Here is a 144,179-nt window from a genome sequence, read left to right as displayed (position 1 = left end):
GAATCAGCTCTAATGAAATGACAAAAGCAAAATATTGCAGATGCTGGAAATCTGAAATAAAAACAGAAAACGCTGGAAAAATTCAGCATGTCAGACAGCATCAGTGGAGAGAGAAACAGAGTTAACGTTTCAGGTCCATATGACCCTTCTTCAGAGCTAAAGAGAAGTAGAAATGTGATGAAATTTATACTTTTTAAGGGGCGTGGAGCAGGTGAAGGTGGAAAGAAGGCCAGCGATAAGTGGGGGCTAAGAAGAGATTGACAGATATCATGGACAGAAAGACAAATGAGTATTAATGGTGCTGGTGAAGGCTATAGAAGGTGCCATCAAAAGCTGCAGGGCCATTTACAGAGAGAGCACTTGAGAAAAGCAATGGGGTCATTTACAGAGAGAGCATTTGAGAAAAGCAGCAGGGCCATTTACAGCAAGAGAGTGTGAGAGAAGCAGGGGGGCCTTTAACAGTGCGAGAGGAGAGTGGCCTTTAACAGTGAGAGGAGTGTGACCTTTAACAGTGAGAGAGTATGAGAAGAGTGAGAGACCATTAAAGACAACGGGAGGGAAAGAGCAGTTGAGTATTTCTAGTCTTTAAAGTAAAACTAAGGTCTTTAGTTTGTGTTTAAGCCTCTAGCCTTTATTTCTTTTTTTCTTAGCGATAGCTTGTTAAGTATAAGATCAGTACTGATGTGTATAAAAAATAAATATAATAAAGTATGAAGAGTGGGCATACTGAAGTAATTAATTAATAATTTGAATAAGATATGATAGCGATGGCAGGATGGGTGATGTGTTGCTGCTGCAACGTGTGGACACTGCTAGACACCAAGGTGATCCAGAGCGAACACATCTGTACCAGGTGTTTGCAGCTCGAGGAACTTCAGATCCGAATTAAAGAGCTGGAATCCGAGGTTCAGACATTGCGCCACATCAGGGATGGGGAAACTTTGCTCCAGGAAGTGGTCACATCCCTCAGATTAGGTAATTCAAATTAGGTCTGTGATCAGGGATAGGAGGGTGTGACTGCAGGTGAGGCAGGTTGGGGGGCCAGGGGGTAGCATTCGAGGAGCCTCAGCCCCTGCAACTGTGGAATAGTTACGAGGTTCTTGCAAGCTGTGTGGACAAAAGCGGGAAAGGCAGAGAGGATGAGCGAACTGACCTTGGCACTGTGGTACAGGGAGCCATTCAAGTGGGGGCGGGGGAAGGAAATAGGAACATAGTAGTGGTTGGGGACAGTATAATTAGGGGGATAGATACTGCAGCCATGAGCCTGAGTCCCGAAAGCTGCATTGCCTGCCCGGTGCCAGGGTTAAGGACATCTTCTCAGGGCTGGAGAGGAACTTCTGGGAGGGGAGGGATCCAGTTGTTGTCGTCCACATTAGTACCAACGACATTGATAGGACTAGAAAGGAGGTTCTGCTGAAAGAGTTTGAACAGTTAGGAGCTAAATTAAAAAGCAGAAACTTCAAGGTAATAATCTCGGCATTACTACCTGAGCCACGAGCAAACTGGCATAGGGTAAATAAAGTTATGGAGTTAAATGCGTAGCTGAAAGATTGGTGTGGGAGGAATGGGTTTCAGTTCATGAGGCATTGGCATCAGTACTGGGGTAGAATGTCCCGCCATTTCCGCCAACTCCAGCATGATGCCACCACCAAACACATCTTCCCTTCACCCCCCTTATCGGCATTCCGTAGGGATCGCTCCCTCCGGGACACCCTGGTCCACTCCTCCATCACCCCCTACTCCTCAACCCCCTCCTATGGCACCACCCCATGCCCACGCAAAAGATGCAACACCTGCGCCTTCACTTCCTCTCTCCTCACCGTCCAAGGACCCAAACACTCCTTTCAAGTGAAGCAGCATTTCACTTGCATTTCCCCCAACTTAGTCTACTGCATTCGTTGCTCCCAATGTGGTCTCCCCTACATTGGAGAGACCAAACGTAAACTGGGCGACCGCTTTGCAGAACACCTGCGGTCTGTCCGTAAGAATGACCCAAACCTCCCTGTCGCTTGCCATTTTAACACTCCACCCTGCTGTCTTGCCCACATGTCTGTCCTTGGCTTGCTGCATTGTTCCAGTGAAGCCCTACGCAAACTGGAGGAACAACACCTCATCTTCCGACTAGGGACTTTACAGCCTTCCGGACTGAATATTGCATTCAACAACTTTAGGTTGTGAGCTCCCTCCCCCATCCCCACCCCCTTTCTGTTTCCCCCTTCCTTTTTTTCCAATAAATTATAAAGATTTTCCTTTTCCCACCTATTTCCATTATTTAAAAAAAAAACCCACTAGAGCTATACCTTGAGTGCCCTACCATCCATTCTTAATTAGCACATTCGTTTAGATAATATCACCAACTTTAACTTTAACACCTATGTGTTCTATTGTACTATTGTCGTTGACATCTTTTGATGATCTGCTTCTATTACTGCTTGTTTGTCCCTACAACCACACCCCCCCCTCCACCTCTCTCTCTCTCTCTATCTCTCCGCCCCCCACACACACACCTTAAACCAGCTTATATTTCAACTCTTTCTTGGACTCGAACTCAAGTTCTGTCGAAGGGTCATGAGGACTCGAAACGTCAACTCTTTTCTTCTCCGCCGATGCTGCCAGACCTGCTGAGTTTTTCCAGGTAATTCTGTTTTTGTTATGGGGTAGAAGGGAGCTGTTCTGGTGGGACGGGCATCTCTTGAACTGTGGTAGGACCAGTGTCCTGGCGGACCGAGTAACTAGGGCTGTAGAGAGAGTTTTAAATTAAATACTGGGGGAGAGGGTTCTGGAAAGGAGCTACATATATTTACAAAACAAAAGGATATGGCAGTCTTGCAGGGCAGCTATTTAGGTAATGATACCCGGAGTGTGACAGGAAGGGACAAATTTTTTTTTAAAAAACAGCAGCAAATAAAGTCAAAGGGGGGAAGAATGGTAAAAAGGCAAAATTAGTGGCACTTTACTTAAATACATGTGGTATTCGGAACAAACTAAATGAATTAATGGCACAATTAGAGGTTAATGAGTATGATCTTTTCATCATTATGTACACATAGTTACAAGGAGATCAAACTGGGAACTAAATATTCAGGAGTGTGTGACTTTTCAAAAGGACAGGCAGGAAGGAAAGTGTGGTGGGGTAGCTTTGGTGGTACGAGATGGAATAATATAATAGCAAGAAACGATCTTGGATCAGAAGGTGTAGAATCCATATCTGTGGAGGATAGAACTAACAAAGGAAAGAAGACGCTAGTAGGAACAGTCTATAGGCCCCGAACAGTAACTATACTGTAGGACAGAGAATAAATCAGGAGATAATTAGTGCATGTTAAAGGAAGAACATTAACCATGGGTGACTTTAATCTTCATGTAGATTGGGAAAATCAAATTGGCACGGGTAGCCACGAGCAAGAATTTTGCCCTTGTTGGACAGTCTTCGGGTGGGCGGGGGTGGTCGGGAAGCAGAGTCAGCAGCCTCTTCCCAATGCTGGTGCCAGTGAGGTGGGAGCACCTAGATGTAGCACCCGCAAATGTAAATTTAAAGCACCTTAAGCACAAGATGGGCTTGTCACGGGTGATATTTTGTTCCCCCATTTTGCTTTGAGTTTTTAATGGTGTGACAACCAGCACATGTTAATGTTCAGTTCAGCAATCTGTCACTTGCAGCATGAAATGACATTTGATATTGTGTTATTGGTTTGAGTCTGCTTCATTTGTTCTGTGGATGCAGGTCGGCCAATATTGAATGATGAACGTGTGACTCTTGAAACTTTATTGCACAGACATTGAGTGTATCTTGGTGGCCAAGGAAATGCTCCTCTCTGGGATCGAGTATGGAGGCTGCAGCCCTGGCGTGTGGTGGTGGGTCTTATTTGGTAGACTAGCTGAAGGAGCATTGAATCAATGTGTCCCGGGTGTCCTTACCTCCTTGGTGGTTAACCAGCTCTGCCTCCACACCCTCAGCATTCTCCTCATCATGCTTGTCCTCGGGCTTACTACTGGACTCAGCATCTGTTGCTTGTGGAGCTGCGTCAACATCCTCTTCCTCCACAAGTCTCCCCTTGGCAGTGCCAGATTGCGGAGAGTGCAGCATGCTACCACTGTCAGTAACACCCACTCTGGGGGGTATTGCCGTGCACCCCCTGAACTGCCCAAGCATCGGAAGCGCAACTTGAGAAGACCAGTGGTCCTCTCTGCCACCACACTTGTGGAGGCATGGCTCCTGTTGTACTGCTGCTCGGCCTCTGTTCTTGGAGGCCAGAGAGGCGTCATGAGCCACCTTTTCAGGAGATAGCCCTTGTCACGCAGTAGCCATCCAACCAGTTGGGCTGGAGCACTGAAGAGTCTCAGCACCTCAGGAGTGTCTCAGGATGTCATGGGAGCTTCCAGGGTACCTTGCACAGACTTGCTGAATCTGCATCTCGTGATCACGCAGTATCTGCATGTTCATGGAGTGGAATCCCTTCCTATTGACGAAGGTACCCGGCTCACCCGTTGGCGCCTTCATGGCCACGTGTGCAGTTGATGGCTTGCTCAGCCTGGCTGGCCTCGTCCGTGTGGAAATGAATGAAAGTCAATGCACGCCTGAACAGAGCTTCTGTTGCCAGTTTGACGCAACTGTGGACAGCTGATAGGGAGACTCCACACAGATCCCCCAGTGCATCCTGGAATGAGCCGGAGGCATAGGAGTTGAGGGCTGCTGTGACCTTCAGAGCCACTGGCATTGGGTGTCCACCCACATAGAACTGATCTCAGGATGAGGTAGCTGCATCGCCACCTTTAAACCCCAGCGGCAGGATAGTGCCATCTTCTGTGGCCCCTTCCACCTTGGACTTCCTGCTGGCCCTGCCCTCCCTGTGTTTGCACCTCTCCTCCCACAGGTTGCTCCCCTGGAAGCTGCACTGGGACACCTGGCTACTTCTCCCTTCTGCCCCTCTCTTCCTCCTTAGAGGAGGTGCCTCCAGCAGAGACCATAATCTCCATTACCAGAGTTAGGAAGGGCCCGCGGTCTGAATCGTCCAGGGGCCTGTAAGACAGCAATGAATCCTGAAAGGAAGCCTAGAAGTGCTCAGAATGAAGCTCTGAAGTGAGATGAATCTGTCCAGTTCAAATAAAAACCAGCAGCAAACGATCTCCAAAACTCCTCACGACTCACATTGACAATATTGCTGACCCTTCTTATCCCGCCTGTGGATGAGCTCTTGCAAATTGTGGCCTGCCCATTTTGCCTGTGTGATGGTCAAGAAATCGCACGGGCTACGTAAAATTGCTGACAGGGTGTCAAGGGCCTTAACTGGCCTCTTAATTAGTGGTGGGTGTGGCTCCATCTCCTGCACGCACCCGCCGACCGAAAGATCGTGAGTGCGTGTTGATGTCAGGATGCAGGGCCGACGTCAACGCGCATCATTTTACTCTCGAGTGAATCAGGTGCACGCCTGCCTGCCCACCTGCCAAGCCAAAGATTTCTGCCCATAGAGTGTATTTGGATCCAATCAGGGATCAGGCTATTTTGGATCTAGTAATATGCAATGAGGTAGGTTTAATAAATTATCTCAAAGTAAAAGATACCCTAGGAAACAGTGACCATAGAATAGTAGAATTGCGCGTTCAGTTTGAGAGTGAGAAACTTGGGTCAAAAGCAACTGTGCTAAACTTAAATAAGGATAATTACAAAGGAATGAGGACAGAGTTGGCTGGAGTCGATAGGATTTTAGTAGAAAAAACGGTTGATAAACAATAGCAGACATTTCAGAAAATAATTCATGACTTACAACAAAGATATATCTCAGTGTGAAGGATTCAAGGAAGGGGATAAAACAACCATGGTCAACCAAGGATGTTAAGGATAGTATCAAATTAAAAGAAAAGACATACAACGTGGTAAAGACTAGTGGTAAGTCAGAGGATTGGGAAAGTTTTAAAAACCAACAAAAGATGAGCCAAAAAAATAAAGAGGGAGAAAATAAACTTTGAAGGTAAACTAGCAAGTAATATAAAATGCACAGTAAGAGCTTCTTTAAATATATATAAAATGGAAGAGAGAGGCCAAAGTGCACATAGGCCCCTTACAGAACGAGGCTGGGGAAATAATAATGGGGAACCAGGAAATGGCAGAGGAGTTGAATAAATACTTTGCTTCAGTCTTCCCAGTAGAAAATACCAATAACATCCCAATACTAAATAATCAAGGGGCAAAAGACAGGGAGAAAATAAATACAATAACTATCACTAGAGAAAAAGTACTAGGGAAACTAATGGGTCTAAAGGCCGACAGGTCCCCTAGACCTGATGGGTTGCATCCCAGGTTATTAAAGGAAGTAGCTACAGAGATAGTGGATGTACTGGTAGTAATCTTCCAAGAATCCTTAGAAAAGTCCCAGAGGATTTGGAAATTGCCAATGTTGTCAATTGCTTATTCAAAAAGGAAGGGAGAGAAAAAGCAGGTAACTATAGGTCAGTTAGCTTAACATCTGTCATTGGAAAATGTTAGTCCATTATAAAGGATGCAATAGCAGAGCATTTAGAATTACATAATTTAATCAAGCAGAGTCAGCATGGCTTCAATGAAGGGGAAATCATAGCTGACACATTTATTTGAATTCTTTGAGGAGGTAGCTAGCAGGATAGATAAAGGGGAACCAGAAAATGTCATATATTTGGATTTCCAACAGGCGTTTGATAAGTTACTGCATGTTAGGCTACTTAATAAGATAAGAGCCCATGGTGTGGGGGGTAGTATATTAGCATGGACTGAGGATTGGCTAACTAATACAAGACAAGAGAATTAGGATAAGGGGGCCACTTTCAGGATGGCAACCTGTAACTAGTGGATTGAAGTTTTGGTCCCCTTATCTAAGGAAAGATATACTGGCATTGGAGGCAATCCAGAGAAGGTTTACTAGGTTGATCCCGGGTATGGAGGGATTTTCTTATGAGGAGAGATTGAGTAGATTTGGCCTGTATTCATTGGTGTTTAGAAGAATGAGAGGCGACCTTATTGAAACATATTGGGCAGAATTTTGCCCTTGTTGGGCGGGCTGAGAGGGGGCGGTCAGGAAGCCAACCACTGCTGTGCAGTCACACAACTGCCTCAGGAAGATAAACAGTTTTTTAAAAAGATGCTAAAGATTTCAAAATATGTTCCCTCATGTGACTGTGTCACGTGAGCAAGGACATGCTATATATGAAATGTAAAATGTTTTATTTTATTTTTATTTGCTGTTGGAAACCTCATCCTGGCCGAAGTTGAGATTTCCTTTTCGCCTGCCCACCAACTGTAAGGTTGGACGGGCAGTGAAAAATGTAATTAATTATCTTCTTAATGGCCATAATAGGCCTTTTCATTGTCGGTGGTTTCAAGTGTCTGCTGATTGCTGCGCACATCCACCGACTGAAATACCGTGCAACTGCGCGTTGACCGATATGAATGCTGGTCATTTTACACTCAAGTGGGTTGGGTGCGAGCCTGCCCGGCGAGGTAAAAATTCTGCCCATAGATCCTTAGGGGACTTGATAGGGTAGATGCTGAGAGGTTTTATCCCCTTGTGGGAGAGTCCAGGACCAGAGGGCATAATCTCAGAGAAAGGAGTTGCCTATTTAAACAGAGATAAAGAGGAATTTCTTCACTCAGAGGGTAGTTAACCTGTGGAATTCTTTACCACAGAGAGCTGTAGAAGCTGGGTGATTAAGTATATTCAAAGCAGAGATGGACAGATTTTTCATCAGTAAGGGAATCAAGAGTTATGGGAAACTGGCAGGAAGGTGGAACTGAGGATTATCAGATCTGCCATGATCTCATTGAATGATGCAGCAGACTCAATGGGCCAAATGGCCAACTTCTGCTCCTATGTCTTATGGACTTATGGCCCAAGAAAGGTTGAACAGGTTGAGCCTATACCTATTAGGGTTTAGAAGATTGAGAGATGATCTTATTGAAACGTACCAGACCCTGAGGGTTAAGAAGGGGGTAGATACTGGAAGCATGTATTCACTTGTGGTGGAGACTAAAACCAGGGGACACAGTTTGAGAATAAGATGTCTACCATTTAAGATGGAAATGAGGAAAATATTTTTTCTCTCAAAGGATTGCTAGTATGTGGAATTCTCTTCTCCAGAAAGCAGTGGAGTCTGCATCATTGGATTTATTCAAGGCAGAATTACACAGTTTTTTTCATAGACAAGGGAGTCGGGGCTATGGGGGGCAGATGACAAAATGGACTTGAGACCACAACCAGTTCTGCCATGATCTTATTGAGTGGCGGAGCAGGCTCAAAGGGCTGAATGGTCTACTCCTGCTCCTAAGTCCCGTGTTCCTATGAAAGAGTATTATTATGCACAATATCAGGTGGAAGACTGTTCAACCTGTTCAGATCGAGAGCAAAGACCAAAGTGAGACATGTTCTGATACATGAACTCCTGTTTGCTAATGATGCAGCTTTTGTGGTGCATTCAGCTGAAGACCTGCAGTCACTTCTAAATGCTGCAGAGGAATTTGGGGTCAGGATCAGCCTACAAAAGACAATGACCTGAGGTGGTCAACCTAGAGCTGCACTACAACAATACTGATTTGAAAAATGTAGACAAATTCTGCTACCTGGAGTGAAGTGAGATGAAGTTTGGTGAGGAGATGTCAGCTTGTATTGGTACTGCTGCTGCAGCATTTGGAAAGCTTTGGGCAAGAACCTCGTAAACCCCAAACTCAGAATTGCCACACGACTAAGAATCTATAATGCTGGACAAAAACAGAATTACCTTGAAAAACTCAGCAGGTCTCGCAGCATTGGTGGAGAAGAAAAGAGTTGACGTTACAAGTTCTCATGACTCTTCAACAGAACTATCATGAGGACTCGAAACGTCAACTCTTTTCTTCTCCGCCGATGCTGCCAGACCTGCTGAGATTTTCCAGGTAATTCTGTTTTTGTTTGGATTTCCAGCGTCCGCAGTTTTTTGTTTTTAAATCTATAATGCTGGCGTGCTAAGTAAACTGCAGTGTGCTGCTGAAACGTGAACTCCATATCAGGAATGCAGATTGAATTGAAGATTTCCTAAAAGCCTGTCTTGGAACTTCACAATATAATGCTAATCCCCTTTAACATTCAACTTCTGCTTTGACTCAAATGTTAATACAAATTACCGCAATAGTTTAACTGTATAGCTACAGATTCAACAGTCAGAGAATATATTCATCAGGAACAACTTATGACCTACAGTGAAGTAGTAAAAGGAAGAATTATTATAAATATGTTAACTGTTCATACATTAATGTTGCATCGTGTAATTAAATAAACATGAAACAGTGTAAAACAAGAGTGAGAGTACAGATAAATAGTATAAAAGTTAAATTGTGTGGTGAAGAAAGGGATGAGAGAAACACTCTTCAATGTCTCCATTGACAAATGGATCACTGACATATACAGTAGCTCATCAAGTAATTCAATAAGCAAGCTCTAACTCCTGGGAGTGGAGGGCAATCTGAAGTGGGAGTCCAATATGTAGGTTTTATGTGTGAGGACTGATATTCCTGCACACTTAGTTTCATTCTTGGCAATCTTAAAATTACGTCCTCTATTTATTGACTCAGTTCATTGGAAATTCATCATGAAATTCATTTAATCGATGAAAGAAAATTGCAACATTGTTTATAGGAAATTACTACAAGTACAGTCTGCATTTGACTTCCTGCTATCCTTCTGGTTCTGGTTATCAGACTATACAAGAAATAAGGGGGATGGAGTGAATTTCCACAGGCATTCCCCAATCTCATGCTGGAACATCAATGCAAATCCTGAAGATGGATTGTCCTGGACCATTTATGCTTTTCTCTGGGGTTTCTGTCAATATTGTGCTAAAGTTAAATCAAGCAATTGGGGAAACCCATGGAAGTGTCACACCATGGGCCTTTAGAAGATAGTTTAAACTGTTAATGACAACCAACAGTTATCGTTTTAGAAGTATTTATACCATTACCATCATCGCAAAGCCTCCTCAAAATCACATGTCATCCTGTCTTGGAAATATGTCACCATTGCTAGATTGCTGCTGGGTCAAAATCCTGGAATCCCTTCCCAGCAGCACTGAGCAGTTGAAGATGGCAGCTCACCACCACCTACTCAAGGGGAATGAGGGATAAGCAATAAACGCTGCCCATAACTGATGAATGAACCATTTATTCTGCAATGTAATTATCATAGAATGATACCACACAGGAGCAAACCATTGTTGTTCCTTTGAATAGTTGTGCACGTTGCAAATTTGTTGCCTATTTTCTTCGATTTTTTGACTGCATTTTGATTACGGTCAGTGATAATGTGAGATGATGAAGCATATTCATTTTTTGAGGTAAATTGAGACTGCAGCTTGAAGCATCTTAGTATGGTCCAGTAAAAATAAATGATGCTTATTGTGCCTTTTAAGCAAGTTTATACCTTCAGCAAACAAAGCTTTGTTAAAGACAGCAAGTTTGAGCATCAATTATGTCATGTCAGCTTTCGTAGCTGTTAGTCCTAATCCAAAGAAAAGCTGTGAAATGCTTTGGGACATTGTTTTCTGTGAATGACACATATGAATGCAAGTTGTTAAAATCTGATCTTCAGGGTAGAACTTTAATGGAGCTAACCTTACCAGGGAACGGGGAGGTGGGGTGGTTGCTGCCAGAGGATGGGAACCCTATCTTTGCAGAAGCAGGCTTTGCCGTAGCCATTTAATTTCCGGGTTTTCCGACCAATCACAGAGCATGGGCATGATGAAGCCGACCACTTGTCAATGAAAGAACTTCTATTTAAAGGGTCCATGGCATGGGTCAGAATGGCTTGTAAAGGGATTGAGAATGAGAAGGCACAGATTTAAAGTAATTTGCAAAAAAAGCAATGCGATGCCCCCCCCCCTTCATCTCACTATTAATGGCTCCCCCATCTATTCGCCTCTTTCCACCTTTAATAACCTACTGAAAACATTTTTGATCAATCTTTTATTCATTTCTCCTTACTCCAACAATGGCTCAGCATCCATTCCTTCAACAGTTTTATCTCTCCCTCTATAAAGTATCTTGTGTTGTTTCCTACATGGTGCTAAATGAAGTTAAGTTTTTGGAGAAATAAAAGTAATTCTTTGAAAGGTAGTGGCAGAATGGAGAAGTACCTTTGGGAAGTAAGAGTGGAAGGAAGGGGAAGTGGTGGTCTCTAGCACTGGAGAAGTGATGCTGGGAATGGATATGGATTCTGTGAGTTGGACTGCGTATAAGAGTGAAACAGAAGCAGGACAGCACATTTTTTACAACTTTTTGTTTAATGGTCTTTGCATGGTCATAAGAAAACCTGCAGGTGTGCACTTCTCAAATAGATTGTCCGAGCCTGAAGGGTTGGATAGGCTAGGTTTGTATCCACTGGAGTTGAGAAGAGTAAGACTTGATTGAAACATATAAGATCCTGAGGGGCCTTGACAGGGTACGGAAATTCCTCTTGTGGGAGAATCTAGAACTAGGAGTCACTGTTCGAAAATAAGCGGTCACCCATTTAAGACAGAGATGAGGAGAAATTTTTCCCTCAGAGGGTAATGAGTCTTGGGACGGAGCTGCCTCAGGGAGATTAAGGACATAATAAAAGTTTTTAAAGAATAAAGTTAACAATTATTTAGACATGTCCCCTCGTAAGACATGTCACATGAGCAGGGACATGTTTTTATATTCAGGAAAATGTTATCATTTAATTAATAAAAGCGTTAGGAAACCTCAATCCGCTCGTGGACGGAGGAGGGAGAGTTGGGGCCTGCACTCTTTTGCGCATGCGCGTAATAGAGCGCAGAAATCTCCCTGAGGCACGGGGAGATTAAGTTCATATTTAAAGTTTCTAAACAGGAAAGATAAAAATTATTCATACATGTCCCCTCATGTGACAATATCACATGAGATGAGACATGTTTATGATTGTCAATTTTTAAAAAAATTATTTAATAAAACCTTCATGAAACCTCATTACACTCGTGGCTGAGGTTTCATGATAAACACACAGGCTGCTTGGGCTCTTCACCTGCCTGACAACCTTATGGTTGGACGGGCAGCCCTGTCAATTAGTTTAATTGGCGTATTAATGGCCTTAACAGGCCTTTGACAGTTCGGCCGGTGCACGCCAGCCGAACGGAAGATTGGATGCAGCCTGAGCAGGATGCAGACTTAAAGCAAAATAGATTTGCAAGAAGCCAGAAGATCCAAGGAAACAGTTGAAGGTCCGTACCTCTTTACTATGGGAATGTGAAGCAGTGGTATTCTGTTGGCATGGCTGAGTCTGAGAGAGCACGTGGAAGGAAGCTGGAATATATGCGGTGATCCAGGGGAGAGGAACATCAGTAGAAGTGTTCAAAACCCTGGAGGTGGACCCTTGTGGAAGGCATCCGAGAGAAAGCTTCATTTAGGAGAAGGTTCCAAAGCAGGTTCTTCAAAAATGGAGATTGGAAACCCTCATGTGAAAGACGGAATTCGGTGAGATTGGTTGGCTCATGGTGTGACAAGTGTCGGTGGGTGGGGGAGTTGATGAGGGATCTATAGCATCTGTTTAGGGTGGCATCTGTTGCTTGGTTTCAGAGTATGGCGTGTTTATTGATTTACATGGACTGTGTACTTACTGGGAGCATTAGAATATAAGACAGTGGCCTTAGACAATGGCCTTTCCCCATTGCACCTTAATATTCTGTTAACATTCACTGTTGAGGCTCACGAAAATATTATGACTCGTTGGGAGAAATACTAGGGGGTACCTGATGCTTCTGGAACAGTTTCACAGAAAGGAGAGAATGACTTCTTCAGAGGGGGAGGGGGAAATTCTGAATTACCTATTTTTTCCACTCTGCCTATGACTCAAAGCAAAATGTAATTTCCAGACACCATCATTTGAACTCCTACTTTTTTTCCATTTTTCAACCAGACTCCTTCACCTGCCTACTAATTGTTTCAACAACAGATATAAAAAAGGAGTTTGAGTTCCCACCTGAGACAGCTCTAAGTTTCCATTACTTGTTTTTGCATTCTTTCTAATACAACTGTGGCCATCTGACTTTACAACAACTGCTGCATCAAGATGTTAATTAAACAGTATGGGGTCAATACTGAGATTTACTCAGCACCTTTGTGTTCACAGTTTCCTAAATAGTGTATTTTCTGTTACTTGCAGAACAACTGATCAGAATTCCAGCACTAGTGAGGTAAAGAAAAAGACATCCCTGCTCTTAATCATTATCCAGTTACAATCTGGAAAGCAAATGAGGGTGGTGACGGGATTTGGAAAGGATCAGACTGCACTAGCTCCTGAATCTCACTGGAACTTAGTAAGATTCACTTGTGAAAAATGTGCACTTGGAAGTTTCATTCTTCAGTATTCCCAAACCATTAGTTTCCATGGTGATCTTTTGGGCCTATCCTTCATTTATATATGTTTCATGGTTGCCTTGGACGGGGGGGAGAAGGAGGGGGTGAGGAAGGGGAGGGGATGAGGAAAGGGAGCGAGAAACTTTCTTGGCTGAGCCTTCAAGCACTATAAATGTTTTTGTTTTAACACTGGATTTACTTCAGACATTTTTCATAATTTGAATTACTACTACTTTCGTATGCAGCAGTGGGCTTATAATGGGTTGTCCAGTTTGGTTATCCATTTGATGGCCTCCTGTGTTGCAGGGTGAAGAAATGAGATGTCTCCTGCAAAAGATCTTAGCCAATAGATTGATGGGATGTACTCCATGGTCTGGGACTCAGGGCCACAATTTGTACTTTGGGTTATCCTTCGTCTTCTACTTAGGGAGCAGGTGGACGCATCATCCATGTTCTGTGTGGAACCGGTTGAACGCTGTTCATTGTCTTCAAGGCAAGTCGAAGGCAGGAATCTCTACTGTTGGATCAATGATGAAATATTGGTTCTTTATGCTGCATGTATCCCACAACTCTGTCCATCTGGAAAGTGGGTCGATTCCAGCTGAATGACTATTAGCTGCTGTTTCCCAGAATGGTCGGCGTGATTTTAAGGCTTTCTCGGTTGCTTTTCAAGTCTTGGTGAATGGGAAGATTGATGTTGCTCGTGACTTTTTCCAGCACACAGCATATTAGTGACATGGTGAATGGCAGATGGTGTAATGTGGGGCCGTACAGGGAGCTCTCTCAGTTTTGGAGTGGGTTCATCCTGGTTTTTTACCTTTTGGGTGGCGTTGTTGAGATGAGACCTATAGGTGAGAGTATTTTGGATGGGGGTCATGGTAAGTTGCCTTTCACAGAAGGAAACATTGAGTTTTTTCCCAGCGGCATTTTAGTTCCGGTGGAACTATACCCTGACACTAATGTCTTCTCTCAATTAGATGGCGGAACCAGATCTGGAAGTAGCATTTCAGTAGGTCCAAGTCACTTGTGAGTACCCTACAGCCTTTAGCTGCCTCTGGAACTTTCCTCCATGTTGGTCATGAGTGGCCTGGTAAGAGAAGTTTTTTCCTTACCTGAAACCCACTTGTTGTTGATGACAACCTGCACATGTTCTCCCTGTGTGTTAGTTTATCAGGAATTTGCCAGCTGATGTCATCCTGAAGACAACTGGATTCCCAAATGTAGCCTCCCAATCTGAAAGCCCTGAAAACATGATTTGAATTGGATCAAACAATTGTCCCTAATTCACAGTGTGCACCACTGCTTGCTGTTTGCATTTCATTACATAGTGTGTGTGACGTGTCAGCCAGTTAGTAGCACCTCAGTTTCAGATGGTTATGGATTTGAGTCCCACTCCAGGACTTGAGCACAAAAACCTAGCATGATACTCAGTGCAGTACTGAGGGAGTGCTGTGCTGTCAGACCAATGCCTGATCAGCCACATTAGGTGGAGTATTTTGAAGAAGAGCAGGGGGTCCTCCCCAATATCCTGGCCAATATTTATCTCTCAATCGACGCGATAAAAAACCGTGGCCCTGGTTTATTTTTAAACTATTCGAGGGATGTGGGCATCGCTGGCTAGGTCGGCATTTATTGCTCATTCCTAATTGCACTTGAGAGGTGTTGGTGAGCTCTCTTCTTGAACCACTGCAGCCCATGTGGTGTAGGCACACCCCCAGTACTGTTAGAGAGGCAGTTCCAGAATCTTGACCCAGCAACTGTGAAGGAACAGTCATTATCAAGTTACTATTTGTGAGACCTTCTTGTGTGCAAATTGGCTGCCATGTTTCTCTGTATTACAGGAGTGACTACACTTCAAGAATTTAGCTTAATTGGCTGTAAAGAGATGTCTGTGGTAATGAAAGGTGCTATATAAATGCTGTAAAGAGATGTCTATGTTCATGATAGGTGCTATATAAATGCAGACCTTTCTTTTCAGTGCTTCTGACATATGTGTGGATAATACTATACTGAATGAAATAGGTAGGCTGAGGGATGGAAAACAATTCTGAGATAAAAAGGTTTAATGCATGTGGTCAGCCATCATCGGTAGTTATAAATAGTGTAGGTCTATTTTTGTTTTCAATATAATGTGTACTTTTTTGGGGACTTGTCAACAGCCATTCAATTCACCTTTCAATGCCCATGCTTTATGAAAGACAAAGGAGTTTTCTGAATGTCGTGAGAGATTAGCCAATTACATTGTTTACATTATTTAGTGAACTTAATTCATTCCTGTGAATTTTTAAGGTGTCAAATTAAAAATAAAAACCTTGCAAATGCGGGAATGTGAAAAACAACAGAATAATTGAAAATGCATTACAGCTATCCATGCTGTTTGGTAGCTCAGCAACAGTAGGGCACACGGGCATTTGAGGGTATGCCAAGTACCTGTAGACTTTCAGGTATAAAAACAGAGAATGCTGGAATGCTCATCAGGTCTGGCAGCATCTGGGTAGAGAGACCTGAAATGTTGGGTGGAATTCTCCCATCCCTTCACAACAGTGGGAACTGCCAGTCCCGCTGGTGGGAATGGATATTTCAATCGCTTGCTGGCCCCACTGCATGGGGTGCTGGAGAATTCCGCCCATTCTGTTTCACTCCACTGATGCTGCAGAACCTGCTGAGCATTTCCAGCATTTTCTGTTTGATTTCCAGCATCCGCAGTATTTTGCTTTTAGACTTTCAGATACCTTGCGTTCCTATATCAGAGAGGAGGCAATTTAGTTAAAATGGTAACTTTGATTGACAGCTCAGGGACCTTTCTCCAAAACGTGCAAGGGATCTTGTCTCTCTCTCTCAGCAACCCGCTTCCCCCACCACCCCCAACACCCCAGATACGAGAATGAACCATGCTGCTTGTATAAATAAAGGGTGGAATTTTACAGCCCTGTCACTGCGTGGGCGGAGTCATAAAATGTGGCAATTCATTCAAAAGCCCATTCACTTTGGAGGGATCGTAAAAACCCACAACTAAAATTCCACCCAAAGACTCCAAATGTGGCTTGGGAATTATCCAGCTTAGAGTGAGACTTTATCCAAAATGCCCTGTAGAATTTGCATTTCTGTTCCTTGTCTGGAACAAGAGGATTGGAAACCTTTCTGTAGCTCTTTCTGTGAAAACTATTCTGTACATTCAGGGAAAGCCCAGCTTGACCATCAATGTAACAAGAATGTTCGTGAATGTCACGCTTTATCTTATAAAAGCATATGACCTGCAGTGTCAATGGATGAGGAAAGATAGGAGGAGACACGAGTGGAACATAAACACCAGCATGGTCTGGTTGGGCCAAATGGCTTGTTTGTGTGCCATATATCCTATGCAATCCAATCCAATGTTGTAACTGTTTTAATCATATTAAACGCATCTGATGATGAATATGTCTAAACATGCTTTATAGACCTTGGAATTAATTGGTCTTTCACATTTCTACATTTTCTGAGAGCAGCTGGGCCAGAGCATCACTCAGCAATTAACATGACTTCCCATTTTAATTAGAAAATTGTTTATTTACCTTCCCTCAGGCTTCAAACAGGAAAGTACCTAATGTCAACAACAACAACAATGTTCTTTAAAGCAATAGTCTCTATTCTTTGCAGATTTACTGTGTTTGGTCACTTTAAAGAACTCGGCAAGTTAGCAGTAGCAGAGATCTCTGTAGTTGCAAAAAGAAAAAATGTCAAACCAGTCTTATCAGTAACAGACCTTTTATTTCATGTCACTTTTCTCTCCTCCCAATGGTATAGACTCCTTGCTGATGTATGCATTCCCTGGTACTACATACTTGCTGGTATTGTGGCTGACTGGATTTGAACAACGAGCTTCACAAAAGGCCTCTAAAGTGCTGGAAACATCATAACTGAAATGGGATTTGATCTTGCTCAATATTTGTACATGCCACTTTTAGTAAGCATCACAGCAGTGATCAGGAATCCAAGGAATGGTCATCTAAGCCAGGACACAGGCCAATGGTGCTGCTTCACCATGGGGAAGCTGATAGGTGGTTTGGAAAGATTGAAATTTTATGTAGCCAGTGTTTCCAAGTTTGGAGGATTTACTGGATGTTATGTTTAATCGTTTATAGGAAATTGCTAGGATGGGGATTTTCAGCTTCTATTTGCAAAAAGAAAGAGAAAGTGAATACATGGATCGAAAGTTATTTCAGATTTAGTAGTTTTTATTTCCCTCTAACTGGAAAATTTTCTGAGTAATAGTTTTTACTGTAATCTTCTCCTTTCAATATCTCCTAAAAGTGTATTTCCTCTCCTCTATTCAGTCTTTGAAGATTTTTTCCTCATTCCTCTTTTCTCTTATTTCTTCGATCCACTTCACATATTAGCAAATACTCAGTGACTGCGGGGGTGAAAATAAAATGATCCAGAGAAAACTGATAACAAAACAAATCCCAACTGAATCTGCCAATGAGAAATCTGCCCACAGAAAACAAAGAAGTATTTGGGCTTTGTTATAAGGAACTGACTACAGCAAAGGACAATTTAATAAGATGTTGACAATTAATAGTTTTGAAAAGGTAGAAAGAAAAACAAAGTGAGGATTGTCCAAAATGTTAATCTATCCTTTCTTTGTCAAATGACAATGACTTATGTCCTGCATTGCAAATCCCTCCATAGCCTTGACACACCCTGAGTGGTTAAAGTGCAATGTTTGATTCAACACTATACTTTGCAACATTTCAACCTTTGACTGGCTAGGCAGGCTTCAGGATTTCATAATTACTCGATCATATTCATTAAAGTTAACAGGCAATTTAGATTTTTTTCAGCAAATATAACAAGTTTTGAGCAGATAGTGTAACGCAATTCATTCAAAATCTGACTCCATTTGGACAATAGTTGTCCCCAGGTATGGTTTCACTCCTTCCCTGCTTAGGCTGACATGAATCTAAATCCCTTCCTCCTATCAAACACCCATGCAGGATTCCAAACTCGTTGCTCACTTTGGCTTTCAAGCTGACCACCTCTATAACTCAGCCTCCCAATCTCTAGTTGTGTCCATAATTTGGAAATGAGGAAATGTTTACTTTCTCATTCTAGCCTTTTAAAGCTTTTGTGACAAGAATGGAGGGTTTTTTTTAATGAACCAAATGGGTAAATGAGAAGTTAATCCTGATAACATTTAAGTACTAAGTGGTGACTTTGAGGGGAATCTTAACCCAAGGAGGAGTGAGGTCGGAAAGGTAGAAAAGTATTAAATTGCAAAACCCAATCACAACACACACCCAATCTGCTCACTTCCAGTTTGAAGGGAGGCCAAAATGGGGAGGGGCTTGGTTTGCGACTCATCCCACCCTCAAGAGGCAGCTCAGTCCCTGAGGAGGAGCATTTCTTCCAGGCCCAACAAGCTTATCCCACTGTGACGAGCTTACCGCTGAGATAGGCTGACGTGTAACTCACCAGCCCCACCCCCCCCACTTCCCAAAGCGTTGCCTGATTCAACTCCCATGATATAAGTTCCCTCTCCCAACAATGTGGGACCTCCCTAGAATGCCCAACCCTCTCAATGTTTGACTCCCTCCCATGGTCTGACCTTCCCACAATGCCTGCTCCCCAAACCCTCCCTCCCACTCCATCTGATGTCAGACTACTTGACATCCACTTCCTGTTGTTTACCCACCAAACAGATGGCTGACTGTTGGGTGTGAAAACCGCTTTTGTAAAAAAAAAGGAAAAGACATCCTGCGGTTCATTCAGGGATTTCTTCCAGATTCCCTATCTGAAAATCCTTCCATCAGGTAAATAGTTGGGCCTCTATCCCTGTGAAATTCAAGCCTATTCTCGGGTGAATCTGAGGTAGACAGGAGCAAAATTGATCAGGGAACTACCAACCCTGACATCTGCAGGACTTTTTCTCTGATGTGATGGTGGCCATTACATACGTTCACCAAATATGGGCAGCACAGATGGTAATGATGGTTTCCCTTCATTCCTGTCATACATCACAGAAATCAAGACATACCAGCTTTGCTGTGTTGGGATGGAGGTCATTTCAATGCTTTCCCCTAATTCCTGTGAAGTTAACATACCTGGAGTAGTTCTTGTTGGATCTGGAATGTTTGACAGGTACTGGTGTGATGGTGCTGTTTCCCTCTCCTCCTCCTCCTCAATACAGGTTGAGGAATCAATTGATGATTAGTTTTTTTTCATCATGTCCTGTGTCAAATCTTGTCCCTGCTGTACAATAAGTGGGACAGTGTGTCAGTCACAGCTCAGAGGTAACAGTGAGTCAGAGAGTTGTGAATTCACCAAGGCTTCTTTGACAGCACCTTCCAAACCCACGACTACTATCATCTAGAAGGACAAGAGCAGCAGATAGATGGGAACCCCACCACCTGGAAGTTCCCCTCTAGGTCACTCACCATTCTGACTTGGAAATATATCGCCGTTTCTTCACTGTTGCTGGGTCACAATCCTGGGACTCCCTCCCTAACAGCACTGTGGATGTACCTACACCACATGGACTGCAGCAGTTCAAGAAGGCAGCCCAGCACCACCTTCTCAAGGGCAACTAGAGATGGGCAATAAATACTGGTCTAGCCAGCGAAGCCCACATCTCATGAATGAATGAAAAAAAGCTCCAGTCAAGAGACCAGTATCTAGGCTAAAAGTTAAGCGCATTGAAGAGGGAGTTCTGCAGAGGTGCTGTTCATCAGATAAAGCTTTAACTTGAGACCTGGTTTGCTCTCTTAATTTTACTTAAAAGATGTCCCACTTTCTGAGGTGCACTGGGCAATATTTATCCCTCAGTAAACTTCACTAGAACAGATTATTTGGATTTATCTTATTTCCATTTGCTGGACTGCACTGTGCATAAATTGACTGCTGCCTACTTTACAACAGTGACTGTCCTTGTGAGGTACTTCATTGTGAAACACCTTGGACTGTCCTGATAATGTGACAGGTGCTATTGCAAGCTAATTTCTTTCTTTAGGCTATTCACTTTTGCAAATATATAACTCACTCTGAATAATCCTCAATGTACACAATCATCACAATGGTTTCCAGAAGATCAACAACTGGATCTGGACCAGAAAGAAAATCTCGGCTATCCCTTGTCAACAGGAAATTCAGAACAAATTAAAATTCCAAAGGAAATATGATGTAGTTCAAAATGAAAGATCATCTTGTGTACAAATAACACAGATTTGCAACTTGCAACTGAAAGCATTGGACATTTAAATGTAATTTATATGAAAAATAATAAATAATGGCCGTAATTTTCCAGTACTCCAGTGGCTGGTTTCCCTGTGGCGGGGCCGGAGAGCCATTGAAATCTCCATTCACATCAGCGGGACCGGAAGATCCCGCTGGTTTGAGAGGCTGGAAAATTCCAGCCAATGTCTTTGCTTCCAGCACATTTTCTCTTTTTAAAAGTAGAATTGTGCTGGGAAAGAAAGGAAAGACTCAGGTAAATTCAAATAATGCGATGTTACACCATTTTAAATTACTTCTGCAAAGCTTTTAAAAATTCATTTGTGGGCTGTGAGCTTCGCTGTCTGGGCCAGCTATTATTGCCCATCCCTAGTTTTCCTGGAGAAGGTGGTGGTGAGCTGCCTTCTTGAACCGCTGCAGTTCATGTGATGTAGGTACATCCACAGTGCTGTTAGGGAGGGAGTTCCAGGATTTTGACCCAGCATGTTTTGAACAACAAAATACGTGTAAACTGTTGTGACAGAATCAAATAGTCAAACAATAAGCTACTGACTGTTGGTCCCTGTGTGCAGGGAAGGGAAATCAGGAAAGAATGTGGTCTCTTATCTTATCAAAGTGTTGAAGAACGTATCAGGTTGAACTTTGTTTTTTGTGAGCTTGCCTCCCGACACAATAAACACCAGTTTACTTTCTGGGCCAAGTTTCAAAATGTCGCCTTAAGCATTTTCTTTGTTTTCGACAGTCCACCACAATTATTTCACAACCTATTAGATTCCTACAGCATTCCCTGTCGACACAACAGGACAAACCAAGGCACTGTGATCTCTCTCTTCATCGCACTCCCACCATCCCCGCGAACTTTTCCTTCCTCATGTCTGATCCCCAACTATGCCCTTCTAACAATAGTCTTCACACCGGCTGCCAACCAGCCTCAATCAAGCCAGCTGCTCACCGGGAAATGGAAAAAATTTAAAAGAGGTCCCACCATGTCCATATTTGTAGGTTTCCCGGCCATTAAAAGTTGCCCTGGCCCCTCCACAGCTCCTTATAGGTATTGGGGCCATGGTCTTTGTACCATACTGTTGTCTTATGAACTCCCTCTGTAATCATGTTTTCATATTCATGTTTTCATATTAATTAAACATATTTCCACTTAAAGCTTTCTGGCAGGCTGTGCACAAGAGCAGCTGGGCGCAGCAGAATGGCAGTAGCGAGGATGAGTGAGCACGGGCAGACGGCCGTGTTGCGTTGGCAGGAGACACAATGCTAATACCACAGAAAACACAGTAGCAACTTTATTGATTTTGGAAGACCGACACTGACATTAACAATTTCGGAGAACGCACAGCACTGACATAATCTAATTTGAACCGAAATGAGAAGACCTATTGTTTACTCTAAAGCAATATCTGAGCTAACTTTTCCTATACCCTTAATAATCTCAATATCTTTCTAAGGTCACCTCTAGGATGCCTGCTCTCCATGCTGTAAAGCCCAAGTCTCTCCAGTCTCTCCTTATCACTGTGACTCCTGATATTAATTAATGGTTGCATTGCATCCCAAACATGAATGTCTCCCTATTTTGTTAGTGACCAGTTCAGGCCTGAATGCAGCATTCAGGTGCAGTCTGACTAGAGCATGAAATAGTTTGATCATCATCACCTCTGACTTGTATTCTACAGCATTTTAGTCATGCAGTTTGCTGCTCTGCATTAGTTGGTCATTTTTCACTTTAGTATTGAGTGTACTAAGGCTCCCAGAGCTGCAGCCAATCAGCATTTCACTGTGACCCACGATTCTAGTTGGAGGAAGAAGTCAGAAGGTGCAAGGGAAAAGTTACTGTGGTATAGGTTAGTTCTATAAATTAATTTAATGTGCAAAGGTTCAGTGCAAATGATATGAACTGAACTTCACAAATGACAAAGCAGAAAAATATTGCCCTAATTTAAGTGACCATCAGTAATAGGCACAATAGAAATGAAATGTCCCGAGAAAATCTTGAAAATTCAATGAAAAATTAAACTTTCTGGAGAAATTTAATTTTGAGAGAAAAGAGACTTGCATTTATACATGGCCTCAGGATGCCTGGGCGCTGCCTCTGGTCACTTGGGAGAAACAGTTCTTTAGCATTCAGTTCGTCCGTATGCAGTGTCCTGGTTTGCATTTTTTGGCAATCAAACCATGTTGTCTAGACCTCACTGGGGACAAAGGGGAGAAAAACACAGACTAGGGAGGGAAAAGGAAACACATCAAGGAGGGAGGTAGAGAGAGAATCACAAATTAGAGAGAGAGAGGCAGAAACAAAAACTGGAAGGAGTTGCACCAGTTGTTGTATAACGTGTTTTGCTCCAGGAATCGAGCAGTTTTGAGTCTCACCTAAAAGTCTCAGCTGTGGGATGTGGGAGTCAGTGAAGTGGATTAGGTTTCAGTTTGATTTTATTTGTTTTTGTAACTTGATGTGTATTGTAAAGTGGCATAAAATTGTGCAAAAAAAACACCTTTAATTAGAAGTTATTTATGTTAATGTTTGTGAATCAGTGGAATTTACTTGATGTTTCTCAGTGCTGTTGATTTGGTAGGAACATCACAGGAGTAGCTTTTATTTAAATATTACTTATTCTTAACTCTTTCTAATTTTTGTGTTCTTTCTAATTTAAAAAATATGCTGTTTGTTATTAAACAAAAAGACATATTTTATTCAGGGCTTGGTAATACTGAGACATTCAACTTGGGGAAATACAAAAACATTTTGAAACAGGACAAATATCACACAGTCAATTATCCTGTGATTAAACATCATATGGGAATTGTTGAATGATCAAATACCATGTGACCAAATGTTGCATGATTATATCCCCTGGAATACATTCAACCAAATTTGGCAACCCAATGAACACGGCAATCGACTTTTAAGCAATATTTCAGTCTTCACTGCTCCTCCTCAAGCAGGGTAATATAGCACTGAGTTTAATAACATTTAAACTGAATATAACTACTATATTTGCACATGTTAGTGTCACCCATGGTTCAGCGGTAGCACTCTCATCTTTCAGCTTAGAAGGTTGTGGGTTCAAGACCCACTCCAGGAACTTGAGCACACTATCTAGGCTGACAACCCAGTGCAGTAGTAAGAGAGTGCTACACTGCTCAAGGTGCTATCGTTCAGGTGCGATGACAAACTGAGGCCCCCTTTTCCCCTTGGATGTTTCCTATATGGATATGACACCATATTTTAAGAAGAGCAGGAGAGTTTTCCCTAGTGTCCCGACCAATATTTATCACTCAACCCAAATCACCAAGCAGATTACCTGGCCATTGTCACCTTCCTGGTGTGGGAGTTTGCTGTACACAAATTGGCTGTTGCGTCTTCTACAATTGTGACTACAGCTTCAAACTTCAAAGTACATTATTAGCTGTAAAACACTTTGGAATGTCCTGGGGTTGTGACAGGTGCTAAATAAATTCAAGTCTGTTGTTTAGCTCAGACATGGCATTTGACAAATTCTGCAATCGCAGATAAAATGCATTGTTATTTACATGCGATATTACGCAAGTGGGTGGTTGGGAACTATGAATCTGTGCCTCTTCATTCTGAATTTCCTCTGAATTGGTTCTCTTTCGATGGTGGGTCAACAAGATCCGGACTCGCCTCAAAGAGCAGGTTTTGCAGCTGGTACGGGTAAAATTTGTGCTAATATTTAATATAATCTAACTCTCAATGTCTCAGTTTGACATGGTATAGCTGCAGAGCTGTCAACAGTGACTTATATTTATACAGAATCTTTAACAATAAAATGCTACAAGACACTTCAGAGGAACATTATATAACAAAATATGACACCAAGCCACATGAGGAGATATTGGGTCACATGCTTGGTCAAAGCGGTAGGTTTTAGGGAGTGTCTTAAAGGAGGAAAGAGAAGTTGGTAGAGAAGTGTTGAGGGAATTCCAGAGCTTGAACAAGAATATAAAATGTTAAGCAATGAGATGTGTGACCAAATAAGAATGAAAGGAAATACCAATCCAAAAAAATAAAGCTACAACTGTTTTTAAGGGAATATGTTCAAATAGACTTGAGCCCCAAGATTCCATGAGGGGTTGGGAGGGGGAGAATATAATCCCCACAATTCTAGTGAGGGACATAGAACCTCAAGTAAAATGGCAGAGAGATGGTGTAATCGGCTACAGCAGGTCACTGGGGTCTTTTGGGGGTTTCACTGGCCTCCAGAATTTCAGACCTAGTCAATATTCGAGCCATGCCAATGAAGTTTGACCAGTGAGTTTTGCGTGTTGCAGGTGTCTGTGTGGGGGAGGGGGAATAAGTTTTGAGGCTGAACTCTATTCTACTAGAACTCTCAATTTCACACTTTGCTCACAATTTATTAGAACTTGTCCTTTCCTGTAAACATTTCTCCCCCCCCCCAGCCCCCCCAACGTCTTACTGCTGTTATCCAGGGGGTCAGTTAGGAATCTGTCAGGTCCGCCTTTCCTACTTTGTGTGATGTTTGATAAATAGTTTCCGCCAGAGGCCAAGATTCACATGATTTTTCATCTGCTGACCTGCCCTTTCTCATTTCTGGTTTAATCCGAAACATTGTTGGCATTAATATCAGTTCCTCATTCTGAACAGTGTATAAATAGAAAGCTAACTGGCCTATAGTTTCCTGCTTTCTGCCTTGTTCCCTTCTTGATTAGAGGGGTTATATTTTCTACTTTCCAGTCTGATGGAACCTTTCCAGAATCTAGCAAATTTTGGATAATTAACACCAACACATCTACTACCTCATTAGCCACTTCTTTTAAGACCCTAGGATGTAGTCCAACCAGAGACTTGTGAGCCTCTGCTCCATCAGTTTGCTCAGTACCGCTTCCCTATTGATTGTAATTTCATCAAGTTCCTCTTTCTCCCCCACCTCCTGATTTACAGTTATTACTGGAATGTTATTTGTATCCTCTATAGTGAAGATAGTGTTAAATTTCAACAGCAGTCATTCTACTGGCAGATGGAACTGAAATCAATCAACCTCAGGTCAACGTTATTTATCTGTTCCAGCTGCACAAGAGACTGCCACTCACGAATTGGCCTTTACAGCTGCAACAGATGACGTTCAATATGGAAGTGACGTACACCCTGGGCACAGCCCATGATTGCTCTGAAGCAGATGGGTGCTTAGTTACTAGTAATGAATGGGCCTTCCTTTTCTGTTGATGTCTAAATGGCTGAATCTTCCTGGAGCATAACACAAACTGAGAATTTAAAACAGAACTCTGGGAATGTCCAGGCTGATTAAATTTAATTTTGGACTATTTTTCAGTCATATTTGAAATATTGAACCTGCAAGATTCTGCTGATCCCTTGCAAGGCCAGTCAAGGCTCAGTAATACAGGAAATTATATTCATCTGCAGCAACAGCTTTCTCATAGCCGCTCTGACATGTTCCCTTTCCAGAGGATTTTTTTAACGTTGTTTGTGTCAATGAAGGAATTATTGAAATTTAGAAAAAGAACAAAGGAAGGAAACAAGTTTTTAATTTTCTTTTTACAAAGGTATTTTTGGGGTATGTTAACCCCTCTGTAATTGTTATTCACTTCCATTGTGTCCTTGGTTTGAGCATTGCAGTTGACAGGATGGCCGTATGTCCTTCTCCCAGGCCATGAATGTGCTCTGCAGCTGGCCATTAGGAGGTGCTAGTGAGTGTCCAGTTAGGACTCACTTTCTGATATTCCTTCCCTCTGACATGAGATATTACTGTCTCCATGTGACTCTATCCTGCTCAGCTGCGTCGCATCAAATCTGGAGCCAAGTAGCATGGAACCCAAAACTTTGTTCAGGTCTGATCAGTGGGTTTTTATGACATTTTTATTCCCTATTCCTCCTTCAGTTCTCCCTGGACAACAAATCCTAGGAATCTTTCTAGTTGCTTCAGGTAGTGACTCTCTTTTGGAATATGGTCTTATGGTCCCAGCTGATGTTACTACTAGACATGCCAGATCTCAGAGTGGAACCCAGCTTGATAGATCCTAACTTTTATTTTTTATTTAGATATGTGGAGACAGAACAGAGTCACAGGTGTCAGCTGATGAACTTTTAACAAAAAATAAAACTTTTATGAAACAAGAAAAAATGAACTATATTGCTATACTCCTTCACCCACAACTATATCTTTATAGATATATACAGATTTGTAAGGATAACACAAGTTACAAAAGCTATACTATACTCTAATGTTCACAGTAAGTACACAGTCCATATAAACCAATAGGCAACTTGTGGTCAGGGAGACAACACTCCTAAACTAAGTGACGGATGCCACCCCAAACAGATGCTATGGATCTCTCCTCAACTCCCCCAGCTTGTCACTCCATGAGCCAACCAGTCTCACTGAATGCTGTCTTTCACACGGGGGTTTCCAATCTCCACTCTTGAAGAGCTTGCTCTGGAATCTTCTCTCAAACAATGTTTTCTCTCAGATGCCTTACATAAAGGTCCACCTTCAGAATTTCAATCTTTCCTTCCAATGTTCCTCTCCCCTCGATCACCATGTGCATTTAAGCTTTGCTTTCCACACACTCTCATATACTCAGTTGTGCCAACAGAACAGTTCTGCTTCACATGCCCATAGTAAAGAGTAAAGACCTTCGGCTGTCTCCTTGGATCTCCTGATTTCTCGCAAACCGTTTTTGCTTTAAGTCCACTTCCTGCAGCTTTCTTCTCTTTAAGCTTGGAACTTTTCTCTGATCTTCACACTTAACTTCAATTAACAGGACCGTTTCCAGATTCCTGTCCTTGTCCTTGGTTTAACTGCCCTCTTGGGACCTTTCCTGTTCCACTCTCCTGGATTTAGGGACTTTCATCTTTAATTTTTGGAACTTGCTTCTACAGGCAACTGCCTCCAACTGCACTTCCATGAAACTACCTGTTCCGTTTTTCTCTGTCACTGTGGGGCTTCCTGTTGCTAGGCAACAGCACAGTTTTTTTCTATTGTGCGTTTGTTTTTCCTTCTCTTCCAGAGTTGTAAAACCTTCGTTAAAATGCAGGCATCTTTTAAAGTGAAACTAAAACTCAACTTCCCCTTTTCTTAATACACAAATACAGAAATATAAATCAAACTTAACTAAAACAAAAACTTATTCCTAACACACCCAAATATACATATAACTTACTTCAACTATCTCTATTTACTAACAGTTGTTGCTCTGCCTGGAATCTTAAAAAGAACAATGTCCGATCTCTCCATGGCACCTCTGCCTCAGAATCCCAATATGCCATCAAATATTTTGGTTAATTCTTACTGTTCAACATGGTCTGTGACTAAATTCTGTCAGACCTTGTACACAACTAAAAACTAGATCCAAATTAAACAATCAAGCTTCAATAAGGGTAATTTTAACTTTCTGTAATTGTGTGAAATGGGAAAGGTCTGATTGGCTGCACATCTTTTTTATCCATTCATGGGTTGTGGACATCACTGGCTAGGCCAGTATTTATTGCCCTTCCCTAATTGCCCTTAAGAAGGTGGTAGTGAGCTGCCTTCTTGAGCCACTGGTACATCCTCAGTGCTGTTAGGAAGGGAGTTCCAGGATTTTTATTCAGTGACAGTGAAGGAACGGTGATATATTTCCAAGTCAGGATGGTGAATGGTTTGGAGGGGAACTTCCAGGTGGTGGTGTTCCCATGTATCTGCCGCCCTTGTCCTTCTAGATTGGAGTGGCCATGGGTTTTGAAGGTGCTGTCTAAACAGCCTTGGTGAGCTCCTGCAGCGTATCTTGTAGATGGTACACACTGCTGCCACTGTGCTTCGGTGATGGAGGGAGTGAATATTTGTGGATGGGTTGCCAATAAAGTGGGCTGCTTTGCCCTAGATGGTGTTGAGCTTCTTGATAGTTGTTGGAGCTGCACTCATCCAGGTAAGTGGAGAGTATTCCATCACATTCCTGATCTGTGCCTTGTAGATGATGGATAGGCTTTGGGGAATCAGCCGGTGAGTTACTCACCACAGAATTCCTAGCCTCTGACTTGCTCCTGTAGCCAAAGTATTTATATGGCCCTAATCCTCTGCCTCTTCACCATGGACGTCCAGTCTGTCCACACCTCCATCCCCATCAGTAAGGTCTGAGGACCCTCCACTTCTTCTTTGAACAGTGGCCCAAATTGTCCTCATCTGTCACCACTCTCCTCCACTTGGCTGAACTTATTTTCTCTGCTGAACAATTTCTCCTTCAACTTGTCTCACTTCCTCCAAATCAAAGGTGTGGCTATGGGTACCCGCATGGGCCCCAGTTATGCCTGTCTTTTTGTAAGGTATGTGAAACATTCCTTGTTCCAGTCCTATTCAGGCCCCCTCCCACAACTCTTTCTTTGGCACATCGATGACGATTTTGGTGCTGCTTCACAGTCTCATCTGGACCTGGAAAAATTTATCGATCATGCTTCCAGTTTCCACCCCTCTCTCAGCTTCACATGGTCCATCTCCACCACTTCCAAAGAACAAAGAAAAGTACAGCACAGGAACAGGCCCTTCGGTCCTCCAAGCCTGCGCCGATCGTTTTGCCCGTCAACTAAAACATTTTGCACTTCCGGGGTCCGTATCCCCCTAGTCCCAGCCTATTCATGTATTTGTCAAGCTGCCTCTTAAACACCACTTTCGAACCTGCTTCCACCACCTCCTCTGGCAGCGAATTCCAGACACTCACTACTCTCTGCATAAAACCTCTCACCTTAAATTTATGTCCCCTAGTAACTGACTCTTCCATCCTGGGAAAAAGCTTCTGACCATCTACTCTGTCCATGCCACGCATAATTTTGTAAGCTTCTATCAAGTCGCCCCTCAATCTCCATCGCACTAGTGAGAACGATCCGAGTTTCTACAACCTCTCCTCATAACTAATATCCTCCAGACCAGGCAGCATCCTGGTAAACCTCCTCTGCACCCTCTCCAATACCCCCATATCCTTCTGGTAATGTGGTGACCTGAATTGCATGCAATATTCCAAGTGTGGCCTAACCAAGGTTCGATACAGCTGCAGCATGACTTCCCAGCTTTTATACTCAATACCCCGGCCAATGAAGACAAGCATGCAATATGCCTTCCTGACTATCTTATCCACCTGCGTTGCCACTTTCAGTGACCTGTGGACCTGTACACCCAGATCCCTCTGTCAGTCGATGCACTTAAGGGTTCTGCCATTTACTGTATAATTCCTGCCTGTATTAGTCCTTCCAAAATACATTACCTCGCATTCGTCCAGACTAAACTCCATCTGCCATTTCTCCGCCCAAGTCTCCAACCAATCTATATCCCGTTGTATCCTTTGACAATCCTCTTCACTATCTGCAACTCCTTCAGCCTTAGTGTCATCTGCAAACTTACTAATTAACCCAGTTACATTTTCCTCCAAATCTTTTATGTATACCACAAACAGCAAAGGTCCCAGCACTGATCCCTGCGGAACTCCACTAGTCACAGTTCTCCATTCAGAAAAGCACTCTTCCACTGCTACCCTCTATCTGATTGCCAGCTCACTTCTGATCCCATGTGACTTTACCTTCTGTACCAGTCTGCCATGAGGGACCTTGTCAAAGGCCTTACTGAAATCCATGTATATAACATCCACTGCCCTTCCATCGTCGATCATCTTTGTCACTTCCTCGAAAATCTCAATCAAGTTAGTGAGACACGACCTCCCCTTCACAAAACCATGCTGCCTCTCACTAATACGCCCATTTGCTTCCAAATGGTAGTAAATCCTGTCATGAAGAATCTTCTCCAATAATTTCCCTACCACTGAGGTAAGGCTTACCGGCCTGTAATTTCCTGGATTATCCCTGTTACCCTTCTTAAACAATGGAACAACACTGGCCATTCTCCAGTCCTCTGGGACCTCACCCATAGCCAGTGAGGATTTCTGTCAAGGCCCCAGCAATCTCCTTCCTTGCCTCCCTCAGTACTCTGGGGTAGATCCCATCTGGCCCTGGGGACTTATCCACCTTAATATTCTTCAAGACGCCTAACACCTCTTTTTTGATCTCAACTTGATCCCGGCTATCTACACACTCTTCCCTAGATAAATCGACCGCTAAGTCCTTCTCTTTGGTGAATACTGATGAGAAGTACTCATTTAGTATCTCTCCCATTTCTTCTGGCTCCACACACAGATTTCCATCTCTGTCCCTGAGTGGGTCTACCCTTTTCCTGGCTACCCTCTTACATAAGTATAAAAGGCTTTGGGATTTTCCTTAATCCTGGTTGCCAGTGACTTTTCATGACCCCTTTTAGCCCTCCTGACTCCCTGCTTAAGTTTCTTCCTACTTTCTCTGTATTCTCATGGGCTTCATCTGTTCCCAGCCTTCTAGCCCTTCTGAATGCTTCCCTTTTCTTTTTGACTAATCTCACAATATCCATTGTTATCCAAGGTTCCTGAAACTTGCCATACTTATCCTACATCCTAGCAGGAATATGCTGGTCCTGAATTCTTATCAACTGACGTTTGAAAGCCCCCCCCATATGTCAATTGTTGATTTGCCCTCAAACATCCGCCTCCAGTCTAGATTCCTCAGTTCCTGCCTAATATTGTTATAATTAGCCTTCCCCCAATTAAGCACCTTCCCGAGGACTCCTGTTATCCTTATCCACCAGTACCTTGAAACTTACTGAATTATGGTCGCTTTTCCCGAAATGCTCTCCTACTAAAACTTCGACCACCTGGCCAGGTTCATTCCTTAATACCAGGTCCAGTATTGCCCCTTCCCTAGTTGGATTATCTACATATTGTCTCAGGAAGCCCTCCTGGATGCACCTTACAAATTCTGCATCATCCAAACCCCTAGCACTAAGTGATTCCCAATCAATATAGGGAAAGTTAAAATCACCCACCACAACAACCCTATTGCTTTTACATCTTTCCAAAATCTGCCTACATAACTGTTCCTCAATCTCCTGCCGGCAATTGGGAGCCCTATAGTATACCCCCAACATTGTGACTGCACCCTTCCTATTCTGGAGCTCTACCCATATTGCCTCGCTGCATGAGCCCAACGAGGTGTCCTCCTGTCGTACAACTGTGATATTCCCCTTAACCACCCTTCCCTTCCTTGACCTCTCTGTCTCCATTTCTGGTGATAGGCTGTCCACCAATATTCCTTGCAAGCCCACTGACTCCCACAGCTACCTTGACTGTAGCTCCTCACACCCCGCTTCCTGTAAGGACTCCATCCCACTTTCCCAATTCCTCCACCTCCGCACATCTGTTCCGATGATGCTACCTTCCAAAACAGTGCTTCTGACATGACTTCCTTTTTCCTTAACTAAGGGCTCCCCTACACTGTAGTTGACAGAGCCATCAGCCGTGTCCAACCCACATCCCGCACCTCTGCCCTCACCCCTTCCCTCCCTCCCAGAACCATGATAGAGTCCCTTTGTCCTCACTTTTCACTCCACCAGCCTCCACATTCAAAGGACCATCCTCTGCCATTTCCACCAACTCCAGCACCCGTCCTGTCAGCATTCCGTAGGGACTGTTCCCTCCGAGACACCCTGGTCCACTCCTCCATCACCACCAACTCCTCATCCCCTTCCCACAGCACCTTCCCATGCAATCACAGAAGGTGCAACACCTGCTCCTTTACCGCCTCCGTCCTCACCATGCAAGGCCCCTTTCAGGTGAAGCAGCGCTTCACTTGCACTTCCTTCAATTTGGTCTACTGTATTCCCTGCTCCCAATGTGGTCTCCTCTACATTGAGGAGACTAAACGCAGACTGGGAGACCGCTTTTACCCAGGTCTTCCTATCACTTGCCATTTCAACACACCATCTTGCTCTCATGCCCATATGTCCATCCTTGGCCTGCTGCAATGTTCCAGTGAAGCCCAACATGAACTGGAGGAACAGCACCTCATCTTCCGATTAGGCACTTTACAGCCTTCCGGACTTAAGATTGAGTTCAACAACTTCAGACCATGAACTCTCTCCTCCATCTTTACCCCTTTTTTAATCCAGTTTTAAAATTTTTATTTTTTTTTATCTATTTTTTAAAATATTTATTTATTTTATTCTTTTTCCCCAACCAACCTTCCATTCCCACCCCACAGAGTCATCAGTCACCTGTTTTTATGTTTTGCTTTCAGAGTGCTGACCCATGTTCTGCTAGTAACACATTCTGCCATCCTACCTCAGTTAAAGACCCAGTTAAATTTCTCCTTATCCTCTACCAAAACCCTTATTGATTTTGAACACCTTTATCAAATCTCCCCTTAGCATTTCTTGCTAAATTGAGAACAATCCCAGCTTCGCCAGTCTCTCCGCACAACTGATGTCCCTCGTCACAATTTATATTAATGATTTAGATGAGGGAATTAAATGTAATATCTCCAAATTTGCAGATGACACAAAGCTGGGTGGGAGGGTGAGCTGTGAGGAGGATGCGGAGATGCTTCAGTGTGATTTGGACAAGCTGAGTGAGTGGGCAAATGCATGGCAGATGCAGTATAATGTGGATAAATGTGAGGTTATCCATTTTGATAGCAAAAACAGGAAGGCAGAATATAAGGCAGTAGTTCTGTTGAAGAGTCATATGGACTCGAAATGTTAACTGTGTTCCTCTCTGCAGATGCTGCCATACCTGCTGAGTTTTTCCAGGTATTTTTATTTTTGTTTTGAATTTCCAGCATCTGCAGTTTTTTGCTTTTATCTTAAGGCAGATTATTATCTGAATGGCTATAAATTGAGAGAGGGGATTGTGCAACGCAACTTGGGTGTCCTCGTACACCAGTCGCTGAAGGTAAGCATGCAGTGCAGCAGGCGGTAAAGAAGACAAATGGCATGTTGGCCTTCATAGCCAGAGGATTCGAGTACAGGAACAGGGATGTCTTGCTGCAATTGTACAAGACCTTGGTGAGACCACACCTGGAATATTGTGTGCAGTTTTGGTCTCCTTATCTGAGGAAAGATGTGCTTGCTATAGAGGGAGTACAGCGAAGGTTTACCCAAATGATTCCTGGGATGGCGGGACTGACATATGAGGAGACATTGAGTCGATTAGGATTATATTCGCCGGAGTTCAGAAGAATGATGGGGGATCTCATAGAAACCTATAAAATTCTAACAGGACTACACAAGGTAGATGCAGGAAGGATGTTCCCGATAGTGGGGGAGTCCAGAACCAGGGGTCACAGTCTGAGGATATGGGGTAGATCATTTAGGACTGAGTTGAGGAGAAATCTCTTCATCCAGAGAGTGGTGAGCCTCTGGAATTCGCTACCACAGAAAGTAGTTGAGACCAAAACATTGTATGCTTTCAAGAAGGAGTTAGATATAGCTCTTGGGGAGAAAGCGGGAGCAGGCTATTGAGTTGGATGATCAGCTATGACCATAATGAATGGCGGAGCAGGTTCGAAGGACCGAATGGCCTACTCCTGCTCCTAGTTTCTATGTTTCTATCCCCGGTATATTTCTAGTAAACCTCCCCTGCACCCCTCTCTAAGGCCTTGACATCCTTTCTTAAGTCTGGTGCCTGGAATTGAACATGATCCTCCAGAATGTTGAAGTTGTTGCTGAATGTCTGAGGTTAAGAGTTCTGGCTGTAAATGGATAAACTTGCATCTGCACTATTTGGGCAGAACTCATCGTTGAAACTCACTCTGTACTTGCTTTGTAATATAAATATAGTCTCAAGCCACCATGTTTCCTAAACAGTGTGTATGATGTGGAGATGAGGAATGATAATAGACAGGGGATGGGACTGTAAGCAAAGGCTTTTACCACAACTAAAGGCAAACCACAACAGACAACATGACTGAAAGGTCTCAGCGATCTACCAACCAGAGAAGAATAACAAGTCATAAGGACTCGAAACGTTAACTCTTTTTTTTCTCTCCACTGATGCTGTTGGAGCTGCTGAGTTTTTCCAGCATTTTCTGTTTTTGTACCAACGAGAGAGGATGTGTCACTAGTACTGAGATCGGCAATCCTGCAGACACAAATATGTTTTTCAGCTATGGTTTAATGTTGAATTTATATTACAGAATGGCATTAATGGATATGGTTCTAAATTAGCCTTGGCTTTATCTAGTTTGCACTACATACTTGTCTAGCTAACAGATAATTACAGATGTACATGGAACCATTTGACAGCTTGGAATTGCAACTCCAGCTCTGGCTACTGTATCTTGCCCAGTGTCATAGAATCATAGTCATTATGGCACAGATGGAGGCTATTCGGTCCATCAGGTCCATGCCAACTCTCTGTAGAGCAAGCCAATCAGACCTCATTGACTTGCAATTTAGTTCCCTCAAGGTCCCATCCAATTTCCTTTGGAAATCATTAATTCAAATCATTTCTATAATCGTTATTATCATGAATTCAAAATCACTAAAGGAGAAGCAGTGGCATAGTGACACAACCAGGATGTCTCACTCTGACTGGGTTTCTCAATTTACATAGCTTGTGAATTTTAAAAGCGTAGTGCCCTCTAACCACACGAGAAACACATTTCAGTGTGCAATGTACTGTGGTTATCCGGGCCAGGGCGGTGTGTGTGTCTGTGTGTGTGTGTGTGTGTGTGTGTGTGGGAGGGTGTGTGTGTCTGTGTGTGTGCGTGTTGGGGGGGGGGTGGGGGTGTGGGGGTGTGTCATGGACAGAAACACAAAGCGTGTTAATGGTGTTGGTAAGGGCTAAAGGAGGAAATTCTTATTCCCTCTGCACAGATGCTCTGCAGTATTGCTTTGAATTCCGGCACAATTTCTAAACCTGCGGATTCGGGATCCAGATTATTGACTCCAGCTCCACTGGAATCACACTTCTGTTCTGCCCCTCTGGCTGCTGCAATTTTACACTCATGCCATTTTCCCTGAGCAACTGCCCCATCACAAATACTTCTGTAGGATTCGCAATGTGAAGATAACTTCATTCACTGGTACTGGCCAAGTGTTTAAATATTTGAGCATGCACAGAGTTGAGCTGCCCTCTTTAGAGTCTCCACCATTGTATCGTACACGACTATTCCCCACCAATCAACCAAACAACATCTTACAGATATAGCAGAGGTTAGGGAGAGAGTTCCAGAGTGTGGGACCAAAATGTCTGAGAGTCTGCTACTGAAAGCTTGTGTGGAGCATGGAAAGGATGGTTGCCTGTGCTGACATGGCATTTGCAGAGGCACAGTGGAAAATGTAAACAAGCACCTGGATTTTGAACCCCCTGCATTGAGGGAGGTGAGGCAGGGCGGTACAGGCAGGGCCGGGTGATATGAATCTGAGAATCAGTGTGAGGCAGGATGTGGGTGCTGGGATTTTGGCAGAATTGTACCTCATGCCAGGTGGAACTATTAATTTTCTCAGCTCGGAGGTGAAGAATGGCTGATTGAGGGTTTTTTCAGGGGTCGAGTGTAACCTGTAGGATTGTACCCCCTCACACCCAGAAACAAGAAAGGAAAGATGAGGAAATGGGGAAACATTTGACAAGCAAAAGTCACATCGCGGTAATTTCCTCAAATCTACTGGAGGAATTCTGCAAATTAAATTAATATTGCCAGAATTCCAAAACATCAGTATCGATACCCTTTTTTAATGAGCCTCCTCTTTCAGGTACCATGTCCTAAGAAGGCATTTTCAACCATGAACTTCCATTGGATTGGTCCATATTTATGCTTGGCAAAGTACTGCAGTGGTTTGCTGTTGCCTTCTGCAGTAACGGCACTGACCAGGAAACTCTCCTGCTCTTACCGCCTGTCATCAGGCAAATTGGAAGGGTTTGCAGGCTGATAATCAACGTGTTTAACCGCGTAATGAACACACCTTCCTTGGCTATCAAGTCCTGAAGTGGGATCTGCCCAGAGGTAGGGACACTACCACAGAGCCACAAGATCCTTCTTTAACGAGCCTATAAATTTCAAAAGCAGAATTTAAAAAAAGTAAAACTTGGAAATGACTGGTACTGATCGAAATGGTCTTGTGTCCCTGAAATTGGAATTCCAGTTGTCCTGGTTTTTGACAACTTTTTGAACTGCTTTTGCCTTTCTGGGAATGACACAATTATAAAACTCTTTTAAAGTAAAACATTGCAAAGTACTTCAAAGAAGCATTATCAAACTAAATCTGACATCAAATCACAAGAAGCGATAATAGGGCAGGTGACTAAAAGCTTAATCAAAGAGATTGGTTTTGAGGAGCACCTTACAGGAGAGAGGGGCTTGGCCTAAATAGCCAAGTGGTTATGGTACTGGGTTTGTAACCCCAAGATCAAGAGTTCAAATCTCACAATGGCAAACTATGAAACAATGTAACTTCATCTGACAACAGATGGAAATGGGTTTGTACTCAAAAGAGTTACTCTGTCATTGGCTTGGCCTAAATAGCCAAGTGGTTATGGTACTGGGTTTGTAACCCCAAGATTAAGAGTTCAAATCTCACAATGGCAAACTATGAAACAATGTAATTTTGGCTTGGCCTAAATAGCCAAGTGGTTATGGTACTGGGTTTGTAACCCCAAGATCAAGAGTTCAAATCTCACAATGGCGAACAATGTAACTTCATCTGAAACAGATGGAAATGTGTTTTGCTTGGCCTAAATAGCCAAGTGGTTATGGTACTGGGTTTGCAACCCCAAGATCAAGTGTTCAAATCTCACAATGGCAAAACCATGAAACAATGTAACTTCATCTGAAACAGATGGAAACAGGTTTGTACTCGAAAGAGTTACAGGAGAGAGGCTTGGCCTAAATAGCCAAGTGGTTATGGTACTGGGTTTGTAACCCCAAGATCAAGAGTTCAAATCTCACAATGGCAAACTATGAAACAATGTAACTTCATCTGAATAGGAACAGATGGAAACATGTTTGTACTCAAAAGATTTACAGGAGAGAGGCTTGGCCTAAATAGCCAAGTGGTTATGGTACTGGGTTTGTAACCCCAAGATCAAGAGTTCAAATCTCACAATGGCAAACTATGAAACAATGTAACTTCATCTGACAACAGATGGAAATGGGTTTGTACTCAAAAGAGTTACTCTGTCATTGGCTTGGCCTAAATAGCCAAGTGGTTATGGTACTGGGTTTGTAACCCCAAGATTAAGAGTTCAAATCTCACAATGGCAAACTATGAAACAATGTAATTTTGGCTTGGCCTAAATAGCCAAGTGGTTATGGTACTGGGTTTGTAACCCCAAGATCAAGAGTTCAAATCTCACAATGGCGAACAATGTAACTTCATCTGAAACAGATGGAAATGTGTTTTGCTTGGCCTAAATAGCCAAGTGGTTATGGTACTGGGTTTGCAACCCCAAGATCAAGTGTTCAAATCTCACAATGGCAAAACCATGAAACAATGTAACTTCATCTGAAACAGATGGAAACAGGTTTGTACTCAAAAGAGTTACAGGAGAGAGGCTTGGCCTAAATAGCCAAGTGGTTATGGTACTGGGTTTGTAACCCCAAGATCAAGAGTTCAAATCTCACAATGGCAAACTATGAAGCAATGTAACTTCATCTGAAACAGATGGAAATGGGTTTGTACTCGAAAGAGTTACAGGAGAGAGGCTTGGCCTAAATAGCCAAGTGGTTATGGTACTGGGTTTGTAACCCCAAGATCAAGAGTTCAAATCTCACAATGGCAAACTATGAAGCAATGTAACTTCATCTGAAACAGATGGAAATGGGTTTGTACTCGAAAGAGTTACAGGAGAGAGGCTTGGCCTAAATAGCCAAGTGGTTATGGTACTGGGTTTGTAACCCCAAGATCAAGAGTTCAAATCTCACAATGGCAAACTATGAAACAATGTAACTTCATCTGAAAACAGATGGAAATGGGTTTGTACTCGAAAGAGTTACAGGAGAGAGGCTTGGCCTAAATAGCCAAGTGGTTATGGTACTGGGTTTGTAACCCCAAGATCAAGAGTTCAAATCTCACAATGGCAAACTATGAAACAATGTAACTTCATCTGAAAACAGATGGAAACAGGTTTGTACTCAAAAGAGTTACAGGAGAGAGGCTTGGCCTAAATAGCCAAGTGGTTATGGTACTGGGTTTGTAACCCCAAGATCAAGAGTTCAAATCTCACAATGGGAAACAAGTAACTAAGCTTGGCCTAAATAGCCAAGTGGTTATGGTACTGGGCTTGCAACCCCAAGATCAAGAGTTCAAATCTCACAATGGCAAAGTATGAAACAATGTAACTTCATCTGAATAGGAACAGATGGAAATGTGTTTGTACGTGAAAGAGTTACATGCAGCTGGTGTGCAACCACAAGGAAAGGTTTATGCAGGTGTCCATCTTATGCTTGGCCTAAATAGCCAAGTGGTTATGGTACTGGGTTTGTAACCCCAAGATCAAGAGTTCAAATCTCATAATGGCAAACTATGAAACAATGTAACTTCATCTGACAACAGATGGAAATGGGTTTGTACTCAAAAGAGTTACTCTGTCATTGGCTTGGCCTAAATAGCCAAGTGGTTATGGTACTGGGTTTGTAACCCCAAGATTAAGAGTTCAAATCTCACAATGGCAAACTATGAAACAATGTAATTTTGGCTTGGCCTAAATAGCCAAGTGGTTATGGTACTGGGTTTGTAACCCCAAGATCAAGAGTTCAAATCTCACAATGGCGAACAATGTAACTTCATCTGAAACAGATGGAAATGTGTTTTGCTTGGCCTAAATAGCCAAGTGGTTATGGTACTGGGTTTGCAACCCCAAGATCAAGTGTTCAAATCTCACAATGGCAAAACCATGAAACAATGTAACTTCATCTGAAACAGATGGAAACAGGTTTGTACTCAAAAGAGTTACAGGAGAGAGGCTTGGCCTAAATAGCCAAGTGGTTATGGTACTGGGTTTGTAACCCCAAGATCAAGAGTTCAAATCTCACAATGGCAAACTATGAAGCAATGTAACTTCATCTGAAACAGATGGAAATGGGTTTGTACTCGAAAGAGTTACAGGAGAGAGGCTTGGCCTAAATAGCCAAGTGGTTATGGTACTGGGTTTGTAACCCCAAGATCAAGAGTTCAAATCTCACAATGGCAAACTATGAAGCAATGTAACTTCATCTGAAAACAGATGGAAATGGGTTTGTACTCGAAAGAGTTACAGGAGAGAGGCTTGGCCTAAATAGCCAAGTGGTTATGGTACTGGGTTTGTAACCCCAAGATCAAGAGTTCAAATCTCACAATGGGAAACAAGTAACTAAGCTTGGCCTAAATAGCCAAGTGGTTATGGTACTGGGCTTGCAACCCCAAGATCAAGAGTTCAAATCTCACAATGGCAAAGTATGAAACAATGTAACTTCATCTGAATAGGAACAGATGGAAATGTGTTTGTACGTGAAAGAGTTACATGCAGCTGGTGTGCAACCACAAGGAAAGGTTTATGCAGGTGTCCATCTTATGCTTGGCCTAAATAGCCAAGTGGTTATGGTACTGGGTTTGTAACCCCAAGATCAAGAGTTCAAATCTCATAATGGCAAACTATGAAACAATGTAACTTCATCTGAAACAGATGGAAACAGGTTTGTACTCAAAAGAGTTACAGGAGAGAGGCTTGGCCTAAATAGCCAAGTGGTTATGGTACTGGGTTTGTAACCCCAAGATCAAGAGTTCAAATCTCACAATGGGAAACAAGTAACTAAGCTTGGCCTAAATAGCCAAGTGGTTATGGTACTGGGCTTGCAACCCCAAGATCAAGAGTTCAAATCTCACAATGGCAAAGTATGAAACAATGTAACTTCATCTGAATAGGAACAGATAGAAATGTGTTTGTACGTGAAAGAGTTACATGCAGCTGGTGTGCAACCACAAGGAAAGGTTTATGCAGGTGTCCATCTTATGCTTGGCCTAAATAGCCAAGTGGTTATGGTACTGGGTTTGTAACCCCAAGATCAAGAGTTCAAATCTCATAATGGCAAACTATGAAGCAATGTAACTTCATCTGAAACAGATGGAAATGGGTTTGTACTCGAAAGAGTTACAGGAGAGAGGCTTGGCCTAAATAGCCAAGTGGTTATGGTACTGGGTTTGTAACCCCAAGATCAAGAGTTCAAATCTCACAATGGCAAACTATGAAACAATGTAACTTCATCTGAAAACAGATGGAAACAGGTTTGTACTCAAAAGAGTTACAGGAGAGAGGCTTGGCCTAAATAGCCAAGTGGTTATGGTACTGGGTTTGTAACCCCAAGATCAAGAGTTCAAATCTCACAATGGCAAAACTATGATGCTTGTCCTGGTGAAGTCTTTAATGTCAAGTAACAGCTGAAGACACTGAATACTGCAAAGGCTATGGGCCCTGACAATATTTTAGGGGCTTGGCCTAAATAGCCAAGTGGTTATGGTACTGTGTTTGTAACCCCAAGATCAAGAGTTCAAATCTCACAATGGCAAACTATGAAACAATGTAACTTCATCTGAAACAGATGGAAATGTGTTTGTACTCGAAAGAGTTACATCCTGATGATCTTCTTAAGCTTGGCCTAAATAGCCAAGTGGTTATGGTACTGGGTTTGTAACCCCAAGATCAAGAGTTCAAATCTCACAATAGCAAACTATGAAACATTGTCCCTAACATCAGAGAGTATTACACTCATCAGATGTTTCATTTTAGCTTGGCCTAAATAGCCAAGTGGTTATGGTACTGGGCTAGCAACCCCAAGATCAAGAGTTCAAATCTCACAATGGCAAAGTATGAAACAATGTAACTTCATCTGAATAGGAACAGATGGAAATGTGTTTGTACGTGAAAGAGTTACATGCAGCTGGTGTGCAACCACAAGGAAAGGTTTATGCAGGTGTCCATCTTATTATGCTTGGCCTAAATAGCCAAGTGGTTATGGTACTGGGTTTGTAACCCCAAGATTCAAGAGTTCAAATCTCACAATGGCAAACTATGAAACAATGTAACTTCATCTGAAACAGATGGAAACAGGTTTACTCAAAAGAGTATCAAGAGTTCAAATCTCACAATGGCAAACTATGGAACAATGTGACTTCATCTGAAACAGATGGAAACAGGTTTGTACTCGAAAGAGTATCAAGAGTTCAAATCTCACAATGGCAAACTATGAAACAATGTAACTTCATCTGAAACAGATGGAAACGGGTTTGTACTCGAAAGAGTTACAGGAGAGAGGGCTTGGCCTAAATAGCCAAGTGGTTATGGTACTGGGTTTGTAACCCCAAGATCAAGAGTTCAAATCTCACAATGGCAAAACTATGATGCTTGTCCTGGTGAAGTCTTTAATGTCAAGTAAGCTTGGCCTAAATAGCCAAGTGGTTATGGTACTGGGTTTGTAACCCCAAAATCGAGAGTTCAAATCTCACAATGGCAAACTATGAAACAATGTAACTTCATCTGAAACAGATGGAAACGGGTTTGTACTCGAAAGAGTTACAGGAGAGAGGGCTTGGCCTAAATAGCCAAGTGGTTATGGTACTGGGTTTGTAACCCCAAGATCAAGAGTTCAAATCTCACAATGGCAAACTATGAATCAAGAGTTCAAATCTCACAATGGCAAATTATGAATCAAGAGTTCAAATCTCACAATGGCAAACTATGATGCTTGTCCTGGTGAAGTCTTTAATGTCAAGTAACAGCTGAAGACACTGAATAATGCAAAGGCTATGGGCCCTGACAATATTTTAGGGGCTTGGCCTAAATAGCCAAGTGGTTATGGTACTGGGTTTGTAGCCCCAAGATCAAGAGTTCAAATCTCACAATGGCAAACTATGAAACAATGTAACTTCATCTGAAAACAGATGGAAACAGGTTTGTACTCAAAAGAGTTACAGGAGAGAGGCTTGGCCTAAATAGCCAAGTGGTTATGGTACTGGGTTTGTAACCCCAAGATCAAGAGTTCAAATCTCACAATGGCAAACTATGTAACTTCATCTGAAACAGATGGAAACGGGTTTGTACTCGAAAGAGTTACAGGAGAGAGGGCTTGGCCTAAATAGCCAAGTGGTTATGGTACTGGGTTTGTAACCCCAAGATCAAGAGTTCAAATCTCACAATGGCAAAACTATGATGCTTGTCCTGGTGAAGTCTTTAATGTCAAGTAACAGCTGAAGACACTGAATACTGCAAAGGCTATGGGCCCTGACAATATTTTAGGGGCTTGGCCTAAATAGCCAAGTGGTTATGGTACTGTGTTTGTAACCCCAAGATCAAGAGTTCAAATCTCACAATGGCAAACTATGAAACAATGTAACTTCATCTGAAACAGATGGAAATGTGTTTGTACTCGAAAGAGTTACATCCTGATGATCTTCTTAAGCTTGGCCTAAATAGCCAAGTGGTTATGGTACTGGGTTTGTAACCCCAAGATCAAGAGTTCAAATCTCACAATAGCAAACTATGAAACATTGTCCCTAACATCAGAGAGTATTACACTCATCAGATGTTTCATTTTAGCTTGGCCTAAATAGCCAAGTGGTTATGGTACTGGGCTTGCAACCCCAAGATCAAGAGTTCATTTTCCTAACGATCTCGTGAAGGTAATTGTGGATTCAGTTGGTTTCCTGGTACTGAGGAGAGAAGGTGTGTGGTGTTGGTGTTGCTGCTCCTCAGTGTTTCAACTGTTTCTGCTGCTGCCTTTGGGGTTGTTGCTTCTGCTGTGTGCTGCTGCTCCTGCACTTGAGGGTGTTTGCTGCTGCTGCTGGACCTGCACTTGAGGGTGTTTGCTGCTGCTGCTGGACCTGCACTTGAAGGTGTTTGCTGCTGCTGCTGGACCTGCCCGTGTGGAGCAAAAGGAGAGAGAGGGAGAGAAGAGGAACAGCTTCTGTTGCTACAGGACAGGAAGGCCAGGAGGCCAGGACTGTGTCTAAAAACAACATCCTAGGTGGGTGTCCAACATTATTGTTTGTGTAAGGTGGGGGCAATAAAGGACTGTGTTTTGTAGGGGGAGGAAAGAAGACTGTAGGAAGGTTTGGGGAAGGAAGAGAGGGGGGTGTGTGGTTAAAACCACCATTCTGCTACCCCCCCGCCCCACCCAGCCCTTTCCCAGTAAGGCCAGCGGTGGCTGGTGAAGACATTGCCTCCCCCTGCAAGAAGATCATCACACCCCACCCAACATCCACCTTTCACTGGAGACACCCACCTGGACTCTTCCCTTTTCCCTCCTGTGCCTCCCTGTCCTTCACTCCTCTCCCTCCTCTCCTCTCCTGTACAAAAGGGGGAGGTTATTACTACCTCCCTCCCTAGGGAGGAACATTGTATATTTAAAAAAAAAAATATATATATATTAAAAAATATATATAATTTAAAAAAAAAAAAATGGCCAATCCTTCCCAGGGTGGGCGTGGCTCTGGCCTTAAAGCCAGTTCAACATCTCCTGTGGCCGGGCCCTCGAGGGCTAATGTGGAGGCGGCTTTGTCACCGGTGGCAGGGCCTACAAAAAAGACTTATGCGGGGGTGGTTGCTTCTGCAGCTCCTGCTGCTCCCGCTGCCCTGTCGCCATTCCGTCTCCTCACCAGGGCCCTCGGGGTAAAATGCTACACTCACCCTGAGATGACTATTGAGGCCTGCGTTAAGGCTATGGCTGGGGTTGTCGGCCCCTCAGCCATTGTCGCGGCCTCAAAGATGTATGGGAGGGCCATCTTTTTCTTGAGGTCCGAGCGGGCAGTGCAACTCGCCCTGCAGAAGGGGCTCACTGTGGGCGGGACTTTTCTGGCGGTGGATCCCCTTGAGGCCACCGCCCAGAGGATTGTTATTTCAAATGTCCCGCCCTTTATACCATGTGGGCTCCTCCTCCCCCACCTTAATAAGCTGGGGGAGGTCAGGTCAGGGGTTGCACCAGTCCCGCTTGGCCTCAAAGACTCGGCCCTCCGCCACGTGTACTCCTTCCGGCGCCAAGTTTTCGTCCGCTTGGCCCGGGAGGAGTGCCTGGAGGGGGCCTTCTCAGTTAATTTTGAGGGGACCGCCTATCGGGTCTTCTGGACCGCGGAGGGTGTGCGGTGCCATGCCTGTAAGGAGGTGGGGCACGTAAGAAAGAACTGCCCCGCCTCCAAGGCCACGAGCCCCACCCAAGCGGCCGCGGCTGGCACCGCCCTTCCTCCCCCCGCCACCACTCCATCTCCCTCCCCGCAAGGGGAAGCGACCCCGGCAGCAGCTGCCATCTCGGCTGCCGGTGAGGCGGGGGGAGAGCCCCCGCGCCGTAAGAAGGCGCGGAGGAAGACCCGAAATTTGGAGGCGGCCCCTGAAACGCCCCAAACCCCCCAAACACCTGCAAGCACCGGCTCGGGGGAAAAGACAACATCCGGCCCCGGCGTCGTGTCCGCGTGTGCTCCCGGGCCCGTGGGTGCTAAGGCGCCGAGTGCTGGGCCCGGCGTCGTCCCTGCGCGTGCTCCCGGGGCCGGCGGGGAAGGGACGCGGGACCCCGAGCCGGGGTATCTAACACCCAAAACCCAGAGGGTGGAGTGTCCGGGAGGGCTGGACAAGGAGGAGGGGGCCTCGGAAATGGAGGTCTCCCTAGCCCCCAGCCTGACCCGGAAGAGACGTCACACTTCGGAGGAGGAGGTGGGTGATGCCCAAACTGAAGAAGTTGGGTGTGTCCCTTCCCCCGATGAAGAGGTGGTGGCGTCTCCACCAAGTAAAATCTCGCCCTGTCCTCTGGGGGAACTCAAAACCCCTGCACCGACTCCCACCACTATTACCCCTGTCAACCTGCTGCAGTCCCCTGAACAGGGCCCCTCGGGGGTCACTGAAGGCACCTCCCTTGAGGTGGTGCCCGACTCAGAGACCCTCGATACCCCCGAGGTACCTTCTGGCTCATCGGGGGACTGCAACTTTCAAAATTTAAAAAATGTCAACGGGTCATTGGGTGGCGGCGAAAAGGAAGGCCTTCCCGCTCCCTCCCAAACCTTAGCACCGGGCGTCCTAGTTTTAGGTCAGGAGCTTGTCCTGAGCTCCCCGGACGACCCGGTGCCGGGAGGAGAGCGGGCATCAGAACTGCCGCTGCCCTCTGACCCAAAACGTTTAGAGGAGACCAGAGAGGACCCCTCTGGCCTTGATCCTGGGGGTGGGATCGAGGTACAGGTGGGGCCAGCTGGCAGCTCCGAATCAGCCCCCGTACTCAATGCGGGGGAGGGGTCGGAAGCTGGAGGCGACGACCTGGAGGAGGACGGGGTGTCCGTGGTGAGCGCTGGAGATTACGCTGAGTCGCTCTCAAGCGAGGCGGTGGATCCCCTGGTGCCCTCCACTGACTCCCCCCTCATCCCCCCAAGGGAACTCCGGGACTTTTTGGCGAGTCATCGCGGTCGCCGAGACAGGGTTCAGTTGGCCTTGGACCGGTGGCATTCTTTTCCGCTGGTGTTCTGGTCCACTCGCGAGGCTCTCAAGTCTCCTGAGTTGGATAGGAACGCGCGGCGGAGGGTCCAAACGTTTCTCGCTGGGCTCCTGAAGGAGAGGAAGGACTAAAAAGTCCTCTTCTTCTTTTTAATGACTTAAGGTGAAGGTTTGATGTACCTTTGACAATGAAGACGACTATAGCCAGCCTCAACATCCGTGGCAGCAGGGCCGCACAGCGCAGGTTCCAGAACTTCTCGGTCCTCAGGGACGGGAAGTACGCGTTGTGCTTCCTGCAAGAAACCCATACCGTTCCGGGAGACGAAGCCACGTGGCTCCTGGAGTGGCGAGGGGGGGTCTACATGAGTCACCTAGCCTCCAATTCTGGCGGGGTGGCTATCTTGTTGGCCCCGCATTTTCAGCCGGAGATCTTGGGGGTCAAGGAGCCAGTGCCAGGCCGGTTGCTGCACCTGACTGTGCGTCGGGGGGGGGCGGTGCTTCACTTTGTGAATGTGTACGCTCCCCTGGGCACGCAGCAGCAAGCGAGCTTCTTTGAAGAAGTGTCCACTCATCTCGGCTCCATCGACGCTGGCGAGTGCATCGTCCTCGGGGGGGATTTCAATTGCACCCTCGGGGTCCGGGACCGTCACGGTACCCCGCACTGCACGCGAGGTGTGAGTAAGTTGCGGGACCTGGTCAGGTCCTTCGACTTAGTGGACGTCTGGCGAAATCTCCATCCTGACTCCAGCGTGTTCACCTTTGTGTCACCTGGAGTCGGAGCGTCCAGACTCGACCGCCTTTACGTTTCGAAGGCGTACGTGTCCTGCGTTCCGGCTGCTTCTATACAGCAGGTTCCGTGCACGGACCACCGTCTGGTGTGGGCGGAGCTCACTTCGTTCTGCGCTCGGACGGGGTCCGCGTACTGGCATTTTAATAACCTGTTGTTGGAAGACCAGCGGTTCCTGGACTCGTTCCGTCGCTTCTGGGCCGGCTGGAGAAGGAAGCGGGGAGGCTTCCCCTCCTTGAGGCTATGGTGGGACGTGGGCAAGACTCACGTCCGAGTTTTCTGTCAAGAGTACGCGAAGGGGTCGACAAAGAGACGCAAATCCAGGGTCGAGGAGTTGGAGAAGGAGGTGCTCGACCTGGAGGCACGTCTCCGTCAGCCCGACGCGGACCCGGCCCTGCGGTCGGTGTACGATGAGAAGAAGGGCGCGCTGCGGGACCTGCAACTGGTCGGGTCTCGGGGCGCGTTCGTGAGGTCGCGGATCTGTTTCCTTAAGGAGATGGACCGTGGCTCTCCCTTCTTCTACTCACTGGAAAAAAGGCACGGGGTCCGTAAGCAGCTCTTTACGCTGCTGGCCGACGACGGATCACTTGTCTCGGATCCGGAGGGCATCAGGGCCATTGCCCGAGATTACTACACTGCCCTTTTCTCTCCGGATCCGTCCAGTGAGGAAGCTTGCAGAGTTTTGTGGGAGGACCTGCCGCAGGTCGGCCCGGAGTGCGCCGGAAAGCTCGACTCCCCTATAAGTCTGGGGGAGCTGACCGGCGCACTCGACGGTCTTTCTAGGGGCAAAACCCCGGGACTAGACGGGCTGACCGTGGAGTTCTTCAGGGCGTTCTGGGACGTCATGGGGAGCGACTTCGCGGGGGTCCTGGGGGAGAGCATTGCTACCGGGGAGATGCCCCTTTCGTGGCGCAGGGCCGTGATTGCCCTGCTACCGAAGAAGGGGGATCTCCGCCTTCTTCAAAACTGGCGCCCGGTCTCCCTCCTCAGCACGGACTACAAAATCTTCGCCCGAGCCATGTCTTCTCGGCTCGGCACCGTGCTGGACCACATGATCCACCCTGACCAGTCCTACACCGTCCCGGACCGAACCATTTATGATAACATCCATCTGGTCCGGGACATCATCCACCATTCCCAGAGGGCTGGTCTGTCGAGCGCCTTCCTGTCTCTCGATCAGGAGAAGGCGTTCGACAGGGTGGATCACGAATACTTACTCGGAACTCTGCGAGCTTTCGGGTTCGGGACGCATTTTGTCGCCCGGATCCGACTTCTGTACACTGCCGCGGAGTGTCTAGTGAAGGTTAACGGGTCCCTGACGGCGCCCCTTCGCTTTGGGAGAGGGGTACGTCAGGGCTGCCCCCTGTCTGGCCAGTTGTATTCTATTTGCGTGGAGCCTTTCCTGCGCCTCTTGCGGAGGAGGTTGTCGGGATTGGTTCTGCGCGGGCCGGGCATCGGGGTGGTCCTTTCGGCTTACGCCGATGACGTGCTCCTTATGTTTAGTGACCCGGCTGACCTGCGGAGGATGCGCGAGTGCCAGGAGGTCTACTCTGCCGCTTCTTCTGCCAGGATCAACTGGGGTAAGTGTTCTGGACTCCTGGTCGGTCAGTGGCAGATGGATCCCCTACCCGAGGAGCTCAGGCCTTTCACCTGGAGCAGGACCAGCCTCCTCTACCTGGGGGTCCATCTCTGCCCCGCTGAGGAATCCTGGCCGGCAAACTGGCAGGAACTGGAGACGAAAGTCACCGCTCGCCTGCGGCGCTGGACAGGACTGCTCCGAGTGCTATCTTACCGGGGTCGAGTTCTGGTCATAAACCAGCTGATCGCCGCCATGTTGTGGTATCGGCTGGTCACTTTGACCCCTCCCCCGGACTTTGTCACAAGAATCCAGAGATTGTTAGTCGACTTCTTCTGGGACAAAAGATTGCACTGGGTCGCTGCCGAGGTTCTGAGTCTCCCGCTTAGGGAGGGTGGTCAGGCGCTAGTGTGCCTACGCACACAGGTGGCGACTTTCCGCCTTCAGACCCTGCAGCGATACCTCTACGTTGAGCCTCCTCCTAGATGGTGTGCCCTGATGACGTATTTCTTCCGTCAGGTGCACGGCCTGAATTATGACGTGCAGCTCCTGTTTATAGAACAGCTGGGCCTCGGTGGCTCCTTGCAGGCGTTGCCCGTCTTTTACCAGGACCTGATCAAAGTCTGGAAAGTGGTCGCCTCGCGACGCAGCTCTCCCCCGTCAGGAGTAGCGGCTATCGTCAGAGAGCCGCTGCTCAGGAATCCGCCCCTCCGTCCTTTTCAGTGGTTGGCGGAGAGGAGGGCTGTGGCCGCAGGGGTGACCAGGATCGGGGACGTGCTGGGTGGCGGAGGACTGGGCTGGATGCTCCCGCAGGAGTTGGCGCGACGCGCGTCTGTGAGTGTCCAGGTCGCAGCCGATGCCATCCAAGACCTGAGAACGGTCGTGCTCGGACCCGACGTTATTTTGGGTCTTGAGGTGGCCCAGGTGCGCGGTGGTCTTCCGTCTGAGCGTTCCCCTGTTCGGACGGAATTCCACATTGGCCCCAAGCCCCGAACCCTCCCTCGGGTGCTGGTGCCCCGCAATATGAGCCGCCTCGGGGACATGCCCTCTGTGCCTTTTGGCACAGCAAAGAGGGGCTTTTTGTATGGACTGCTGCTGCACACCTTCCATTTTCTCGCCCTTGTCCGTCGACCGGACACGCCCTGGTGTGCCTTGTTGCCGTCCGGCGGCGGAGGCCCTCGATGGGAGGCCCTCTACGGAGGTGTCCTCCCCCTTTCTATCGGGGACCTGGGTTGGAGGGTGTTGCATGCGGCAGTCCCTTATAATAGGATGCATAGGTTCACGGACTCTCAGGACACATGCCCTTTTTGCGGTCTTGTGGAGTCCGTGGACCATGTATACATAGGGTGTTGTAGGCTGCACTCCCTTTTTAGTTATTTGAAAAACCTTTTATTGATGTTTTGTTTGCACTTCAGCCCCACGCTCCTGATCTATGGGCACCCGGTGCGGAAGGGGGTCGGGAAGGAGGAGGACCTCCTCGTGAACCTGCTCCTGGGCCTGGCCAAGTTGGCCATTAACAGGTCCAGGCAGCGGGCGATCGACGGGGGAGTCCCGCCTGATTGTTTGTCCCTCTTCCGCGGCTACGTTCGCTGCCGGATGTCCCTGGAGAAGGAGCACGCGGTGTCTGCTGGCACTCTCGAGGCCTTCCGTGCTCGGTGGGCACCGCGGGGACTGGGGTGTTTTGTTGACCCCTTTAATCACATTTTGATTTAAAGTTTGTAAGTTTCCTTTAAACTTTGTTCTTGGTTTTACAGCTGACCTGAATTAGGGGCTGTGCCTGATTTATCCCAATTTTGTTGATTTGGTTTTCATTTAAAAGATTATCAAGAGTTCAAATCTCACACTGGCAAACTTTGAAAAACTGTCACGAGCTGTCAGAGAACCTATTTAGCTTGGCCTAAATAGCCAAGTGGTCATGGTACTGGGTTTGTAACCCCAAGATAGGACATTTACCTCTTTCCCTCCTGTGCCTCCCTGTCTTTTACTCCTCTCCCTCCTCTCCTCTCCTGCCTAAAAGAGGGGAGGTTGTTTCTACCTCTTTCCCCCACCCCCTTTCCTCCCTATATTTCTAAAAAAAAAAAAATAAAAAGAAAAAAACAAAATGGCCAATCCTTCCCGGGGTGGGCGTGGCTCTGGCCCTAAGGCCAATTCACCATCACCTGTGGCCGGGCCCTCGAGGGCTAATGTGGAGGCGGTTTTGTCACCGGTGGCAGGGCCTCAAAAAAAGAAAACTTATGCGGGGGTGGTTGCTTCTGCGGCTCCAGCTGCTCCCGCTGCCCTGTCACCTTTCCGCCTCCTGACCAGGGCCCTTGGGGTAAAGAGCTATGCTCACCCTGAAATGACAATAGAGGCCTGCGTAAAGGCTATGGCTGGGGTCGTCGGCCCCTCAGCCATTGTCGCGGCCTCTAAAATGTATGGGAAGGCCATATTCTTCTTGAGGTCCGAGCGGGCGGTGCACCTCGCCCTGCAAAAAGGACTCACTGTGGGCGGGACTTTTCTGGCGGTGGACCCCCTTGAGGCCACCGCCCAGAGAATTATTATTTCGAACATCCCGCCTTTTCTATCCAGTGAGCTCCTCCTCCCCCACCTTAATAAATTGGGGGAGGTCAGGTCGGGGGTTGCACCAATCCCGCTCGGCCTCAAAGACTCGGCCCTCCGCCATGTGTACTCCTTCCGGCGCCAGGTATTTGTCCGCTTGGCCCAGGAGGAGTGCCTGGAGGGGGCCTTCGTTATCAATTTTGAGGGGACCGCCTATTGGGTCTTCTGGACCGTGGAGGGCGTGCGGTGCCATGCTTGTAAGGAGGCGGGGCATGTGAGGAAGAACTGCCCCGCCTCCAAGGCTACGAGCCCCACCCAAGCGGCCACGGCTGGCACCGCCCCTCCTCCCCCCGCCACCACTCCATCTCCCTCCCCGCAAGGGGAAGCGACGCCGGCGGCCACTGCCATCTCGGCTGCCGGTGAGGCGGGGGGAGAGCCCCCACGCCGTAAGAAGGCGCAGAGGAAGACCCGCAACCTGGAGGCGGCCCCTGAAACACCCCAAAACCCCCAAACACCTGCAAGCACCGGCTCGGGGGAAAAGACAACATCCGGCCCCGGCGTCGTGTCCGCGTGTGCTCCCGGGCCCGTGGGTGCTAAGGCGCCGAGTGCTGGGCCCGGCGTCGTCCCTGCGCGTGCTCCCGGGGCCGGCGGGGAAGGGACGCGGGACCCCGAGCCGGGGTATCTAACACCCAAAACCCAGAGGGTGGAGTGTCCGGGAGGGCTGGACAAGGAGGAGGGGGCCTCGGAAATGGAGGTCTCCCTAGCCCCCAGCCTGACCCGGAAGAGACGTCACGCTTCGGAGGAGGAGGTGGGTGATGCCCAAACTGAAGAAGTTGGGTGTGTCCCTTCCCCCGATGAAGAGGTGGTGGCGTCTCCACCAAGTAAAATCTCGCCCTGTCCTCTGGGGGAACTCAAAACCCCTGCACCGACTCCCACCACTATTACCCCTGTCAACCTGCTGCAGTCCCCTGAACAGGGCCCCTCGGGGGTCACTGAAGGCACCTCCCTTGAGGTGGTGCCCGACTCAGAGACCCTCGATACCCCCGAGGTACCTTCTGGCTCATCGGGGGACTGCAACTTTCAAAATTTAAAAAATGTCAACGGGTCATTGGGTGGCAGCGAAAAGGAAGGCCTTCCCGCTCCCTCCCAAACCTTAGCACCGGGCGTCCTAGTTTTAGGTCAGGAGCTTGTCCTGAGCTCCCCGGACGACCCGGTGCCGGGAGGAGAGCGGGCATCAGAACTGCCGCTGCCCTCTGACCCAAAACCTTTAGAGGAGACCAGAGAGGACCCCTCTGGCCTTGATCCTGGGGGTGGGATCGAGGTACAGGTGGGGCCAGCTGGCAGCTCCGAATCAGCCCCCGTACTCAATGCGGGGGAGGGGTCGGAAGCTGGAGGCGACGACCTGGAGGAGGACGGGGTGTCCGTGGTGAGCGCTGGAGATTACGCTGAGTCGCTCTCAAGCGAGGCGGTGGATCCCCTGGTGCCCTCCACTGACTCCCCCCTCATCCCCCCAAGGGAACTCCGGGACTTTTTGGCGAGTCATCGCGGTCGCCGAGACAGGGTTCAGTTGGCCTTGGACCGGTGGCATTCTTTTCTGCTGGTGTTCTGGTCCACTCGCGAGGCTCTCAAGTCTCCTGAGTTGGATAGGAACGCGCGGCGGAGGGTCCAAACGTTTCTCGCTGGGCTCCTGAAGGAGAGGAAGGACTAAAAAGTCCTCTTCTTCTTTTTAATGACTTAAGGTGAAGATTTGATGTACCTTTGACAATGAAGACGACTATAGCCAGCCTCAACATCCGCGGCAGCAGGGCCGCACAGCGCAGGTTCCAGAACTTCTCGGTCCTCAGGGACGGGAAGTATGCGTTGTGCTTCCTGCAAGAAACCCATACCGTTCCGGGAGACGAAGCCACGTGGCTCCTGGAGTGGCGAGGGGGGGTCTACATGAGTCACCTAGCCTCCAATTCTGGCGGGGTGGCTATCTTGTTGGCCCCGCATTTTCAGCCGGAGATCTTGGGGGTCAAGGAGCCAGTGCCAGGCCGGTTGCTGCACCTGACTGTGCGTCTGGGGGGGGCGGTGCTTCACTTTGTGAATGTGTACGCTCCCCTGGGCACGCAGCAGCAAGCGAGCTTCTTTGAAGAAGTGTCCACTCATCTCGGCTCCATCGACGCTGGCGAGTGCATCGTCCTCGGGGGGGATTTCAATTGCACCCTCGGGGTCCGGGACCGTCACGGTACCCCGCACTGCACGCGAGGTGTGAGTAAGTTGCGGGACCTGGTCAGGTCCTTCGACTTAGTGGACGTCTGGCGAAATCTCCATCCTGACTCCAGCGTGTTCACCTTTGTGTCACCTGGAGTCGGAGCATCCAGACTCGACCGCCTTTACGTTTCGAAGGCGTACGTGTCCTGCGTTCCGGCTGCTTCTATACAGCAGGTTCCGTGCACGGACCACCGTCTGGTGTGGGCGGAGCTCACTTCGTTCTGCGCTCGGACGGGGTCCGCGTACTGGCATTTTAATAACCTGTTGTTGGAAGACCAGCGGTTCCTGGACTCGTTCCGTCGCTTCTGGGCCGGCTGGAGAAGGAAGCGGGGAGGCTTCCCCTCCTTGAGGCTATGGTGGGACGTGGGCAAGACTCACGTCCGAGTTTTCTGTCAAGAGTACGCGAAGGGGTCGACAAAGAGACGCAAATCCAGGGTCGAGGAGTTGGAGAAGGAGGTGCTCGACCTGGAGGCACGTCTCCGTCAGCCCGACGCGGACCCGGCCCTGCGGTCGGTGTACGATGAGAAGAAGGGCGCGCTGCGGGACCTGCAACTGGTCGGGTCTCGGGGCGCGTTCGTGAGGTCGCGGATCTGTTTCCTTAAGGAGATGGACCGTGGCTCTCCCTTCTTCTACTCACTGGAAAAAAGGCACGGGGTCCGTAAGCAGCTCTTTACGCTGCTGGCCGACGACGGATCACTTGTCTCGGATCCGGAGGGCATCAGGGCCATTGCCCGAGATTACTACACTGCCCTTTTCTCTCCGGATCCGTCCAGTGAGGAAGCTTGCAGAGTTTTGTGGGAGGACCTGCCGCAGGTCGGCCCGGAGTGCGCCGGAAAGCTCGACTCCCCTATAAGTCTGGGGGAGCTGACCGGCGCACTCGACGGTCTTTCTAGGGGCAAAACCCCGGGACTAGACGGGCTGACCGTGGAGTTCTTCAGGGCGTTCTGGGACGTCATGGGGAGCGACTTCGCGGGGGTCCTGGGGGAGAGCATTGCTACCGGGGAGATGCCCCTTTCGTGGCGCAGGGCCGTGATTGCCCTGCTACCGAAGAAGGGGGATCTCCGCCTTCTTCAAAACTGGCGCCCGGTCTCCCTCCTCAGCACGGACTACAAAATCTTCGCCCGAGCCATGTCTTCTCGGCTCGGCACCGTGCTGGACCACATGATCCACCCTGACCAGTCCTACACCGTCCCGGACCGAAGCATTTATGAATCGATCAGGAGAAGGCGTTCGACAGGGTGGATCACGAATACTTACTCGGAACTCTGCGAGCTTTCGGGTTCGGGACGCATTTTGTCGCCCGGATCCGACTTCTGTACACTGCCGCGGAGTGTCTAGTGAAGGTTAACGGGTCCCTGACGGCGCCCCTTCGCTTTGGGAGAGGGGTACGTCAGGGCTGCCCCCTGTCTGGCCAGTTGTATTCTATTTGCGTGGAGCCTTTCCTGCGCCTCTTGCGGAGGAGGTTGTCGGGATTGGTTCTGCGCGGGCCGGGCATCGGGGTGGTCCTTTCGGCTTACGCCGATGACGTGCTCCTTATGTTTAGTGACCCGGCTGACCTGCGGAGGATGCGCGAGTGCCAGGAGGTCTACTCTGCCGCTTCTTCTGCCAGGATCAACTGGGGTAAGTGTTCTGGACTCCTGGTCGGTCAGTGGCAGATGGATCCCCTACCCGAGGAGCTCAGGCCTTTCACCTGGAGCAGGACCAGCCTCCTCTACCTGGGGGTCCATCTCTGCCCCGCTGAGGAATCCTGGCCGGCAAACTGGCAGGAACTGGAGACGAAAGTCACCGCTCGCCTGCGGCGCTGGACAGGACTGCTCCGAGTGCTATCTTACCGGGGTCGAGTTCTGGTCATAAACCAGCTGATCGCCGCCATGTTGTGGTATCGGCTGGTCACTTTGACCCCTCCCCCGGACTTTGTCACAAGAATCCAGAGATTGTTAGTCGACTTCTTCTGGGACAAAAGATTGCACTGGGTCGCTGCCGAGGTTCTGAGTCTCCCGCTTAGGGAGGGTGGTCAGGCGCTAGTGTGCCTACGCACACAGGTGGCGACTTTCCGCCTTCAGACCCTGCAGCGATACCTCTACGTTGAGCCTCCTCCTAGATGGTGTGCCCTGATGACGTATTTTTTCCGTCAGGTGCACGGCCTGAATTATGACGTGCAGCTCCTGTTTATAGAACAGCTGGGCCTCGGTGGCTCCTTGCAGGCGTTGCCCGTCTTTTACCAGGACCTGATCAAAGTCTGGAAAGTGGTCGCCTCGCGACGCAGCTCTCCCCCGTCAGGAGTAGCGGCTATCGTCAGAGAGCCGCTGCTCAGGAATCCGCCCCTCCGTCCTTTTCAGTGGTTGGCGGAGAGGAGGGCTGTGGCCGCAGGGGTGACCAGGATCGGGGACGTGCTGGGTGGCGGAGGACTGGGCTGGATGCTCCCACAAGAGTTGGCGCGACGCGCGTCTGTGAGTGTCCAGGTCGCAGCCGATGCCATCCAAGACCTGAGAACGGTCGTGCTCGGACCCGACGTTATTTTGGGTCTTGAGGTGGCCCAGGTGCGCGGTGGTCTTCCGTCTGAGCGTTCCCCTGTTCGGACGGAATTCCACATTGGCCCCAAGCCCCGAACCCTCCCTCGGGTGCTGGTGCCCCGCAATATGAGCCGCCTCGGGGACATGCCCTCTGTGCCTTTTGGCACGGCAAAGAGGGGCTTTTTGTATGGACTGCTGCTGCACACCTTCCATTTTCTCGCCCTTGTCCGTCGACCGGACACGCCCTGGCGTGCCTTGTTGCCGTCCGGCGGCGGAGGCCCTCGATGGGAGGCCCTCTACGGAGGTGTCCTCCCCCTTTCTATCGGAGACCTGGGTTGGAGGGTGTTGCATGCAGCAGTCCCTTATAATAAGAGGATGCATTGGTTCGCGGACTCTCAGGACACGTGCCCTTTTTGCGGTCTTGTGGAGTCCGTGGACCATGTATACATAGGGTGTTGTAGGCTGCACTCCCTTTTTAGTTATTTGAAAAACCTTTTATTGATGTTTTGTTTGCACTTCAGCCCCACGCTCCTGATCTATGGGCACCCGGTGCGGAAGGGGGTCGGGAAGGAGGAGGACCTCCTCGTGAACCTGCTCCTGGGCCTGGCCAAGTTGGCCATTAACAGGTCCAGGCAGCGGGCGATCGACGGGGGAGTCCCGCCCGATTGTTTGTCCCTCTTCCGCGGCTACGTTCGCTGCCGGATGTCCCTGGAGAAGGAGCACGCGGTGTCTGCTGGCACTCTCGAGGCCTTCCGTGCTCGGTGGGCACCGCGGGGACTGGGGTGTTTTGTTGACCCCTTTAATCACATTTTGATTTAAAGTTTGTAAGTTTCCTTTAAAACTTTGTTCTTGGTTTTACAGCTGACCTGAATTAGGGGCTGTGCCTGATTTATCCCAATTTTGTTGATTTGGTTTTCATTTAAAAGATTATCAAGAGTTCAAATCTCACACTGGCAAACTTTGAAAAACTGTCACGAGCTGTCAGAGAACCTATTTAGCTTGGCCTAAATAGCCAAGTGGTCATGGTACTGGGTTTGTAACCCCAAGATAGGACATTTACCTCTTTCCCTCCTGTGCCTCCCTGTCTTTTACTCCTCTCCCTCCTCTCCTCTCCTGCCTAAAAGAGGGGAGGTTGTTTCTACCTCTTTCCCCCACCCCCTTTCCTCCCTATATTTCTAAAAAAAAAAAAATAAAAAGAAAAAAACAAAATGGCCAATCCTTCCCGGGGTGGGCGTGGCTCTGGCCCTAAGGCCAATTCACCATCACCTGTGGCCGGGCCCTCGAGGGCTAATGTGGAGGCGGTTTTGTCACCGGTGGCAGGGCCTCAAAAAAAGAAAACTTATGCGGGGGTGGTTGCTTCTGCGGCTCCAGCTGCTCCCGCTGCCCTGTCACCTTTCCGCCTCCTGACCAGGGCCCTTGGGGTAAAGAGCTATGCTCACCCTGAAATGACAATAGAGGCCTGCGTAAAGGCTATGGCTGGGGTCGTCGGCCCCTCAGCCATTGTCGCGGCCTCTAAAATGTATGGGAAGGCCATATTCTTCTTGAGGTCCGAGCGGGCGGTGCACCTCGCCCTGCAAAAAGGACTCACTGTGGGCGGGACTTTTCTGGCGGTGGACCCCCTTGAGGCCACCGCCCAGAGAATTATTATTTCGAACATCCCGCCTTTTCTATCCAGTGAGCTCCTCCTCCCCCACCTTAATAAATTGGGGGAGGTCAGGTCGGGGGTTGCACCAATCCCGCTCGGCCTCAAAGACTCGGCCCTCCGCCATGTGTACTCCTTCCGGCGCCAGGTATTTGTCCGCTTGGCCCAGGAGGAGTGCCTGGAGGGGGCCTTCGTTATCAATTTTGAGGGGACCGCCTATTGGGTCTTCTGGACCGTGGAGGGCGTGCGGTGCCATGCTTGTAAGGAGGCGGGGCATGTGAGGAAGAACTGCCCCGCCTCCAAGGCTACGAGCCCCACCCAAGCGGCCACGGCTGGCACCGCCCCTCCTCCCCCCGCCACCACTCCATCTCCCTCCCCGCAAGGGGAAGCGACGCCGGCGGCCACTGCCATCTCGGCTGCCGGTGAGGCGGGGGGAGAGCCCCCACGCCGTAAGAAGGCGCAGAGGAAGACCCGCAACCTGGAGGCGGCCCCTGAAACACCCCAAAACCCCCAAACACCTGCAAGCACCGGCTCGGGGGAAAAGACAACATCCGGCCCCGGCGTCGTGTCCGCGTGTGCTCCCGGGCCCGTGGGTGCTAAGGCGCCGAGTGCTGGGCCCGGCGTCGTCCCTGCGCGTGCTCCCGGGGCCGGCGGGGAAGGGACGCGGGACCCCGAGCCGGGGTATCTAACACCCAAAACCCAGAGGGTGGAGTGTCCGGGAGGGCTGGACAAGGAGGAGGGGGCCTCGGAAATGGAGGTCTCCCTAGCCCCCAGCCTGACCCGGAAGAGACGTCACGCTTCGGAGGAGGAGGTGGGTGATGCCCAAACTGAAGAAGTTGGGTGTGTCCCTTCCCCCGATGAAGAGGTGGTGGCGTCTCCACCAAGTAAAATCTCGCCCTGTCCTCTGGGGGAACTCAAAACCCCTGCACCGACTCCCACCACTATTACCCCTGTCAACCTGCTGCAGTCCCCTGAACAGGGCCCCTCGGGGGTCACTGAAGGCACCTCCCTTGAGGTGGTGCCCGACTCAGAGACCCTCGATACCCCCGAGGTACCTTCTGGCTCATCGGGGGACTGCAACTTTCAAAATTTAAAAAATGTCAACGGGTCATTGGGTGGCAGCGAAAAGGAAGGCCTTCCCGCTCCCTCCCAAACCTTAGCACCGGGCGTCCTAGTTTTAGGTCAGGAGCTTGTCCTGAGCTCCCCGGACGACCCGGTGCCGGGAGGAGAGCGGGCATCAGAACTGCCGCTGCCCTCTGACCCAAAACCTTTAGAGGAGACCAGAGAGGACCCCTCTGGCCTTGATCCTGGGGGTGGGATCGAGGTACAGGTGGGGCCAGCTGGCAGCTCCGAATCAGCCCCCGTACTCAATGCGGGGGAGGGGTCGGAAGCTGGAGGCGACGACCTGGAGGAGGACGGGGTGTCCGTGGTGAGCGCTGGAGATTACGCTGAGTCGCTCTCAAGCGAGGCGGTGGATCCCCTGGTGCCCTCCACTGACTCCCCCCTCATCCCCCCAAGGGAACTCCGGGACTTTTTGGCGAGTCATCGCGGTCGCCGAGACAGGGTTCAGTTGGCCTTGGACCGGTGGCATTCTTTTCCGCTGGTGTTCTGGTCCACTCGCGAGGCTCTCAAGTCTCCTGAGTTGGATAGGAACGCGCGGCGGAGGGTCCAAACGTTTCTCGCTGGGCTCCTGAAGGAGAGGAAGGACTAAAAAGTCCTCTTCTTCTTTTTAATGACTTAAGGTGAAGATTTGATGTACCTTTGACAATGAAGACGACTATAGCCAGCCTCAACATCCGCGGCAGCAGGGCCGCACAGCGCAGGTTCCAGAACTTCTCGGTCCTCAGGGACGGGAAGTATGCGTTGTGCTTCCTGCAAGAAACCCATACCGTTCCGGGAGACGAAGCCACGTGGCTCCTGGAGTGGCGAGGGGGGGTCTACATGAGTCACCTAGCCTCCAATTCTGGCGGGGTGGCTATCTTGTTGGCCCCGCATTTTCAGCCGGAGATCTTGGGGGTCAAGGAGCCAGTGCCAGGCCGGTTGCTGCACCTGACTGTGCGTCTGGGGGGGGCGGTGCTTCACTTTGTGAATGTGTACGCTCCCCTGGGCACGCAGCAGCAAGCGAGCTTCTTTGAAGAAGTGTCCACTCATCTCGGCTCCATCGACGCTGGCGAGTGCATCGTCCTCGGGGGGGATTTCAATTGCACCCTCGGGGTCCGGGACCGTCACGGTACCCCGCACTGCACGCGAGGTGTGAGTAAGTTGCGGGACCTGGTCAGGTCCTTCGACTTAGTGGACGTCTGGCGAAATCTCCATCCTGACTCCAGCGTGTTCACCTTTGTGTCACCTGGAGTCGGAGCATCCAGACTCGACCGCCTTTACGTTTCGAAGGCGTACGTGTCCTGCGTTCCGGCTGCTTCTATACAGCAGGTTCCGTGCACGGACCACCGTCTGGTGTGGGCGGAGCTCACTTCGTTCTGCGCTCGGACGGGGTCCGCGTACTGGCATTTTAATAACCTGTTGTTGGAAGACCAGCGGTTCCTGGACTCGTTCCGTCGCTTCTGGGCCGGCTGGAGAAGGAAGCGGGGAGGCTTCCCCTCCTTGAGGCTATGGTGGGACGTGGGCAAGACTCACGTCCGAGTTTTCTGTCAAGAGTACGCGAAGGGGTCGACAAAGAGACGCAAATCCAGGGTCGAGGAGTTGGAGAAGGAGGTGCTCGACCTGGAGGCACGTCTCCGTCAGCCCGACGCGGACCCGGCCCTGCGGTCGGTGTACGATGAGAAGAAGGGCGCGCTGCGGGACCTGCAACTGGTCGGGTCTCGGGGCGCGTTCGTGAGGTCGCGGATCTGTTTCCTTAAGGAGATGGACCGTGGCTCTCCCTTCTTCTACTCACTGGAAAAAAGGCACGGGGTCCGTAAGCAGCTCTTTACGCTGCTGGCCGACGACGGATCACTTGTCTCGGATCCGGAGGGCATCAGGGCCATTGCCCGAGATTACTACACTGCCCTTTTCTCTCCGGATCCGTCCAGTGAGGAAGCTTGCAGAGTTTTGTGGGAGGACCTGCCGCAGGTCGGCCCGGAGTGCGCCGGAAAGCTCGACTCCCCTATAAGTCTGGGGGAGCTGACCGGCGCACTCGACGGTCTTTCTAGGGGCAAAACCCCGGGACTAGACGGGCTGACCGTGGAGTTCTTCAGGGCGTTCTGGGACGTCTTGGGGAGCGACTTCGCGGGGGTCCTGGGGGAGAGCATTGCTACCGGGGAGATGCCCCTTTCGTGGCGCAGGGCCGTGATTGCCCTGCTGCCGAAGAAGGGGGATCTCCGCCTTCTTAAAAACTGGCGCCCGGTCTCCCTCCTCAGCACGGACTACAAAATCTTCGCCCGAGCCATGTCTTCTCGGCTCGGCACCGTGCTGGACCACATGATCCACCCTGACCAGTCCTACACCGTCCTGGACCGAACCATTTATGATAACATCCATCTGGTCCGGGACATCATCCACCATTCCCAGAGGGCTGGTCTGTCGAGCGCCTTCCTGTCTCTCGATCAGGAGAAGGCGTTCGACAGGGTGGATCACGGATACTTACTCGGAACTCTGCGAGCTTTCGGGTTCGGGACGCATTTTGTCGCCCGGATCCGACTTCTGTACACTGCCGCGGAGTGTCTAGTGAAGGTTAACGGGTCCCTGACGGCGCCCCTTCGCTTTGGGAGAGGGGTACGTCAGGGCTGCCCCCTGTCTGGCCAGTTGTATTCTATCTGCGTGGAGCCTTTCCTGCGCCTCTTGCGGAGGAGGTTGTCGGGATTGGTTCTGCGCGGGCCGGGCATCGGGGTGGTCCTTTCGGCTTACGCCGATGACGTGCTCCTTATGTTTAGTGACCCGGCTGACCTGCGGAGGATGCGCGAGTGCCAGGAGGTCTACTCTGCCGCTTCTTCTGCCAGGATCAACTGGGGTAAGTGTTCTGGACTCCTGGTCGGTCAGTGGCAGATGGATCCCCTACCCGAGGAGCTCAGGCCTTTCACCTGGAGCAGGACCAGCCTCCTCTACCTGGGGGTCCATCTCTGCCCCGCTGAGGAATCCTGGCCGGCAAACTGGCAGGAACTGGAGACGAAAGTCACCGCTCGCCTGCGGCGCTGGACAGGACTGCTCCGAGTGCAATCTTACCGGGGTCGAGTTCTGGTCATAAACCAGCTGATCGCCGCCATGTTGTGGTATCGGCTGGTCACTTTGACCCCTCCCCCGGACTTTGTCACAAGAATCCAGAGATTGTTAGTCGACTTCTTCTGGGACAAAAGATTGCACTGGGTCGCTGCCGAGGTTCTGAGTCTCCCGCTTAGGGAGGGTGGTCAGGCGCTAGTGTGCCTACGCACACAGGTGGCGACTTTCCGCCTTCAGACCCTGCAGCGATACCTCTACGTTGAGCCTCCTCCTAGATGGTGTGCCCTGATGACGTATTTCTTCCGTCAGGTGCACGGCCTGAATTATGACGTGCAGCTCCTGTTTATAGAACAGCTGGGCCTCGGTGGCTCCTTGCAGGCGTTGCCCGTCTTTTACCAGGACCTGATCAAAGTCTGGAAAGTGGTCGCCTCGCGACGCAGCTCTCCCCCGTCAGGAGTAGCGGCTATCGTCAGAGAGCCGCTGCTCAGGAATCCGCCCCTCCGTCCTTTTCAGTGGTTGGCGGAGAGGAGGGCTGTGGCCGCAGGGGTGACCAGGATCGGGGACGTGCTGGGTGGCGGAGGACTGGGCTGGATGCTCCCGCAGGAGTTGGCGCGACGCGCGTCTGTGAGTGTCCAGGTCGCAGCCGATGCCATCCAAGACCTGAGAACGGTCGTGCTCGGACCCGACGTTATTTTGGGTCTTGAGGTGGCCCAGGTGCGCGGTGGTCTTCCGTCTGAGCGTTCCCCTGTTCGGACGGAATTCCACATTGGCCCCAAGCCCCGAACCCTCCCTCGGGTGCTGGTGCCCCGCAATATGAGCCGCCTCGGGGACATGCCCTCTGTGCCTTTTGGCACAGCAAAGAGGGGCTTTTTGTATGGACTGCTGCTGCACACCTTCCATTTTCTCGCCCTTGTCCGTCGACCGGACACGCCCTGGCGTGCCTTGTTGCCGTCCGGCGGCGGAGGCCCTCGATGGGAGGCCCTCTACAGAGGTGTCCTCCCCCTTTCTATCGGGGACCTGGGTTGGAGGGTGTTGCATGCAGCAGTCCCTTATAATAAGAGGATGCATAGGTTCACGGACTCTCAGGACACATGCCCTTTTTGCGGTCTTGTGGAGTCCGTGGACCATGTATACATAGGGTGTTGTAGGCTGCACTCCCTTTTTAGTTATTTGAAAAACCTTTTATTGATGTTTTGTTTGCACTTCAGCCCCACGCTCCTGATCTATGGGCACCCGGTGCGGAAGGGGGTCGGGAAGGAGGAGGACCTCCTCGTGAACCTGCTCCTGGGCCTGGCCAAGTTGGCCATTAACAGGTCCAGGCAGCGGGCGATCGACGGGGGAGTCCCGCCCGATTGTTTGTCCCTCTTCCGCGGCTACGTTCGCTGCCGGATGTCCCTGGAGAAGGAGCACGCGGTGTCTGCTGGCACTCTCGAGGCCTTCCGTGCTCGGTGGGCACCGCGGGGACTGGGGTGTTTTGTTGACCCCTTTAATCACATTTTGATTTAAAGTTTGTAAGTTTCCTTTAAACTTTGTTCTTGGTTTTACAGCTGACCTGAATTAGGGGCTGTGCCTGATTTATCCCAATTTTGTTGATTTGGTTTTCATTTAAAAGATTATCAAGAGTTCAAATCTCACAATGGCAAACTGTGAAACAATGTAACTTCATCTGAATAGGAACAGATGGAAAATGTGTTTGTACTCAAAAGAGTTATAGGAGAGAGGGGGAGAAATATGCAGAAGTTCAGAGAGGGTAATGCAGAGCTTGGGCAGCAGGGGGCATTGTTACCAATAGTGGCAGAATATGGGATTTGCAAGTGGAACACAGAGTCTGCGGAGACTTGTAGGGCTGGAGGTGTTTACTGAGATGGAGTGTCAAATACATGAAAGTATTTGAACATAAGGTTGGGAATTTAAAATTGAGACATTGCTGTGCCAGGAGCCAAAAACATCAAGTACAGGAGTAATGGTGGACAAGTGTGAGTTAAGAAAGGGGCAGCGGGTTTTGGATGAGCTCGAACCCTTGAATTGACTTTAGTCCCACAATTTTACTCTATAAAACACTTTGTCTATGGCACAGGCCAAATGATCAACCCACTGGTGTCTCCTGCTCACTGCCTGCCCATTAACCCACAGAGGAAAGACTTAATTCTCAACAATCAGAGAACACTGCAGGTAAATTCTATCTCTCCCATGGGAAAATTCATCCCAGTGTTTGGCCTCCTGATGCACATCAGGAGTTGGGGTTCACAGCATCTGCTAGAACAATCACTTTTTAATCTTAGGTGGCCCCTGTGGGGAGTGCAGGATGGGGGAGGAGGGAGAATGTAGCATTGGCCAGACTGGCTTCAGATTCAGTAATGTGTTAAAATTGCCCCTTTCTGAAAGCATTGATTTCTTCCCTGAGTTATTTTCAGGATTCCTTACCTGGGGCCCCACTTTACACCACTCCACTTCCTAAAACCCCAGTATCTTGTTGACATCTGGTATGTTCAGGGAGGTGTGAGCAACAGGAGTTTTGGTTTGTGATGCCACACCCTCTGGTTTTGCATCCATCTCTGATGTCAAACCACCTGCTACCATCAATAAGGTCCCATCCCTTCCTGCACTTACCCTCCTGGGATTATTCATACAACAAACAAGGAACAGGAGTAGGCTATTCAGCCCCACGAGCCTGCTCCACCTTTTAATAAGATCATGGTTGATCTGACAGTAACCTCAAATCTACATCCCACCTACCCCCAATAACCTGTCACCCCCTTGCTTGCCAAGAATCTGTCCACCTCTGCCTCAGAAATATTCAAAGGCTCTGCTTCCCCCACCTTTTCAGGAAGAAAGTTCCAAAGACTCACGAGCCTCTAAATGAAAAAATTTTGCCTCATCTCCGTTTTAGATGGGAGACCCCTTATTTTTAAACAGTGACCCCTAGTTCTAGATTCTCCCACATGAGGAAACATGCTCTCCACATCCACCCTGTCAAGACCCCTTATATGTTTCAATCAAGTCGCTTTTACTGTTCTAAACTCCAGCAGATACAAGCCTAACCTGTCCAACCTTACCTCATAAGACAACCACCCATTCCAGGTATTAGTCTGGTAAACCTTCTCTGAACTGCTCCCAACCACATGTCTGCTTCCAGATCACTGCGAAAGTTGGGGCTTTGAAACCGAAACGATAATGCCAGAGAAACACAGCGTCTATGAAGAGAACCAATGATTAAACTGTCAGCAGTGCACACTCTGATTTCTGAAAGAAAAGTAAAATACTGTGCATGCTGGAAATCTGAAATAGAGATAAAGCTGGAACTAATGCAGAGAGATGCCTGTGTTCTTTGTGGACTACGGCTGTTACTTACTCAGCAGGTCTGGCAGAATCTGTGGAGAGTTAGTGATAGAACTGAAGAAAAAGAGATGTACAGATGTAAAGCACTGAGGCAGGGAAAGGACAAAAGGGGAATTCTTTGCTAGGGTCCGATTCTTCACCCTCCCCAAAAGGAACAAACAATAAAAACTTGTAAATAAGAACACTGGTCTGAGCTGGTCTTGTGAACCTTAAAATGGCACATCAGTGAAACTGGGAAATAAGGTTATTGGTTCAAACTGATATGAACAACCCGGAAAAAACAATCTTGTGAAACTGTTTCAGCAAAGCAAAAAAACCAACCGCACCCTACTCACCACAACAACTATCAGATACCTAGAGAAAAACAAAACAGAAAGTCTGTGAGACCCAGAAGGAAAAAGTCAGTAAAAACTTATAAATAAGAATACTGGTCTGAGCTGGGCTTGTAAACCTTAAAATGGAACATCAGTGAAACTGGGAAATAAGAGTCCTGGTCCAAACTGTTTTATTCTTCTGGGTCTTACAGATCTTCTGTTTTTTTTTCTCCGGATATCTGACAGCTTTTGTGTTCAGTAGGTTGCAGTCGGTAAATGGTTTCTTGCTTAGCTGACTACAGTTCCTTTTCACAAGATTGTTTCCTCTGGGTTGTTCATGTCGCTGTGAAGCAAGGACAAGCCTTTGTTTACAAGTAAAATACTACGGATGCTGGAAATCTGAAACAAAAACAAAAATAGTTGGAAAAACTCAGCAGGTCTGACAGCATCTGCGGAGAGGAACACAGTTAATGTTTCGAGTCCGTATGACTTCATCAGAACTAAGAAAAATAGAAATGAGGTGAAATATAAGCTGGTTGAAGGGGGTGGGATAGGTAGAGCTGGACAGAGGGCCAGCGATAGGTGGAGACAAAGAAGAGATTGCCAAAGATGTCATAGACAAAAGGACAAAGAGGTGTTGACGGTGGTGATATTAGCTAAGGAATGTGCTAATGGTGACATTAAGGGTAGAATGCAGGACGAGCAAGTGACAGATAGCCCTAGTGGGGGTGGGGTGAGGTGGGGGGAAGGGATTGAAATAGGCTAAAAGGTAGAGATAAAACAATGGATGGAAATAAATTTAAAAAGAATAGAAATATGTGGGAAAAGAAAAATATATTTAAAAAAATATAATAATTATTAGAAAAAAGGGGGGATCGGAAAGAAGGTGGGGACGGAGGAGAGAGTTCATGATCTAAAGTTGTTGAACTCAATGGTAAGTCCGGAAGGCTGTAAAGTGCCTAATCGAAAGATGAGGTGCTGTTCCTCCAGTTTGCGTTGAGCTTCACTGAAACATTGCAGCAGGCCAAGGACGGACATGTGGGCATGAGAGCAGGGTGGAGTGTTGAAATGGCAAGCGACAGGGAGGTCTGGGTCATACTTGCGGACAGGCATCAATGTTATGTGGCTCTAGCAGCAGAAACAAGACATTAAATAAAGATTAACACACAAGCAGGGATATCGCCTCTGGCTGTCGTGGTTGATGTATCTTAGTGCTTTTTCCCCTCCTCTGTCCCATCTGATCTGTTTGTGACAAAAAGTGGAAACAGCTGCAGGAAGGTTTCTGCCCAAAACATGAAATATTTTTGAATTTGAAGGTTTAATAGATTAAAAGGGTTGAACTAGCGCCACCCGTTGGTGTGAATGATGTAGTACACACAGCTGTGATACCGGCAGCAGCATACAGAGGGCGCTGTTGGCAGCGATGGTTTTTGATCATTCGTAGGCCTGCACCGCCCTCAGCTGGTACATGTTGATATTACAGTTAGAATAAAAGTCTAAAAACAAAAAAACTGCGGATGCTGGAAATCCAAAACAAAAACAGAATTACCTGGAAAAACTCAGCAGGTCTGGCAGCATCGGCGGAGAAGAAAAGAGTTGACGTTTCGAGTCCTCATGACCCTTCGACAGAACTTGAGTTCGAGTCCAGGATAGAGCTGAAATATAAGCTGGTTTAAGGTGTGTGTGTGGGGGGCGGAGAGATAGAGAGACAGAGAGGTGGAGGGGGGTTGGTGTGGTTGTAGGGACAAACAAGCAGTGATAGAAGCAGATCATCAAAAGATGTCAACGACAATAGTACAATAGAACACATAGGTGTTAAAGTTAAAGTTGGTGATATTATCTAAACGAATGTGCTAATTAAGAATGGATGGTAGGGCACTCAAGGTATAGCTCTAGTGGGTTTTTTTTATATAATGGAAATAGGTGGGAAAAGGAAAATCTTTATAATTTATTGGAAAAAAAAGGGAAGGGGGAAACAGAAAGGGGGTGGGGATGGGGGAGGGAGCTCACGACCTAAAGTTGTTGAATTCAATATTCAGTCCGGAAGGCTGTAAAGTCCCTAGTCGGAAGATGAGGTGTTGTTCCTCCAGTTTGCGTTGGGCTTCACTGGAACAATGCAGCAAGCCAAGGACAGACATGTGGGCAAGAGAGCAGGGTGGAGTGTTGAAATGGCAAGCGACAGGGAGGTTTGGGTCATTCTTGCGGACAGACCGCAGGTGTTCTGCAAAGCGGTCGCCCAGTTTACGTTTGGTCTCTCCAATGTAGAGGAGACCACATTGGGAGCAACGAATGCAGTAGACTAAGTTGGGGGAAATGCAAGTGAAATGCTGCTTCACTTGAAAGGAGTGTTTGGGTCCTTGGACGGTGAGGAGAGAGGAAGTGAAGGGGCAGGTGTTGCATCTTTTGCGTGGGCATGGGGTGGTGCCATAGGAGGGGGTTGAGGAGTAGGGGGTGATGGAGGAGTGGACCAGGGTGTCCCGGAGGGAGCGATCCCTACGGAATGCCGATAAGGGGGGTGAAGGGAAGATGTGTTTGGTAGTGGCATCATGCTGGAGTTGGCGGAAATGGCGGAGGATGATCCTTTGAATGCGGAGGCTGGTGGGGTGATAAGTGAGGACAAGGGGGACCCTATCATGTTTCTGGGAGGGAGGAGAAGGAGTGAGGGCGGATGCGCGGGAGATGGGCCGGACACGGTTGAGGGCCCTGTCAACGACCGTGGGTGGAAAACCTCGGTTAAGGAAGAAGGAGGACATGTCAGAGGAACTGTTTTTGAATGTAGCATCATCAGAACAGATGCGACGGAGGCGAAGGAACTGAGAGAATGGGATGGAGTCCTTACAGGAAATGGGGTGTGAGGAGCTGTAGTCAAGATAGCTGTGGGAGTCGGTGGGTTTGTAATGGATATTGGTGGACAGTCTATCACCAGAGATTGAGACAGAGAGGTCATGGAAGGGAAGGGAAGTGTCAGAGATAGACCACGTGAAAATGATGGAGGGGTGGAGATTGGAAGGAAAATTAATAAATTTTTCCAAGTCCTGACGAGAGCATGAAGCGGCACCGAAATAATCATCGATGTACCGGAGAAAGAGTTGTGGAAGGGGGCCGGAGTAGGACTGCAACAAGGAATGTTCCACATACCCCATAAAGAGACAGGCATAGCTGGGGCCCATGCGGGTACCCATAGCCACACCTTTTATTTGGAGGAAGTGAGAGGAGTTGAAGGAGAAATTGTTCAGCGTGAGAACAAGTTCAGCCAGACGGAGGAGAGTAGTGGTGGATGGGGATTGTTCGGGCCTCTGTTCGAGGAAGAAGCTAAGGGCCCTCAGACCATCCTGGTGGGGGATGGAGGTGTAGAGGGATTGGACGTCCATGGTGAAGAGGAAGCGGTAGGGGCCAGGGAACTGGAAATTGTTGATGTGACGTAAGGTGTCAGAGGAATCACGGATGTAGGTGGGAAGGGATTGGACAAGGGGAGAGAGAAGGGAGTCAAGATAACGAGAAATGAGTTCTGTGGGGCAGGAACAAGCTGAGACGATCGGTCTACCGGGGCAGTTCTGTTTGTGGATTTTGGGTAGGAGATAGAAGCGGGCCGTCCGAGGTTGGGCGACTATCAGGTTGGAAGCTGTGGGAGGGAGATCCCCAGAGGAGATGAGGTCAGTGACAGTCCTGGAAACAGTGGCTTGATGTTCAGTGGTGGGGTCATGGTCCAGGGAGAGGTAGGAGGAAGTGTCTGCGAGTTGACGCTCAGTCTCTGCGAGGTAGAGGTCAGTGCGCCAGACAACAACAGCACCACCCTTGTCAGCGGGTTTGATGACAATGTCAGGGTTGGACCTGAGAGAATGGAGTGCAGTAAGTTCAGAGAGAGACAGGTTAGAATGGGTGAGAGGAGCAGAGAAATTGAGACGACTAATGTCGCGCTGACAGTTCTCAATGAAAAGATCGAGAGAAGGTAAGAATCCAGAGGGAGGGGTCCAGGTAGAGGGAGAATATTGGAGATGGGTAAAAGGATCCGTTGAACTGGGAGAGGACTCCTGCCCAAAGAAGTGAGCCCGGAGACGAAGACGGCGGAAGAAGAGTTCAGTATCATGCCGAGCCCGAAATTCATTGAGGTGAGGGCGTAAGGGTATGAAACTAAGTCCTTTGCTGAGCACTGAACGTTCAGCATCGGAGAGGGGAAGGTCAGGGGGTATAGTGAATACACGGCTGGGGTTGGGACTGGAAGAAAGGGTGGGGACGGAGGGACAGGCAGGGGTGGAGGGTCCTAGATGGGTGTTGGTGTCGATGAGTTGTTGGAGCTTGCGTTCCTTAGCACTTGAGAGAAAGAGAAAAAGTTTCTTGTTGAGGCGTCGGATGAGCCGAAGGATAAAATGAAACTGGGGGCACGCGCAGCTTTGAAAAAGGGTACGGCGGTGCTGCTGGAGGGAGAGGTCGAGTGTGTTCATATGGCGGCGCATGGCACTGAGAGTGGATTTCAGAATGTGACGGGAACAGCAGTCCGAGAAACATTTTATGTCCCGGAGATACCTGTAATCCTGGGTGGGTTCGAAACATGAGGGGTGGAATTTCAGTTGAAATCCACGTGGGGTAAGTCGGAGACGGAGACAGTCCCTGAGAAAGGAGATATGGCTGTGAAAGCGGGTTTTAGTAAACACCTTGTCAAACACTAGGAGAGAAATGGAAAGCAATGAAGGTGAACAAGGCAACAGAGAGATCCGGAAATCTTGTCGCAGAGAGGAACAGAACTTCTTCAAGGAGGTAGGCATTTCTTGAAGAGCAGTGGCAGTCAATTAAACACAGAGATAAAAACAAAAAAACTGCGGATGCTGGAAATCCAAAACAAAAACAGAATTACCTGGAAAAACTCAGCAGGTCTGGCAGCATCGGCGGAGAAGAAAAGAGTTGACGTTTCGAGTCCTCATGACCCTTCGACAAAACTTGAGAGACACAGGTTAGAATGGGTGAGAGGAGCAGAGAAATTGAGACGACTAATGTCGCGCCGACAGTTCTCAATGAAAAGATCGAGAGAAGGTAAGAATCCAGAGGGAGGGGTCCAGGTAGAGGGAGAATATTGGAGATGGGTAAAAGGATCCGTTGAACTGGGAGAGGACTCCTGCCCAAAGAAGTGAGCCCGGAGACGAAGACGGCGGAAGAAGAGTTCAGTATCATGCCGAGCCCGAAATTCATTGAGGTGAGGGCGTAAGGGTATGAAACTAAGTCCTTTGCTGAGCACTGAACGTTCAGCATCGGAGAGGGGAGTCCAGGATAGAGCTGAAATATAAGCTGGTTTAAGGTGTGTGTGTGGGGGGCGGAGAGATAGAGAGACAGAGAGGTGGAGGGGGTTGGTGTGGTTGTAGGGACAAACAAGCAGTGATAGAAGCAGATCATCAAAAGATGTCAACGACAATAGTACAATAGAACACATAGGTGTTAAAGTTAAAGTTGGTGATATTATCTAAACGAATGTGCTAATTAAGAATGGATGGTAGGGCACTCAAGGTATAGCTCTAGTGGGTTTTTTTTTATATAATTCCTTATATATTCCTTCGCCTCCGTCGCATCTGTTCTGATGATGCTACATTCAAAAACAGTTCCTCTGACATGTCCTCCTTCTTCCTTAACCGAGGTTTTCCACCCACGGTCGTTGACAGGGCCCTCAACCGTGTCCGGCCCATCTCCCGCGCATCCGCCCTCACTCCTTCTCCTCCCTCCCAGAAACATGATAGGGTCCCCCTTGTCCTCACTTATCACCCCACCAGCCTCCGCATTCAAAGGATCATCCTCCGCCATTTCCGCCAACTCCAGCATGATGCCACTACCAAACACATCTTCCCTTCACCCCCCTTATCGGCATTCCGTAGGGATCGCTCCCTCCGGGACACCCTGGTCCACTCCTCCATCACCCCCTACTCCTCAACCCCCTCCTATGGCACAACCCCATGCCAACGCAAAAGATGCAACACCTGCCCCTTCACTTCCTCTCTCCTCACCGTCCAAGGACCCAAACACTCCTTTCATGTGAAGCAGCATTTCACTTGCATTTCCCCCAACTTAGTCTACTGCATTCGTTGCTCCCAATGTGGTCTCCTCTACATTGGAGAGACCAAACGTAAACTGGGCGACCGCTTTGCAGAACACCTGCGGTCTGTCCGCAAGAATGACCCAAACCTCCCTGTCGCTTGCCATTTTAACACTCCACCCTGCTCTCTTGCCCACATGTCTGTCCTTGGCTTGCTGCATTGTTCCAGTGAAGCCCAACGCAAACTGGAGGAACAACACCTCATCTTCCGACTAGGGACTTTACAGCCTTCCGGACTGAATATTGAATTCAACAACTTTAGGTCGTGAGCTCCCTCCCCCATCCCCACCCCCTTTCTGTTTCCCCCTTCCCTTTTTTTTCCAATAAATTATAAAGATTTTCCTTTTCCCACCTATTTCCATTATATAAAAAAAACCCACTAGAGCTATACCTTGAGTGCCCTACCATCCATTCTTAATTAGCACATTCGTTTAGATAATATCACCAACTTTAACTTTAACACCTATGTGTTCTATTGTACTATTGTCGTTGACATCTTTTGATGATCTGCTTCTATCATGCTTGTTTGTCCCTACAACCACACCAACCCCCTCCACCTCTCTGTCTCTCTATCTCTCCGCCCCCCCACACACACACCTTAAACCAGCTTATATTTCAGCTCTATCCTGGACTCGAACTCAAGTTCTGTCGAAGGGTCATGAGGACTCGAAACGTCAACTCTTTTCTTCTCCGCCGATGCTGCCAGACCTGCTGAGTTTTTCCAGGTAATTCTAGAATAAAAGTCTACTGCGCTGCAATACCACAGTATTCCTATAGATGGTGATGTTAGAAGGAGTTACGCTTCAGGTGTGCAGCGCCATCATATTAATTACAATGATTAAATTCACTCCGCTATCGTTATATTTCAATATGCTGAGAATATGGTTTGAAGGGGCTGGGACATGCACCAAGAATCAGGAGGACCACATAGCCAAAGTAAAGCACAAGACTGGGTGTGTGGAAGCAATCCTCCCTCTTGCACCTGGTCATCAGACATGAGGCGCTCTCACTGTTGCTGCACATGGCACAGGTCTGGCCCATAGCCTGCTCTTGAGTTGTGGTGGCCACTCTAACCATCTTCCACTTTATCTTCAGATTGAAAATGGACAGTGTCTGGAGGAACACCTGATACAAATCTCGATAAAATATTGGGTGCGGCAGGAGGAAAGCATACCCAACATCACCCTCATCCTGATGACCACCTTTGTGTGTGGCTGCATCAAGTAGCACATAGACCATCAGTGAACAAACACCGAGTGTCACTACATGCTGAGTTTCTATCTGAACTCAATGTTGCAAAGGATGGGTCTGGCCATGTTGCTGTGAAACACACCATTCAGTTGTACCACCTGTACCTTGTGGAAAAGTTTATGTAGAAAAACACCTTAACCACAAGTCCATCAGGCAGTGGTCCACACATAATGTTCTCGAGGTTCTTGAGGACTGAGTTTACAACTGTTATGTAATGTACATTTGACAAATTTTATGAAAAGAGTATACCTTTTGAGAAAAAATACTAAAGTGCTATGAACAGATACAGAAAATAATCCCAAAGGTCTTTATTTCTATAGGAATAGAATACAAGGAGTAGAAGTTACGCTTCAGTTATACGAAGCCCTAGTTAGACCACAAATGGAATATTTTGCTCAGTTCTGAAGCAGGCCATGTCCAAATTCAGCAAGAGCTGGACAATAGTCAGGCTTTGGCTGACGAGTGGCAAGTAACATTCATGCCATGCAAGTGCCAGGCAATGACCATCTCCAACAAGAGACCATCCAGGACAAAGCAGCCCACTTGATTGGCACCCGCTCCACAAGCATTCACTCCCTCCACCACCAACGAACAGTAGCAGCAGTGTGTACCATCTGCAAGATGCACTGCAGGAACTCACCAACGCTCCTTAGACAGCACCTTCCAAACCCACAATCACTACCATTTAGAAGGATAAGGGCAGCAGATAGATGGGAACTACCTGGAGGTTTTGTTTTTGTAAAAATATACTTTATTTTTAAATCTTCAAAAACATTTCGAACCATTTCAAAATCACCATTACAAAAATACAATCAGGTTCAACTTTTACGACATGTATCACGAGGTGTATCAGTACAAACAATGAATATTACAATCATTGGCAGACCTTCATTTTAATCTGTACAGCCGGAGGGGCTCTTTACAGTTCCCAGTCCCTCAGTGCACTGTGGCAGAAAGGGCTTAGGCAGTAGCCCTTCCCCATTGGGCCTTTGTGGCAGCTGCCCCAAGCTTAACTGTGTCCCTCAACATGTAGTCCTGGACCTTGGAATGTGCCAGTCTGCAACACTCGGTCGGGGACAACTCTTTGCGCTGGAAGACCAACAAGTTTCGGGTAGACCAAAGAGCGTCTTTCACCGAGTTGATGATCCTCCAGCTGCAGTTGATGTTTGTCTCGGTGTGTGTCCCTGGGAACAGCCCGTAGAGCACGGAGTCCTCTGTCACAGAACTGCTTGGGATGAACCTCGACAGCAACCACTGCATCTCTCTCCAGACCTTCTTCGCAAAGACACAATCTACAAGGAGGTGAACAACGGTCTCTTCCCCACCACAGCCACCTCAAGGGCAACGAGCAGAGGGGGTGAGACTCCTGGCGTGTAGGAAGGATCTTACAGGGAGGGCCTTTCTCACCACCAGCCAAGCTACATCTTGGTGTTTGTTGGAAAGTTCTGGTGATGAGGCATTCTGCCAAATGACTTTGTCAGTCTGCTCAGGGAACCATCCCACAGGATCCACCCTCTCCTTTTCCCTCAGGGCCTTTAAGACGTTACGTGCCGACCACTGCCTGATGGACTTGTGGTCAAAGGTGTTTCTCTGCAAAAATTTTCCCACGAGGGACAGGTGGTACGGCACGGTCCAACTACTTGGAGCGTCCGCGGCAGCGTGGCCAGACCCATCCTTCACAACACCGGGGACAGGTAGAACCTCAGCATGTAGTGACACTTGGTGCTTGCGTACCGAGGGTCTACGCACCGCTTGATGCAGCCGCACACAAAGGTGGCCATCAGTATGAGGGTGATGTGGGGCATGTTTTTTCCCCCTTTATCTAGAGGCTTGTACATCGCGTCCCTGCGGACACGATCCATTTTCGACCTCCAGATAAAGCGGAAGATGGCTCGGGTGATCGCCACCACACAGGAGTGTGGAATGGGCCAGACCTGCACCACGTACAGCAACAGCGAGAGTGCCTCACACCTGATGACCAGGTTCTTACCCGCAATGGAGAGGGAGCGTCGCTCCCACACGCCCAGTTTCCTTTTCACCATAGACACTCGCTCCTTCCAGTTTCTAATGCGTGCCCTGGTCCCTCCGAACCATATCCCCAGCACCTTCAGGCCATCAGCCCTGACAGTGAAGGGGACAAAGGATCAGTCAGCCCATTTCCCAAAGAACATGGCCTCGCTCTTCCCACGATTTACCTTGGTTCCGAGGCCAGTTCGAACTGGTCGCAGACGTGGATCAGTCTGCGCACCGACAGCGGATCCGAGCAGAAAACGGCGACATCGTCCATGTACAGGGAGACTTTGATCTGAGTGCCTCCACTACCTGGGATCGTCACTCCTCTTATGCCCGGATCCTTCCTGATGGACTCAGCAAAGGGTTCTATGCAACACACGAAAAGAACAGGCGAGAGAGGGCAGCCCTGCCTGACTCCAGATTTAGTCGGAAAGCTATCTGATTCCCACCCATTGATAGAGACTGCACTACTGATGTTAGTGTAGAGCAGTTGGATCCAATTGCGAATTCCCTCCCCAAACCCCATTTTGGAGAGCACATCCACCATGTAGGTGTGCGATATTCTGTCAAAGGCCTTCTCCTGATCCAGGCTGATGAGGCAGGTATCCACACCCCTGTTCTGTACATAGGCAATCGTATCCCTGAGCAGCACGAGGCTGTCAGAGATCTTCCTGCCCAGCACAGTGCAGGTCTGGTCAGGGTGAATCACCAATTCCAGAGCGGTTTGACCCGATTGGCGATGACCTTGGACAGAATCTTATAGTCCACATTCAACAGTGAAATGGGTCGCCAATTTCTAATTTCCTCCTTTTCCCCCTTGTGCTTGTAGATGAGGGTGATAATGCCTTTCCTCATGGATTGTGACATACTGCCGGCCAGGAGCAAACTCTCGTACACTTCTAGCAGGTCTGGGCCGATCCAGTCCCACAGAGCCGAATACAACTCCGCCGGCAAGCTGTCGCTTCTGGGAGTTTTACTCTTCTCGAAGGACTCAAGGGCCTCAGTCAGTTTGTCAGGAGTTAGCGCTTTGTCCAGACTCTCCCATGTACTGTCGTCTAAGACCTCCGTGGTAGAGGACAGGAAGGACTGGGAGGCCGTGCTGTCTGTGGGCTTCACGTCATACAATCCGGCATAAAAGGATTTGCTGATCCTCAAAATGTCGGACTGCGATGACTTTACTGAGCCATCTTCTTCCTTCAGGCTGCTGATCACAGAGCTCTCTCTGTGTACCTTTTGGAAGAAGAAACGTGAGCATGTCTCGTCCTGCTCCACGGAGCGGACTCTGGAACAGAAGATGATCTTGGAGGCCTCCGAGGCAAAGAGCGAGACTTTCTGGCTCTTCACCTCTTGGAGTTCCTCCTTGATATCGACTCCCATCAACCGCAGCCAGAGCAGGTTCTGCATGTTTTTCTGGAGTCGGGACATTTCCCTCTGTTCCTTTCTAGCTTTCTGGGTGCCTTTGAGGATGAAAAACCTCTTGATGTTTCCCTTGATCGCTTCCCACCAGTGTGTCAGTGACTCAAAGTGGGGTTTCATGGTTCTCCAACCTTTGTAATCCCTCTTGAGCTCCTCAATGTTCTCTGGGGTCAGCAGTTTCACGTTTAGCTTCCATGCCCCCCTGCCAACCCTCTGGTCTTCCTCTAAGTGACAGTCAGCCAGTAGGAGGCAGTGGTCAGAGAAGAACACCAGCTTGACGTCAGTGGATCTGACTGTGAATGCACGGGACACAAACAGGAAATCTATCCTGGAACAGACAGACCCGTCAGGCCGCGACCAGGTGTATCTACGCTGCGCTCCGTCTGCAGGGTTGCTGAAGACGTCGTGCAGCTGGGCATCCTTTACTGTTTCCATCAGGGATCTGGACGTAGTGTCCAATCTGCTGTCGGCCCTGCCGGATCGTCCAGCCGCATCGATGATGCAGTTGAGTCACCGCCCAGAATGACCGGCCTGGAGGTCACCAGCAGCAGTGGGAGCTGCTGAAAAACCTCCAGCCGCTCAGCCCCTTGTGATGGGGCGTAGACGTTAATTAACTGGAGTGGAGCATTCTTGTACATTACGTCTGCTACGAGGAGGCGCCCGCCCACCACCTCCTTAACCTGGGAGACGGTGAAGTTGCCTCCCCGCAGCAGAATCCCCAGGCCGGAGGAACGAGAGTCGTTTCCTCCCGACCAGATCGATGGCCCATGGGACCACCATCGTGACCATTGCCTGTAGGAGCTGAGGTGCGGTATCGCACACTCCTGCAGAAACAACAGGTCAGCTTTGACCTTGTCAAGGTAGTCCAAGGTTGCAACACATCACATAGTAAATTTAGTGCTACGCACATTTATGGATACAATCTTTACACCCATTTTAAAGCAGTTAATCGTTTTCCAAACCTGTTGTCTCTGAGAGTTCCAGACCTTTGGTCTGCTCCTTCATGCCCGTAGTGTGCTCAAATTGCTTCACTTTGGATGGGCTGAGGAAAGTAGAACTACCTGGAGGTTCCCCTGTAAACCATTCACCATCCTGACTTGGAAAATATTACCATTCCTTCACTGTCGATGGGTCATAATCCTGGAACTCCCTCCGTAACAACACGGTGATGTTCCTAAAATATCTGAAAGAACATGACAAAACATTTCAAATTGGCCATCACAAAAAGTGCAATCATACTCAACTTTTACACATGGATCACAAGGAACTTCAATACAATCAATGAACATTACAGTCTTTTCAGTATGGTCATTACAGACAGTCAAGACAGTGCAATGGGAGTTGGAGTTATCGACATACATCATGTTGCACTCTGAGGTGCTTCAGTACAATAATGATACATTTAGTATTCACTGCATACATTCAGTGTGAATCATACAACCCCAGGGGTCTGTATAATTCCCAGCACCTCGGTGCGCTAAGGCAGAAAGGTCTGAGACAATGACCCGTTGTGCCTTTGCAGTGGCTGTCCCAAGCTTTAGTGTGTCCCTCAGCACGTAGTCCTGGACCTTGGAATGTGCCAGTCTGCAACACTCGGTCGGGGACAACTCTTTGCGCTGGAAGACCAACAAGTTTTGGGCAGACCAAAGAGGGTCTTTCACCGAGTTGATGATCCTCCAGCTGCAGTTGATGTTTGTCTTGGTGTGTGTCCCTGGGAACAGCCCGAAGAGCACAGAATTACTTGGGATGAACCTCGACAAAAACCACTGCATCTCTCTCCAGACCTTCTTTGCAAAGGCACAATCTACAAGGAAGTGAACAATGGTCCCTTCCCCGCCACAGCCACCTTGAGGGCAACGTGCAGAGGGATTGAGACTCCTGGTGTGTAGGAAGGATCTGGTGGGGAGGGCCTTTCTCCCCACCAGCTAAGTTACATCTTGGTGCTTGTTGGAAAGTTCTGGTGATGAGGCGTTCTGCCAAATGACTGACAGTCTGCTCGGGGAACCACGTGACAGGATCCACCCTCTCCTTTTCCGGCAGGTCCTCTGGGATGTTATGTGCTGACCACTGCCTGATGGACTTGTGGTCAAAGGTGTTTCTCTGCATAAAATTTTCCACAAGGGACAGGTGGTATGGCACGGTCCAACTACTTGAAACGTTCCGCGGCAGCGTGGCCAGACCCATCCTTCACAACACCGGGGACAGGTAGAACCTCAGCACGTAGCAACACTTGGTGTTTGCTTACCGAGGATCTACGCACAGCTTGTTGCAGCTGCACACAAAGGTGGCCATCAGGATGAGGGTGATGTTGGGCACGTTTTTCCCTTTATGTAGAGGCTCGTACATCGTGTCCTTGTGAACACAATCCATTTTTGACCTCCAGATAAAGCGGAAGATGGCTTGGGTGATCACCACAGTGCAGAAGTGAGGAATGGGCCAGAGCTGTACCACATACAGCAACACCGAGAGTGCCTCACACCTGATGACTAAGTTCTTACCCGCAATGGAGAGGGAGTGTCGCTCCCACATGCCCAGTTTTCTTTTCGCCAGAGCCACTCGCTCCTTCCAGTTTCTAACACATGCCCTGGTCCCTCCGAACCATATCCCCAGCACCTTCAGGCTGTCTGACCTGATGGTGAAGGGGATAAAGTATTGGCCAGCCCAGTTCCCAAAGATGGTTGTCTCGCATATTTAATCATTGTCTCTGCAGTGCCAGGTTAAGTATGCTTCCATTTTGCACAGAATGCCAGCTGACATCATTCATTTACCCCTTAGGTGCTGAAGGGCACTGACTGAAAATTGACAATTTCCCATCAGTCAGCATGTGCAGCTACTGTGATTGATGATTTGTGCCTAAAGTTTACAATATAATGATAGACTGAAAAGATACCCCAGTCGTGTAAAGCTGCTGTGGCCATTTGCATATTGCACTTGAACGCAAATGATCAGGCTGATGGACACATACCAATGAGGTCAGCGGTAGGAGAAACCACGCATGAGCTGATGGACAGTGTGAGCCGAGTGTGTACGTACAACTGTTCCTGGTGCCTGTTGTGGTTGGAGTTGCAGTAGGACAAAAATGACTAAAGCAACGCTTTCAGATAATCCTCATAAATTATTTAATACATATTTACATACTTAATGCATATATTTACACATTAGGATTGCCTTAATAAATCAATACATGATGAACTTCCAAACTGTAAAACATTTAGAAATTAAACGTCTGCCAGGTTAACCTCGTAACGAATGTGAAATGCTCGTGTTTAACTCAGGCTTGTTGGGAAAATGGGTGGCAAAGAAATCATGAAGATACCAGGTGAGGTGGCACTGTCAGGCAGTGAAAGCCAGGGTTGAACCAGTCATGGTGGGGCTCATCTCTCGGTTTATAAAGGTCCTTTTTAGCAAATTGAACAGTACAGAAAAAAGTGGAATTTCTTTATCAGAATCTTTACCCAGACATCTATAGGAAATACCTCGCTTTTCTTAAATGAGTTATGAAAATAATTATCCAATGAAGTTTATAAATCACCTGTTAAGCTATGATTTTTTTTAGTTTGAAAAAGTTTGTTTACTGAGTTGATAGACATTAGGGTTGATGTGTTTGGAAAATCGTCTGATTCAGATGGGAGATTGCCAGCCACTGAGCGATAGCTGGCTCATCCATTCTCTGCTGTGATCTTCTACCATTTTTCCACAACGGAGTCAAGTGAAATGAACCAAGCAAAGTCAACAGGTGTTCAAACGTCCTTTTCCGAGTTCTTTTTCCACTCATGCTGGACTCAATTTACCATCCGGACTTTTGACATCAGGTACAAATTTTCACGATTCAACTTTGCATTTCAAGAATGAATGCATCCATTAAATGCATTAAAGTCATGAAGAAAATGTTAAAATGGGTACGTGTTAAATTGAAATATGGGTACAGTCCACCAATGTTCAACAAAAATTACAACACCAGTCAACAGTTTATTCCTTCTCGTCTGATCTAGCTGCCCGGATGTCTCACTAAGGACGACAGTATTTGAGCTGGCTGGTGCTCAATCTGAATTGTGGTTCAGGTCTGATTATTCTGGGTGTACGAGACATAAATCACACACAGTTCAGATACTTTGAATATTCTGAAAGGTTATAACAGGCTGGCATTATAAGTTGTAAATGAACTTGCTGCCTTGGTAGTTTCGAATTTGTGAGTACCCATGGTTTCAAGATGCAGCTTGTATCTTTTATGTGATGGATTTGGTGCTCCCAATGAGTTTCTGTTCAGATGTATTTATTTGAAGAGGTTTCACCGTCTTCCAAGTTCACTTATTTTGACAACCCTATCTTGTCTTCCTGGACTGACTGTACCAAAATGAATTTGGATTTGACAAGTCAATCGCACAAAACACCCAAACCAAATAGACCAAAGTAATCATATTTTTCTGACATTCATTTCATGTTGGCCAGTCAGTGAAGTAATTTCAGAGGAATTTTGGATTCTTGGATCACGAGGATCTCCTAAAAATGAAAAATACAGAAATGTCACTTTAGAGTTACTGTTTATCTTTATCAAATGATGATACAGATGAAATGAAGAGTCTAAAGACCAATATGTACAGAAAAGGAAAATAATTAGGTTGTGAAACTGAACCAATTTGCATGAAGCAACAGAAAGGTCCTTTAATACAATGGAGCTAATGGTCAACAGACAAATCTATGCATGCACTTGAAATTACAATAGTACAATAGTGTGAGAGATGACCTTAGTTCTAAAGACCAAGATGTAGAATCAGTATGGATAGAGATAAGAAATACTAAAGGTAAGAAGTCACCTGTGGGAGTAGTTTATAAGTGGTATCTTACCAGTAACAGCACTGTTGGACAGGGTATACAGTATGAAATAATGGGGGCTGATGAGAAAGGTACAGCGATAATCATGAATGATTTCAATCTGCATGTAGGTTGGACGAATCAGAGTGGCAAAGGTAGTCTGGAAGATGAGTTCATAGAGGCACGTTCTAGAGCCAACCAAAGAACAGGCTATTCTAGATCTGGTAATTGTTATGACTGGGTGAGGAAGAGTGAGCTGGCTCCCCTTTCATTCAGCCCTGCAGGCTGGCTACAACAAAGGTTTTTAAAAATTATTTTTTCTGTAGATACCTTTTCTAGTCTAACTGTATTTACTTTTTAACAAGGAGTCAATCAAACCAGGCTTACTTGAGTCAAAGAAAGAGTAAGTTTATTAGTTACTAAACCGAAGAAAAAAATAATAAAAGACATGACGACACATACAGAGAGAAAGAGAGAGAGAGATGCTTCCTGCTCTTTTTCAGCAGCATTCTCAGATGACTGTCATGTTTCTTCCTGCTTCTCCCTCTCTCTGCTTTTGGCAGAGCCAGTTTTTAAACTAATTTCTGTATATTCCAAGAAGGGATTCCAATTAACATCTATTGTTATCGTGACCCCAGTTTTTCTCTTTCATCTCAGAAACGTTTTGACACATTTTGAGATATAAATCAACAGGAGATGGAGTTATTTCATCCTCCAAAGGGGTGTTGAGTGTCTGGTTGGATGTAACTGGCTGAGCAGCAAATCCCATTATCTTCACAGCATTACAGGGAATTAAAAATCCAGCACTTTGCACTTTTAATGCCTTCCTATCAAGAATCCTTGTTTCAACTGGGCCTTGACACATCTCCACCTGCAGGTATGACATTCCATGCAACAACTGAGAGTTGGTGTATAGTGCAAATCATATAGGAACTTTCCAACAAAGTGGTCACTTACAATTTTTTTATTCATTTGTGGGATGTGGGCTTCGCTGGCTGAGCCAGTATTTATTGCCCATCCTTAACTGCCCTTGAGAAGGTAGTGGTGAGCTGCCTCCTTGAACTGCTGCAGTCCACGTGGTGCAGGTACACTCACAATGCTGTTAAGAAGGGAGTTTCAGGATTTTGACCCAGTGACAGTGAAGGAACGGCGATATATTTCCAAGTCAGGATGGTGAGTGACTTGGAGAGGAGCTTCCAGGTGGCGGTGTGCCCACCTATCTGCTGCCCTTGTCCTTCTAGATGGTAGTGGCCATGGGTTTGGAAGGTGCTGTCTAAGGAGCTTTGGTAAATTTCTGGGTCTCAGATGACTGCTGGTATCCATCTTTGGTTATTGTCTTTACTTGCATTTAAAAAAACAGGACTTCTTTAAACAGTTCAATATGCCCGTGGTTAGCTGGTGAAGTTGTTGGTAGATCTCATTCAATAATCACGTCTGTCATCATGACATAATGTGCAATGACACAGAATTGATTCATGACCTCATAATAAAGGAGCTCCAGGCTGTCAGTGATCATAACCAGATTGTTATACTTTCCAGTGAGAAAGAAAAACTCTTGGAGAAGATGCATCATTCGTGCCTAAGGAAGTTAAAAGATAGTATCTGGTTGAAAGAAAAAGTGTACAATTCCATGAAGATTAGCGGCAGGTCTGAAAATTGAACAGGATGCTTAAATAAAAGCAAATAATAACAAAAAAACATAAGAAATCAGAAATTAGAATGAGAGAAAGCTAGCTAAAAATATAAAAGTGAGTTTTGGTCCTCTAGAGAGAGTGTCTTGGAAATTAATACAGGGAAATAAGGGATGCATTTTGGTAGGAAGAACATGGAGAGACAGTATAATAATTAAGGGGGTGCAGGGGCAGAGGGACGTGGGTATATATGTGCATAGGTCATTGATGGTGGCAGGACAGGTGGCGAGAGCAGTTAATAGAGCATACAGTATTCTCAGCTTTATTAATAGGGGCATAGAGTACAAGAGCAAGGAGATTATGCTACGTTTATATAAGATACTAGTTAGACTTCAGCTAGAGTATTGTGTACAGTTCTGGGCACCACACTATAGGAAGGAGGTGAATACATTGGATAGAGTGCAGCAGAGGTTTACAAGAATGGTTCTAGAGATGAGTTACTTTAGTTATGAAGATAGGTTGAAGAAGTTGAGACTGTTCTCCTTGGAGAGGAGGGGGGCTAAGAGAAGATTTAATAGATGGTTTTCAAAATCATGAGGGGGCTGAATAGAGTAGATAGGGAGGAACTGTTCCCATTTGTACAAGGATCGAGAACAAGGGGGCAGAGATCTAAAGTGATTTGCGAAAGAAGCGAATGTGATGTGAGAAAAAACTTTTTCACACAGCGAGTGGTTCAAGTCTGGAATGCACTCCCTGGACTTGTGGTGGAGACAGGTTCATTCGAGGCATCCACAAGGGCATTGGATGATTATTTGAATAGAAACAATGAGCAAGGGTATGGGGAAAAGGCAGGAGAATGGCACAAAGTCATGAAGCTCATTTGAAGAGCCAGTGCAGACATGATGGGCTGAATGGCCTCCTTGTGCACTGTAACATTGTGATTCTGTGAAATAAGGAAATAGTAGATGCATTGAATAGATATTTTGTGATTGCCTTCATTGTAGTAGTCACAAATAACATCCTAGATATAACTATAAATCAAGAAGTGAAAGGAAGGGAGGAACTTAAAACTATTACAATTATCAGGGAAAGGGTAATTAGAAAATTATTGGAACTAAAAATTCACAAGTCCCCAGATCCTGATGGACTTCATCCTAATGTGTTAAAAGAAGTGGTTGCTGAGATAGTAGATGCACCAGTTTTAATCTTCCAAAATTGCCTAGATTCTGGAAAGGTCCCATTAGTTTGTAACGTAGAGCTTGTAACTCCTCTATTCAAGGAAGAGACAGAAAGCAGGAAACTACAGGCCAATTAGCCTAACATCTGCCACAGGGAAAATACTAGAATCTATTATTAAGGAGGTTTCTGCAGGGTACCTTGAGAATCATAACGCAATCTGGCAGAATCAACATGATTTTGAGAAAGGGAAATCGTGTCTGATTAGTTTATTAGAGTTATTTGAGGAAGTAACAAACATTGTGAATAAAGGGGAACCTGTAGATGTGGTGTATTGATTTAAATTTGGATTTCCAAATGGCATTTGATAAGGTGCCACATCAAAGGTTACTACACAAACTAGGAGCTCATGGTGTAGGGGGTAACATATTAGTATGGATAAAGGATTGGTTAGCTAACAGGAAACAGAGAGAAGGGGTAAATGGGTCATTTTCAGGTTGGCAAGATGTAGTCAGTGGAGTGCCACAGGGATCAGTGCTAGGGCTTCAACTATTTACCATCTTTATTTATGACTTGGATGAAAGGACCAAAATGTGTGTTTGTTAAATTTACTGACAACAAAGCTAGGTTGGAAAATAAGTTATGAAGAGAACATAAGGAGACTGCAAAGAGATATAGATAAGCTAAATGAATGGGCAAAAATTTGGCAGATAAAGTATAATGTGGAGAAATATGAACTTTGGCAGGAAGAACAGAAAAGGAGCATTTTATTTAAATGCTAATTAATAGCGTTTATTTCACATTTAAATAATGCTAAATTATTTTAGCATTATTTATATTGGTGGCAGAATGATAATGTCACTAGACTAGTAATCCAGAGGCACAGCTAATGCTTTGGGGACACGTGTTTAAATCCCACCACAGCAGCCAGTGGAATTTAAATTCAATCACATCTGGAATTGAAAGCTTGTTTCAGTAATGGTGATCATGGAGCTATAATCAATTGATATAAAAACCCATTTGGTTCACTAATGTTCTTTAGGGAAGGAAATTTGCCGTCCTTACCTGGTTTGGCTTACATGTGACTCCAAACCCACAGCAATGTAGTTGACTCTAAACTGCCCTCTGAAATGGCCCAGCAAGTCACTCAGTTCAAGGGCAATTTGGGATGGGCAATAAATGCTGGCCTTGCCAGTGACACCCACATCCCATGAAAGAATTTTTAAAAACTCTGCAGTACAGAGGGATCTGGGTGTACCGGTATATGAATCACAAAAGGTCAGTAAGCAGTTGCTGCAAATGATTAGGAAGAAAAATGGAATGTTGTTAATTATTGCAAAGGGAATGGAATATAAAAGTAGGGAAGCTTTGCTACAGTTCTACAGTGTTGGTGAGACCTTATCTGGAATACTCTGTATAGTTTTAGTCTCCTTATTTAAGAAATGATATAAATTCATTAGAAACAGTGCATAGATGGTTCACTTGACTGATTCCTGGGATGAAGATCTAGTATTACGAAGAAAGCTTGGGCAAACTGGGTCTGTATTTACAGGCTTTTAGGATGAAAGGTGATCTTATTGAAACATAGAAGGTCCTGAGGGAACTTGACAGGATGGATGCTGAAAGGATGTTTTCCCTTGTGGGAGGGACTGGAACTAGGGGACACAGTTTAAAAATAAGGGGTCTCCCATTTAAGATGGAGATGAGGAGAAATTATGTCTCTCAGAGGGTCATTAGTCTGTGGAATTCTCTTCCCCGAGAGCAGTGGAGGCTAGGTCACTGAATATTTTTAAGGCTGAGTTGGATAGATTCTTGATGGACAAGGGAGTCAAAGGGTAGAAGGTCAGACAGTAAATTAGAGGCCACAATCAAATGAGCCATGATCTTATCAAATGGTGGAGTAGGCTCGAGGGGCTGAATGGCCTATTCCTGTTCATTCATATGTTGTATGTAATTATGGTTGCTGGAACTAAAATATTATTTGAAAGGTTTTTAGTCTTTTAACTTGAAAGTTGTTCTTCAAGCTGTGTAACTATGACTTTAAGAGAACAGTGCACCGTGATACTAACATACCATGCTGCTTTGTAAGAAGTAAGGGATTCTGCTTCATGATTTCCAGCGTCACACACCCCCAACTGAAGCAGGATGATAAGCAGAGGTGCAGGATTTCCCCAAAGAGAAAGGAGACTGAAGGCACAATGAAACCTGTGTCTCCAAGTTTCCATGCAGAAGCCTCGGAATAGGACAGTGAAAGTGGCATCATAGTGAGTTGGAAGACGAGGATAACACAGACAAAAAAAATGAAACAGGGAAAAATCACTCATATTAAATGTGAAGATATCTCAGCAAAAAAAATAAGAACCATATAAATAAGCAGAACAAGGAGCTGAAGAGGTGAAAATTCACTGTCAACTCAGCTGATTTTAAAGATTCTAAAGAAAAGTAAAAAAATACCAGCCAACAAAGAATACTCCATCTCAGTGCCTATTTCTCTTTGTGGGACTTCTCTACGCTCAAATTAGATTTCACATTTCCCTAGTTATGATAGTGATTATAGTTCAAAAGAATTTTAATGGCAGGGAATGTCCTGAGGTTATGAAAGGCGATACATAAATGCAATTTTTTTTCTTTTATTATGAATGCCCAATTTTGACATTAAATTATATTTATTTTTACTTATTGACTAAAGATAGTTTTCCTCTCTTTCTGTGTCAGTTACTGGCTGCCACATAAGTTAGCTCAATTGAGGAAAGCCAGCACAGACTTGTTAAAGGTAAACTGTATTTAACCAGTTTGATTGTGTTTTTTTTATGTGGTAACAAAGAGGGTTGATGAAGGTAATGTAATTGATGTGGTGCACATGGACTTCCAAAAGGCATTTGATCAAGTGCCACATGGTAGAGTTGGAACAACGTTGAAGCCCATGGAATAAAACGGAGAGTGACAACATTATCAGGACATTAGTGGTGAACTTTGGACAGGAGGAAGGTACACTCGGCCACTTTCCAAGATGAAGGTGAGAAACAAACAAATTACCCTTAGGGGAGTGCGCAGTGAGAGACATTTCCTATAATCCAGACAACCGTCGAAACTTGTGACTGTCTAAAGAAGAGACATTAAAAATGCAAAGTCCTGGATATTGAAACAATAGCTGTCACAGACAGACACACCCAAATCCTCTTGGAAATACATAATGGGTGACGTATTTCAGGGCAAGGCCGCCCAGCCACTAGCACGAGATTACAAGTGACACAGGCGATGTCAAGAAAGTCTTCAGCAGAGGAAATAGGCTGAAGGCTGCTCTCTCTCTCCCGCTTTCTCTTTTGGAATAAGGGTGTCACCCAGTACCAGAAACCTACCAACAAAGCAAACTGAGATTGCTTAATACACGCAACATCTTCTACATCTGACTGCATCCAAGAAGCCAGGTAATGTAAATCAGTTGCAACGATTAAAATTTATGTCTCAAGGAGAATCAAAGGAAACAACCTTTCTCTGTGTGTGTGTGTCCTATTGACTGCATGAGGGCCGAATGCGTTTTTATTATTTTTCTCCAGTTTAGTGGGAAATAAATCTGCTCTTTGAATGACCCAAGAAAACCTTGTTTGATTGGCTCCTTGTTCCTCACTGCTTAATGGTTAAATACATTCTGATTTGGAAAAGGCATATCCTTGTGAAACCTTTGTTGTGACCAATCAAGAAGGGTGAATCAAGGGGAGGTAGCCAGTTCACCCTTTCTCACATGGTCAGAACAATATTAATGACCTACAGGGAAGGGTAAAACTCCAAGAAGTATGACTAATGAGAAACAAAGCAGCCGGTTAGCATGTGGGGGTGGTTGGGGGGGGGTGGGGGGGGGGGGGGGGTGGGGGGGGTGTGATGGATTCAACTTCATGGAAAATTATGAAAAAACTGAAAAGAAAGGAGAGCCCAGGAGAGGCTATTAAATTCTTCAGAACACAAAATAGGACAGAGTGTTTGGAAAGGGCTAGGAATCTAAATTCAAGCACATCAGAGGGACGACAATGAGAAAGGGGACGGGAAATACAGGACTGAAGGTGTTGTATCTGAATGCACACAGTATACGAAATAAGGTAAATGAGCTTGTGGCGCAGATTGAAATTGGTAGGTACAATGTGGTGGGCATCACGGAGACATGGCTGCAAAGGGATCAGTATATCTAAGGATATACATCCTATTGAAAAGATAGGCAGGTTGGCAGAGGGAGTGGGGTTGTTAGTAAGAAATTAAATTAAATTGAGAGCAAGAAATGACGTAGGGACAGATGATGTAGAATCTGTGTGGGTAGAGTTGAGGAACCGCAAAGGTAAAAAAAACCATAATGGGAGTTATGTACAGGCCTCCGAACAGTAGTCATGATGTGGGGCACAAGATACACCAGGAGATAGAAAAGGCGTGTAAGAAAGGCAAGGTTACAGTGATCGTGGGGGATTTCAATATGCAGGTAGATTGGGAAAAACAGGTTGGTAGTGGATCCCAAGGAAAGGAATTTGTGGAATGTCTACGAGATGGCTTTTTGGAGCAGCTTGTGGTGGAGCCCACTAGGGAACAGGCAATTCTAGATTTAGTGGTGTGTAATGAGGCAGATTTGATAAGGGAGCTTAAGGTGAAGGAACCCTTAGGAGTAAGTGACCATAATATGATAGAATTTACCCTGCAATTTGAGAGGAAAAAGCTGGAATCAGGTGTAATGGCATTACAGTTGAATAAAGGCAACTACAGAGGCATGAGGGAGGAGCTGACCAGAATTGACTGGAAGATGAGCCTAGCAGGAAAGACAGTGGAACAGCAATGGCAGGAGTTTCTGGGAGTAATTTGGGAGACACAACAAAATTTCATCCCTAGGAAGAAGAAGCATAATAAAGGGAGGACGAGGCAACCATGGCTGACAAGGGAAGTCAGGGACAGCATAAAAGCTAAAGAGAAAGCACACAATGCGGTGAAGAGTAGTGGGAGACCAGGGGATTGGGAAGCCTACAAAGACCAACAGAGGACAACTAAAAAAGAAATGTGAGGGAAAACTAGCCAGTAATATAAAAGAAGATTGCAAGAGTTTTTTTAGATATATAAAGCGTAAGAGAGAGGGAAGAGTGGACATTGGGCCGCTGGAAAATGACGCTGGAGAAGTAGTAGTGGGGAACAAAGAAATGGCGGAGGAACTGAATAGGTACTTTGCGTCAGTTTTCACAGTGGAAGACACGAGTAACATCCCTAAAGTTCAAGAGAGTCGGGGGGCAAAGGTGAGCATGGTGGCCATTACCAAGGAGAAGTTGCTAGGAAAACTGAAAGGTCTGAAGGTGGATATATCACCTGGACCAGATGGATTTCACCCCAGAGTTCTGAAGGAGATAGCTGAAGAGATAGTGGAGGCGTTAGTGATGATCTTTCAGGAATCATTCGAGTTAGGGAGGGTTCCAGAGGACTGGAAAATCGCCAATGTAATCCCCCTGTTTAAGAAGGGAGTGAGGCAAAAGACGGGAAATTACAGGCCAATTAGCCTGACTTCGGTTGTTGGTAAGATTTTAGAGTCCATTATTAAGGATGAGATTTCAGAATACTTGGATTTGCATGGTGAAATAGGGCAAAGTCAGCATGATTTCATCAAGGGGTGGTCATGCCTGACAAATCTGTTAGAATTCTTTGAGGAGGTAACGAGTAGGTTAGACAAAGTAGAGCCAATGGATGTTATCTACTTGGACTTGCAGAAGGCCTTTGACAAGGTGCCGCACAGGAGGCTGCTCAGTAAGGTAAGAGTCCATGCTGTTAGAGGCAAGGTACGAGCATGGATAGAAGATTGGCTGTCTGGAAGGAGGCAGAGAGTCGGGATAAGGGGCCGGTGATTAGTGGAGTTCTGCAGGGGTCAGTGTTGGGACCACAACTTTTCACTTTATACATTAATGATCTAGATGAAGGAACTGAGGGCACCCTGGCTAATTTTGCAGGTGATACAACGATAGGTGGAGGGACAGGTAGTATTGAGGAGGCGGAGAGGCTGCAGAAGGATTTGGACAGGTTAGGAGAATGGGCAAAGAAGTGGCAGATGGAATACAACGTGGGGAAGTGTGAGGTCATGCACTTTGGTAGGAAGAATAGAGGCATAGACTATTTTCTAAATGGGGAGAGAATTCAGAAATCTGGAGTGCAAAGGGACTTGGGATTCCTAGTCCAGGATTCTCTTAAGGTTAACTTGCAGGTTGAGTCGGTAGTTAGGAAGGCAAATGCAATGTTAGCATTTATTTTGAGAGGACTAGAATATAAAAGCAGGGATGTGCTGCTGAGGCTTTATAAGGCTCTGGTCAGACCACATTTAGAATATTGTGAGCAATTTCGGGCCCCGTATCTCAGGAAGGATGTTCTGGCCCTGGAGAGGGTCCAGAGGAGGTTCACGAGAACGATCCCAAGAATGAAAAGCTTAACACATGAGGAACGTTTGAGGACTCTGAGTCTATACTCGATGGAGTTTAGAAGGATGAGGGGGGATCTGATTGAAACTTACAGAATACTGAAAGTCCTGGATAGAGTGGATGTGGGGAAGATGTTTCCATTAGTAGGAGAGACTAGGTCCCGAGGGCACAGCCTCAGAGTAAAGGGAAGACCTTTTAGAACAGAGATGAGGAGAAACTTCTTTAGCCAGAGAGTGGTGAATCTATGGAATTCATTGCCACAGAAGGCTGTGGAGGCCAGGTCATTGAGTGTATTTAAGACCAAGATAGGATTGGTAAGGGGATCAAAGATTCTTGATTGGTGATACCAATCAAAGTTCTTGATTGGTAAGGGGATCAAAGGTTATGGGGAGAAAGCGAGAGAATGGGGTTGAGAAACTTATCAGCCATGATTGAATGGCGGAACAGACTCGATGGGCCGAATGGCCTAATTTCTGTTCCTATGTCTTATGGTCTTACACTTGAGTATAGAGGACACAAGTTCAAATTTTGCCGATCTACAAAACTTGGAAATATTGTGAACTCTGAGGTGGATAGTCTTCACGAGGATATAGACAGGTTGGTGGAATGTGTGGACATCTGGCAGATGAAATTTAACGCACAGAAGTGTGAAGGGATAACACTGTTATGGTGGCTGTGATAAACAGTGAAGAAGGTGCACGGATTGTCCGTGCCTTATTCGTTAAGCAAGTCTTTTTGAAATGATGCAGATTTGAATCTGCTTACACCTACTACCTGCAAGACTTCCCCAGCACTGGATACTTTATTTGACTTTCAAGAATGCTGAGCATGTGTAAAATTTCTCAAAGTGTTCGAGGAGAGAAGAAACCTGACCCTGCTGTCTATCCTCACAGTGGGTTTGCTCTTCATGCTGCCATTGGAACAGAACAGTGTTGTGACCATCCATCTTTACAACCCCATGTTCCTATTGTGGATATGCTCAACTTCCTCGCTGGGATTGTTGAAGTGGTCAGGAATAGCACTGAGCTCAAGGACCCTGTCGGGATTTGGACCAGCAAATGGCAAGTCAAGGTGACTTTGAAGGTGGACGGCAAGGGAGCAATTCTCCACTCTCCCTCTAGCATTGCTATCGGCAGAAGTTGGGGCTACTTTGTCTGTGCTGGGCAGCCCAGAGTTTGTCACACTTATGGCAAATCTGGCCACATTGCAGCCAACTGTAGCACCATCATCAGTAAGAGCTGCAAGCCGGAAAGCCATCAGACAAAGGACTGCAGAGTAAATGTTGCAACTTGTGAGATGGTGCAGGCCACCTCTACAAGACCTGCCCAAAACGCTGCCTTGGTTCTCGCCAGCTGGGTGTCACCAACAAAAGGCATGCAGACAAAATGGCGGGTATGGCTATTATGAAGAGACCTGCAAACCTCCACTCAGCAAGCCCTTAAGTGAGAGGAATGGGACAAAGAAGGACACAGGGAGGGCCAAAAAGGAAAAGGATGTGGCAGCAGAGTGTCAAACACCCATACTGTCCTGAGCTGCTCCCTCAGCAGATCAAATCAATGGAGGAGGAGTCGGTAGAGGGACAACTGGGTGAGTGGCACCTAGTTGAGAGGAAGAAGGGGCCATGAAAGGACCAAGCCACTTCCCATCCGAAACGGACTTCTGTGGCTGCTTCTCATTGTATAAGGAGGGACACGGATGACACCTGCAGAAGTGGCAAAACACTAAGGAGCTCGAGCAGAAGAAACACAAGCTCCAAAATATGGGAAACACCGAACAGGCCAGTTCCCCCTGGCTCTGGAAAACCAGGAGCAGCCATGTACTGGAGGAGGAACAGAATGGAAACACTTATCCAATGGAGGGCAGCCCAGACCGCGCTCCTTGCATGACTCCTCCGATGTCACTTGGGTGGAACAACACTGGTGGTGGGGACCAGGACAGCTTTCTCAGCCCAACAACGGGAAGACTGTTTCTGAATTTGATGAGTATGCAGGAACATGCCCAAAAGCCAGAACCCTCACAGACAATGGGTCTGCTCAGCAACAGTGTTTTAAGTGGGTCTAAAAATTGCCTCCAGTAAAGTGCGTAGTGTTAAGTCTACTACCCGATGTGTTTCGAACTTGGGGTACCTTGTCAAGATAAAAGCTGATCTGCTGTTTCTGCAGGAGGGTGGACCTCAGCACCTCCAGGCAATGGTGGTCCCATGGGCCACTGAACTAGTAAGAAGGAAATGATTCTGTTCTTCTGGCCTGGGTATTCTGCTGCAGGGAGGCAACTCCACCACCTCCGAAGTTAAGGAGGTGTTGGACGGGCACCTCCTCCTACCAGATGTAATGTACAAAAATGCTCCACGGTCAATTTCTGTGTATGCCCGACTCAAAACAGCAAGTGGCTGGGAGTCCTTCAGTGGCTCCCACTGCTGCTGGCAATGTCCCAGGCACAGCCCTCTAGGTGGTGATATCAAATTCATCAATGGTGCGGCTGGCTGATCCAGGAGGGCCAACAGCAAACTGGATACCACATCCAGACTCCTGATAGAAACAGTAAAAGACGCCAAGCTGCCTGATGGCTTAGCAACCCTACAGATGGAGCACCGCACAGATACACCAGGTAGAGGACAGACAGGCCCATCCGTTCCAGGACAGACTTCTTTTTGTGTCCCCAGCGTTCATGGTCTGATCCACTGACGTTAAGCTGGTGTGCTTCTCTGAGCATTGCCTCCGAGTGGCCAAATGCCATTTACATGAAGACCAGAGGGTTGTCAGGGGGACATGGAAGCTGAACGTGAATTGACTGACCCCAAAACACATTGAGGAATTCAAAAGGGATTACAAAGGCTGGAAAACCTTGAATCCCCTCCTCGAGTCTCCTATGCACTGGTGGGAAGTCATCAAGGCAAACATCAAGAAGTTTTTCATCCTCAAAGGTATTCAGAAGGATAGAAAAGAACAGAGGGAAATGTTTTGACTCCAGAAAAGCATATAGAATCTGCTCAGACCACAGTCGATGGGTTTCGATGTCAAGGAGAATCTCCAAGAGGTGAAGAACCTGCAAGCCTCCATCTTTGCCTGCAAGATCATCTTACAGTCCAGAGTCTGCTCTGTGGAGCGGGATGAGACGTGTTCATGTTGTTCTTCCGAAAGATACACATAGACAGTGCTGTGATCAGCAGCCTGAAGGAAGAAGATAACTTGGTAACGTCATCGCAGTCTGATATACTAAGGATCAGCAAATCCTTTTATGCCAGACTCTATGATGTGAAGCCCACAGACAACACAGCCTCCCAGTCCTTCCTGTCCTCTATCAAGGAGGTCTTAGATGACAGGACACAGGAGAGTCTGGACAAACCACTAAAGCCGATGAGCTGACAAAGGCTGCCAGATCCTTTGAGACAAGTTAAGCTCCTGGAAGTGATGGTTTACCAGCTGAGTTGCATTTGACTCTATGGGACTGGATCAGCCCAGACCTGCTGGAAATGTGTGAGAGCATGCATCTGGCTGGTGGCATGTCAGAACCCATGAGGAAAGGCATCATCAACCTCAGCCACAGGTGAAAGTGGGAGAGGGAGGGAATCAGAAATTGGTGGCAAATTTCACTGTTTAACATGGACGACAAAATTCCGTCCAAGATCCTCACCATTCGACTCAAGTCTGCTCTGGAACTGGTGACCCATCCTGATCAGACTTGGGCTGTACCCAGCAGGATGATCTCTGATAGCCTAGTGCTACTCCAGGGATATGATCTCCTTTGTGCCAGACAGGGGATGGATACCTACCTCATCAGCTTGGACCAGGAGAAGACCCTTGTCAGAATTTCACACCCCTCCATGATGGCTGTGCTCTCCAAAATGGGGTTTGGGGATGAAATCCACAATTGAACAATGGACAGGAATTGGAAAGCTTTCTGATCAAAACTGGAATCAGACAGGGCTGTCGGCTCTCCCCTGTCTGTTTGTGTGTTGCTTAAAACCTTCTGCTGAGTCCATCAGGAAGGATGTGGGCATAAGAGGGCTGGCGATTCCAGGCAGCGGAAGCACTCAGGTTAAAGCCTCCCTGTACATGGATGACATCACTGTGTTCTGCTCATATCCACAGTCTCTGCGTAGACTGATGAGCATCTGTGGCCAGTCTGAAGCAGCCTTGGGAACCAAAGTAAATTGTGGCAAGAGCGAGACCATGTTCTTTGGAAACTGAGCCAAATGATCCTTTGTTCCCTTTGCCATCAGGTTAGACTAACTGAAGGTGATAGGGATTTTTTTTTATTCGTTCATTGGATGTGGGCATTGCTGACTATGCCAGCATTTATTGACTATCCCTAATTGCCCCTGAGCAGGTAGTGTTGTGCTATCTTCTTTACCGCTGCAGTAGGAACACCCACAGTGCTGTTAGGAAGAGAGTTCCAGGATTTTGACCCAGGGACAGAGAAGGAACAGTGATATAGTTTCAAGTCAGGATGGTGTGAGATTTGGAGAGGAACTTGCAGGTGGTGATGTTCCCATGCATCTGCTGCCCTTGTCGTTCCCACTGGTAGAGGTTGCGGGTTTGGAAGGTATTGTCGAAGGAGCCTTGGTTGTAGTCCATCTTGTAGATGGTACTCATGGTTGCCATTGTGCATCTGTGGTGGAGAGAGTTTATGGTGGTGGCTGGGGTGCCAATCAAGTGGGCTGCTTTGTCCTGGATGGTGTCAAGCTTGAGTGTTGCTGGAGTTGTACTCATCTCGGCAAGTGGGGAGTATTCCATCACATTCTTGACGTGCATTGAAGATGGTGGGCTGGCTTTGGGGGGGCTCAGGAGCCGAGTCACTCTCCACAGAATTCCCAGCCTCTGACCTGCTCTTGTAGCCTTAGTATTTATATAGCTGGTGCAGTTCAGTTTCTGGTCAATGGTAACCCCCAAGATGTTAACAGTGGGAAATTCAGTGATGATAATACCACTGAATGTGAAGAGGAGCTGGGAAGATTCCCTCTGTTTGGTGATGGGCATTGCCTGGCACTTGCATGTTACTTACCATTTATCAGCCCAAGCCTGGATATTTTCCAGGTCTTGCTGCATCTGGACAAGGACTTCCTCAGTATCTGAGGAGTCACAAATGGTACTGAACATTGTGCAATCATCTGCGAAGATCCCTACTTCTGACCTTTTGATGGAAGGAAGGTCATGGTTCAGAGAGGCCAGGGCATCCATCAAAAACAGGAAGGAATGTGTGACCATGGTAACACAAAAACTATCACGCGGGAATGATACTCTGATACCCTGCGGGTAAATACCTGGTGATCAGGTGTGAGGCACTCTTGGTGTTGCTGTACATAGCGCAGGTCTGGCCCAACATGAAAATAGCAGGTGTTCTTCATAGCAAATGACACACTAGCCTTAATTTTAATACACTCCCACCCTTGCTCATCACATGTGGCAAAGGTTAAAATTAGGCCGAGGTGACTTAACAGCTGAGGCTGCATTGTACCTACCTGGCACCATCTTACCTTTGACAAAATTGAAGTCAACCAAGACGCTCACTACCGGCAGATAGGACCTGCCAGTAAATTAAATTCAAAGTCTCAGCCTGAAGATACCAATCAGGCTGCAACGTAATAAACAAAGTCTGGGGGACGTCCACACTGACTGCAGCAAAATACCAAAAAAAACTCTCAGTTAGGACTCCCTGTGGGCCAGGTGGATCAGGAATGCTCTCCCTTCCCCTCACCAGGCTTTGCAAGGAGTCCTTTGATCTCCTAAGACCAGGCTTCCCTCAATTGTTCTTGAACCTTCAACTCCCATCTGCACTTCCTCCACCCCCCCACGATCTTCTTCAGGCCCCTCTTCCCACTAATTGTCAGATACTGATCCCATGATTTCTCTGTTGTGACCTCCTGCTGCCAAATTTCCTCACGGGTTTGACAGCAGTATACGCTGTTCAAAAGAAAAGTAAATTATTTCCAATCTAATTGAAAGAATATGGCAAATCATACTGGAACAGGAAGATGTACACAGTAAATCAAAAGAAGTACTCGCCTTCTATTTCTCTGCCAAATAAAAAAAGCCACCGCGCAAGCTACGATAAGCACAATGACAACAGGCACAAGTATAGCGACTAGATTAGTCTTTTTTTCACATATCGTGTCAGTACTAGAGGTTCCTAGTTTGACCTGATTTTGGTTGTGTTCCTTACAACTGGGGAAAATGCAGAAAAAAATTAAATCAACACAAATATCCACGTTAGTTGTTGTATTAATATTTATAACAAACCTGTGACAATTGATCTCTTGTGGAAGTCTTATTCCAAGCCCATTACCATTACAGGAAATGATAGAAGGCTGATTCATTATATTTAATGAAAATAACTACTGGCCAGGCACCTGGAATAACTACAAGATCCTCTTCAAAATAGTCTCATGGGATTTTTCATTTCCAGCTAAAAGGACAGATAGATCCTCAGTTTAATATTACTTGTTGAATAAGGCACTGAAGCACAGCCTAGATTTTTGTGCTCAAGTCTCTGGAGTGTGGCTTGAATCCATGGGCATATGACTCCAAAAGATGCTTTCCCACATTCTATTCTCCATAAACCTCAAGTCATCCAAAACTCAGTTACCTGCACCCTAACTTGCAGCAAGTCCTGTTTCTGATCCCCCTTGTGTGCACTGACTTTCATTGACTCCCGGTCAGTAATGACTTGATTTTAAAGTTCTCATCCTCATTTTCAAATCTCTCCATAGCTCTCTCTCTGTAATGTACCTCAGCCCCACAACCCTCTGAGATCTGTGCTCCTCTAATTCTGGCCTCCTGTACGTTCCTCCTGTACAATTATAAGTGCTCCACTAGTGGGGTCATGCCTTCATTTGCCAAAGCCCCACGCTCTGGAATTCCATCCCTACATCTTTACCCCTCTCTACCTCACTCTCTTCCTTCAAGACAATCCTTAAAACCTACTTCTTTGACCAAGCTTTTGGTCATCTCACCTAATATCTCCTTATGTGGCTTGGTGTCATGTTTTATTTTACAGTGCTCCTGTGAATAGCCTTAGGACATTTCATTACTTTAACCGTGCTTTTTTGTTGTTGTTGTTGCTTTGACTGAGACATGGCTATAACTATTTCAAATCCACTTTGGCTTATAAGAGTCAACTAACATTTGTGCCGCTGTTATGACCCAGCAGTTGGTAAAGCTGAGTTATTTAAAAATCCCAGAGGGAAACTTTAAATAACTGTCATAACCTATATTTTTAAGTGGTATGTTCGAGATGCAGCTTGAAATTCAAGAATCAGACCACCAGTCCTCGAGAGGTTTTATATTAAATTAAATGAAACATTTCATTAAGGTACAACACATTAAACACATATACATGGCTACAAATTACCACTATCTTAACATATAACAAATTCCCAAACTAATCTCAATTGAGGCAACAGCAACACATAGGGGAGAATAATCCCCCCGTTGGGGTGTTTGCGTGGGGGAGGGCAGGAACGAGCGCGAAACCGATTGGCGCTTCCAATCTGGTGGGCGCCGCCAGTTTACGTGGGTGGGCCAATTAAGGCCCATCCATCATGACACACAGCTGAAAGCACTGAGAGGTCCCTGTGCGGGCAGGGGGTGGATTCCCTGAGAGGTTCCCTGCGCTCTTAGAGATCTCCCCGAGGCACAGAGGCGCATCAGGGAGATTGTTTCAGCGCTAAAGCTTGAAATGAATGTTTGTAACACTTTTAAAACATGTCCCCTCATGTGACACTATCACATGAGCTGGGACATGTCAAAGACTAAAAGTATAAATTGTTATTACATTTTAAAACGCTTCACGAAATCTTAACCTGCCCATCGATGAAGTTTCATGAAAAACGGGAAAGGCGCCTGGGCTCTTCACGTGCCCGCCAACCTTAAGATTGGGTGGGCAGCAATCTTAACCATTCTTAACAAATGACTTCCTTAAGGGCCTTAGACAGTTCGGAGGGTGCGCAGCTGACATGGCTACGTGCCTGCCGAACTGACAATCTAAATGATGTGTGGTGACATTGGGACAACCGCCTGGCATCACTGCTCAGGTAAGAGAGTTTTGGATGACATTTTCCACGTCAGCAAGTGGGCCCCGCCCCCGCTCGCCGATGGAAAATTATTCCCATCGACTTTTAAGCAGACACCAGGCAAAGCATTTTCACTTAACGCATTCAAAATAATGTACCTTTCACTTTGTTTCCTTTCATACACAGTGGCAGGCTTAAAGGCATTGATCTTACATTGCCTCTGCCCTGCACGCACAAAACTGGTACCGGTTATATCCAGCATATCTCAATGAGTGTAAATTTTCATTGTATCATTCGTCCCTTTGAACTCCACCTCTTCTAACAGTAAAACCCTTTTCATAGTACCAATTTTATTAGTAATATAATCATATTGCTTGGTCTCTGCTAGCTAGTTGCCAGATTTCACTCGCCTTCTTGAATGCTCTATTCAACAAAATGCAAAAGCACTCTGCCTCTTTTACCTCTCAAAACTAGTATACATCAAAGCACTCAGACTAGCTGGCTTTAATCCAATTAAGACACACAATTGAGTGTCATGGGGAGATGGTTAGATTCTCTCTTGTTGGAGATGACCATTGCCTGACACCTGTGTGGCTGTCATGAAGTGATTAATGTATATAATATTATTGGAAATTTGTTTTAAAAATAGAGGTTTTTTTGTTCTTATTTTGGATTTCCAGTATCCGCAGTATTTTGCTTTTATGTTCATTTCCCAAAGAGGCGGTAATCAACCAGCTGTAGAAGTTGGTGGGTTAGGACTGGTGTGGGGTGAGGGGAAAGGGGGCTGAAACAGATGTTGGGTGGGTGCAAGATTCTTAAAAGCCCACAAAAATTTACTTTTTCGGAGGCCTCTGGTGATGTCTTTAAGGATCGCCAGTTAGGCCTTTTAATTTAGGCCAATCCCCCCCGTATCAATATCCTGGGGGTTACCATTGACCAGAAACTGAACTGGAGCAGCTATATACATACTGTGGCTACAAGGGCAGGTCAGAGGCTGGGAATTCTGAGGCGGGTAATTCACCTCCTGACTCCCCAAAGTCTGCCCACCATCAACAAGGCACAAGTCAGGAATTTGATGGAATACTCTCCACTTGCCTGGATGAGCACAGCTCCAATAACACTCGATAAGCTCAATACCATTTAAGACAAAGCAGCAACTTGAGTGACGTCCCATCCACCACCTTAAATATTCACTCCCTCCGCCACCAATACACAGCAGCAGCAGTGTATTCCATCTACAAGATGAACTGCAGCAGCTCACCAAGGTCCCTTCCAGTACCTTCTAACCCACGACACTAACTAAGGATAAGGCAGCAGATGCTTGGGAACACAGCTCCCTTCCAAGCCATACACCACCCTGAATTGGAACTCTGTTTCTGTGCCTTCACTGACACTGGGTCAAAATTATGGGACTCCCTTCCTAACAGTGCTGTGGGTGTACCGACACCAAGAGTGCAATGGTTTAAGGAGATAGCTCACCACCACCTTCTCAAGGGCAATAAGGGATGATCAATAAATGCTGGCCTAACCAGCAATGCCCATGTCCTGTGAAAGGATGGAAAAAAATAATAATTTTCAAGAAACTTCAGTAACAAGGATGAGATTTAATGAAACAAAATCTCAGAACTGAACTTTGCTGAAGCGTCACACTGAAACGCTAACTGGTCTTTTTCACTTTGCTGATTGATCTGGCGTGCCCTTGTGATATTTTCTTTTTCTAAAATTTAAAATACATGAGATCAGAACTGTCTGCTAATGATAATATCAGGCGAACACCAAGTGAGTCTGTATGACATTCCTGTCACAGCTATTAATCAGTAACGTAGAGGGAAGATGGATATGATTTGAAAGTAGTTAAGTGTCATTTACTATTATCATGGCCTGTATTGTTCATCAGGTCAAACACGGGCAAGCAAACCTCCTGCTGATTATCACCTACCGCCCTCCATCAGCTGATGAATCAGTACTCCTCCATGTTGAACATTGCAATGAGGGGGGCAATGGCATAGAATGTACTCTGGAGAGAGTGCAGAGTAGGTTTATAAGAATGTTGCCAGGGTTAGAAAAGTGTAGCTACTAGGAGAGAATGGATAGGTTGGGGTTAATTTCCTTAGAGCAAAGAAGGCTGAGAGGTGACTTGATTGAAGTGTACAAAATTATGAGGGGAATAGATAGAGTGGACAGAATAAAATTGTTTCCCATGATGGAGAATTCGAGAAGCAGGGGACATAGATTCAAGATAAGTGGCAGAAGGTGTAGGGGGAACAAGAGGAAGAACTTTTTTTATGCAGAGGGTAGTGGGTGTCTGGAATTCGCTGCCCAAGTTGGTGGTAGAGGCAGGAACTTTAAACTCATTTAAAAAGTACCTGGATCTGCTCCTAAAGTGCTGTAAGCTGCAGGGCTATGGGCCGGGTGCAGGAAGGTGGGAATAGAAAGGGCACCTGGGTATCCTCAGGCTGGCATGGACAAGTTGACCGAATGGCCTCCTTCTGTGCTGTAACTTTTCTATGGTTCTATGGGTGGGGTGCTTCAATGTCCATCACCAAGAGTGGCTCAGTAGCAGCACTATTGACCAAGCTGGCCAAGTCCTGAAGGGCATTTCTGCCACAGTGGGCCTGCAGCAGGGTGATAAGGAAACCATCAAGAGTGAAATACCTAATTGATCACACCTTCACCAATCTACCTGTCACAGATGATTCTGTTCATGACAGCTGTGTTGGTAGCTGTAACCACCACATGATCCTTGTGGAGACAAAGTCTCGTCTTCACACTGAAGACACCCTCCACTGTGCTGTGTGGCATTATCATCATGCTAAATGGGACAGGCTTAGAACAGATCCAGCAGTTCAAATTTGGGCAGCCATGAGGTGCTTACGGCCGTCAGCAGCAGAATTGTAATCAACCACAATCTGTAACCTCATGGCCCAGCACATCCCCAACTCTACCAATTCCATCAATCCGGGGATCAACCATGGTTCAATGAGAAGTGTAGGACAGCATTCCAGGAGCAGCACCAGGCATACCTAAAAAAGTGGTGTCAACATGGTGAAGCTATAACACAGGACTACTTGCATTTTAAACACAGGAACGCAAAGCAAAGGCAGAGCTAAATAATCCCATAACCAACAGATCAGGTGAAAACTCTGCAGTCCTGCCACATGCAGTTGGGAATGATGGTGGACAATTTAAACAACTAATTAGAGGATGAGGATCCACAAATATCCCCATCCTCACTGAGGTGGGTGCCTAGCACATCAGTTCAAAAGACAAAGCTGAAGTATTTGCAACCGTTGTCACCCAGAAGCGCCGAGTGGATGATCCTTTTCGGCCTCCTCCTGAGATCCCCAGTGTCACAGATCCAGTCTTCATCCAGTTCAATTCACTTCACATGGTATCAAGAAATGATTGAAAGGAATGTATTTGGCAAAGATTTTGGGTACTGACAACATTCCAGCTGTAATAGTAAACACTTCTGCTCCACAACTATCTGCAGCCCAGCTGCTGTTCTAGTACAGCTACAACACTGGCATCAACCCAACAATGTGGAAAATTGCCCAGCTACGTCTTGTCCGCAAAAAACAGGACAAATACAATCTGGCCAAAAGCTGCCTCATCAGTCTATTCTCAATCATCAGCAAAGCGATGAAAGGTGTCAACAACAGTGCTTTCAAGCTGAACTTACACAACAAAATCTGTTCACTGATTCTCAGTTTGGGTTCCACCAGGGTCACTAAGCTCCAGACCTTGTTAGTCATGGTCCAAAATGGGCAAAAAAGTTAGATTCCAAAGATGAGGTGAGAGCGACTGTCCTTGACTTCAGGGCAGCTTTGGACTAAATGCTGTACCAAACAGTCAATGAGAATTGGGGAAATCTCTTTATGGTTGGAGTCATGCCAGGAAAGGATTATAGCTGTGACTGTTGGAGGCCAATCATCTCAACTCAGGACATCACTGCAGGAGTTCCTCAGGGAAGTGTCAGGCCAGACCATCTTCAGCTGCTTTAACAATGCTTCTCTCCAGCAAGAGGTCAGAAGTGAGATTGTTTGCTGATGATTCAGTGTTCAGTGCCAATTGCAACTCCTCAGATACTGAAGCAGTCCGTGTGCATATACAGCAACACCTGGACAATATCCAGGCTTGGGTCTAAGTGGCAAGTAACCTTCAAGCCACACAAGTGCGAAGCAATGAACATCTCCAACAAAAGAAAAAATCTAACCATCTTCCCAAGCTGGCATTATCATTGCTGAATCCCCCAACATCAACATCTTCGGGGTTACCATTGACCAGAAACTGAACTGGACCAGCCATATAAATACTGTGGCAACAAGAGCAGGTCAGAGATTGGGAATTCTGCAGTGGGGGACTCATTTCCTGACTCCCTGAAGCCTGTCCATCATCTACAAGGCATCAGTCAGAAGTCTGATGTAATACTTTCCACTTCCCAGAATGATTGCAGCTCCAACAACACTCCATCCAGGACAAAGCAGCCCACTTGATTGGCATGCTATCCACCACCACTGTTACTCCTTGCACCAATGGTGCACAGTGGCAGCAATGTGCACCAGCTACAAGATGCACACTGCAGCACCTTGCCAAGGCTCCTTCAACAGCTCCTTCCAAACCCCTGACCCCTACCATCTAGAAGAACAAGGGCATCAGACTGATGGGAATATCACCACTTGCAAGTTCCCCTCAAAGCTATACATCACCCTGTCTTGGAACTATAACTCTGTTGCTTCACAGTTGTTGGGTCAAAATCCTGGAATCCTCTTCCTAACAGCACTCTGGGTGTAGCTACACCACATGGACTGCAGCAGTTCAAGACGGCAGCTCATCAACACCTTCTCAAGGGCAATTAGGGTTGAGCAGTAAATGCTGACCTTGTTAGCATCACCCACGTCTCATAAATGCAAAACAAAATATTGGAGAAGTTTGGATCCGAAAGTCTTGTGAGGTGGTGGAGGTTACAGGAATAGGAAAGTACGAGACCCTGGACGAATTTACAAACAAGGATGAAAGATCTAAAATTGAGGTACTGCCAGACTGGGAGCCAATGCAGGTGAGCACATACAAAGATGATGGGTCAGTGGCACTTGTGCAAGTTGAGATATGGGCAGTAGAATTGGATGAGCACAAGTTTAAGTAGGGTGGATGATGGGAGCCTGGTCAGGGAGAGCTTTGGACGAGTCAAGTCTAGAGGTAGCAAAGGTGATGTGAATTTCAGCAGCAGATGAGCTGAGGCAGGGGCAGTCAATATTACAAGAATAGAAATTGGACAGTCTGGGTAATGGGGCAGATACATGGTTAGAAGCTCAACTCAGGGACATATGAAGTTTCAATCAGTCTGTTTCAGCCTCAACTCAGTTGCCAACAAGAAGGATGGAGTCGGTGGCCAGGGAAAAGTGTTTGTGGTGAGCATTGAAGACAATGGCTTCAGTCCTCCCAAAATTTAGTTGGAGGAAATTTCTGCTCATTCAATACTGGATGTTGGACAAATAGTCTGACAAGTTAAAGATGGTGGAGGGAATGAGAGAGGTGGTGGTGAGACAGAGCTGAGTGGCATCAGCGTTAAGTGGAATGTAACATTCTGTTTTCAAATTATGTTGTTGAAGGGCAGTATATAGATGAGAATTAGAAGGGTCATAGAAACGTAGAAAATAGGAGGCGTAGGCCATTTGGCCCTTCGAGCCTGCTACGCCATTCATTATGATCATGGCTGATATCCAACTCAATAACCTGCTCCCGCTTTCTCCCCGTGTCCTTTGATCCCTTTTGCCCCAAGAGCTATATCTAACTCCTTCTTGAAAATAAACAATATTTTGGCCTCAACTACTTTTTGTGGTAGCGAATTCCACAGGCTCACCACTCTCTGGGTGAAGAAATTTCTCCTCATCTCAGTCCTAAATGGTCTACCCTGTATCCTCAGACTGTGACCCCTGGTTCTGGACTCCCCCACCATCGGGAACATCCTTCCTGCATATACCCTGTCTAGTCCTGATAGAATTTTATAGGTTTCTATGAGATACCCCCTCATTCTTCTGAACTCCAGTGATTATAACCCTAACCGACTCAATGTCTCCTCATATGTCAGTCCTACCGTCCCGGGAATTGTCTTCAATGCTCACCACAAACACTTTTCCCTGGCTGCACTCCCTCTATAGCAAGAACATCCTTCCTCAGATAAGGAGACCAAAACTGCACACAATATTCCAGGGGTGGCCTCACCAAGGCCCTGTATAATTGCAGCAAGACATCCCTGCTCCTGTACCTGAATCCTCTGGCTATGAGGGCCAACAAACCATTTGCCTTCTTTACCGCCTGCTGCACCTGCATGCTTACCTTCAGCGACTGGTGTATGAGGACACCCAGGTCTCATTGTACAATCCCCTCTCTCAATTTATAGCCATTCAGATAATAACCTGCATCCTGTTTTTGCTACCAAAGTGGATAAGCTCACATTTATCCACATTATACGGCACCTGCAATGCATTTGCCCACTCACTCAGCTTGTCCAAATCACACTGAAGCATCTCTGCATCCTCCTCTCCCCTGTTAGTAAACTCTGTATTGGAAGTATTGCTTTCTGCGAATCGGAACTCTGGCCTGTAACTTCCGTGGAGTGGCAATCAGAGTTAAATTGCCACTCCACTACCAGCTTATTTACCATGAAATCCAGCCACTCCATTTCTGCTCAACCTTTCGACTCAGGCCGGATGAGAACTGTGCAGTACAGCGGGTTCCTGAGGCCTTGTGTCGAGGGCAGGAGAGTCAGAGGTAAGGAAGCCACGACCTCTTTTTACAGCACTAGCTGCCGTAAAGGAGGTAAGTTTAAGGGTCCAGCTATTTGAGAAGCCTGGGGGAAGGTAAGTTTGTAAGGTAACTGGGCAGGTTTGGGGGTAGGGGGTGGATCGGGTGCTCAGGGTTGGTTGGTTGGGGGAGTATCATGAAGCTATTAACATATATGATATTATTGGAAACTATTTTTTCTTTTAAGATAGAGGTTTAGTCTGTGGGTGAGTCTTAATTGGATTAAAGGCAGCCTGTTTGTATGCTTTGATGTGTACTAGTGTTGAGATGTAAGAGAGGTAGAGTGCATTTGCATTTTTTTGAATAGAGCATTCAAGAAGGGGGGGTGAAATCTGGCACCTAGCTGGCAGAGACCAAGCAATATGTTTATATTACTAATAAAATTGGTACAATGAAAGGGGTTTTATTGTTAGAAGAGGTGGAGGTCAATGGGGCCGGTGATACAATGAGAATTTACATAGAATGAGCCAAGTTGGGTATAACAGACAGCAGTTTTGTGTGTGCAAGGCATAGGCAATGTAAGATCAAAGCAGCTGTAAGCCTACAACTGTCTCCACAGGAACCAAAATGAAAAGAACCTCATTTTGAATTTGTAAGGTGTAAATGCTTTGTCTGGTGTCCTCTGAAAGTCTACGGGTTGCTGTTGCCTTAATGCAGATTAGTTTAGGCATTTGTTAAAAGTTATGACAGTAGTTATTTGTAGCCATGTGTATATACTTAACTTGTGTAAATTAATAAATTTCTCATGTATTTTGATATAAAACCCCTCGAGAACTGGTGGTCTGATTCCTGAATTTAGAGCTGCATCTCAAAACATACAAAAATAAAAATATGGGTTATGACAGTTATTTAAAGTTTCCCTCTGGGATTTTTAAATAACTCAGCTTTACCAACTGCTGGGTCATAATAGGGAGTTTAGTTGGTTGGGGCGGGTTTGGTGGTGGGAGGTGGGGGTAGTTCAGTGGGATGTCGGGAGCAGGGATAGGCTCAGTATTATAGTTACCCAGAACTTAGAAGTGGTTTTAATTCTTCTAACTCTTTCTAGGTAACTGTTACTGTAAGACAGTCGGAACCATCCAAAGCTTGCAATTTATGCCATGCCGGCCAATTGCCCAACAGGAGTTTGAACTTCCTGAGCAATTGCTGTGCAATCCTTAGGTGGGGATGTCCAGAGGTATAGGGGTGAGGGGTGTTGGGGGAGTTCCCCAGCACGTCCAGTTCCGATGTCCTGGAGCTCAGAAGTTATTGGCTCTGTCCCTTCTCCTCTGATCCCCTCTGTCTTACAGAGTGCAGATAAAAATGAGAAAGTGCAAGCTTGCAGAAATATCCTCAAGTGTTGAAATCAGCTACAAAGAAGTAAAAACACACTCTCAGAACAAGTCCTGTGAGCAGTAGTCTTTCACTTAGACAAAGAAATGCCTGTCTTCAGTATTTCAAGGCTTTGCAGCCTGTCAATTTCACAGACACATTAATCCTTCCTTTGCTCTCACCATGTTCACCCTGGTGAGATTCACACAGCCCAGGAAACCCAGTGCTGGCAGTTAAAGCCAGAATGCAGAGATAAATCTTCAGCCAATTGGTTTTTAACATAAGTAATGCATCGCCCGAACTGTCCCACAGGGGCTTTGCACGTGCTTCCGAAACAGGACTGGTTAAAGAAGTTGTCACCTTCTTGTCGTGTTCCCAATATGCTGGCATTTTTGTTTCTTTAACAACCCCACCACCCATTCCAATCTGCACAAACTGACAGCCGTTCCCCACCCACCCACCCACGAAGTTCAAATTCCCCACTGTATGTTTGCAAATTACAGCCAACCATACACTGATGTTGCAAGTTAAAAATTCTGGATTTTTTTTTGATGTACTTACTCAGTCCATTTCTCACATGCTTCAGTTGATGAATCAGTTCTTGAATATGTTCCTTCAGGGCACACCTCGCACACAGTATCTGTGAAATCTGTACCTGAAAAATAAATGTGTCAATGTTGGTATCAGATCTTTGGAACTGACTTTGTATTGCCAAGGTCTGTTTGGAAAGGAGGCCTAATGTTTGAAATTACCAGCTATAATACATGGTACATGAAAATCTGTGTAACTTGCAGGTAATGCACCCAAATTCACTCAGTATTGTCCCTGCATCCTGAAAGAGTGGCCCAGCAGGGCCATCACCAGAGCCTCATCTGACCAGTGTTCACCACTACTGACACCTCAAAATCAGGACCACCATTCCTGTTACTGTTAAAAACCAGTTTACTCTCAATCATTTGAAGCTTATTTGTACTAAAACCGCCCGCATTTAAAATAGGGCAAAATAAAACTTGAGGGGAAGTGTAGTATAAGGGTCTGGCACATAAAGGGTTTTTATGTTACCAATACCACAAAATTTTTTGTCTTATCATTATTATCAATGATAAAGTTGCCACGATGCACCCCATGTTTTTGGGAAGTTACGGGTGCCCGCACAGCCACTCATACATTGTTTTGGTCTGATTCTTTTGTGTGCTTAATTATCTCTAACCGGTGTTGGCTTACAGCTTACACTAAGTAATCACTGTAAACATTTCAGTAAAATAATTAGCACCCCCTTAAGATCCAATTTATCTTGTGTACTTAAGTCTACTGTGTGGGGTTGCAGTTTGCAGTTCATCTTAAGAGGTAAGTACTGTATTACTCCTATTCTTCTTACTGGAGGAATTTGGGATATAGGAGGGAGGTCTGTTGTAAAGTGGTGGATGTAGTTCGATAGTTCTTAGTAAGTTATTTGTAGACTTAGGTAGTTCAACCAAAAGTATTTATTAACTACTAGTAACAATGTATATATGTACAGTAAAGGGTCTAACCTAGGAGCTGTCTCCAGGCTTGCTTCTACACACAGCTCTGTCCAACCCTACACTGGCCTCGAGCTGTGAATCATGTGTCCTCTTACATCATTATGTGGGTGGTACTGTACCCAGACCCATGTTAACCCTTTATGTGTCAGACCCTTATATACATCTCCGCCGAAGTCTTTATCCAACGTATTTATAAGTTATCCCTATTTACGCACTGTATTAACAACATTACTACTATCACATCTCCCGTCTTCAAGTCTCTGAGTTCATTGGTTCAGGCGGTCTGGAGGCGTTGTAACCCTTCTATATCTTGTTCTCACTACAATCAGGGGAGTGGTAGGCCCTGTCATTGCAGGTCTACCTTTGAATTGGAAGTTGTTCTGGCATCAGGATGTCTTTTTATCATTTTTCCGTTCTTTGACACTGAATCACTCTTTGCTGATTCCATAGTGACAGAAATTAGTTGGTTTACCCTATTCTTTATGGGGCAAAGGAACTCAGGGCTCATCTCTACAGTGTTCTTTCCTTTCCTTCCTTCATGTGGCTCACCATGACACATGTTGGGACAGAAGATGGCCCTTCCTGTTGTGAGGGTGTGATTGGTATTAAGCTCACCTTTTTGCTTGGCAGCATGTTGTGATGAGTGGATGGCTGCTACTATTCTCCAACATCGTCCATGGCACTGTCATGCTGGCTGGGGATTGCAGCATCGCCTTTGTGGCCTCCGAGTTTATCTGACCAACAGAGTCAGAGCCAGAGGTTGAGGTTCTTCTCGCTGTTGGTTGCTCTCTTGATTACCATCCACTCCAGGCGCTGTGGTAACCATGTGAGTGGTTGGTTGCTCTGACCAACGAAGGGCTTCTGGCACCTGCACAGAAAGTGGACAAATCAGCTGTGCAAAGAAAGAAGACAATTCAGAGCTGAAGGCCCAGTCGAGAGAACCTTTCTTGTTGGAGTTCTTGGGAAATTTCAGTTCTGTATATTTTATGACAGATGTTGTCTTGACATCTTCTGCTGTTTTGAGGAGATTTAGGGCTACACAGGCATCTCTGCTCAGGAGAGAAAAAGAATGGTTACAGATGACGTACATTAGTTCGAAGGTTTGATTGGCACCATAACTTAATGGTTCCAGAATTACGCCTATGATCGGAAGTCGGATACCTCTGGGCCCATAAAGTGGTGCGTCTGTTGTTCTTAGCCAGGGGTCTCTCAGCCACGGTTCTTTGCCCAATAGGATGGTAACATTGGTTCCCATGTCCAACTTAAAGTTTGTGAGATTAACCGAGATGCCTGCATTCCAGAATGAAAATCCAGGATCTTTGACCTGACCCAAGAAGCATGGTTGTGTGTCCTCTTGGTGTGCTGTCTTGACCTCATGAATCATCTTGCGATCCTCTGTGTTTTGATGTTTTAGCTTTGCACATTTTTCCGATGTGTCCTATTCAGTTACATTGAAAGCTACACTGAAATTGCTGGACATTGATCATGCCTGTGGGGCCGCTTTGCTCCACAGTGCTGGCATGGTTGCTCTACTGCTCAGTTAGGGTATTGTTTCCCTCGGCTTGGAGTATCCCCGTTTCTGTGCTGTTTCTCTAGCTGATCAGTGGGGTTTACTTTCTCCTCTTAATATGGATCTGTGCTGCAAATAGATTTCAGATTGCTTGACAAGGGTCAAATCTTCCTTCACCTGAAGTATGTCTGAGAGTACATCGTCCGCCACTCCTACAACTATTGTATCCCTGATTAGCTCAGATTTCACATCACCGTAATCACGGTCTTTGGCCACCTATGCAGCTCATTAATGAAGGAGACAACAGATTTGCCTGGATGCTAGAGATGTTTGTTTAATTTTGCCCTTTCAAGGATTCTGTTACTTCAGAAGTTTGAAAAAAGTGTTGAATGGTTTTCAAACTTCATCAAATTATGCAGATGATTCATTTATTCCTTATCTAGCTATTATATCATTGGCTATCCGGCCTACCGAATAAGGCAGTGTGTTAATTTGTTCAGCTTCTGCCTTTTTATCCGAACCTGAAGCAATCCTGTGTCTAAGGAATGTCTTTCTCAAGTTTCCCAATTTTGTGATTGATTTGGGCCTTGGATAAATCCGAGGAAGAGTAGATTTCTGATTCATGGTTAAATATTTTTAAATGCAGGTTCAGCTTTAAGAGGTTTCCGAAAATCCAAGATGGTGCCACCGTATGCTTCTGTGCAAAGTGTTTTTTGCATTTGCTGGTTTTGGCAGGCTCCCGCAGTCATGGTGCTCGCAATCTCAACATTTAGATTTTTTGAACAATGGCTGCTCGGACAAACTAGTTAAAGTGCTCCCTGCTTCAGTGTTATGTTTTTGGGTTGTTGAATTCCGGCTTTTGCTTGATTGTAAAGCTGCCTACTCAGTCGTGATTAATCTTTAATTATTTCTTTTCTTTTAGAAGTGGACTTGGCTGTGGCGGCATAGTTTAGGCACAGAACCAGGAATCGGGTTTCTCTCACTGTGATTTAAATGGCAATTTCTGACCACTGCAATATTTAAACTTCTTCAGGACTTGTTTAATCCGGGAATTTTTTTACTTTTTTGCTCATCCCTGCTAGGTCTGCTGACTCTGCACTCTCTGGGTTTTGAAACTGGGCTTCCACGGGATCCCATGTAGTCTTTGGCTGCAGTGAAGAGTTTTATTTCTGCCCTCAGCTTCCACGTTTTCCTTGGAGCTTTTCTCTGGTGATTTCCATCTGTGCTTTCGCTTCTTGAGCTTTTCTGCGGGTTAGAATGCTTCTTTGATGTTTTTCCTTAGGTGTTCCAGAATTTTAACTTTCTTCTGCAGCTTTTGCAAGGTTTTGGGTTCTTCCATTCGCCGTCACCATGTTGTAGGATGTTGGGTACAGCTTAGTATCTCTTTGTAAGGTAATAATAGTCTTAGGTTGTTCAACTGTCAGTATTTATTATCTACTAGTAACTATATACATGTGTACAGTAAAGGGTCTAAGCTAGGATCTGTCTCCATGTTTGCTTCGACACACTGTTCTGTCCAACACTGCAATGACCTCCAGGTGTGGGTCATCAGTTCTCTTACATCACTATGTGAATGGTACTGTACCCTGTCCCACATAAACCATTTATACTACACGGTGCAGACAGCAGGAATAAAGCTATCAAAAACTCTGCCACCAATGGTGGGAAAATGGGAGGGAGAGTTGTCCAGGAGGCTGGAGTCAGAGGGTTGTCAGGTTCATGAGAAAATCTGTGGCTGGATGTAGTTCCAGAGGGATTTGAGGATGAAGCCAGTGATTTTAAATGGGATCTGTTGTCTAACAGGGAAGACATGCAGGTCACTGAGCAGAGATGATGGGGTGATGGTGTGGACAGGAATGTGGGAAGCCCAGTTTTCAGGCATAATTGAGTTTTGGCCAGTAAAAGGCAAGTGATGAATTAGGCAAAGGGAGCCTGAATCCATATGGCCTAATAATAGGTGAAAAATGTTCCATAGGATGAATTAGTGCATCTGAAGATAGGTCTAAAGGGCTGAATGTTCACTTTGGGGGCACAAAATAAGAGCTGGGACTATTTCCAGATCTCAAACCAGCCCAAAGGGGGCAATGTTGACCTGGAATGTTGACAAACCCCCTTAATTGACATTGGGACTGATTTCCTATCCAGTTAAGTGCAGCTGGCAGGCTCTCGAAGCTGGATTGCCAGAGGCCTTCCAGCATCAGAGATGCGCCCGGTTGCAGTGCAAGTTAAGCAATTATTGAGCCTAACTGCCTGTCCGCCTTGTGGGGCGGGTAGTCTTCCAGTGCCCTGAACCCACATCAGCCATAATGGCTGACGTCAGGAAGGGGGTCAGGAAGCCAGCACGCCAGCCAGCCATGTAATTTTTGTGCCCCATTCACCTCCATTCCCAATGTCAGCCATGCCCAAAAATCCAGCCCAGAGACTGTCCCAGATTTGTCCATGATCCTTCTTGGAATAAATCTGACAAGGTGCAGGTGCCCATCGGGTGTCCCAATGCAGATCGCCTGTCTGGGAACAAGCTCCCTCTAGTTATATCAAATTTGGTTTGTTTCCCTAGTCCTGCCCATAATCAAATCCACAGACCAATAAAAGGTCAAATGACACTTTAGGATCAAGTATATGGCAACCAGCCTTCGTACCTGATTGTCCATCCTCTGCTGCTACTATCCTAAAGGATATAGTGGAGGAAAGTCATGCATATTCATTTCTACAAGACAGGATTAAGTAATGAAACATAAGGAACTCTGACACCTTACCTCTCTCTTTAACTCCTTCACCTGGAGGGCATGTTGTGTGCTTTCCACCCAGCTGGCAGGGTTTGTCTATGCAGTAATAACCTTCTCTTGGTTCACATACTGTATTTTGTGTAGCAATACATTCATGTTTAACTTGAAGCCCAAGCTCTATAAATAGAAAACATGATAGAAATGAAATATGAATGACTTTACTTTATACCTCCTTATGAGGTACACAATGGATACAAAACATGAAATAGCGAAGGCTTCTCTTTTAAGATTAGAATCTAGAGGATTGATTTTGACTTTTGGGTGACCAACTGGGTGGAGCGCATCAATCAATCATCCAATCTAATGAAGAAGAGGGAACCATGATTCGGAGCCCCCAGACTTGTTCACATGAGCCAGCAAGTTGTGATCTTTAATGAGTGGGCGTAGATTGGGGGCCAATCTCAGAGTCGCAAAGTTCCTGCTTTTCCAGTAACTTGTTCTCATTGTTTCCTTATTGTCATGTTTCTATTTCCCACATTCCTTTCAAACTTTTACCCCTTTCTTCACACAGAGACTCTGGCGATTTTCTGGTTCATATTTTTCAGTTAACATTTTTAATGTTTTCCTCAGATTCTTGAGTGCTTTTTTATAGATCAGTTTTTTTAAAAAATCATATATACTGAGTGTCTTGGCTTTCACTTACAGGAGGAGATTAAGAATGGGAAAATTTTGATTTGGCTCATTTGTGGCTGCATTTATCTCCTTCCATTTCTTGTCAACAATCCTTTCAGCATTCCTTTCTTACAACTTTGTTGACGACTACCACCTAGTTCCATAGGAGCATTAGAAGGTAGAACAGGAGTAAACCATTCAGTCCCTGAACATTTTCAATTGAATTATGGCTTATGGTCCTCCACATCATTTACCCCTCTTTGCTCTGTATTATTTTGATACCCTTACCAAAAATCTAACAAATTCAATCTTGAAAATTTCAACTGACCTAGAACCCAGAGACTTTCAGGAAGGCAGTTCCATATTTCCACTATCCTTTATTTGAAAAAACTGCTTTCAAATTTCACCCTTAAATGGCTGAGTTCTAATTTTAAGATTACACTCCAAATATTGGATTTTCACCCCATTTGAATTTCTCTTGTCACTTAAATCCCTTTAATTTTTTAAAGAGCTTGACTACTTCAGCCCTCAGAACTAAGCTCAAGGGAATACAAACAGAATTCATGAAATTTGTACTCTCAATTTATTTTTCCCTTTAATTCCTAATATAATTCTGATGAATCTGTGCTGCACCCCCACCAAGGCCAATGTCCAAGATCAACAACCTGAATCATGAACCGTACCTTCCTCTCTCCACTGATGATGCTGCCTGACTTGCTGGGCACTTCCAGAACTTTACATTTACATGTTAAATATGCAGGCAGTTGTTTTTCATCCCCAGTAGTTTAGTACTGTAATTAAATGCCCCAAGCAGTCTGGATTTTATTGCATTAGCTCATTTCAACCAGAGTGACTGAAAGGATGAACTGGTATCATGTCCACAGGCAGAAGACTCAGCAACGGCTCCCATTCCTCTACAACACAGATGTGTGTCCTGCCTGAAAGGAGGCCCTTTGTTCATTGTCTGCTGATGCTTCATCCTGAGCAATTTTTGGGCCATTTTTTTGTCAGTGGTGATTTGTCATTGTCTTCCACTCTTCCAAGCCTACTGCAGCCAGAACAGGAGTTGAACCCATACTGTTGCCATTATTCTGAACCACACACTAACCATAAAAGCTAACCAGCCACCTTCCTCTATGACATTAAATGACAAAAGAACAAAGAACAAAGAAAAGTACAGCACAGGAATAGGCCCTTTGGCGCTCCAAGCCTGCGCCGATCATATTGCCCATCAACTAAAACATTTTGTATTTCCGGGGTCCGTATCCTTCTATTCCCATCCTATTCATGTATTTGACAAGCTGCCTCTTAAACACCACTATCGTAACTGTTTCCACCACCTCCTCTGGCAGCGAATTCCAGACACTCACTACCCTCTGCGTGAAAAACTTGCCCCGCACATCTCCTCTATGGTTTTCTCCTCTCACCTTAAATCTATGTCCCCTAGTAATTGACTCTTCCACCCTGGGAAAAAGCTTCTGACTATCTGCTCTGTCCATGCCACTCATAATTTTGTAAACTTCTATCAAGTCGCCCCTCAATCTCCGTCGTTCTCATGAGAACAATCTCTCCTCATAGCTAATAACCTCCAGACCAGGCAGCATCCTGGTAAACCTCCTCTGCACCTTCTCCAATGCCTCAATATCCTTCTGGTAATGTGGTGACCAGAATTGCACGCAATATTCCAAGTGTGGCCTAACCAAGGTTCTATACAGCTGCAGCATGACTTCCCAGCTTTTATACTCAATACCCCTGCCAATGAAGGCAAGCATGCAATATGCCTTCCTGACTACCTTATCCACCTGTGTTGCCATTTTCAGTGACCTGTGGACCGTACACCCAGATCCCTCTGCCCGTCGATGCACTTAAGGGTTCTGCCATTTACTGTATAATTCCTGCCTGTATTAAACCTTCCAAAATGCATTACCTCGCATTTGTCCGGATTAAACTCCATCTGCCATTTCTCCGCCCTAGCCTCCAACCGATCTATATCCCGTCGTTTCATTTGACAATCCTCTTCACAATCTGCAACTCCTGCAACCTTAGTGTCGGCTGCAAACTTACTAATTAGCCCAGTTACATCTTCCTCCAAATCATTTATGTATACTACAAACAGCAAAAGTCCCAGCACTGATCCCTGTGGAACTCCACTAGTCACAGCTCTCCATTCAGAAAAGCACCCTTCCACTGCTACCCTCTGTCTTCTATGACCAAGCTAATTCTGTATCCATCTTGCCAGCTCACCTCTGATCCCGTGCGACTTTACCTTCTGTACTAGTCTGCCATGAGGGACCTTGTCAAAGGCCTTACTGAAATCCATGTATATAACATCCACTGCCCTTCCATCATTGATCATCTTTGTCACTTCCTCGAAAAACTCAATCAAGTTAGTGAGACACGACCTCCCCTTCACAAAACCATGCTGCCTCTCACTAATACGCCTATTTGCTTCCAAATGGTAGTAAATCCTGTCATGAAGAATCTTCGCCAATAATTTCCCTACCACTGACGAAAGGCTCACCGGCCTGTAATTTCATGGATTATCCTTGTTACCCTTTTTAAACAATGGAACAACATTGGTCATTCTCCAGTCCTCTGGGACCTCACCCGTAGCAAGTGAGTAAACAAAGATTTCTGTCAAGGCCCCAGCAATCTGCTCCCTTGCCTCCCTCAGCACTCCGGGGTAGATCCCATCTGGCCCTCAGGACTTATCCACCTTAATATTCTTCAAGACGTCTAACATCTCCTCTTTTTTGATCTCAACTTGATCCAGGCTATCTACACACTCTTCCCTAGATAAATCGACCGCTAAGTCCTTCTCTTTGGTGAATACTGATGAGAAGTACTCATTTAGTATCTCTCCCATTTCTTCTGGCTCCGCACATAGATTCCCATCTCTGTCCCTGAGTGGGCCTACCCTTTCCCTGGCTTTTTACCCTCTTGCTTTTTACATATGTATAAAAGGCCTTGGGATTTTCCTTAATCCTGCCAGTGACTTTTCATGATCCCTTTTAGCCCTCCTGACTCCTTGCTTAAGTTTCTTCCTACTTTCTTTATATTCTCCACAGGCTTCATCTGTACCCAGCTTTCTAGCCCTTACGAATGCTTCCCTTTTCTTTTTGACTAATCTCACAATATCCTTCATTATCCAAGGTTCCTGAAACTTGTCATGCTTATCCTTCATACTAGCAGGAACATGCCAGTCCTGAATTCTTATCAACCGATGTTTGAAAGCACTCCCACATGTCAGTTGTTGATTTGTCCTCAAACATCTGCCTCCAGTCTAGATTCCTCAGTGTCTGCCTCATATTATTATAATTAGCCTTCCCCCAATTAAGCACCTTAACCCGAGGACTCCTGTTATCCTTATCCACCTTGAAACTTGCTGAATTATGGTCACTTTTCCCGAAACGCTCCCCTACTGAAACTTCGACCACCTGGCCGTGTTCATTCCCTAATACCAGGCCCAGTATTGCCCCTTCCCTAGTTGGACTATCTAATGTCTCAGGAAGCCCTCCTGGATGCACCTTACAAATTCTGCACCATCCAAACCCCTAGCACTAAGTGATTCCCAGTCAATATAGGGAAACTTAAAATCACCCACCACAGCAACCGTATTGCTTTTATATCTTTCTAAAATCTGCCTAGATAACTGTTCCTCAATCTCCGCAAATCTGCCAGCAATTGGGAGGCCTATAGTAAACACCCAACATTGTGACTGCACCCTTCCTATTCCGGAGCTCTACCCATATTGCCTCGCTGCATGAGCCTCCTGTCGTACAGCTGTGATATTCCCCTTAACCAGCAGTGCAACTCGCCCACCTCTTCGACATCTCTCTCTATCCTGCCTGAAACATCTAAATCCTGGAACATTTGTCTGCCAATCCTGTCCATCCTTCAAAGAAGTCTCTGTAATAGCAATAACATCATAGTTCCAAGTACTAATCCAAGCTCTAAGCTCATCTGCCTGTTATACTTCTCGCATTGAAACAAATGCATTTCAGACCCCCAGTCCCACTGTGTTCAGTAATTTCTCCCTGCCTGCCCTTCCTTTCAGTCCTACTGGCCATATTCACTGGTTCCCAGTCATTTATTTCACCTGCTGACCTATTGCTCTGGTTCCCACCCCCCCGCCATACTAGTTTAAACCCTCCCGAGTAACACTAGCAAACCTTGCAGCCAGGATATTGGTGCCCCTCCGGTTTAGATGTAACCCATCCTTCTTGTACAAGTCCCACCTGTCCCAGAAGAGATCCCATTGATTCAGATATCTCAGATATCGGAAACCTTCCCTCCAACACCATCTGTTCAGCCACGTGTTCAGCTGCACTATTTTCGTATTTCTAGCCTCACTGGCACGTGGCACGGGGAGTAATCCTGAGATTACAACCCAAGGGGTCCCGTTTTTTAACTTTCTGCCTAACTCCCTGAACTCCCACTGCAGGACCTTGTCGACTCATCCTGCCTATGTCATTAGTACCAATGTGTACCACGACCTCTGGCTGTTCTCCCTCCCCCTTCAGAATGTCTTGTACCCGATTAGAGACATCCTGGACCCTGGCACCAGGGAGGCAACATACCATCCTGGTGTCTCTTTCACAACCACAGAAGCGCCTATCTGAGCCCCTGACTATAGAGTCCCCTATGACAATTGCTCTTCTGTGCTTTGACCTCCACTGCTGAACAACAGAGACAGCCGTGGTGCCACTGCTCTGGCTACTGCTGTTGTTTTTCCCTGATAGGCCATCCCCCCCAATAGTATCCAAAATGGTATACCTGTTAGAGAGGGAGACAGCCACAGGGGATTTCTGCACTGACTGCCTGCCCCTTCTAGCGGTCACCCCTCTATCTGTCTGTACCTTGGGTGTGACCACGTTTCCAAAACTCCTATCAATGCGCTTTCCACCACCTGAATGCTGCTATGTGCATCAACTGCTGCTCCAACCGATCCATGCGGTCTGTGAGGAGCTGCAATTGGGTACACTTCCTGCAGATGTAGTTGTCCGGGACACTTGAAGCATCACAGATTTCCCACATTCCACAGGTGAAGATTTTCACCCCAGCAACTGCCAGAAGAGGACTTGGCTGTCATGGCCCCTTCCTCTCAATAGATTGTTTCCTTTATGAATCATGACTATTTGGGTGACGGTCAGGAGAGTTAATGGCGCTGGCACAACCACATACCAGCATAGGTCAGCATTCTTGGGAAATGAGACGACAGAAAGAATGTGCTTGTCTAACAGGAAATGTGACAAATGTAACTGACATTTAATCTGATCACACCAATTTCCAAAACAAGGTTTTGGTCACAGGAAATTTCACATCAGATTTGAAGTTGAACTGGACGATTTCATCATTGATATAGTCAGAAACTCCCTCCCCAACAGCCCTGTGGGTGTACATACACCACAGGGACTGCAGCAGTTCAAGGAGGCAGTTCACCGCTATCTTCTCAATGGCAATTAGGGATGGGCAACAAATGCTGGACTAGCCAGCAAAGTCCACGTCCCATAACTGAATAAAAAATAAATTATGAATCTGTAGCTCACCAACAAGGTCCAGGAATATTATTTGAATAAAATTTGTGGTACTATAGAACTGCACAAGTAAAGGCTTCCGGCACTGTCTATCGCCTGCGAATAAATGTATCTATTAGCATCACCCGGAGCAGCGCTGCATGCGTGAGATTTTCCACTGTTTGTGCAAGAGCAGTGAGAGCAAACCCAGTTAAGGAAAATCTTGAACAATGATGTTTTGTTAAACCATTGCATTTTTAAACAATTGCTCGATAACTGTTCCTAAGAAAATACTCAATCTACAAAACTGATTAGAACATAAGAAATAGGAGCAGGAGGCCATACCGTCTCAGGAACCTACTCTACAATTCAATAAGATCAAAGCTGATCTAATCTTGGCTTCAACTCCACTTTCCAGCCTGTTCCCCATAACCCTCGATTCCCCTATAGTTCAAAAATATGTCTATCTGTGCCTTGAATATATTTAACCAGTCAGCCTCCACAACACTCTGGGTAAAATAAATGTGACTGTGATGTTTACCTTGATCACAAGCTGCACAGTCAAAACAATTCTCTAACCCATTAGGATGGTTGATATATTTTCCAGTTGTACATGGTTTACATACTGTACCAAAATCTCTCCTGCAATGATTGAACACTACCGTGCCTGCAAAACAAAAACATATGTGTAAGTCAGATGCAAAATTACAAAACTTATATTGCTCCCAGAAAACTGTTGACAGAAAGGATTCTGCTGCAAAAAGCTATGAAATTGAAATGAGAACCTTTATTATTTTTAGACAGCAATTACAGAAGTTCAGAAAAAACAGGGAAATTATAGTATAATCAAGGGGTTTACTCATGTAAGTGCATGAAGTTTGGGTACTTACCCATTAGATATCAGGAGTAAGTGAAGTTTTAATAATGTAATATATCTTTAAGCTGTTGCTGCAATCCCACATTCTTTGGGTGCTTTTCCATACTTGTTAAAAGTCTCAATAGTCTTCAGGGAGTGCTGAAGTACTTTATTGATGACTTAATGGCTTGTGCACAAACCAATTTCACCCAGACATGGGTGACTTCGTTGGGCTTCCTCTTGGAATTGTGCATGACTGCAAAATGATAGAGGCCACGCAGAGCAGGATGAGCTGCTAGCAGAGGGAGGAGGAGGGCTAGAAGACATCTCAGCAGAAGGCCATATCCGCAAAGGGTCTTTAGGGAATAGATTTACTGCAGAACAGATGTCTGGAGTGCTGTGAACCCCTGGAAGCCTCTTTCACTTTGGTATTAAGAGTCATGACGGCAGCAGGCCGAGCTTCCATCTCAGAAAGCTGAATTTGAATAACAACAGTCTCAGCTTCCACTGCAGCACTCCAGAGAGTGAATGTATGCTGCTTGTGCTGTAATGAACGCCCACACACCAGCCGTACAATGCAGCATATTTGCTGGTTCCACAAGTGTGTTTGTTAAGGTGCCCATTCATTCCACCATTGAAAGTGTGAGTTCCAAGCTCTGTGGAATGCCCTGTGACAAATTGGTGCTGGGCTCCTTCATACTCCTTAACGCAGAATGCAGGTTTTCCTGCAGGTAGCCTGAACTATCTAAAGTCCTCACCTGAGTCCTCTGCTGTAGAAGTAGTGTGTAACTTTATAGCATTTGAAGATGTACTTGCTAACCTTGACAACTTGTGAGAGAACATTAAACTTCTTCCTGCACTGCATCCAGGTCCTTGGGACAAGATGCCTGGCATGGACCTCGTCTGTTCCCTTTTGTCACTGCTTTCTGAGCGTGTACCTGGAAGGCTCCTGGCACCTCCCCCACACCCCCTTTAGGGTACAGAACTTCTCTTTTTTCTTTTATCTCTTCCACCATGACCTCCAGTAAAGCATCTGAAAGCCTTAGTCCATGCTCTCTCCTCTTGCCAGCCATTGTTGATTCTGACATTGTGCAATATTTAGAATGATCGCAGCACCACCAGCAGGTACGATGCCCTTCCCCTTTAACAGGTGCAGTCCAGGTACCAACACTATTGACCCTTCTGTTGGTGTGTGCAGCCATTGAACAGTGTGGGGAGTGTTGGCTGCACGCAGAAAGCATTGGAAGGCATAGGCAGCACAAATTTAGCATTTTGCCTGGCTTTCAAATAATGGGCATGGTTTAATTGTGTATCACACTCCATGTGCCCTCCTTTAGAGGTTATCCAATTTAGCCTCCTGCGTGTTTCAGTGAGGATTCTTCAATCTGATTGGTTGACCCTTGTGTTTTTTTCTCTTACTCAGATGCCTGATTACAGCAGCCCTCTGCTCAAAGGACTGCAAAAACTTTGATGCAGCTGTCAGCGAGGTGAACGGCTCATTGAAAAACATGGAGTAGCCAATATATTTACAGGAGTATTGAAACGTGAAACCCCAGTCAGCATCTTCTGCACAGCCACAGCCTAGTCTTATTTATGATTTAAGTAAGTAAACCTGAAAATGAATATTCCAAAGTTTATTCTGGTAAAATTAGAAGCAATTTTACATACAAATACCATTGGGTAGGTGTCATTGAAAAATATAATTAACAATAAAACTATTAATCAGAGCTTTAAATACTGAAACAATTAATGACCTGTATACTTATGAGAAACTGAAATGTTTTACAGCAAAATTAAAACACATACCTTAATTAATATTTAAGGAAAAGGGGAAACAGGCACCATATGTCTCATACAATAGGCAACAGACACTGATAAAAGAACAATTATTCATGTAGCACTTTCCAAAGTTAAAGAAAATGACCACATTTTTTGTGGAATAATGACAATCATTTAAAATAGAGGCCATCACTTACCTGGTGAACACTTTGAGCAGCACTGTCCATTAATGGTATACTCGCCTTGGCCACAACAGACCACGACTTGTAGGTAATGAACCAATAGGAGGATGAAACAAATCTGAAAAAAATAAGTGAATTGTCATGCACTTTCATTGCAATATTTTACTTTGTGTCCATTTTCCCCTTCAACAACAACAACAACTTGTACTTATTTAACACTTTTAACATAATAACATGATCTCAAAGCGCGTTATAGAAGTTTTATAAAACAAAATATGACACTGGGCCGCATAAGGACATAATATGGTAGATGACCAAAAGTTAAGTCAAAGAGGTAGGTTTTAAGGAGCATCTTAAAGGAGGAAAAGAAAGGTCGAGAGACTTAGAGGTTTAGTGAGGGAATTCCAGTGCTTAGAGCCTTGCCAACTGAAGGCATGGTCACCGATGACGGAGTGATTAGCTTTCCAGTTCGATACTGATCTTCCTTCAGTAGAGTGGTACAGGCTGAGCTGTGGAATTCTCCATCCCCATCAAAGCTGACCATCAGTGAGAATTAAACACTTTCAGTCAGAAGATTCGTCCCAGCTGATTTTTATAATGAAGTGCTTGGAAGAAAAGCCTAACAGAGCATACTGCAATGTTTATATGTGATTAAAACGATGGGATAGGGAACAATAACCTTGAGAAGGAAGGAAAAAGTGATTTATGCAACTGGAAAAAGCTTTCTTAATGAATTACTGGACAGACAACACAGTATGGATTATTTTTTAAAAACATGTTTTACATTGTTCGACAAGCTCTGCACTGACAGTTAAAAGAAGGCACAGATACTCTGTTATCACTAAAAGAATAAAGACCTTTTCATGCAGATGGTCAGCAAAACCTACTAGGTATTCAACAAGATCTGAACAATTTAAAACAAAAACAGAATTACCTGGAAAAACTCAGCAGGTCTGGCAGCATCGGCGGAGAAGAAAAGAGTTGACGTTTCGAGTCCTCATGAGGACTTTTCTTCTCCGCCGATGCTGCCAGACCTGCTGAGTTTTTCCAGGTAATTCTGTTTTTGTTTTGGATTTCCAGCATCCGCAGTTTTTTTGTTTTTATCTCTGAACAATTTAAGTAGTTTATAAATATCTTGTTGAATACCTAGCAGGTTTTGCTGACCATCTGCATGAAAAGGTCTTTATTTACAAAAGATCTGAACAATTTAAGTAGTTTATGAATATCTTTTGTAAATAAAACACTTTTGTGCTTGGCGATAAACTGTATTTTATAAGTACATAGGCAATTCCTATTAATTTATAGTCATTTTATACAAATTACTGGAATTATTTTTATGTTTTAAACCCCAAATCCGTTCTGATTAAAAGAAAATTTCATTTCAAGTGAATATTTTAGCTGTAAAAATTGGCTCACTGATAAATCAAGAATACTAAAAAATAAAAATAAGTTTATGCATTTTAACTGTTTGTGGCAGTTCCTGAATCCTGATTGGTAGCTTTGAAGAAAAAAAATAAGCAATCTGACTTGTTAACTAATATTTCAAGATTGGTAAGTTTTCCTAACTATGTATATGCGTATGAATCTGCATGGCTAATTGATCAGGTAATGAGTGATTACCAGGTATTTGTAGCTGCGTATAACCAGAGAATGCCCCGAGTACTGCTAGGTTGGTGACACCGTGCTATTGCCATCTATCGTGGTAAGAAAATAAATCCGCTAACATAAGTAAATTTGCACCCTGACAATCAGATATTACAGCAATATATTTAAAATAGCAGCATAATTAGCTAAAGTTCCCAACTTTACTAAGAGATTCAATTGTTTAGCAGCTAACCAGGCGGAAATTCCAAACAAAAAAGAACTAATGGCTTTGTCAGTTGGTAGCACTCTTGTATCTAAGTCATAAAGTTCCATTATAAATGTCAAGGCTAGCTCAATGCAGCACTCCCTAATCACTATTAGAGATGCTGTCTACTGGATGACACATTAAACCAAAGCTCCATTTGCCCTCTCAGGTAGATGTAAAAGATCCCATGGCACTATTTTGAAAAACAGCCAATGGTAAATTCCGAAGGAGTGGCAATTGAGTCGATTGCCACTCCACTCAAATTGAAATTTCCACGATCCTATCTTGTTTGACCTTGTGTCTCAGGTCGGGTGTGATCTGGGCAGTGCAGTGTGTCTCTGGAGCCTTGCGTCAAGGGCTGTGGAGTTGCAGGTAAGGAAGCCAAGCCCCCTCTTTTACTGCACCAGCTGGTGTAAACCAAGTAAGTTTAAGGCCAGGTTTAAAGGTCATTGTCAAGCTAGGAAGAAGGGAAATATATACGGTAAGAGTTTTAGGGTTTCGGATTTGGGGGGCGGGGGGCACGTTTCAAGTTGGGCAGGGCTGGGCTTTGGGAGGGTTGGAGATGTCGGGGTAGGTTGGGTGGGGGCAAGTCGTGTTGGAGGGCGCAAAAGAGACAGATTGCAAGTCCCTAGCTAAAGAAAAGACCCCAAAGTCCAGAGGAGTGAAACAGGAGGAAATCCCAAGTAGACCTTCTGGTCAAAAGGAAGGACAGGAACCTGGAAAAAGTCCTGCTGGGTGAAGTTAAGAGTGAAGGGCAGCGAAATGCTCCAAGCTTCAGCCTTCAATAGATAAAGGCTTCAGAAGTCAGAAGGTCCAAAGAGACAATTGAAGGTTGGTAACTCTTTACTATGGGCATGTGAAGCAGTGGTACCGTTGCCGGCTGAGTCGGTGAGAGAGAGCGCGTGGAAGACAGCTTGAATGCATCTGGTAACCCAGAGGAGAGGAACATCAGAAGGAGAGGTCGAAACCCTGGAGGTGAACCTTTCCAGAAGGTGTCAGTGAGAAGGCGTCGGTTTGGGAGAAGATTCCAAAGTGAGTTTTTCGAGAATGGTGATTAGAAACCCTCATGTGAAAGATGGTTTTCAGTGAGACTGGTTGGCTCATCATGTGACAAGCATTTGGGAGGAGTTGATGAGAGCTCCATTGTATCTGGTTGCAGTGGCATCTGTCACTTGATTTCAGAGCGTGGTGTGCCTGACCACAGATTGCCATAGATTCACATAGCCTCTGCATTTATTGTGAACATTAAAGTATAAGTTAGCCTTTGTAACTTGTGTTATCCTTATGAATCAGTATATATCTGTAAAGGTCTAGTTGTGGGTGAAGGAGTATTGTAATATAGTTCATCTTTTCTTGTTGAATAAATGTTTTATTCTTTTGTTAAAAGCTTATGAGCTGACTCCTGTGACTCTGTTCAGTAGCTACTCTCCACGTATGGGAACAAACAAATTAAAAGTTAGGATTTATCAAGCTGGGTTCCACTCGGGATTAGGCTTAACCAGAGGTAAGCTCAGCTGGGATCATAACAGAATTGTTATGGTGCAGAAGGAGGCCATTTGGCCCATCACATCTGCACAGGCTCTCCAAATTAGCATTATGACTTAGTGCCATTCTCCTGCCTATTCCCTGTACCCCTGCATGTCGTTTCTATTCAAATAATCGCCTAATGCCTTCTTGAATGTCTCGATTGAATCTGGCTCCACCACACTTTCAGGCAGCATTCCAGACTTGAACCACTCACTGCATGAAGGTTTTTTTTAACATTCTTTGCATGATGGATAAATGCTATATTGACTGGCAACGCAATGTTCTTGAAATATAATGAACTCTTATTACTGTAAATGAATTTCTGAAAGGAACCAGCAAGATATCAAGATTTATTTTCACTTTTACTGATAATAGCTTTATATTTCCAAGGAAGAAAATTCAAATTTTCTTCTGCATTCGCTGCTCCCGATGCGGTCTCCTCTCCATTGGAGAGAGCAAACGCAGACTGGGTGACCGTTTTGTGGAACACATTTGGTTTGTCTGGAAGCATGACCCAGACATTAGTCATGAAGCTATTAATGTTTATAATATTATTGGAAAGCATTTTTATTTTAAAATAGAGGTTTAGTCTGTGGGTGTGTCTTAATTTGATTAAAGCCAGCTCGTCTAGGTACTTTGATGTGCACTAGTTTTGATATGTAAGAGAGATAGAATGGATTTGCATTTTTTGAATAGAGCATTCTAGAAGTGGGGTGAATTCTGGCACCCAGCGAGCAGAGGCCAAGCAATATGTTTATGTTGCTAATAAAATTGGTACTATGAGAGGGGTTTTATTGTTCAAAGAAGCTGGTGATTCAATGAGAATTTACATTTAATGAGCAGTTCCAGATATAACTTCAGCAGTTTTGTGTGTGTAGAGCAGAGGCAATGTGAGATCAAAAGCAGCTGTAAGCCTCCAACTATCTCCACAGGAACCAAAGTGAAAAGACGTAATTTTGAATTCGTAAGGTGAAAATGCTTTGCATGGTGTCTGGTTAAGTCTATGGGTTGCTAATGCCTTAATGGAGATTAGTTTGGGAATTTGTTAAAAGTTATGATTGTAGTAATTTATAGCCATGTGTATATATTTAACTTGTGTAAATAAATTTGTGTATGTTAGTAAAATGTTTAATTTAGCTTAATATAAAACCTCTCAAACTGGCGGTATGATTCCTGAATTTAGAGTTGCATTTCAAACATAACACTTAAAATTATAGGTTATGACAGTTGTTTAAAGTTTCCCTCTGGGATTTACCAACTGCTTGCTCATAACACCTTCCTGTTGCTTGCCATTTCAACACACCGTCCTGCTCTCATGCCCACGTTTCCGTCCTTGGCCTGCTGCAATGTTCCAGTGAAGCCCAACGCAAAGTGAAGGAACGGCACCTCATCTTCCGATTAGGCACTTTACAGCCTTCCAGACTTAACATTGAGTTCAACAATTTCAGACTGTGAACTCGCTCCGCTACCTTCACCCCCTTTTTAATCCCCTTTTTTAAAAATTTATTTTTATTTTTATTCATATATTGTGTCTTATCCCCTTTTAATCCCATTTTCTATCCTTTTTCCCCAACCACCGCCTCCTTCCCCATCCCACCTCCAAAACAGCCATCTGTTACTTGTTCCATGTTGTTCTTTCACAGAGTGCTTACCCTTGTAACTATTAACACATTCTGCTTACTTATCTTTATACCACTAATAGCACCTTCTTTAGACCTTACCATTCCCTTTCTTTGTCAATTACCCCTTCCCACCTATCACTGGCCTTCTATCCAGCTTCACCTGCCCCACCCCTCTTAAACAGTATAAATGTAATCACTTTTCTACATCTCTTTAGCTTTGAAGAAGGGTCATACATCCTTCCCTGGTAGCATTTATGCACAAGCCAATGTTGGAGCTGCTGAATAGTCTTGGTATTCATAACTCTTTTGAAATGAATGGATCATGGGATTTTGACCCAGCGACAGTAGAAGTCCAAACTGGCCTGTTCTCTGGTTGGGTCCAGAAGGTACTGTTTTAAGAAATCGAGTATGCTCTATGAACTCAACCTTGAGGCTCCCTTTGACAATTTGATTTGTCCAATCTATAAGAAGATTAAAATCATACTCAATTATTGCAATACCTTTTTTTAAACCAAACACCATAATTTCTTGATTTATACTCTGTTTTACAGTGTGGCTACTGTTCGGGGGCCTGTAAACTACAACCACCCAGCGACGTCTTTCCCTGACCATTTTCTTATCTCCACCCAAACTGATTCTCTATCTTGATCTTCTGAGCCAAGATCATTTCTCACTACTGTACTGATATTGTCCTTTATTAATAGAGCTACCTCCCTCCTTTTCCTTTCTTTATATCTTTCCAAAATATCAAATACCCTTGAATATACAGTTCCTAGCCCTGGTCACTTTGCAACCATGTCAATGATCTGTTCCACAGCTAAATAGCTTAATGTACCCAATTATACATGGAAAGAAGCGAGAAATTCACTTTTCAGACAAAAACTGTTTTCAAAAGTTCAGGCGAAATATTACCTTGTCACTTTTCTCTTCTCCAGATACTGTCTGATTTCATATTTTCCTTCTCTTTTACAGATTTTCAGCATCTAATGTATTTTATTTTGATATATCTTTTCCAGAATTGCACAGAGGGGACTTCGGTCACTCCTTAATTGGTAGCATTTATCCACAAGACAATGTTTTGAGCTGCTGAATAGTCTTGGTACTCATGACTATCTTCAAATAAATGGATCATGGAACAGCCTTGGGGCAGGCGTTCACAGACAAGTGCTGGCTTTGCATGCAAACTATGTATTTAAACGACAGCAACTTGCATTCATATTGTATCCTTAACATAAGGTGCATTAGAACCATTAACAAACAAAATCTGATAACAAGCCACATAAGGAGATGTTAGGCCAGATGAGCAAAAGCTTGGTCAAAGAGATACGTTTTATGTAACATCTTCAAGGAGGAAAGAGATTTAGGGAAGGGATTGCAGTTCTAATGGACTTCATAGCTCAAGGCAGGGCCACCAATGGTGGGGCAATTAAAATCAGGAATGGTCAAGAGACCAGCATAGGCGGAGTGTAGAGATTTCAGGTAACAAGGTTAAGAACTTTAGAATCCAAAACGTTGCTTAACTGGGAGCCAATGTAGATCAGGGTGAGCAGGACTTGGCATGAGTTAGGACATGAGCAGCAGAGCTTTGAATTACCTCATGTTTGTGGCAGGTAGAACTAGTTAGGCAGGCCAGAAATCCTTTGGAAAAATGAAGTTTAGAGGTAACAAAGGCATTGATGAGAGTTTCAACAGCAGATAAGCTGAAGCAAGGGCAGAGTTGGGCAACCTTACGGAGATCAGGATAACCAGTCTTCCTATGGATGTGCAGTAGGAAGCTCAATTGAGGGTTGAATATAACACCAAGGTTGAGGACAGCTGGGTATTTTCAGCACTGGAAATTGATGATTTTTGCTGAGAGACAGTGTGTAGATGAGGAACAGGAGGGGATCAACGATAGATCCTCGGGGTGGGGGGTAACAAGAGGTAATGGTGGAGGAGCAGGAAGAAGACCCATTGCAGGTGATTTTCTGGCTGCAAATTGATAGATAAGAATGGAATCAGGTGAGCATAGTCCTATCCAGCTGGATGATGGTAGAGAGGTGTTGCATCAGAATTTCATGGTCAACTGTGTCAAAAGTTGCACACAGTTCAAGAAGGACAAGGAGGGATAATTTGCCGTTGTCACAGTCAACTAGGTTATCATTTGTGACTTTGTTAAGAACTATTTCAGTACTATGGCAGAGTAAAAAAAACTGAGTGGAGGGATTCAAACTTGAATTTTTGAGAAAAATGAGCAGGGATTTGGGAGGTCGACAATGCGTGAAAGGACTCAGGAGAGGAAAGGGAGGTTGAAGATAGAGCTATAGTTTATGGGGGAGGGGTCATGAGTGTTCTTTGAGACTTGAAGGAGGGGAACAGTACCCAAGGAGAGAGTACCATTAATAATATCAGCTAACACAGGAGCCAGGAAAAGAAGCTGGGTGCTCAGCAGTTTAGTGGGATTAAGATCTAAGGAACAAAAGGCCAGTCTCATCAACAAGTTGAGCTCTGAGCAAGCATGAAAGAAGATAGGAAATAAACCAAAGAAAGATGTGAATTCAGGATTAGGACTGTCAGTATAAAACTCTGTTGTTAATATAGTTAACAGAATTCTGCAAGGGAGCATGGATGCCAACATGTTCCATCAATGGTCCCCTACACCTAGAGAAATTCTGTGACACTCTATATTGTCACACAATATATGGTCAGAACATATAGTTCCTAGCCCTCCAGAATTGCCCTGGAGATACCAGATATTAAAAAGTGATCTCCAGGTCATTGTTGACAACAATCCAGGAGAACAAGAACCTTCCCAAAAAAACAAAATGCTGGGAAGGAGCTCTGGCAGCATCTGTAATCAGAGTTGAGATTAAGATTAAGATGGTTTCTTCAGAACTGAACTTCTATTTTTATTTCAGATTTTTGGTATTGACAGTATTTTGCTTTTACCCAAGAGTCTTCTAATAATTGGGTCAGGGCCCTTGGCTTTCCAGTTAGAGGAGGAAGGCATTGGATACATGGACCTGTCAAAAAGCCAAAAGCAGGAGTGTGGGAGTGGTGTGGTAAAAACTTCAGGAATGTGTCCAGAATTGGTGACGCCATTGAAAACTCAGAAACAGCCTCCAGGGTTAAATTGGAAAGCACTCTCCTGGATCCACAGGAAAATTGTCAACAAGCTTTCAACTGTAACTTTTCCTGAATACTCGGTTTATGGACTCTGAGGTTGATATTAATGCAAATAATGCAAGCCAGAACATCCAATCTCAATGTAGGTTAACAATGTCAAAATTTCCTCACTGCCCAAGGGCCCAAACACTCCTTTCAGGTGAAGCAATGCTTCATTTGCACCTCCTTCAATTTGGTCTACTGCATTCGGGGCTCCCAATGCGCTCTCTCCTACATTGGGGAGACCAAATGCAGCTTTGCAGAACATCTTCGGTCTGTCCGCAAGCATGACCCAGACCTTCCTGTCACTTGCCATTTCAACACACCATCTTTTCTCATGCCCACATGTCCATCCTTGGCCTGCTGCAATGTTCCAGTGAAGCCCAACGCAAACTGGAGGAACAGCACCTCATCTTCCGACTAGGCACTTTCCAGCCTTCCGGACTGAATATTGAGTTCAACAACTTCAGACCATGAATTCTCTCCTCCATCCTCACCCCTTTTTTCAATATTTATTTTTATTTTTCAATTTTTATTTTTTATCCACTTATTTTTACTCGTTGTTTTATCTCCACCTCTTATCCTATTTTGGATCTATTTTCCCACCTCTGTCCTCTCCCCCCACCCGGCCGTCTGTCACTGGTTCATATTGTTTTTATCCAGGGTGCTTACCCTGGTCCTGCTATCACAACACTTTGCTTTTTAACCTTAATATAACCAACTGCACCGCCTTTAGCCAGGATCACTATCATTAACACCCCTTTGTCCTTTGGTCCTTGACATCTTTGTCAATCTCTCCTTTGCCCCCACCTATCACTGACCTTCCTGTCCAGCTTGACCTGCTCCAACTCCTTAAACAGTATAAAATTCATCACATTTTTACTTCTCTTCAGCCATGAACAAGAGTCAGACGGACTCAAAACGTTAACTCTGTTTTTCTCTACACAGTTGCTGTTAGACCTGCCGAGTTTTTCCAGCATTGTTTTTATTTAAAAAAATGAACGTTGGAGCAACTGTCATTCTCGGGCTTTCAAGAAGCTTCCACCGCGGATGGGGGGGGGGGGGTGAGCCAATTGGAAACAAAATCAAATCTCTTTAGAATCAATTAATTCCTAATTAATTAAACTCCGATTAATAATATTGTATCCTCACGACTTTCTTCTGTTGCGGTCTCGGGTCCATCTCCACAGGCTCAAATAAAACAAAAAAAACCAATCTCTCTCTCTCTCTCTCTCCCCCCCCCCCCCGCCGCTATTGTCAGTGTCCATGTGCGGTCACGAAGCTCGAGCCCCGGAGCCTGGAGTAACCGGGACAATCACACCCGGGACACTCTCTCAAACCCAATCACTCACCGGAGTGATCCCCATTGCACAGAGACGGGAACCCGACCCCAATCCCGGAGAAAACGCCGTTTAAAACCGTCCCTGCTCCGAGCTCCAGCCTCCAGCGTGAGATGAAGTCTTCACTTATACTTACAATTTTTGGGTATTTAGCTCCGCCCAACTCATTACCCCAGGATTAAAGCAATCCAGTACTTGGATGTTGTTAATGGTTCTCCCATCCTGCAGACCCAATGTTCAGTAGAGTCCTGTCTGTGTGTTTTGCTGCTGGTTTAAAAACTCCTCTTACAGTCTTCCTGTCGCTCAGTGTTTATGTGGAATGGGCGTTTAAAAGGCCAGTTTAAAGCATTGGTTCAGTGGGTCTGGTTCCTCTTTTGTCAGCTCACCATGTCTCTGACAGTACAGTTTCCAACCCCTCATGGCACCAAGAAGAAAAACTGGATGAGAAATTGAGCTCTCAGGTGTCCTAACGCTGGAAAATAGGGTTTGAGAGGTGCGTGTGCTTCTGATGGGAAATGTGCCACCAATCATTGGTTTATGAATGCACATCGATGATGCCAGTTGGTGTGCGATGCTGATTTGATGCTGGCGCTGCCGTTTTCAAACACCATGCTCCAACCAACACCTTCTGTTAACCTCAACGCAGCTGAACATGTGTTAAAAGGTATGAAGGATCCTCACCGGTATTACCTAACTACCTCTATTCTGATCCCATCTGATGCTTGCCTATGTTTTGTCTGTCTTCTATTTTTGCTTTCTACTTTCTTTTACGAGTTTTGCTTTCCTCGAATCGGAGCTCCTTCTCAGGTTCCCATTCCCCTGCCAATCTAGTTTAAACCCTCCCCGAGGATGTTAGTCCTGGTCCTGCTAAGATGCAGCCTGTACATCTTGTCCAGGTCCCACCTGCCCCAGAACCGGTCCCAATGGCTCAGAAATCTGATGCCCTCTCTCCTACACCAGTTCTCCAGCCACATGTTCAATCTCTCAATTCTCCAGTTTCTATGCTCACGAGTATAATGGGACTGAATGTAGTCCTAAGATTACTGCTCTAGAGGTCCTTTTCAGTCTCCTTCCTAGCTACCCGAAATCTGCTTTCAGGACCTCATCCCCTTTCGTAAGTCATTGGTGCCAATGTGGACCATGACCTCTGACTGTTCACCCTCTCCCAGAAGAATGTCCTGCAGCTGCTCCATGCTATCCTTGACCCTGGCACCAGGGAGGCAATATACCATCCTGAAGTCACGTCTATGGCCACAGAAATTCCTGTCTGTTCCTCTAACTGACGAATCCTCTATCTCTACTGTGCTTCTTTCTCCTGTCCTGTACAGCTGAACCACCAATGGTACCATGAACATGGCTCTGACTACACTCCTACGAACAACCAACACCCTCACCAGCATCCAAATCGGAAAACCAATTGCCGTCACCAGCATCCAAAATGGAAAACCGATGAGCAAATGGGACCTCAGGGGACTCCTGCACTACCTACCTTGTTCTCTCGGACTGTCTGGCAGTCACCCATTCACTTTCTACCCCCATGCTCCTAGACTGCGATGTGACTACCTCTGTGAAAATGCTATCCATGTAGCTCTCAGCTTTGCAGATGCAGCACAGTGACTCCAGCTGCCACTCAAACTCTGAAACCTGGAGCTCAGGTTTCTGCAACTGGTGACGTTTCCTGCACATGTGGTCGTCTAGGTCACTGGTAGGACCATGACTTCCCACATACTACAGGACATGCAATCCACCCGACTGAGCTGCCCTGCATTGCCTTTACTTCACTTACGTTAAATTTATTTTCCTTTTAGTTTACTTATATTAACTTTATTTTACTTGGTCGTTATTTCATAAACCTTACAACTATTGATGAATCTTACTCATGCTGATAAATCTGAATAATTACCACACTTCACCTGTTGCAATATTAAAGCAGCACTTCAGCTGTGCATCGAATTTCCACGTGAACCTAATTCGCTACTCACTTGGTTTACATCTCACTTGGGCATAGTCTCCTGACCATGCACCCTCTTTGGAACTTCAGAGTGAGAGTCATACTGGGCTCAAAACATTAACTCTGTTACTCTTACCACAGATGCTGTCAGACATGCTGAGTTTTTCCAGCACTTTCTGTTTTTATTTCAGATTTCCAGCATCCACAGTATTTTGCTTTTATTCCAGGGATGATCAGGTTGTCTTATAATGAGGATGAGTAAGTTGCACCTATATTTCCCAGAGTTTAGCAGAATGAGAGGTGATCTCGTTGAAGTGTACAAGATTCTGAAGGGGCTTGATGGGATAGACACTGAAAGATAAAAACAAAAAAACTGCGGATGCTGGAAATCCAAAACAAAAACAGAATTACCTGGAAAAACTCAGCAGGTCTGGCAGCATCGGCGGAGAAGAAAAGAGTTGACGTTTCGAGTCCTCATGACCCTTCGACAGAACTTGAGTTCGAGTCCAGGAAAGAGCTGAAATATAAGCTGGTTTAAGGTGTGTGTGTGGGGGGCGGAGAGATAGAGAGACAGAGAGGTGGAGGGGGTTGGTGTGGTTGTAGCGACAAACAAGCAGTGATAGAAGCAGAATATCAAAAGATGTCAACAACAATAGTACAATAGAACACATAGGTGTTAAAGATAAAGTTGGTGATATTATCTAAACGAATGTGCTAATTAAGAATGGATGGTAGGGCACTCAAGGTATAGCTCTAGTGGGTTTTTTTTTTTATTTTATATAATGGAAATAGGTGGGAAAAGGAAAATCTTTATAATTTATTGGGAAAAAAAAAAGAGAAGGGGGAAACAGAAAGGGGGTGAGGGTGGGGGAGGGGACTCACGACCTAAAGTTGTTGAATTCAATATTCAGTCCGGAAGGCTGTAAAGTCCCTAGTCGGAAGATGAGGTGTTGTTCCTCCAGTTTGCGTTGGGCTTCACTGGAACAATGCAGCAAGCCAAGGACAGACATGTGGGCAAGAGAGCAGGGTGGAGTGTTAAAATGGCAAGCGACAGGGAGGTTTGGGTCATTCTTGCGGACAGACCGCAGGTGTTCTGCAAAGCGGTCGCCCAGTTTACGTTTGGTCTCTCCAATGTAGAGGAGACCACATTGGGAGCAACGAATGCAGTAGACTAAGTTGGGGGAAATGCAAGTGAAATGCTGCTTCACTTGAAAGGAGTGTTTGGGTCCTTGGACGGTGAGGAGAGAGGAAGTGAAGGGGCAGGTGTTGCATCTTTTGCGTGGGCAAGGGGTTGTGCCATAGGAGGGGGTTGAGGAGTAGGGGGTGATGGAGGAGTGGACCAGGGTGTCCCGGAGGGAGCGATCCCTACGGAATGCCGATAAGGGGGGTGAAGGGAAGATGTGTTTGGTAGTGGCATCATGCTGGAGTTGGCGGAAATGGCGGAGGATGATCCTTTGAATGCGGAGGCTGGTGGGGTGATAAGTGAGGACAAGGGGGACCCTATCATGTTTCTGGGAGGGAGGAGAAGGAGTGAGGGCGGATGCGCGGGAGATGGGCCGGACACGGTTGAGGGCCCTGTCAACGACCGTGGGTGGAAAACCTCGGTTAAGGAAGAAGGAGGACATGTCAGAGGAACTGTTTTTGAATGTAGCATCATCGGAACAGATGCGACGGAGGCGAAGGAACTGAGAGAATGGGATGGAGTCCTTACAGGAAGTGGGGTGTGAGGAGCTGTAGTCGAGATAGCTGTGGGTGTCGGTGGGTTTGTAATGGATATTGGTGGACAGTCTATCACCAGAGATTGAGACAGAGAGGTCAAGGAAGGGAAGGGAAGTGTCAGAGATGCCCACATGTCTGTCCTTGGCTTGCTGCATTGTTCCAGTGAAGCCCAACGCAAACTGGAGGAACAACACCTCATCTTCCGACTAGGGACTTTACAGCCTTCCGGACTGAATATTGAATTCAACAACTTTAGGTCGTGAGTCCCCTCCCCCATCCTCACCCCCTTTCTGTTTCCCCCTTCTCTTTTTTTTTTTCCCAATAAATTATAAAGATTTTCCTTTTCCCACCTATTTCCATTATATAAAATAAAAAAAAAACCCACTAGAGCTATACCTTGAGTGCCCTACCATCCATTCTTAATTAGCACATTCGTTTAGATAATATCACCAACTTTATCTTTAACACCTATGTGTTCTATTGTACTATTGTTGTTGACATCTTTTGATATTCTGCTTCTATCACTGCTTGTTTGTCGCTACAACCACACCAACCCCCTCCACCTCTCTGTCTCTCTATCTCTCCGCCCCCCACACACACACCTTAAACCAGCTTATATTTCAGCTCTTTCCTGGACTCGAACTCAAGTTCTGTCGAAGGGTCATGAGGACTCGAAACGTCAACTCTTTTCTTCTCCGCCGATGCTGCCAGACCTGCTGAGTTTTTCCAGGTAATTCTGTTTTTGTTTTGGATTTCCAGCATCCGCAGTTTTTTTGTTTTTATCTCTGTGTTTAATTGACTGCCACTGCTCTTCAAGAAATGCCTACCTCCTTGAAGAAGTTCTGTTCCTCTCTGCGACAAGATTTCCGGATTTCTCTGTTGCCTTGTTCACCTTCATTGCTTTCCATTTCTCTCCTAGTGTTTGACAAGGTGTTTACTAAAACCCGCTTTCACAGCCATATCTCCTTTCTCAGTGACTGTCTCCGTCTCCGACTTACCCCACATGGATTTCAACTGAAATTCCACCCCTCATGTTTCGAACCCACCCAGGATTACAGGTATCTCCGGGACATAAAACGTTTCTCGGACTGCTGTTCCCGTCACATTCTGAAATCCACTCTCAGTGCCATGCGCCGCCATATGAACACACTCGACCTCTCCCTCCAGCAGCACCGCCGTACCCTTTTTCAAAGCTGCGCGTGCCCCCAGTTTCATTTTATCCTTCGGCTCATCCGACGCCTCAACAAGAAACTTTTTCTCTTTCTCTCAAGTGCTAAGGAACGCAAGCTCCAACAACTCATCGACACCAACACCCATCTAGGACCCTCCACCCCTGCCTGTCCCTCCGTCCCCACCCCATCTTCCAATCCCAACCCCAGCCGTGTATTCACTATACCCCCTGACCTTCCCCTCTCCGATGCTGAACGTTCAGTGCTCAGCAAAGGACTTAGTTTCATACCCTTACGCCCTCACCTCAATGAATTTCGGGCTCGGCATGATACTGAACTCTTCTTCCGCCGTCTTCGTCTCCGGGCTCACTTCTTTGGGCAGGAGTCCTCTCCCAGTTCAACGGATCCTTTTACCCATCTTCAATATTCTCCCTCCACCTGGACCCCTCCCTCTGGATTCTTACCTTCTCTCGATCTTTTCATTGAGAACTGTCGGCGCGACATTAGTCGTCTCAATTTCTCTGCTCCTCTCACCCATTCTAACCTGTCTCTCTCTGAACTTACTGCACTCCATTCTCTCAGGTCCAACCCTGACATTGTCATCAAACCCGCTGACAAGGGTGGTGCTGTTGTTGTCTGGCGCACTGACCTCTACCACGCGGAGGCTGAGCGTCAACTCGCAGACACTTCCTCCTACCTCTCCCTGGACCATGACCCCACCACTGAACATCAAGCCATTGTTTCCAGGACTGTCACTGACCTCATCTCCTCTGGGGATCTCCCTCCCACAGCTTCCAACCTGATAGTTGCCCAACCTCGGACGGCCCGCTTCTATCTCCTACCCAAAATCCACAAACAGAACTGCCCCGGTAGACCGATCGTCTCAGCTTGCTCCTGCCCCACAGAACTCATTTCTCGTTATCTTGACTCCCTTCTCTCTCCCCTTGTCCAGTCCCTTCCCACCTACATCCGTGATTCCTCTGACACCTTACGTCACATCAACAATTTCCAGTTCCCTGGCCCCTACCGCTTCCTCTTCACCATGGACGTCCAATCCCTCTACACCTCCATCCCCCACCAGGATGGTCTGAGGGCCCTTAGCTTCTTCCTCGAACAGAGGCCCGAACAATCCCCATCCACCACTACTCTCCTCCGTCTGGCTGAACTTGTTCTCACGCTGAACAATTTCTCCTTCAACTCCTCTCACTTCCTCCAAATAAAAGGTGTGGCTATGGGTACCCGCATGGGCCCCAGCTATGCCTGTCTCTTTATGGGGTATGTGGAACATTCCTTGTTGCAGTCCTACTCCGGCCCCCTTCCACAACTCTTTCTCCGGTACATCGATGATTATTTCGGTGCTGCTTCATGCTCTCGTCAGGACTTGGAAAAATTTATTAATTTTGCTTCCAATCTCCACCCCTCCATCATTTTCACGTGGTCCATCTCTGACACTTCCCTTCCCTTCCTTGACCTCTCTGTCTCAATCTCTGGTGATAGACTGTCCACCAATATCCATTACAAACCCACCGACACCCACAGCTATCTCGACTACAGCTCCTCACACCCCACTTCCTGTAAGGACTCCATCCCATTCTCTCAGTTCCTTCGCCTCCGTCGCATCTGTTCCGATGATGCTACATTCAAAAACAGTTCCTCTGACATGTCCTCCTTCTTCCTTAACCGAGGTTTTCCACCCACGGTCGTTGACAGGGCCCTCAACCGTGTCCGGCCCATCTCCCGCGCATCCGCCCTCACTCCTTCTCCTCCCTCCCAGAAACATGATAGGGTCCCCCTTGTCCTCACTTATCACCCCACCAGCCTCCGCATTCAAAGGATCATCCTCCGCCATTTCCGCCAACTCCAGCATGATGCCACTACCAAACACATCTTCCCTTCACCCCCCTTATCGGCATTCCGTAGGGATCGCTCCCTCCGGGACACCCTGGTCCACTCCTCCATCACCCCCTACTCCTCAACCCCCTCCTATGGCACAACCCCTTGCCCACGCAAAAGATGCAACACCTGCCCCTTCACTTCCTCTCTCCTCACCGTCCAAGGACCCAAACACTCCTTTCAAGTGAAGCAGCATTTCACTTGCATTTCCCCCAACTTAGTCTACTGCATTCGTTGCTCCCAATGTGGTCTCCTCTACATTGGAGAGACCAAACGTAAACTGGGCGACCGCTTTGCAGAACACCTGCGGTCTGTCCGCAAGAATGACCCAAACCTCCCTGTCGCTTGCCATTTTAACACTCCACCCTGCTCTCTTGCCCACATGTCTGTCCTTGGCTTGCTGCATTGTTCCAGTGAAGCCCAACGCAAACTGGAGGAACAACACCTCATCTTCCGACTAGGGACTTTACAGCCTTCCGGACTGAATATTGAATTCAACAACTTTAGGTCGTGAGTCCCCTCCCCCATCCTCACCCCCTTTCTGTTTCCCCCTTCTCTTTTTTTTTTCCCAATAAATTATAAAGATTTTCCTTTTCCCACCTATTTCCATTATATAAAATAAAAAAAAAAACCCACTAGAGCTATACCTTGAGTGCCCTACCATCCATTCTTAATTAGCACATTCGTTTAGATAATATCACCAACTTTATCTTTAACACCTATGTGTTCTATTGTACTATTGTTGTTGACATCTTTTGATATTCTGCTTCTATCACTGCTTGTTTGTCGCTACAACCACACCAACCCCCTCCACCTCTCTGTCTCTCTATCTCTCCGCCCCCCACACACACACCTTAAACCAGCTTATATTTCAGCTCTTTCCTGGACTCGAACTCAAGTTCTGTCGAAGGGTCATGAGGACTCGAAACGTCAACTCTTTTCTTCTCCGCCGATGCTGCCAGACCTGCTGAGTTTTTCCAGGTAATTCTGTTTTTGTTTTGGATTTCCAGCATCCGCAGTTTTTTTGTTTTTATCTCTGTGTTTAATTGACTGCCACTGCTCTTCAAGAAATGCCTACCTCCTTGAAGAAGTTCTGTTCCTCTCTGCGACAAGATTTCCGGATTTCTCTGTTGCCTTGTTCACCTTCATTGCTTTCCATTTCTCTCCTAGTGTTTGACAAGGTGTTTACTAAAACCCGCTTTCACAGCCATATCTCCTTTCTCAGTGACTGTCTCCGTCTCCGACTTACCCCACATGGATTTCAACTGAAATTCCACCCCTCATGTTTCGAACCCACCCAGGATTACAGGTATCTCCGGGACATAAAACGTTTCTCGGACTGCTGTTCCCGTCACATTCTGAAATCCACTCTCAGTGCCATGCGCCGCCATATGAACACACTCGACCTCTCCCTCCAGCAGCACCGCCGTACCCTTTTTCAAAGCTGCGCGTGCCCCCAGTTTCATTTTATCCTTCGGCTCATCCGACGCCTCAACAAGAAACTTTTTCTCTTTCTCTCAAGTGCTAAGGAACGCAAGCTCCAACAACTCATCGACACCAACACCCATCTAGGACCCTCCACCCCTGCCTGTCCCTCCGTCCCCACCCCATCTTCCAATCCCAACCCCAGCCGTGTATTCACTATACCCCCTGACCTTCCCCTCTCCGATGCTGAACGTTCAGTGCTCAGCAAAGGACTTAGTTTCATACCCTTACGCCCTCACCTCAATGAATTTCGGGCTCGGCATGATACTGAACTCTTCTTCCGCCGTCTTCGTCTCCGGGCTCACTTCTTTGGGCAGGAGTCCTCTCCCAGTTCAACGGATCCTTTTACCCATCTTCAATATTCTCCCTCCACCTGGACCCCTCCCTCTGGATTCTTACCTTCTCTCGATCTTTTCATTGAGAACTGTCGGCGCGACATTAGTCGTCTCAATTTCTCTGCTCCTCTCACCCATTCTAACCTGTCTCTCTCTGAACTTACTGCACTCCATTCTCTCAGGTCCAACCCTGACATTGTCATCAAACCCGCTGACAAGGGTGGTGCTGTTGTTGTCTGGCGCACTGACCTCTACCACGCGGAGGCTGAGCGTCAACTCGCAGACACTTCCTCCTACCTCTCCCTGGACCATGACCCCACCACTGAACATCAAGCCATTGTTTCCAGGACTGTCACTGACCTCATCTCCTCTGGGGATCTCCCTCCCACAGCTTCCAACCTGATAGTTGCCCAACCTCGGACGGCCCGCTTCTATCTCCTACCCAAAATCCACAAACAGAACTGCCCCGGTAGACCGATCGTCTCAGCTTGCTCCTGCCCCACAGAACTCATTTCTCGTTATCTTGACTCCCTTCTCTCTCCCCTTGTCCAGTCCCTTCCCACCTACATCCGTGATTCCTCTGACACCTTACGTCACATCAACAATTTCCAGTTCCCTGGCCCCTACCGCTTCCTCTTCACCATGGACGTCCAATCCCTCTACACCTCCATCCCCCACCAGGATGGTCTGAGGGCCCTTAGCTTCTTCCTCGAACAGAGGCCCGAACAATCCCCATCCACCACTACTCTCCTCCGTCTGGCTGAACTTGTTCTCACGCTGAACAATTTCTCCTTCAACTCCTCTCACTTCCTCCAAATAAAAGGTGTGGCTATGGGTACCCGCATGGGCCCCAGCTATGCCTGTCTCTTTATGGGGTATGTGGAACATTCCTTGTTGCAGTCCTACTCCGGCCCCCTTCCACAACTCTTTCTCCGGTACATCGATGATTATTTCGGTGCTGCTTCATGCTCTCGTCAGGACTTGGAAAAATTTATTAATTTTGCTTCCAATCTCCACCCCTCCATCATTTTCACGTGGTCCATCTCTGACACTTCCCTTCCCTTCCTTGACCTCTCTGTCTCAATCTCTGGTGATAGACTGTCCACCAATATCCATTACAAACCCACCGACACCCACAGCTATCTCGACTACAGCTCCTCACACCCCACTTCCTGTAAGGACTCCATCCCATTCTCTCAGTTCCTTCGCCTCCGTCGCATCTGTTCCGATGATGCTACATTCAAAAACAGTTCCTCTGACATGTCCTCCTTCTTCCTTAACCGAGGTTTTCCACCCACGGTCGTTGACAGGGCCCTCAACCGTGTCCGGCCCATCTCCCGCGCATCCGCCCTCACTCCTTCTCCTCCCTCCCAGAAACATGATAGGGTCCCCCTTGTCCTCACTTATCACCCCACCAGCCTCCGCATTCAAAGGATCATCCTCCGCCATTTCCGCCAACTCCAGCATGATGCCACTACCAAACACATCTTCCCTTCACCCCCCTTATCGGCATTCCGTAGGGATCGCTCCCTCCGGGACACCCTGGTCCACTCCTCCATCACCCCCTACTCCTCAACCCCCTCCTATGGCACAACCCCTTGCCCACGCAAAAGATGCAACACCTGCCCCTTCACTTCCTCTCTCCTCACCGTCCAAGGACCCAAACACTCCTTTCAAGTGAAGCAGCATTTCACTTGCATTTCCCCCAACTTAGTCTACTGCATTCGTTGCTCCCAATGTGGTCTCCTCTACATTGGAGAGACCAAACGTAAACTGGGCGACCGCTTTGCAGAACACCTGCGGTCTGTCCGCAAGAATGACCCAAACCTCCCTGTCGCTTGCCATTTTAACACTCCACCCTGCTCTCTTGCCCACATGTCTGTCCTTGGCTTGCTGCATTGTTCCAGTGAAGCCCAACGCAAACTGGAGGAACAACACCTCATCTTCCGACTAGGGACTTTACAGCCTTCCGGACTGAATATTGAATTCAACAACTTTAGGTCGTGAGTCCCCTCCCCCATCCTCACCCCCTTTCTGTTTCCCCCTTCTCTTTTTTTTTTCCCAATAAATTATAAAGATTTTCCTTTTCCCACCTATTTCCATTATATAAAATAAAAAAAAAAACCCACTAGAGCTATACCTTGAGTGCCCTACCATCCATTCTTAATTAGCACATTCGTTTAGATAATATCACCAACTTTATCTTTAACACCTATGTGTTCTATTGTACTATTGTTGTTGACATCTTTTGATATTCTGCTTCTATCACTGCTTGTTTGTCGCTACAACCACACCAACCCCCTCCACCTCTCTGTCTCTCTATCTCTCTGCCCCCCACACACACACCTTAAACCAGCTTATATTTCAGCTCTTTCCTGGACTCGAACTCAAGTTCTGTCGAAGGGTCATGAGGACTCGAAACGTCAACTCTTTTCTTCTCCGCCGATGCTGCCAGACCTGCTGAGTTTTTCCAGGTAATTCTGTTTTTGTTTTGGATTTCCAGCATCCGCAGTTTTTTTGTTTTTATCTCTGTGTTTAATTGACTGCCACTGCTCTTCAAGAAATGCCTACCTCCTTGAAGAAGTTCTGTTCCTCTCTGCGACAAGATTTCCGGATTTCTCTGTTGCCTTGTTCACCTTCATTGCTTTCCATTTCTCTCCTAGTGTTTGACAAGGTGTTTACTAAAACCCGCTTTCACAGCCATATCTCCTTTCTCAGTGACTGTCTCCGTCTCCGACTTACCCCACATGGATTTCAACTGAAATTCCACCCCTCATGTTTCGAACCCACCCAGGATTACAGGTATCTCCGGGACATAAAACGTTTCTCGGACTGCTGTTCCCGTCACATTCTGAAATCCACTCTCAGTGCCATGCGCCGCCATATGAACACACTCGACCTCTCCCTCCAGCAGCACCGCCGTACCCTTTTTCAAAGCTGCGCGTGCCCCCAGTTTCATTTTATCCTTCGGCTCATCCGACGCCTCAACAAGAAACTTTTTCTCTTTCTCTCAAGTGCTAAGGAACGCAAGCTCCAACAACTCATCGACACCAACACCCATCTAGGACCCTCCACCCCTGCCTGTCCCTCCGTCCCCACCCCATCTTCCAATCCCAACCCCAGCCGTGTATTCACTATACCCCCTGACCTTCCCCTCTCCGATGCTGAACGTTCAGTGCTCAGCAAAGGACTTAGTTTCATACCCTTACGCCCTCACCTCAATGAATTTCGGGCTCGGCATGATACTGAACTCTTCTTCCGCCGTCTTCGTCTCCGGGCTCACTTCTTTGGGCAGGAGTCCTCTCCCAGTTCAACGGATCCTTTTACCCATCTTCAATATTCTCCCTCCACCTGGACCCCTCCCTCTGGATTCTTACCTTCTCTCGATCTTTTCATTGAGAACTGTCGGCGCGACATTAGTCGTCTCAATTTCTCTGCTCCTCTCACCCATTCTAACCTGTCTCTCTCTGAACTTACTGCACTCCATTCTCTCAGGTCCAACCCTGACATTGTCATCAAACCCGCTGACAAGGGTGGTGCTGTTGTTGTCTGGCGCACTGACCTCTACCACGCGGAGGCTGAGCGTCAACTCGCAGACACTTCCTCCTACCTCTCCCTGGACCATGACCCCACCACTGAACATCAAGCCATTGTTTCCAGGACTGTCACTGACCTCATCTCCTCTGGGGATCTCCCTCCCACAGCTTCCAACCTGATAGTTGCCCAACCTCGGACGGCCCGCTTCTATCTCCTACCCAAAATCCACAAACAGAACTGCCCCGGTAGACCGATCGTCTCAGCTTGCTCCTGCCCCACAGAACTCATTTCTCGTTATCTTGACTCCCTTCTCTCTCCCCTTGTCCAGTCCCTTCCCACCTACATCCGTGATTCCTCTGACACCTTACGTCACATCAACAATTTCCAGTTCCCTGGCCCCTACCGCTTCCTCTTCACCATGGACGTCCAATCCCTCTACACCTCCATCCCCCACCAGGATGGTCTGAGGGCCCTTAGCTTCTTCCTCGAACAGAGGCCCGAACAATCCCCATCCACCACTACTCTCCTCCGTCTGGCTGAACTTGTTCTCACGCTGAACAATTTCTCCTTCAACTCCTCTCACTTCCTCCAAATAAAAGGTGTGGCTATGGGTACCCGCATGGGCCCCAGCTATGCCTGTCTCTTTATGGGGTATGTGGAACATTCCTTGTTGCAGTCCTACTCCGGCCCCCTTCCACAACTCTTTCTCCGGTACATCGATGATTATTTCGGTGCTGCTTCATGCTCTCGTCAGGACTTGGAAAAATTTATTAATTTTGCTTCCAATCTCCACCCCTCCATCATTTTCACGTGGTCCATCTCTGACACTTCCCTTCCCTTCCTTGACCTCTCTGTCTCAATCTCTGGTGATAGACTGTCCACCAATATCCATTACAAACCCACCGACACCCACAGCTATCTCGACTACAGCTCCTCACACCCCACTTCCTGTAAGGACTCCATCCCATTCTCTCAGTTCCTTCGCCTCCGTCGCATCTGTTCCGATGATGCTACATTCAAAAACAGTTCCTCTGACATGTCCTCCTTCTTCCTTAACCGAGGTTTTCCACCCACGGTCGTTGACAGGGCCCTCAACCGTGTCCGGCCCATCTCCCGCGCATCCGCCCTCACTCCTTCTCCTCCCTCCCAGAAACATGATAGGGTCCCCCTTGTCCTCACTTATCACCCCACCAGCCTCCGCATTCAAAGGATCATCCTCCGCCATTTCCGCCAACTCCAGCATGATGCCACTACCAAACACATCTTCCCTTCACCCCCCTTATCGGCATTCCGTAGGGATCGCTCCCTCCGGGACACCCTGGTCCACTCCTCCATCACCCCCTACTCCTCAACCCCCTCCTACGGCACAACCCCTTGCCCACGCAAAAGATGCAACACCTGCCCCTTCACTTCCTCTCTCCTCACCGTCCAAGGACCCAAACACTCCTTTCAAGTGAAGCAGCATTTCACTTGCATTTCCCCCAACTTAGTCTACTGCATTCGTTGCTCCCAATGTGGTCTCCTCTACATTGGAGAGACCAAACGTAAACTGGGCGACCGCTTTGCAGAACACCTGCGGTCTGTCCGCAAGAATGACCCAAACCTCCCTGTCGCTTGCCATTTTAACACTCCACCCTGCTCTCTTGCCCACATGTCTGTCCTTGGCTTGCTGCATTGTTCCAGTGAAGCCCAACGCAAACTGGAGGAACAACACCTCATCTTCCGACTAGGGACTTTACAGCCTTCCGGACTGAATATTGAATTCAACAACTTTAGGTCGTGAGTCCCCTCCCCCATCCTCACCCCCTTTCTGTTTCCCCCTTCTCTTTTTTTTTTCCCAATAAATTATAAAGATTTTCCTTTTCCCACCTATTTCCATTATATAAAATAAAAAAAAAACCCACTAGAGCTATACCTTGAGTGCCCTACCATCCATTCTTAATTAGCACATTCGTTTAGATAATATCACCAACTTTATCTT

At 46.4% G+C, this 144,179-nt stretch overlaps 1 protein-coding gene across 1 annotated transcript; it reads right to left on the bottom strand.

The window, feature by feature from the left end:
* Positions 1-78,795: 78,795 nt before the first annotated feature.
* Positions 78,796-129,738, bottom strand: LOC121288707 (tumor necrosis factor receptor superfamily member 14-like). The gene is made up of 6 exons (XM_041207453.1): positions 129,591-129,738; positions 120,643-120,745; positions 118,352-118,477; positions 111,653-111,799; positions 106,425-106,518; positions 78,796-80,193 (listed from the first exon to the last, which is right to left on the bottom strand). Exons 1-6 carry the CDS (start codon positions 129,639-129,641, stop codon positions 80,181-80,183), a joined length of 534 nt encoding a protein of 177 aa, XP_041063387.1. The 5' UTR covers positions 129,642-129,738; the 3' UTR covers positions 78,796-80,180.
* Positions 129,739-144,179: the final 14,441 nt, after the last annotated feature.

This window comes from Carcharodon carcharias, chromosome 15 (assembly GCF_017639515.1).
Source record: "Carcharodon carcharias isolate sCarCar2 chromosome 15, sCarCar2.pri, whole genome shotgun sequence".
In the NCBI taxonomy this organism is placed as follows: domain Eukaryota; kingdom Metazoa; phylum Chordata; class Chondrichthyes; order Lamniformes; family Lamnidae; genus Carcharodon; species Carcharodon carcharias.
Note: the sequence above shows the minus strand (reverse complement) of the source record. Positions and strands in the feature narration are given on the sequence as shown.

Bases quoted from the DNA above. Each gene is read 5' to 3' on its own strand.
- LOC121288707 (XM_041207453.1), bottom strand. From the start codon at position 129,641: ATGAATTTTATACTGTTTAAGGAGTTGGAGCAGGTCAAGCTGGACAGG. The intron at 118,478-120,642 runs GTAAGTGATGGC...TTTGTTTTGCAG, and splicing joins CTGCTCAAAGTGTTCACCAG to GCACGGTAGTGTTCAATCAT. The intron at 111,800-118,351 runs GTAAACATCACA...TTCTATTTATAG, and splicing joins CTGTGCAGCTTGTGATCAAG to AGCTTGGGCTTCAAGTTAAA.